The 133,994-nt window shown below is 32.5% G+C and overlaps 14 protein-coding genes, 1 long non-coding RNA gene and 3 pseudogenes across 17 annotated transcripts; 10 read left to right on the forward strand and 8 right to left on the reverse strand.

Moving 5' to 3' along the window:
- Positions 1-354: 354 nt before the first annotated feature.
- On the reverse strand, positions 355-3,692 carry LOC107635513 (proline dehydrogenase 2, mitochondrial). The gene is made up of 4 exons (XM_016338997.3): positions 2,446-3,692; positions 1,026-1,671; positions 652-892; positions 355-556 (listed from the first exon to the last, which is right to left on the reverse strand). The coding sequence occupies exons 1-4, from the start codon at positions 2,998-3,000 to the stop codon at positions 514-516; spliced, it is 1,485 nt and encodes a 494-aa protein (XP_016194483.1). The 5' UTR covers positions 3,001-3,692; the 3' UTR covers positions 355-513.
- A 1,045-nt stretch (positions 3,693-4,737) lies between these two features.
- Positions 4,738-7,760, reverse strand: LOC107635514 (uncharacterized). Its single transcript, XM_016338998.3, has 5 exons — positions 7,540-7,760; positions 6,709-6,890; positions 5,928-6,026; positions 5,658-5,809; positions 4,738-5,381 (listed from the first exon to the last, which is right to left on the reverse strand). The coding sequence occupies exons 2-5, from the start codon at positions 6,883-6,885 to the stop codon at positions 4,994-4,996; spliced, it is 816 nt and encodes a 271-aa protein (XP_016194484.1). The 5' UTR covers positions 6,886-6,890; positions 7,540-7,760; the 3' UTR covers positions 4,738-4,993.
- A 622-nt stretch (positions 7,761-8,382) lies between these two features.
- LOC107635515 (RNA binding protein) lies at positions 8,383-10,806 on the reverse strand. Its single transcript, XM_016339000.3, has 2 exons — positions 10,544-10,806; positions 8,383-9,207 (listed from the first exon to the last, which is right to left on the reverse strand). Exon 2 carries the CDS (start codon positions 9,143-9,145, stop codon positions 8,582-8,584), a length of 564 nt encoding a protein of 187 aa, XP_016194486.1. The 5' UTR covers positions 9,146-9,207; positions 10,544-10,806; the 3' UTR covers positions 8,383-8,581.
- Positions 10,807-12,311: 1,505 nt separating this feature from the next.
- Positions 12,312-16,505, forward strand: LOC107637379 (disease resistance protein RML1B-like). The gene is made up of 5 exons (XM_016340802.3): positions 12,312-12,358; positions 12,465-13,092; positions 13,249-14,335; positions 14,436-14,741; positions 15,006-16,505. The coding sequence occupies exons 2-5, from the start codon at positions 12,602-12,604 to the stop codon at positions 16,431-16,433; spliced, it is 3,312 nt and encodes a 1,103-aa protein (XP_016196288.2). The 5' UTR covers positions 12,312-12,358; positions 12,465-12,601; the 3' UTR covers positions 16,434-16,505.
- A 696-nt stretch (positions 16,506-17,201) lies between these two features.
- On the forward strand, positions 17,202-19,220 carry LOC148569530 (uncharacterized; annotated as a pseudogene). Its single transcript, XR_015880713.1, has 2 exons — positions 17,202-17,316; positions 18,380-19,220. The product of XR_015880713.1 is annotated as an uncharacterized LOC148569530 (transcript).
- A 766-nt stretch (positions 19,221-19,986) lies between these two features.
- Positions 19,987-21,168, forward strand: LOC107635517 (uncharacterized). Its single transcript, XR_015880714.1, has 3 exons — positions 19,987-20,124; positions 20,249-20,317; positions 20,901-21,168. It is a non-coding gene; the product is annotated as an uncharacterized LOC107635517 (long non-coding RNA).
- A 2,703-nt stretch (positions 21,169-23,871) lies between these two features.
- Positions 23,872-27,601, forward strand: LOC107635516 (uncharacterized). The gene is made up of 6 exons (XM_016339001.3): positions 23,872-24,058; positions 24,875-25,193; positions 25,506-25,651; positions 25,854-26,130; positions 26,258-26,530; positions 26,972-27,601. Exons 2-6 carry the CDS (start codon positions 24,885-24,887, stop codon positions 27,455-27,457), a joined length of 1,491 nt encoding a protein of 496 aa, XP_016194487.1. The 5' UTR covers positions 23,872-24,058; positions 24,875-24,884; the 3' UTR covers positions 27,458-27,601.
- A 4,594-nt stretch (positions 27,602-32,195) lies between these two features.
- On the forward strand, positions 32,196-38,850 carry HBT (CDC27 family protein). Its single transcript, XM_016339003.3, has 16 exons — positions 32,196-32,435; positions 33,456-33,528; positions 33,725-33,834; positions 33,973-34,019; positions 34,161-34,258; positions 34,555-34,859; positions 35,103-35,258; positions 35,560-35,767; positions 36,021-36,247; positions 36,388-36,453; positions 36,656-36,775; positions 36,898-36,974; positions 37,457-37,576; positions 37,690-37,909; positions 38,023-38,304; positions 38,449-38,850. Exons 1-16 carry the CDS (start codon positions 32,331-32,333, stop codon positions 38,497-38,499), a joined length of 2,265 nt encoding a protein of 754 aa, XP_016194489.1. The 5' UTR covers positions 32,196-32,330; the 3' UTR covers positions 38,500-38,850.
- Positions 38,851-46,903: 8,053 nt separating this feature from the next.
- On the forward strand, positions 46,904-51,375 carry LOC107635519 (protein FLX-like 2). The gene is made up of 5 exons (XM_016339004.3): positions 46,904-47,105; positions 47,438-48,026; positions 49,264-49,409; positions 49,507-49,604; positions 50,643-51,375. The coding sequence occupies exons 2-5, from the start codon at positions 47,461-47,463 to the stop codon at positions 51,078-51,080; spliced, it is 1,248 nt and encodes a 415-aa protein (XP_016194490.1). The 5' UTR covers positions 46,904-47,105; positions 47,438-47,460; the 3' UTR covers positions 51,081-51,375.
- Positions 51,376-53,826: 2,451 nt separating this feature from the next.
- On the forward strand, positions 53,827-54,423 carry LOC110271633 (uncharacterized; the record flags this gene model as incomplete). Its single annotated transcript, XM_021122653.2, is given in 1 exon segment — positions 53,827-54,423. A coding segment is annotated over 1 exon segment (597 nt), but the record flags the coding sequence as incomplete, so codon positions are not given.
- Positions 54,424-58,939: 4,516 nt separating this feature from the next.
- On the reverse strand, positions 58,940-59,475 carry LOC148569531 (uncharacterized; annotated as a pseudogene).
- Positions 59,476-63,041: 3,566 nt separating this feature from the next.
- Positions 63,042-64,087, reverse strand: LOC110270810 (uncharacterized). 2 transcript variants are annotated; one of them, XM_088485497.1, is made up of 2 exons: positions 63,882-64,087; positions 63,042-63,514 (listed from the first exon to the last, which is right to left on the reverse strand). In XM_088485497.1, exon 2 carries the CDS (start codon positions 63,451-63,453, stop codon positions 63,244-63,246), a length of 210 nt encoding a protein of 69 aa, XP_088341623.1. In that variant the 5' UTR covers positions 63,454-63,514; positions 63,882-64,087; the 3' UTR covers positions 63,042-63,243. The 2 variants fall into 2 exon arrangements, with proteins under 2 accessions (XP_088341623.1, XP_088341622.1); XM_088485496.1 differs by having other exon boundaries at positions 63,874-64,085.
- A 7,900-nt stretch (positions 64,088-71,987) lies between these two features.
- On the reverse strand, positions 71,988-73,261 carry LOC107637380 (putative ribose-5-phosphate isomerase 3, chloroplastic pseudogene; annotated as a pseudogene).
- Positions 73,262-76,989: 3,728 nt separating this feature from the next.
- Positions 76,990-83,320, forward strand: LOC107635520 (protein trichome birefringence-like 19). Its single transcript, XM_016339006.3, has 2 exons — positions 76,990-77,678; positions 82,357-83,320. The coding sequence occupies exons 1-2, from the start codon at positions 77,166-77,168 to the stop codon at positions 83,158-83,160; spliced, it is 1,317 nt and encodes a 438-aa protein (XP_016194492.2). The 5' UTR covers positions 76,990-77,165; the 3' UTR covers positions 83,161-83,320.
- A 4,375-nt stretch (positions 83,321-87,695) lies between these two features.
- Positions 87,696-91,352, forward strand: LOC107635521 (protein trichome birefringence-like 19). The gene is made up of 2 exons (XM_088485591.1): positions 87,696-88,214; positions 90,416-91,352. Exons 1-2 carry the CDS (start codon positions 87,738-87,740, stop codon positions 91,235-91,237), a joined length of 1,299 nt encoding a protein of 432 aa, XP_088341717.1. The 5' UTR covers positions 87,696-87,737; the 3' UTR covers positions 91,238-91,352.
- A 146-nt stretch (positions 91,353-91,498) lies between these two features.
- On the forward strand, positions 91,499-97,176 carry LOC148569532 (uncharacterized). The gene is made up of 5 exons (XM_088485590.1): positions 91,499-93,085; positions 93,409-94,913; positions 95,121-96,048; positions 96,128-96,214; positions 96,316-97,176. Exons 1-5 carry the CDS (start codon positions 91,592-91,594, stop codon positions 97,174-97,176), a joined length of 4,875 nt encoding a protein of 1,624 aa, XP_088341716.1. The 5' UTR covers positions 91,499-91,591.
- Positions 97,177-107,321: 10,145 nt separating this feature from the next.
- Positions 107,322-108,573, reverse strand: LOC148569533 (glucan endo-1,3-beta-D-glucosidase-like). Its single transcript, XM_088485108.1, has 2 exons — positions 108,544-108,573; positions 107,322-108,422 (listed from the first exon to the last, which is right to left on the reverse strand). Exons 1-2 carry the CDS (start codon positions 108,571-108,573, stop codon positions 107,322-107,324), a joined length of 1,131 nt encoding a protein of 376 aa, XP_088341234.1.
- A 6,187-nt stretch (positions 108,574-114,760) lies between these two features.
- Positions 114,761-116,905, reverse strand: LOC107637381 (glucan endo-1,3-beta-D-glucosidase-like). The gene has a single exon (XM_021122139.2). The coding sequence runs from the start codon at positions 116,903-116,905 to the stop codon at positions 114,761-114,763; it is 2,145 nt and encodes a 714-aa protein (XP_020977798.2).
- Positions 116,906-133,994: the final 17,089 nt, after the last annotated feature.

Raw genomic sequence — 133,994 nt, forward strand, 5'->3', positions numbered from 1 at the left:
AGTTTAGATTGAACAAGTTTGTCTTCTTTAATTAGTGCTTGGTAGATATGCAACTTTTGCCCTTGTTAGGTGGAGATGATCACTAACATTAAGCACTAGACAAATAGTTTAAAGTTTATTATTCTATCTGATCATTTAATTTAGCATTAACATAGATTAGATAGATTTGAGGAAAAGAAAATTATAGAACTTGCATTGTTGTTATATAAACTTGGAACCTTATTAAACCTCAACTTTTGATATAGTTTTTGTGGATCGATTTCATTATTTCTTAATTTGTGCAATTCAGCTTAAATTATAACTATGGCTTGTATGTGTCAATTGCAGCATATATGCACATAAAAAAAATGAAAATACAGAAATGGCAATGCACATTTCATTAATCTGAATTCATAATTCAGAAAAAAGAATACAAGATTCTCTAATTTGTACACTGAAAAGGCAATCAATCTTTAATCTTTGCCTGCACAAAAGACATTATTACATCCCATGCATCCCAACAATTTAACTAAACTAAACTCCTAAAGCAGCTTTTAGTCTCCTTCCTAACTCCTTCCTGCACATAATAAATTAAAGAATTTATTAATAATGATAATAATTTAGAGGGTGAGTTAAATTAAAATAATTAAAAATGGTTAATTAATTAATTACCTCATTAGTAACCTATCAAAGCCTGAAGCTGCTAACATCCCTCTATTCTCTTCAGCCCTTCTAAGAAGATAAGGCATGACTGTCTCTACAGGTCCAAATGGCATATACTTACTAACCTGAAACCCTGCATTGCTCAAACCATAGGAAAGTGCCTCTGACATTCCTAGAAGCTGTGCAAATTCAAGCTTGTGGTTCACCTTTCCAATCCCTATCTCATGTGCTTTTGCAGCAGCTAATTTCCCTGCCCAAATTATTCAACATTCATTAATTTTACATTAACATGTTAACTTATCTAACGATTTTGAATGATATTACTCATAGACTACTCTAACTATATTCATGTAATTGTTATTAGAGTACTAAAAAGTAAGTACCTGATTCAACATTATGGGTGGCAAGAACAAGGCCACCAGGGCCATTGGCAACTTTCTCAAGAAGAAAAGAGGAGCAATCATTGAAACACTTGTGAGTGTCTTGAATGGTGTTGTGAATAGGGGAAGCATAGCCCAAAGAAGAAGCCAATTTCCTCTCACTAGACATATAAGCACCCCTCACCAACTTGAATCCCATTGGGATCCCCATCTTATCTGCTGCCTCTGTTGCAAGCAAGAGCCTCTCCTTGGCATCCTTAAGGTATGTCTGCATGGTCCCAAACACTATAGGGCTCTCACCCTTGTTGTGATTAATGGCAGCATTGTAGGTAAAATAATCAATGGCTGGTTGAACTGAAGTATGCTCTGCATCAACCAGTAAAGGAACATTGGCTTGCACGCACTTTTGGGAAAGCTCATTGAGTCTTTGCATTGCAAGTTCAAGATCACTCTCTTCTTGTGGTGTTAGAGCCTCAGGTCTCTTCCTTGTGTGGTACAATGGTGTTGAATCTGAGAATAGAGGGAATGAATCTTGCTTCCATGGCAAGTTGAAAGAAGGATCTTTTTGTTGCCACCTTAGCAAGTCACTCAATCTCTCTAGCAGGCTCATGGGACATATCGCAGTTATTTTCACAATCACAAAGCTCACCTGTCAAATCAAAATTACAAAGAAATTTGAAACAAACATCAATTAGTCCCATGTGATCAACCACCGAACCAAAAAAGTTATTGTGCTTAGCTTTTTTTATCTTTTACCAAATACTAGACATTGATGAAATCATCATCATGAAGATTCTTTGTTTCTTTCTTAGTTGCTGTTCACACTAGCTAGTATTGCGTGTATGAACTGATGAATGAACCCCATCTGAGACATCATCAATCCTTGTTCCCTAGTAACAATTACCGTACTAGATTTTTCCATTCATCAACAATTCATATGTTCCATGTGATCAACCACCGAACCAAAAAAGCAGCAATAGTGGGGTGGGGTCCAATGATCCAACATCCATAGATGGTGATTGATGATTTTTTTTGCATCTTCTCCTCCTCCTCCTCCTCCTTCTCCAACTCCTTCTCCTTCTCCTTCTATTCTCCATGGTTCATATTCATTCCTTCTCTCATGCAGATCGTGCAGATCGAATTGAGTTTTCACTTTTCACGTTCATTCGTTGCCGTCCGTTACATGCAAAAACCCAACACCACAAACAAAAAACAAACGACAGAATCTTATACATGCACACCAATATCTATAACACCAAATTTAATACTAATTAATAAACGATGTACATACCAGTTAATTAAGAACTGTACATCATTTAATTAGTATAGAAAAAATGGTGTGATAAACATGGCATGCCAAAAACATTTTAATTCAATTGAAGCCATTAAAACCGTTAAGAATGGTAAGTATGAGAGGCTTTACCGAAGATGGTGGAAGCGATCTGCTGACGTCAACGGTGTGAAGGAAACATTTCAGGTTCCGATCACATCCTTCGTTGTCATGAGCGTCTTCTACGCCGTAGACAAGCATTCCCCTCAAACCAGCGTCATTCAGAGCCCTGATGCTCTTTCCGGCGGTGACGGCATCCTCGCCGGCGCAGAAATGCCCGTAGAAGGTGTTTCTGATGGCGGCGAGGACGACGTCCTTAATCCCCTCGACCTCGAAGAGCTTGGACCGCATGATCCACATTCCAAGGTCGACCATTGGCTCGACGGCCGTGGCATGGAGGACGGCGGTGGAGCGGAGGAGGTTGGAGGTTGGGACGTAGGAGAAGAGGGACTGGACGTCGTTGAAGTTGAGGGCGGATGGGTCCAAGGCGGGGCGGAGGACGGTTTGGGACGGCGGCTTAGGGTCCGATAAACAAGGAGGAGAGAGAGTTGGGGAGAGGGAGGAAGGGTGGGACGAGGCCAAGGGCTTGGTGGCTGTGTTGTATCGCAGATTCCTCAGGATTCTTGGTGGGATTACGCGGGTGGCCATCAACGGTTTGAGTTGATTCTTTTTTTTTTTTTTCAGGAATATAAAACGATAAAATAAAAATTCTTATCACCGTATATCTTAAAAGAATTTTTTATCTGGTTGCGCGGCTGCGATTGTGGTTGCGGAGGCGGTGGTTGTTGTTTTTTATGTTTGTTGTTTGTTGGTTGTTGTTTGTTGTTGTTTCTCTCCCTCTCTCTCCTTCTCTTTGTTTGTTTGGTGTGCGTTGGTTATATGGCCTATTGGGGATGCAATGGGATGATGCGATGCAAAGATGTGGAGTTTGAAGTGAGGGATTGGAGGGGATTATATAGGGGTGGGAAAGAAACGAAACGTTTCAGGTTAATTAATTAAGGTAATTAAGAAAAAATAAAGGGTGTGATATGGTGGGAAGAAGTCAAGTGCATGTGGGCAGTGTGTGATATCTTTATCCTAATTGGTCTTGGTTTTATTCCCTTTAAAATAGGGTATTATCTTGTAATTTAGTTTTGGTGCAAGTTGGTGGTGGGTGGTGTTTGTTGTTTTTGGTGGTGGGAGAGGAGTACAAATGGACATGGTATCTAGTCACTAGTTTGAACAGGGCGTGATTTGAGGAGAACAAACTAAGGTTAGAGTCCAAATTTTGAGAGAGATTCAGAGCTGAGACAGACCTTACGTGGATCCACCACTACTCTAATAATCTATTGGCATTATACGAAGCATCCGGATGCTCTTTCTTTACTACTAAATACTAATTAAGAGGTTAGGCGTGCTAATATGTCTTGTAATAAAATCGAGAATGAATTTTTTTTTAAATAATATTGTTAAATATGATTTTTTTAATAGATTTTTTTTTCATGGTATCTTTCAACTGAGTCAATTCAATATACTAAGAATTAATCTGTTATGAATGACAACTTGCATGCATGAAGAATTTGAATTCAATATTTATTTAAACTAATTAGTAAACTAATTACTAGACCAATTTAAACTGAAAATAAAAATATCATGTACATATAAAAAATTAACTACTAAATCAATCATCATATATTTATATTTAAATACATATATTTTTTAATTCAATTTCAATATATATTTTATAAAATAATTAATTTGGTAGTTGATTTTTTTTATAAACGTAATACGATATTGAGATATAGTATTTTATAACATCAACTAAAAAAACAGAAAATTTATTTTCATCTTGTACCTAATCTAATCAAAATAAAACTTTTACTATATTTATTTCTCGTGTGTGTATAAGTTTAATCATTGATGTTTACATTGTATGAAGAAGAAAGAGAGTTTTTGAGTACATAATAATAATAATAATAATAATAATAATAATAATAATAATAATAATAATAATAATAATAATAATAATAATAATGATGTTGTTGTTTTAATATCTCTCTTTAAAGAAAAAACATATTCACAAATCATAATCATCATGTGAAAAATAGATGTATTACTGCATCATACAACCCATTGGTTGCTGTATTACCGAGAGTAGTGTTCAATATAAACGTGAACCTATATAAACATTTTTCATTTTTGCTAATTGTGTAGTGCCAACTAAGCAAATCGGTCTATAAGGCGATTTGAAACGAATAATTTAAATAAAAAGCAGTTCTTAAAACAGAAAAAAGAATCAATTTGAAGTTTCAAATTTGCATGTGACTTCAATAACTTAATGTCTAAGTTACACTAAAGATATACAAATCAATATAAGATTTAAAATTGTGACAAAGATAGAAACTATGAAGCATGAAGTCTTTCCATAATATAGATGTTGGAAAAACCATGTAACCTATTTCACATGTGGAAACATCCTTGTAGAGAAGAAATAAGTTTCAAACTTTCAAGTTTCAACTACTATTAAACATATTGTAAAACCAAAATCATGTAACATTTGTGTAATAGTCCTAAAATTATGCATCTTTGGTGAGGATGTACAATAAAGGAGAAGGAAATAAAATGTTCATTAAGTGCTTTTAAGTAGAGTAACCTTATTACTCTATATTAGCCAATTGACAGTAATATTGCCAAGCCATATGAACAATGGGAACTGAGCCAAGGCAATGAAGAGCAAGAGATAGTGGTGTTTGCTCGAATGATAACTCCTGACCTCTGCGAAGAGGACTCTTTTCATGGTTTTCACCAAGAATATTCCCATGCATAAGCAGGTCCAGAGCATCAAAAAGTAGTACGCGTAACTCGATAAGATTCTTCCAGCCACAGCCAAAGACATACCTGTGAAGGTATAACCGGCGTACGCTACGATGTCCAACAGAGGTGCTTCTCCACCACCCAATGTAAGCAATATCATTTTAAGCAGTGATGCTTGCATAAACCAACCAAGCAAACCCTTGATGAATAACCAGTTCAAAGCCTCAGGACTAAACCTGGCCAAGATTAGAGTGGTTTTAACAAACAATACAGACTAGAGAGTAGAAACCACGTGCGGACAGAAGAAAATTAAAAAAAAAAAAAATTGGTTCAGCAGAAGAAACAGTGCTAAGCACCGATCATGCGGTGCGAGAACGGAGCTGTTCAATAATCAGATACAAGTGAAAGAGAAATGTTAATATACTGACACTGTATGCAGAAACACAAACTGCAGGCACAACTATGAGTGGCTAAGTTCAAATTTGAGGGGACAGTAAAGGTAATATACTTACTTTCCACGAAGACCCAATGAGATGCCGGCAAGAACAACATAGGTGCCAAATGCCATTAGTGGAATATACAGGTCAGGTGCATTTATGTCATAGATTGGAGGTTTGTAGGAGAGTCTACCTCCCACTGGTTCGGTGATTCTTGTCCAATGACCCTGAACAATATAATATAATACAAAGATAAGGGTAATGCGCGAGGAATAATATAAATTAAGATATTCAAATAAAAAATCGGTGAGATAAATGTGAAAAAAGAGTAACATCACTTCTTACCCGGTGTAGAAATGGGAACAAAACCACCTTTAACTTGTTCCTAACATACTGGTCATTCACTTGAAAGTAGTATTGAGGATCAGAGAAGTACCGACTTATCTGTTATTGAACATCTACAGTTAATTCAAATATAAAACCCCAAATTCAGACTAGAGAGAATATCTACATTTAACATAAGCAAAGATAGCAACTAAAGATCCATTTATCTAGTCAATATGATCTTCAAGATGGATTTAGTTTAGACGTAACCATTATTGAAGCCAAGGTAGGAGAGCATATGCCACATAGGAAATACAATCAAAAGTAAATTACAGAACACTTCAAATACTCTTGTAAAATGTAATATCAAAACCCCATTTACAATAATGCTCAGTTGTGTGCTACAACAGTAGGTATTATTCTGATGATACACTTCTTAGAAATCGGTGACTGAAAATGTTATCACAGCTTTAATAACACTAGCAGTTTTTTTCCAGACACAATTTGAACACATCGAGCTGATCACAGACATACAATCAGATTTGGTATCCGAAGCTTTTTATGAAGGGGGAAAAAGGTGAATACTTCAATGATGATGTCTTCGCATGAAGATGACATTTTGAACCATTAGATGGCCCCGTCAAACATATCAATCCATCGAACGGTTCCCGATGTCATTTTCATGTGAAGACATCATCATTGAAGTATCCACACAAAAAAAATCATTGAAACACTATATGATGTAATAGTTCAAGTACGAATCACTGACTAAAATAAATACTAAAATGGAAATTGTACATACATTGCTTTGAACATACTCAGAGCTTGATCCAAATAATCTTTCTCCATATGCACCCAATCCACCTCGAATGAGTCCTGAACCGGCAGATTGAAATGCATTACCAAATGGATTCGGTTGCGAGTTAGTTGGAGGTTGGGTTTGAGGTACCCCAAGTTGGGGTCTGACATTATTGTACATTCTAACTGCCATGTCAAGAAGTTAAGTAATCAATCAGAAATAGTTATCTTTTGTTTTTCCTGTTCAAGGGAATAATTTATAATGATGCAGAACCCTATAGCAGATGAACTAATTTAAAAGAAATATGAAAAAAAAAAGGTAAAAACATAAACAAACTTAATTATGCAGAAATAACATTAGTAATGAGCAGAAACTAGTAATTAACCCAAAAACAACATTAGTCATGGCATCTAATCTCTCATCACATGAAAATAACCCAAAATATATCATCTAACTAGAAACATGATCAGCTCAAATGGTACCAAGAGTGATATCAGCTCAGATGCAAGATTTTCACTACATCCTAATTCCCCAATTTGTTGACTCCATATTTAATAATTCGTAAAAATTAACACTTTAGCTAACCACTAAAGCAAAACATATATGTAATAATAAATAATAACAATACGATTTAAGTAAGAGGAATAAAGAGCAGATGGAGAGCAATGAAATTGAAGGTTCATCAGAGTATAAATTTCAAAGCTTTAAGGTCAATACATGAAAAGAGAGGGGTGGGGGACAAAAATCTATAACTGATAATCATAACAAGGAGAGGATGCTACAAAAAATTACATAAATAGTGATAGAGGTTGAAGAAGAAGAAGAAGAATGAACCTTCGGCAATGGCGGTGGCAGAGGAATGAGACTCCCTAACTCCCGTTCCCTTTCTCAATTTGCACCGTTTTGGAACCTTCTACTATTCTCTTTCCTTCCTCAGTACCTCTTCTATATTTAAGAGCTTGAAAATGGAAATGCTCGAAGGGCCAAAACCCTTCTTTTCAAAGTTTTCTCTATTCTTTCAAGAAAAGTCAAAAGAAAATAATTTATTACCAACTGAAAAAATGTTAGCCTCCCAAAGTATTATTTAAATTTTATTAATATAAAAATATTAAAATTCATCTTTTTCGCATCGTAATTCGAGATTTTATTATATTTGTTATTAACAGATATCTTTAAATTCAAAATACAAGTTTTTGTTTGAAAGATAATTTAGTATATAAAACTAAAATTATTAGCTAACTTTATAAATGAATGTTTTAGCAAATTTCTTTTAAAGAACTAATATTGATGTCCATTTTTTAAGTGGTTATAATATATAATATGTGATTTTAGTTAACTTAGTCCATCTTAATTGTTTTAACATTATTATTTTTTTTTTCACTTATTTGGGTGTGCAGGTAAAAGAAAACCAAAATTGAAATATTGCTTGAAAAATTAAATGTGTCATCCCTATGCGTAACAAAATATTGGTATCAAAGAATTTCAAATGATAAACCTTTCAAAATTCACTACCCATCAATTATTAGAAGTGTTTATGGTGAAACTTGAGCTAAATGTGCTAGTGCAAGGCTCTACTGTTAAGGCAGCTTCATTTGATAAAATTGAGGAAGATTACACCAATCCTCAGTCACAATTCACAAAACAAAAGTAAAAACAGACACAATAGAGTAAGTAATCTGATCATCCAAAGCAATCTCAAAGGAATAAAAAAAGTAGACATGGCTGATGTCATAAGTTTAAGAACAACTTTGTAGGAAAGTATATAACTATAGTTAACTGCAATATCTAACAAAATTTTATGAGGTTACAAGGCATATTCGGAATCAACCTCACAGTTTAGCCTACAACAACAACCACCATTGTCAAAACCTTACACTCAAAGCTCATCCTCCATCCTCAAGTATTCTCCAACATCAGCCTGGTGCAAAACAACAATTGCACTGGGGTCGAGCTTCCTACAATCTTGTGTTGATTTGGCAGCCACCCCAAAGCCCAACGGCACATCAGCCATTGAAAACACCACAACCCCATCGCCGGGGGCAATGTTCTCGGTGATCCTCCCTAATGCACTTTTCAAGACATGGTTTCCATACAAAAAGGACATCTCTGACTGCGGCTTGAGCCACACCTTGTGCTTGGCATTGGCGGCGAGCAGGTTGAGGGCCTGAACGGTGAGATGGAAGCTTCCACCGTGGGTGTATTTGCCAATGCAGGTTCCAAGGGAAACGAGGCTGGGCCTGGCAACATTGGTGGCACGCTTCACAAGCGACTCGCTCGCATAGTAGATCTTGTTCTTGTGGAGACGGAAGCAGTATCGCCCAGGATTTGGTTCAGGGCCTTCATGAGAGGGATTTTCCACAATGTTCTTGAGGTTGTTTCCCACAAACTTGAACAGCTTCTCGAACACTGCCGTTGTCTCCTTCTCGTCCAAAGGCCTCATCTTTCAGAACTGCAGTATTTGGCTTCTCAGATTTTACGGATGTAATGTTGTTCGTATCAAACCTGAAATGAATATAAACAATTTTAATGACTAGAAAGTAGAAACAACATTTTCATTGCCTTATCAAAATTCAAAAATTCAATGATCAATCAGAAGCAACTGTGTGCATATGTGCGTATGTTTTTCAAATTCTAGCTGAACTAATTAAAACAACTTTTAATTACTAGAAACAACCCTAGTAATGAGCATCTGAAATGTTAAAAAAAAAATTCAATTAGTAGAAACAACTTTGATAGTAAGCAGATGAACCAATTAAAAGAACAACTCTAATGAGTAGTGAACAACTAAAACAATAAGCATCAATCAACCTAATCCAGATACACAATCCTTTCTTCAGATGAAAAAATAGTAAACTCCATAAACCTACTATGGTAATTGGTACCAAGAACCATATCAGCAGAGATGCAACGATTTTTGCCACACCCCAGTTCCCCAAATTGTTAGACACCATAGACATTATTCCAACTTGCCATCATAGCTTGAAACATAACACCATTAAATTAATATAAGATATTATATATTTTCATTAATTACCAACTAATTATGAACTCAATTAGTTACGTGTACATTCTCAAAAAATTCAATTGAATTCAAAGGTCCATTTTTCATCTCGGCAGAATCGAGACAAGCAGAAAAAGAAAAGGATATCGCATCACAATACCTAACACACTAAATTCACATCATCAAATTCATATTTGTATTACTCATTTTTCCTTATTCTCCTCTCATTTTTCAATTTTCATGAACCAATATTCTGCCATAGACCTATAACCTTTCACCCACAGAGAAAACCCTATCTTCTGACCAAAATGGAGCCCCACGACAAAGTTTTTTAAAGGAATCGCACAGCAAAAAAGATTTTTTTTTTTTTTTTTCATTTCCTTTGTTCTGCAGTCATGGTTCCTTCGTTCTTATACCCAAAATATATCTAATAGTTTAAAGTTTGGGAAACATAGTTCATAAGAATATAAGATAATGCCAGAGTTACCATTACCAAGTAGTCTGAATTTCAGTTATTATTTGCCCCCATTCTTTTAAATAAAAGTTAAAATTTCAGCACAAAAAGGTAGGATGAGTGTGCCATATCCATGTTATGGAGATAGTGGCCATTCTTTTGTTATCTCTGGTGAAGAAAACTAATTGAAAACCTAAACCCTAAATCAGTCAATAAATTACATAATTAAAATCCTAAATTTAAAAACTAATTAATAAATCAGCGAATCCTGTTTATCTAAAATTTAAAAACCTGAATCAACTAATTATTATTACAGCGAATTAGTTAATCGATGTAAAGAAGAAGCTGACTGAAAATTGAAAAAGTGGGAAGAAGGAACTCACCAATCACGGCGAGCAGCTACCAGAGGCGAGACGAAGGGGTGACCGGAGAGAAAATGAAGGCGGAGGCGAGGTCAAGAAGATGACGGCACACGAACCAGAAGCCACGAGTGCACGACGAGACGTCGGTGACGTAATGTGTGAGCAGAGCTGCTGCTGCTTCTGCTTGTGTGCGAGTGTGAGACGAGGGGATTGAGAGACGAGTCTCTCAAGTGGGTGTGAGAGGGGGAGTGGAAAAATTAGGTTTCTTTTTTCAAAAAGAAAAACGACGTCGTTTCAAGATTTTGGTTTTTAACAAGCATGACAGGGTTTTTTACGGCCCAAGTGCCTAACCCAAATACCCAAGTATCTGACCAAAAACAGTAACACTAGTTCGTACGAGTTTTGACTTTCGAATTAATGTTTGGATATTAAAATCATTCATCAAAATCAATCCAGTTCCAAACGCGTTTGGTCAACATGAAGGTCGAACAAAATGAAATTTCAACATGGATAGTTTTATTTTTAATTAATCAAGTTTTCTATTTTTAAAAAATTACTTTTATTTTTATTTAATTTATTATTATATTTGTTACTGTAAAATTTATAACTACTTGCAATATATTGATTTTTCGTAAATCAAAACATAAATTTTGTAACAATTTTTTGAAATTAGTAAAATTTTTAAAATAAATTAAACTCATTTTAATTATTTTTTTTATTCAAAATATTCAAATTTTATGTCAAAAATATATTTAAAATTAAATAAACAATATAAACATATCCAAATTTATGTATTGACACATCTAAATTATTGGTATTGTAATTCTCTAAATTACATATTAGATACAGAAAAAATTAAATTTAAATACACATCTAAAATTTATGTAAAAAAACTTATATATGGACATGAAAACATAATAAACAATATAAACACATTTAAAATTAAATATTGACACATCTAAATTACCTTAATATTATCACTTCCAAATCAAACATATGAATGCAATATATATATATATATATATATATATATATATATATATAATCACAAACACATTTAAAAAAAAAATACAGACACTTTTAATATTATGCATAAATTAAAAAAAAAACCTTTTATTAAACGAAAAAAAGGATTAACATATCTTTATGAATGAACTCAACCAAAATTTTTTAAAATTGTACAATCAAAAATACTAGAGATAGAGAAGTGCGACACGGATACGTTTTCGGTGCGGACGAACAGCGACGCTGATGCGGGACGAATGACGAAGAAGAGGAGAAAGGCGGCAATGAAGATGAGCACCGAAGAAGAAGAAGAAGGCGTTGTGGATGAGCGCCGAGGAGGAGGAAGGCGGCGTCGAGGTTGAGCGCCTAAGAGAAAGGTGGCATGGATGAAAAGCGGCGGAAGATGACGAACCACAAACGGCTTGCGCCTCTGGATTTAGAAAAATGCGGTGAATGTGACTGCAGTGCTTCCTACGAGATTTTACATGGTATTAGTTAATAATGATATGGTTTAAGGTTTATTTTAAAATTTTAAAATTAAAATTTAAAATTTTAATTAATTTAATTTTTTGATGTGTATTTAAATTATAATATATTAATAATTAATAATTAAATATATTAAATCTAAAATAAAAATTTAAAATTTAAATTTTAGTTTCATTTTAGATGTGTATTTAATTTTAAAAAAGACACTAAATTTAGATGTATTTATTTTTTTTTAGTTATTATAATAAAAGACTAAATATTATATAATTTGTAAAAGATAACTAGTTGAATTGGATTTAACACTAAGAATTGAGAGTTTTAACAAAAAGAATAGTGCGTCGATGAGTAATAGCTTAAATGGCATAGACTCCTCATACTCAATTAAGAGGTTGCGGGTTCGACTCTCTTATCTTTCCAAATTTTTACTCAATTAAGAGGTTGCGAATTCGAGTCTTCTAAGGAGGAACCAGCCAAGAAACAACCCGGAAGATTAATCTATGTATGTACGTTGACACTGCACTCATAGTAACTCACAAAATCACTGTGTTGAAGATCCCACCGCTGTCTAGAGTCAATTCCTAGTTTTCAATGGCTTCTTCTTCTTTTTTATTGGATGCTCCCAGCATCAAACATGATGTCTTCATCAGCTTTAGAGGAGAAGACATCCGCACTTCTTTTCTTAGCCATTTGAGAAAAGAATTGCATCGTAACCATATCGATTTCTTCGTAGACGATGAGAAACTGCACCCTGGAGATGACATTTCATCCACGCTTATTCAAGCCATTGAAGAGTCTTCTATTTCTTTGGTCATCTTTTCGGAAAACTATGCTGCTTCAACTTGGTCCTTGAATGAACTCGAGAAAGTAATTCAATGCATGAAACGAGATAAAAGGATTGTGATACCTGTTTTCTACAACGTTGTTCCCTCTGATGTGCGGCATCAGAATAATTCCTTTAAGGAGGCTTTTGATAAACACCAACACAGATTGAAGGGAAATATGATGAAGGTGCAAAGTTGGAGATTGGCTTTAAAGGAAGCTTCTAATTTATCTGGATTTCATTATCCATCAAAATATCCGTAAGTTCTTCTTTTTACTACTTAATCCACTATATTGCCATATGCATATGCATACCTGCTAAGCTTTTTATTTTTTATTTCGTCATTGTTATACTTGTTTTCTTTTCAATTATACTTGTAATGTGTAATATTTTCTTATATTTGTTTATACAACAGGGATGAATCTAAATTCATTGAAGAAATTGTGAATGATATTTCAGAAAAATTGTCATATATTTTTTCAATAGAATCCAAAGGTCTTGTTGGAATTGATGATAGTTTTACATGTATTGAATCATTATTGGAAATTGAATCGAGCGAGGTCCGAATCATAGGAATTTGGGGGATGGGAGGAATAGGTAAAACTACTATTGCTGAATTCTTATTTGATAAATATTCTTCCCAGTATGAAGGAAGTTGTATGTTGAAAAATGTAAGAGAAGAATCACAAAAGTTTGGTGTGCCTTATTTATGTGAGAAACTTATTTCTGAGTTATTAGCCGGAGAAAGTCTTGTTTTGAAAGGATCATCCAAAGCAAGATCCGCTTTTATCAAGAGAAAGTTGAGTCGAAAAAAAGTTTTCATAGTGCTTGATGATATGGATACATTAGAACAGTTTGAACATCTTGCTACACAATGGTTGGGACCAGGTAGTAGGATCATTGTAACTACTAGAGACAAGCATGTCCTTAGAAAAGTTCATGGAATATATGAGCTCCAGGGCTTGAGTTTTGAAAATTCCCTTAAGCTTTTTTGCTTGAATGCTTTTGACAAAGTCTATTCTGAAGCTGGATATGAAGAGGTTTCTAAAATGGCAGTCAATTATGCAAAAGGTGTTCCATTGGCTTTAAAAGTCTTGGGATCTTTTTTATATTCCAAAACCATAGAAGAATGGGAAAGTGCTTTGGGAAAACTCAAGATTTATCCTAATAAAGACATTTTTAATGTCTTAAAATTGAGTTATGATGGGCTAGATGATTTAGAGAAGGACATATTCCTTGACCTTGCATTTTTTTTCAAAGGAGAAGATAAGGATGTTGTCGTATCATTTCTAGATTCCTGTGGTCTTTTTCCTGCTATTGGTATAGGCAACCTTTCACGTAAAGCTCTCATAACTATTTCAAATTGTAATACAATAGAAATGCATGATTTGATAGAGCAAATGGGTCGAGAAATAGTTCGTCAAGAATCAATTAAATACCCAGGAAGACGTAGCCGCTTAAGTAACCATAAGGATGTCTACAATGTACTGAATAATAATAAGGTAAGAAAACCACATATTTAATTACTTTCCTTGATTATATGTGTTAATGCAGGAAATGCAACTAACATGATAACATGTTTGGCCATTGGATTGTTTGCAGGGAACAGACTCTATTGAAGGCATTATGTTGGACTTGTCTCAAATTACAAGAGATCTACATTTAGATGGTGACACTTTCAAAAAGATGCCTAATATAAGGATTCTCAAATTTTATGATTCCCGGAGGCATGAAACATCAGCGAATGTGTGCGTTTCTTCAACTCTCGAGTCATTTCCAAATGAACTAAGATACTTGGAGTGGAGTGGCTGCCCTATGAAGTCTCTTCCGTCAACTTTTTGTGCTGAGAAGCTTGTCACTCTTTCTATGCCAGATAGCCAACTTTCTAAACTTTGGGATGGAGTTCAGGTATTGATATTTATATGTACAAGAGCATCTTTTATAGTCTCCTCTAAATAGAAAACTAAGATGCATTTGGTTTATGTTTTTATTTTCTGTGTTTTTTGTTTTTTGGATTTTACAAAAAAAAAAAAACGTGAAAAAAATAAAAACATGTTTTCTTTCTATTTTCATTTTTTTCTTTACAAAATCCAAAAAACAAACAACATTAAAAATGAAAATGTAAACCAAACGTATTTGAAGATGCGATGATGGTCCCCTTAATTGTTATAGGATCTTGTAAATTTAAAGAAGATTAACCTTAGTGGATGCAAGCAGCTGGTGGAGCTTCCAGATTTTACTCGGGCATTAAACCTTGAAAAAGTATACCTCAATAAATGTGTAAGCTTGTGTGAACTTCATCCATCCATTTTATCCACCCACAAGCTCGAAACCTTGAGTGTTAGAGGTTGCAAAGCACTAAAGAGTCTTGAAAACAAGATCCATTTTAAATCTCTTCAAAAACTCGATGTTAGTGGCTGCTCAAGCTTGAAGGAATTTTCAGTGTCATCAGAGGAATTAACGAGTTTGAATTTATATGGGACAATAATCGAAATGTTGCAATCATCAATTGGTCGTCTCAACAAACTCGTAAAGTTTCATCTCACTAATATGAGACTTGAAACTCTTCCAGACGAACTGTGTCTCTTAGGATCCCTTGAGGAACTGAATCTTGAAGGATGCAAACAGTTGATTGAACTCCCTTACAATTTGAAAGCCTTATCACAGTTACAGGATGTCAACTTAATTGACTGCTGCAGCCTTGGATCTTTACCAGAGCTTCCACCATCTATTATACATTTATCTGCCACAAACTGCACATCGCTGGAGAAAGTATTCAACGCAAAGACAGTGTTCAGTTTAAATCTAATATCTATCTCATTTGAAAACTGCGAGAGGCTCGATGAGAATTCATTTGTAGAATATGTGCATCATACAATGATGGGAGTAGCAATCAGAGACTTGTCGAATGGGATGCTGCAAAATAAATATAGCGATCCATACTCTGGTGATAATAATTGGGACCCTATATATCACACTAAATCCAACGGCCAGGTTTTTTATCCCGGAAGCGAGGTTCCATCATGGTTCAAATATCAGACAAGGGAGAGTTCGGTAACCGTTGACCTTGATGCGGATGAACCTTATATCCATACGCTGGTGGGGTTCATTTTGTGCTGTGTTGTTTATCATATTCCTTCTCAAAGAGGAGTTCCTCCTATTGGTCCTGTTCGTTCTGCAAAATGGCCTCCCAGATTCAGATGTAAATCCAGTTTATCTGATAGTCAACAGTTTGCCAAAACGAGTAGATGGAGCTCAAACCATGTTTGTATATGGTTTGAAGTTAGTCATCACCATCGATTGCGTGATAAGAATGTTACATTTAAATTCGAAGCTGAATCTTTTATGATAGCTTATGTGGAAGGAAGGCCACGGTATGAGCCGTTGCGATACGAATGGGAGGTGATAGGGTGCGGGGTTTGCCCCCTGTATGCCTCAGACATCCTGGATGCCTTTCAAAATGTGGATCCGGAGTTCCAGTTCTTTTATGATAGACGCAGCTACGGAAGACGGGATCATCTTGATCACTCAGTTTTCACGCTTGACGAAGTGAAAACGAAGATGATTCACCACATGAATGATCAACAACATAGTTTTTGATGTAGAAACGCTCATTCCTTTTATAGTGAGAGTCCAGTAATAAAACAAAAACCGGAAAATCTCTCCACGATCCCAGAGGAAGTACTGGATGGAGAAGAAAACCAAGTCGTTCAAAGGAACAATTCTCCTCGGTTACCTTTATTAGGGTGAACGCGGATCAAATCAGATCGGATATGGCCGAAATTTCGATTCAATCCGCACTAAAATAAAATCGGATCTAATATCCACAGTTTTTAAATTTGGATCTGATACGATCCACACATTCCTTCCTATCGATATATCTTCAAAATACAAAAGGTTTTTTAAAAGTTTATTTTTATTAAAAATATATCAATAAAATTTATTTTTTTATATTTTTTTAAATATGTTTTTTTTTTAAATAATATTAAACATATATTTTTAAATAATAAATTAAAATAATATAACATATACGATAATTATTAGTTAAAATAAAATATAAAAAAATATTTCTTTATTTATTTTTTTAGTTTTACAGATACTCAAGATACATACACAAAATTCGCAATTCAATTCTATTAGTGTGCGGATGGAATCCATATCCGTATTTTTTAGATTGAATTTGAATAAATACCACGAATACCCAGATAAAATCCGATCCACTAACACTCCTACCCTTCATATGACGGCGTTTCGTAACCAAAATATTTAAACATTGCCGAACATGTTAAGGTGAGAACATATTCCATGCTTGTTCCTCAAACTGAATAAGACAATCCCTATATATGTATCTACATATAAATACAAATATTAATTAACTCATTTTTAATATATATTTTGTATTCGCCAATGAGTAATAGCTCAAATGGCATAGATTCTCCATGCTCAATTAAGAGGTTGTGCGGGTTCGAGTCTCCTATCTTTGGTAAAAAAAAAAATATATATATATATATATATATATTTTGTATTCTAACATATATTTTATACTAAATGTTGTTTGGATTATCCCTGTTTGTTGTTAACTCGTCCGTGTCTTACTCTGTTTGTTGTTGAGTTATATTTGCAACTGGTTGCATGCTACATGTTTGATAAAATGTGTGATCCTCTGATTGACCAATTCGTCTGTGTTAGCTTCCTTGTTTCCTGTGATGCTTCTCTGTTGTTCTCATTTATGTTGCCTCTGATTTCTAGAATCGTCAAAGACATCAATTATATACGCCCCTCAATTTTTTGGAATTGTTGTTTTATGAATTTGTCCCCAAAAGAACTTAACTTTGCAGGTTGTTTAGTTGTTTTCAATAGAAATGATGTTGAACCCTTGTGAGTGAAATAGAGAGGGTATTTGGGTGTCTACCCTTTTGGGTATACAAGTAATGTTAGCTTTATTTTCAACTCTCTGGCTTTTGTTTCTTCTGTATTATTAGTACCTGCATCTAAGGATAAGAAGCTGAAATTGCTATTCTGGTATTCAAGCTATCCACTTGGTGCAGTCTCTCCCTTTCTGAATATTGTTTATGTAACTAATGAATTATTGCTGATTAGTCAGGATAATCTGTTTAGCTTATGATTAACATTGGCAAGACTTTTTTTTTTCCCCTTCATCACAATTCATGAGTATTAGCCATTTTAGTTGAATGCAGTTATATTTATCACTTTTAGTTTTGCCTTGAAAATTAGATACTACATAGCAGTTGAATTGTCGTGAATTTTGGATTTTGCTGCTTGTTCTGTTCTTGGAGTTGTAAGTAGTTGTAAATGTCATGTCATAGTGATAATTGTTGAGCTACTTTGCAAATATTCAGTTTTCTGATAGTGATTATTTCCTTTGTCATGTTCATGAACAAGATGAGATAGGGGTTGGAGATCATATGCTTGATTGAATCAATGTTGTTCATTTATTTGATTTTCAGAAAAGTGATATACATTTGATAGTTCAATTTGTTACAAACCATTTGAATTACATTAGTTATACACGTTGTTTTTGCCAGTTTTTTTTTTTTTCGTAAGGAATGAGTCGTTTGCAAGGATCTTCTTCCAGCCTTAAACAGAAGTGAGAGTTGGCTTTAGTTTCTGATACTTTGACAGATGGATAGCATGTACTCTATAATCTCATTCTTAGCAAGAGAGACATTGGGATGTGGTCAGCAGACATGAAAAGAGGAACAAATCTCCCAGATAATATGGTCATAAATCCCTTAAGTTGATCAAGGAGGTTGTTAACATCCAAAACAAAGCAAAAAAGCACTACATGGCAGCACAGTTTGAACCATCCGAGGAAACCACAGGTGGGGATTGGTACAGCGAAGGGAATCTTGATAAAGAGTTAATAAATGTCATGAAGAGCGTGTGCTTGAAGTACATTTCCAGGCAGAAAGTTGTTACGCGTGATGGAGTTCTGGAATGGAGCAGAAAGAGTGGAGTCTTCACTGCTGAAGTCTCAAACCAGCAGATAGAAGAGATTTTGCAAACTCTGGTTTTGGATGATGAGATCATAGAGGTGAAAAGCACTGGATACTGGGATTTTGAAAATGTTCCTGTTGACAGAGTTTGTTACATATCCAAAAGCAAGGGTGGTGTCAGAGAACCAAAAGATGGTGCCATGTCTTCAGGTGGTGTTTGTCCACGGATAAACTTCTGTATCCCAGATGACATTGTTTCCCCAAGAACTTGCGTCTCCTAGCAGAAGTAGTTGGACTTTTGAATGAATCAAAGACGAGTCATTTGTATGATATGAACCTCCAAGCCTTAACAAATGTTATCTTCCTTTGGTATTAAGATTGCAATGTTGGTTAGCTCAACTGGTTCAAAGGTCCACTTAGCAGATTGCACAGGATTTCATCTTACTTGGTGGTCATTTAGCACATATTGATTACCATTTTGTGAATCTACAATGAGAGGAGGAAGTGAAAAAAGTAAGAAAACTATTTGCTTTACATTTTCACTTTCAAATTTCAATATGTTTGTCAAGTAGATCCAATATATTTGTTTTGTCTTCGAAGATTTTATTGCTTTTAGAAGATATACTACTCTGTGGAACTTGCTGCAGTTGCCATGACTTTGAACATCTCCTAAGGCATGAAAATGATTGAATTGCAACTTCTTTTTTGAAGCAAAAAACTCAAATAGAATTGAGCGAGGACAAATCATTTAAAGATGATAGCAGCATATGTTTAATTTGATTAGAATCTACTATATTTTATGATATATATTTTTATCTTTAATATGCTAGCATATTCTCTTTTCTGGTTACATATTTTCCACTTTCTTGATTACATTGTATTTTAGCCTGAGATTGAAAGGGATTCTACTTTGCTTATACTTGAATTCCAAAACATATTTGAATGAAGAGAAACCCAAAAAGGGAAAATAAAGAGGACTGATCTATTTGATACTTTCTTTTTTTTTTTTGCCATGAATTCGTTCCATTTGCTCTAATTTTAGCTTTCTCACTTTGATTTAACCGTCAATTTAGTAACAAAAGACAAATTCCTGGTCTTAAGCCTAAACCAAAGCAACCAAGATAAACGGTGCAAAATCATTACATGTGTCACTCAGTTGATCAATTTAAGCTATTATATAAATAAATATGTATATGCTTTCCATATGAGTCAAATTCAACATTAATAAGTTCATATCGTTGAATTAATCTTTTTTTAACAAGTCCAAAACAAAGAAATCAACAATGGATCAGAACCAGAACATGAATCCTGGCCAAGCCATTGGACAAGCTCAGGTGAATATATTCATGATCTTTCAATTTAAGTATTTCATTCTATGTTATGTATTTTGATTTTGACAAAACAAGCTATAGTAAAAAATGTCATGATAGCTGATATCTAGTGTTATTGATGACTTAGGGGAATATGATGGACAAGGCTTGTTGCAATGCTGGTCAGGCTTGCAATGCTGATCAACCCTGCAAAGAGGTTATGTCATTTATTTGAACAGATTAGTTTTTTTTTTTTTTTAATTAGATTTCAAGGAAAAAGCCTATGTACAATGAATAATAAAGCTTTTATTATTATTTTCAAAAGAGTAATGTTCGTGTGGTTTATTATTATTATTACTACTTATCACGAATAATACTACGATGAAGAGTAAAAATTATTTCTTTTAGAATAGAAAAATGTGAGGTATCAGAAACTGAGATGATGAAGAAATAATGAACAAGACAGAGATTTGTGCTATATATACACAATTGTTTAACAGATTCTAACTAATTGTGCTGAGCTGGACACACTCACTAACTAACTTTCTGATTACCGTACATTATGTGCAATGTACATGTTATTTATAAATTTAGTAAAAATTATTTACTGTTTAAAAAAATATATTATTTATCATAGTGTGGTATGTACTCTTGAGATGGAGCCTATATTCTATGGTAACAAACTGATAAATAAATAATGAGAACATGAAAAATAAGTCATGTTGTCTCTATTTATTTTAGAATACTAAAATCTTGGTTAAGCAATTTTAGTGACTGATAAATGTATTTTAATTTTGTAGACTTGTGAGGACAAGGCAAAGCCACAAGAATGTGCTGATGCTTGCAAGAACACAGTTGGGGCTCACAAATGAATCAAGTGGAGTAGATCTTTCAGTGTTTTAGTTTTGGACTTTTGGAGTTTTATGCATTAGATATGCAATTTTTGTTTTAGCAGTAGTAGTTATATCCTATTTTAAATAGTTTATAGAAAAGGTTGTTTTGCCAACTCTTCAGTTATGAAGAGAATAGTTTTGTCCCAATATTTGTAAAGAATTATTTGGTTTTTTATTTTATTTTATTTTATAATTGCTAAATCATAAGAAGTAACAAATATGATCAACATCATGAGCAACAAATATGAAATGAACGTGCAATGACATAGAATAGAACCATGGAAAATATAATTTGACCATTTTTAAGTACTAGTATTTTTAAAAGTAGTAAATTCTAAAAAAAATAATCATCCATAAAAATATTCATATTTGCTTGGTATTGTTTTTCCCATATCAACTTGGTGTTTACACAGAAGAATGATTTAAAAAATCATGGCAATAACCAAATGGTAAAGACAATAGTAATCAACAAACTAAGCATGCAATCATCAACAAACAACATAAAAGAAAATATGAATAATCATAAATAATTTCAGGATAATTTTATCAGGATAAGGTGGCATTATTCTTATTTTTTAGCTTTAAATAATTAAAAAAAAAAGGTTGATTCCACCACTTCTTAAACACCAATTAAAGTATTGATTCTATGCACAATTTCCATAAGAGTTAGATAGAATTGATGATCTCTTGTTCATGGTGAACAAAGTCATATTCATTTGCCAACTTATACCTTTAAATGACATGATTATGTGGATAACTAAAGGCTTTAATTTATATGTATTTTGTTTGTACGCTAGTGTAATTATATATTGTACTTTATAAGTAAAATAACTAGAACTATATTTTTTATATTCACTATTTAAATGGTTATCTTCTAAAATAGAAATGTGAATCTATTATATATAGAGTTAATAGTTAAAATTATTCCTAAAAATTATTTATTATTTAAATTAATTTTTTAAAAATTAATCAATAAAATTAATTTAAATAATTTTTTGGAATAATTAATCAATAAAATTTATTTTCAAAATATTTTAACAATAAAGTTTTATTTTGTAAAAATAAGTATTGATTTTAAGGATGAATTTAATTAAAAAAATTCAGATTTAATTTAAATATGCATAATCTTTTAAAAACTAATTTAACTATTTATTCTTCAAAATATTAATATAAATTCTTCTAAAAATCAACCTATCATTTAATCAATACATAAGAAATATTTAAGCTTTATTTTTTTTAATTAATAAGATTTGAGGCACAGGATTCAGTGGTTCAGGAACCTTTGGACCACTTAGTGGTCCAAGTAAAAAATATGTTTTTGGAGTTTTTTTTATCAATTATTACGTAGTCCTTGAATTAATTTTAATTACAAATTAATCCCATATATTTTATTTTATTATAAAAATAATTTTTTATTTTATAAATTATTATTTTATCAATTATCTATTATATTTATTAACAATCAAATACAAAAATAACAACCAATTATATCCTCCATTCATCCTAATAATTCCAATTGATTAAAAAATTAACTTTGATCTCGTTACGTTCGTCCATGGCTTCCAAATCGTGTTTCCTTGAAATTCAATCGATTGGTTTTTCAAAACAATCGATTGAAAGTTGTAAGGTAGAATGGTAAAAAACTTAAACCAATCGATTGTTGTTGCTCAATCGATTGAATTCACGAAAACAACATGGATTTGCTAAATACAATCGATTGGAAAGTGATGACATTGAAGTTTTAGCCAAATTCAATCGATTGGTAATGTAATCCAATCGATTGGAAGGTGATGAAGTTGAATGTTTTGCCAATTTCAATCGATTGGTAATGGTACCCATCTACTCAATCAATTGTTTTTTATTATACCAATAAGCTATTGAACCAACTTGGTTAAATTTGGTTAGCAAAATAATTTCGTCATGTAGTATTAATACTAGTAGAAATACATTTTCTTTGTCCAAACTAGACCAAACTACAGGATCAATGATTTAAGTTAAGTGATAAAAATTGTTCTTATGTTAATACATTGATATTGGTGCAAGAAGATAATAAGATCCTGATCATGGTGATTGAAAAAAAAATTGGATTAATGAGGATTTGTACAACCTATTTGTGATTTATGAAAGTAGAATAGAATAAATTGTGCAAAATCCTACAGAATTCTGAAAAATGAGAACATTACCAATTGATTGAGTAGATGGATATTCCATTATCAATCGATTGAAATTGGCAAAACATTCAACTTCATCACCTTCCAATCGATTGGATTACATTACCAATCGACTGAATTTGGCTAAAACTTCAATGTCATCACTTTCCAATCGATTGTATTTGGCAAATCCATGTTGTTTTCGTCAATTCAATCAATTGAGTAACAACAACAATCGATTGTTTGGAGACATTCATTCGATTGGAAAGTATAAACAATCGATTGGTTTAAGCTTTTTACCATTCTACCTTATAACTTTCAATCGATTGTTTTGTGATATAGTGTAAACCAATCGATTGAGATATCATTAAATCGATTGTTTTGAAAAACCAATCGATTGAATTTCAAGGAAACACAATTTGGAAGCCATGGACGAATGTAACGAGATCAAAGTTAATTTTTTAATCAATTGGAATTATTAGGATGAATGGAGGATATAATTGGTTGTTATTTTTGTATTTGATTGTTAATAAATATAATAGATAATTGATAAAATAATAATTTATAAAATAAAAAACTATTTTTATAATTAAATAAAATATATGGGGTTGATTTGTAATTAAAATTAGTTCAAAGACTACGTAGCAATTGATAAAAAAACTCCAAAAATATGTTTTCTACTTGGACCACTAAATGGTCCAAAAGTTCCTGAGCCACCAAATCCTGAGCCAACTTTGTTTATTAGTTTATTGACAGAATCACTCACAAGGAGAATAAGTTCTGGTTCATGTGCGAATAAAGGGCTATGAAGAGAATAAAGTTGTCATTTTGAAAGTAATTAGCATCCCTCAATTCATATTTTCATCAATCTTCATCAATTCTCTCTGGATCCCGCACGCTGATTGATCAATCAAGGTAACATTTGTAATTTTTCAATGTTCTTCTGATATGCTGTCAAATTCATCAATGGAAATTTGATTTCTTTCATTGCATGTTCATTTTGCCCCGTTTTACTTGTTGCCGTGAGTTTTTAAATACACAAGAAGCGGATCAGTTGTGAAAAAAGTGTGTTCAGAAGCCATTTGATGAGCTCTGCCAAGAACCAGGCGAGAAATGGTGAATAACAATGACGGAGAGGGAGATAGAAAGAAAGAGTAGAAAAGAGAACTTTCTGGAACAGTGGCTATTTTATCAGAGAAGTTAATTACAATTACAGTGTATATCAACCTTATATACAACCCTTGCCTAACTAACTAGCCACTACCAATTTAACTAATTGCCTAACTAACATGGTATATATATAAATAATACAGTACTCTGCAGTACGTACTCTAACTTGGCAAATGAACACTATCAACATCAATGCATACACATGTTTCTAAATTGAATACTGAACACAAAACTGAAACAAAGTTATGATTTTGTTGTTGGTTTTCTGCTGGTTGGTTATTACCCTTTTTTTTATGTAGCAGGTCCCATTTTTCTTTAAATAATTGATTTTAGATTTTTGTTAGAAAAATACACATGAAGTGTTGGGTGGTGTATTCTAAGCTGTGAAATAGCTCAAAGGTAAAATCTTTGTGTGTAATCGATAATATGCTATTTGTGTTCTATGTGAAGGAATCATCTGAGAGTGAAGTTGCTGAATATATCAGCAATTTCTTTTTTTTTTTTAAGAATTTTCTGTTTTAGATGTTTAACACTGCTACTATATATCTAACCTGAGAATAGAAGGAGCAGAATGAGTAGTCCAGAGCTGCCAAAGAAAAGAGTGGCATTTGTGCTGATAGATGGGCTGGGCGATGTGTCGCTGCCGAGGCTTGGATACAAGACTCCTCTTCAAGCAGCGAAACTGCCTAACTTGGACGCCATTGCGTCAGCTGGAATCAATGGACTAATGGACCCTGTTGAGGTTGGCTTGGCTTGTGGAAGTGACACTGCACATCTTTCCTTGTTGGGTTATGATCCTAGAGTTTATTATCGTGGTCGAGGTGCATTTGAGTCCATGGGGGCTGGATTGGCCATGTCACCTGGTGATATTGCTTTTAAGGTTGGTGTAGATCCCAATTCTCACTGTTTGTTTTCATTATTTAGTTAGGAAAAAAAACTTGAACTTAACAAATAGAATGAAACAGAGGTATCATTTTTTAGTAGATATGAACATACTTTATTTTAATTTGACATTACACTTTCAACATACTTACTGATGTTATATCTATGTTCCTCGCAAAAACTGTGGTTTCTTAGTATTCTTTGTTTTTATGATTACTTCTTAATCTTCCTATTGCAAAATAGTTATATCTCAGGCTTTTCTGAATTTCACATGTTAATAACTTGGTGATTCCCCCCTTATTTTCTGCAGTCAAATTTTGCAACACTTGATGAGAAAACTGGAATAGTCACCAGTAGGAGGGCTGACAGGCACTTCGAAGAAGAAGGCCCCATACTTTGTGCTGCCCTCGACGGAATGAAGCTGCCATCTTTCCCTCAATATGAAGTTAGAGTCAGGTGAAGATGCTTAAGGTTGCCACTTAGCATTAATTATATTGAGTTTTTGATGTTTTTGTTCTCCATTTTTATGAAGTAGACTTGGGAACATTTTGGTTGTTGCCAGAGAAAATTTAAGTAGCAAAGAAATCTATATATATTACTCATGACATACATTTTGGGGCATCTTGGATGATTTGGCTTTAATTTAAAAAATTCATAGGTATGCAACAGAACATAGATGTGGAGTGGTTGTCAAAGGACCAAATTTGAGTGGAAATATTTCAGGAACAGACCCATTAAAGGACAACCGCCTACTTTTGAAAGCCGAAGCTTTAGATGATTCTGATGAAGCAAGAAACACAGCTGATGTCGTTAATGAGTTGTCCAAGGAAATAACAAAAATATTGGTTTCTCATCCTGTGAATGCTAAACGTGCCGCAGAAGGGAAGAACATAGCAAATGTAGTCCTTTTAAGAGGTTGTGGCATTCGAATTGAGGTATGATGTTTCAGTTATTGTTATATTACACAGTTATGTTAAGCTGCAACCTTTGTTATACAAGATATTAGTGTAAATGTACTATTGATCTGCTATTAGTCTTTCAAATTGTATATCTTTATTACAGGTTCCTCCATTTATAAACAAACATGATTTATGGCCTTGCATGGTTGCTCCCACAAAAATAATTGCTGGCCTGGGTTTATCACTTGGTATTGATATTCTAGAAGCTCCGGGAGCCACCGGAGATTATCGAACTTTACTAACTTCAAAATCATCAGCAATAGCTAAGGCTCTCTCAGCTCCTTTGCAATCTTGCCCCCGAGTTTTTGTACCTGGAGAGGATGAGCATAAAGAAGGCCGGTTGGATGGCTATGACTTTGGATTTCTTCATATCAAGGTCAAAATTTTATAGCTTTGGTTTCTCTCTCTTTTCACTTGCTTGGAAAATGCATAGTTGTTTAGACTATGATCTAATGAGAGAGTGATCTTTAGAGTAAACTACCATTTCTACCCGTAAAAATTTAGAACGTTGACAAATCTATCTATGAATAAACGAAACAAACTTTGTATTCATAAAAGATGAGTAAATTGCCATCTTTACCGATGAATGTTCAAAATGTTAGACCGTCTTTCGCGGGTACAAACTACAAAGCTAGTTTCATTCATTCATGAGTATATTTATCAGTGTTTTGAATTTTTATTGATAGAAACGTTAGTTTTCATGATCTTATGGGAATTTCCAAACAAATGTCTTGTGTTTAGTACTACTTAAAGCTTGCATTCTAAGTTGTATTCTTTTAATTACTGAATTGTGATGAGATATTATGTGGTGCTACAGGCAATAGATGATGCAGGCCATGACAAAGCTAGCATTCTCAAAGTCAAAGGATTAGAAGCTGTAGACACTGCAGTAGGGCAGTTGGCAAGGCTTTTGTGGGAAGTAGAATCATCAGGAAAATTTCAGTTTTACCTTTGTGTCACAGGTGATCACTCTACTCCAGTAGAGTATGGAGATCACAGCTTTGAACCGGTTCCATTCACGATGTGTCGGTTGAAAGACTTCGTTGGTGCGATTGGCGAGTCCACCATTCAAACCACTTCTCTGGACCCTTTTCCTATTCCCAGTGTTGTGCCTGGTGAGGACTTGACTAATGATTTGGAACAAGAGGAGAGAAAAGAGAAATGTTCCGAGTCTTATGGCGGCGATTCAGTTTATGAGCTGAATGAATTGGCAGCTGCAAGGGGATGTTTGGGACGTTTTCCTGGAAGTGAAATGATGGGAATTATAAAGAAATTCATCAGCATAGATGTGGTAACTGCATGACTATGAAATTAAGAGTGTTGTGACAGTTAATATTCTAATAGTCCAAAGACTTTCCATTTTTTTTTTACCTAAAAAAGCAAGTGCTTTCAGTGTATAACTCATCAAATTTTGAACACTACTACTATTAAAAGAATTGTGTATCAATGTTGTTTTCCTTTCTGGAGATGAAGATGTATCAGTGTTCTAATCAAAATAAAAAAGAATGATTCATGCCCTTAGTAGTTGGTAGAAGAGACAAAAGTAATAGTATTTAAATGAATAATAATCAACATTGGTTAATACAGTTAGTGAAGAACAAATTCTCATATTTTAAATAGAGGCAAGATCAATTATCTCAAATATTTAATTGATAGGTGATCAATCTTGTAAATTTTGTTTCCAAGTGTTATCTCAAAAATTCTGAAATATTAATAGCAACACTTGCTCTCATAAGCTACAAGTTAGATCCGTCCCTTCAAAGAGACCTTGACACTTGGAGGGAGGAAGGTTTTGTTGATCGGATTATGACCTGGAGCAAATTTCTTAAACAAAACATGGCAAATTTGATGCCTCAGCTCACTACAAAAGAGGCGGTAGATAGCAGCGACTATTTAGCAGTCGTTGGTCGAATCGCGACCATCTTTTAATTTTGTGGCAGTTGTAGCGGTAAATATGGTGAACGCTGCTAATCTCTATGGTAAGCGTTTAACACCGGCTTCATTGTGTTTTGTACTGTTCTAATGCAGTGCGAATAAAACGGTTTTTTTTTTTGGTGACTAGTGCGAATAAAACGTTTGTTTTAGAGGAGTTACCACTTTTTGACCTCACGGTAAATAAGTAGAAATTACCTATGTTTACTGTGGCTTAATCAGACATTAGTAATGACACCAAAAAAAAAAAAAGACATTAGTATTTAGTAATTGACTTAACGCCTCTAAGTATTCTTTAAAAATGGTATAATAATCAACTTTTTATTACAATAATTAAAAAAAAATAAAACAAACATTTAAATAGATTTAATATTTTTTTAAAATTGAATACACATCTAAATTACAAACTAAATAAAATTTAAAATCTAAAATTTAAAATTTCTGTTTCAGTTTTATTATTTTTAATTATTAACAGATTATCATTTAAATACACTTTCAAAAATATAAATTCAGTAAAATTGAAAATTTTAATTCGTCCACGCCGCCGTCCTCCTCGTCGGCGCCGCGTCATTCCCAGCGCCGTTCTTCTGCTTTGCCGTTCTTCTGCAACGCTGCCTCAGTCGTCCTTGGCATTGCCTTCTTCCTCGCCGCTCAGTCCGTAGCCTTCCTTCGTCCTCCTCCTCGTCGTGTTAGTCCTCATCAATGTCACTAATCCTTCTTCGTTGGAAGTGGATCTCAGGTATTTTGGATGTGTTTAAGAGAAAGTGATTCATATTTCATAATTAACCGTATGTATCTGTTTAGTTATTCAATCACATTGATTTTGCATGCTATGTACAACATCCTAATTTGCATTGAAGAATGATTTAGGTAGAAGAACAATTTAAAGAATCACAATTCTCACATTGTCAACACTGTTATATCTGCAATTACAGCCACGGCAAGAGTTTAAATTTTTTATTTAAGATTTTGAATATGTTTTAGAAATATTTTGTGTATCACTTCATAATTTTAGATGTGTTATAATTATTTTTTAATGTTTAAATTTAAATTTTAGATTTATGATTTTAGATGTATTTCAAAAATATTTTCTGTATATGTTAATAATTTTATATGTGTTACAATTGACAAAAAAAATCACGGTCACTATAAGAAAGAAGCGAGATAGAAGAATAGAAGAAAGAAGAAAATCATGTTATAAAGAGAAAAAAAAAAGAAGAAAACAATAACTAACTATGAAGTGGGTAAGATGGTAGAGAAATTTTAGTTTTTAAAATTTAAATTAATCTTAATTATAAATGTGTATCTAAAAAATAAGAATATGTTTTAATTAAAAAATAATTAAATAATATTAAAAGCTTACCAAAAACTAAATTTTATTGTACAAGTAACATTTTTTTTTCACTGTCAAAAATGAAAACCTGACTTATTGGTCAACTTTTAGCCACCCTAATCATTAGTATGCGTTAAGAAAAAAAATTAAGATTAAAAAACAAAGATTAAAAAATAAAAAATTAAATTAAATTTTTATATTATATTTAATATAAAATATATATAATTAAATTATATTTTAATATCATATTTAATTTAAAATATATATAAAAATTAAAACAAATAAAATTACTTAAATACTCTTCTTTCTTTTTCCTTCAACACTTTTTCTTTTTAAATTTCTTCTTCTATACATTGGGTCACTTCCTCAAAATTTTTAACTCCACAAATGAAAACTACTACAAAAATAAATAAATAAATAACCAAAATAATAATTAAGTTTAATCAGAAAATAAACATAATTTATCCAACTTCTCAACTTAATCACATAGATAAAAAGTCAATAATTAAATCTTCTTATGCTATCAAATAAAATAAAAGGTGCATGTCTTAAAAGGATAAGAAATAACCCTCTCTTGTCAATGAGTTATAACTCAAATGGCATAATCTCCTCATACTCAATTAAGAGGTTGCGAGTTCAAGTCTCCTATCTTTGATAAAAAAAAAAAAAAGAAAAGAAATAACCCTCCCTTATAGATGCTGCTACTCTAGCCCTTTTAAAAGGGATCGCGAGGTGGAGGGCAGAACTTACAAAGAAGTCAACATGATAACAATGGAAAAAGTAGGAGCTGACGAACACCAGGAGACAGGGAGAAATGGAGAAGAAGGAAGTCACAGTGACTCCGGTAATGAGCTGATCTTGGTGGCGACTATGAAGTCCGGACTTGATGAGGGTGAGTATGCAAGAAAAAAAACGAAGGAGAAAGCCTTAACTAATTTTCATTAAAGAGGTAGAGTTTAATTTTCAAGTTTTAATTAAAAATATTTTAGAAAAAAAATATTAATAAAGTTTTAGTTCACATCTTACAAAATTTTTTAGTTTTCTGTGTTTTATATTTTAAAAGTATTAAAAAAATAAAATTTTATATTTTAAAATTGAAATTGTTGTTCAAATTTTTAAGTACCAAACATAATCCCGAATTTTATTCCTTAATCTCATTTTCAATATCTCGTACCAAACGTAAACGCATGCTCAGAGGCATGGCCATAATAATATTGGAGTAAAATTCTACCCCGACCCTTAATTATTTTGCGAACTTTCATTCCGCTCCTCATCAATTGAAAAATGACATTGCGGCCCCTAACGATTTACTCCATCAGACATTTTACCTTTTCCGTTAATGTCTCCGAAACTAACGGATTTTACCTACGTGTTATGTTAGCTGATGATATGTCAAAGAACTATTCCAAGGGATAAAATGTCTTTTGTCGTATCAGTAATACGGTGCAGTAAAATAGGACAATTAAATCCTGAAAATTTTTTTAAGAGACACTTAAACTCTAATTTAAACATAAACACATAAACCCATAATAAACCATAAAGTAGGACAAGTATCCCTAAATTTTAACAAGTCATTGTATTTGCTGTACTAATTGCTGGCCTTGGTTGGCAGCAGCTTCAGTTCCTTACTCCTCTTTCTCTTTCTTTTTCTCTATAAAGTCCTTATATGAGCGCAGTAAAGACTACTTCGTCAAATTAAATTCTTTTTAATCATTTTTTTTATCTTTAATACAAATTTCATGTCCATATCTTTGTAATATTTATCTATTATTATTGTGAACATGATCTTGTTAGATTTTAAACCTCTCTTACTCATCTTATTCACAAGTTTTCTAACTTCTTTCAAATAGCAGATTTTGTAAAAGCCATTGATCAGCGCATTGTACATGATCAAGTCCGGCCTAATGCCTTAATTGATCATTACTTAAAAATTCTTTCAAGCCAAATCAAATTTTCATATTTGTATTGTCCATCAATCAAAGTAGTGAAAGTAACACCATTCGAGACCAACATTTTCTTGGATATGTCATCAAACAACTTTGCAACATTAGAAAGAGAAGAAACAAGAAACTAAGGCTACTACCAACCAAGGTCAACAATCAATACAATAGCAGGTATAATGACTTGTCGAAATTTTGGGATACTTATCTTACTTCATAATTCATTATAAGTTTATGTTTAAATTAGTTAGAGGTTTAAGTGTCTCTTAAAAAAAATTTTAGGAGTTTAATTGTTATATTTTACTGCAGCGTATTGCTGACATGACAAGAGAATTTTGTCTTTTGAAATGGTTTCTTGACACGTCAACAATTAACGTAATACGTTGACAAAATTCATTAGTTTTGGACAAAAATATTAACAGAAGAAATAAAATGTCTAACAGAATTAATTATTAGGATCACAATATCATTTTTCAATCGATAAAGAATCGAATGAGAATTAGCAAAATAGTTAGAGATCAAATAAGATTTTAATCATATTGACATTTACGGAAATAAATATTAGGCAAACCTTGTATCCTCCTGTATTTTATTTATATCAGTTGATTATTGTTAGCAACGGATCAAATTTTGGAATTGAGGGTTTCATCAATATCATTCATATTCATGATTCAAGAAGTCACCAAAAAAAAAAATTTTCATGATTCATGAACATGATGGAGGAAGGAGGAAAGGACCAACCTATCACGTGACCCAATTTGAAATAGAAGAACTCATCACGTGCCACTCCCAATTTGCCCCAAAAATAAATACTAACAAAAAAAAACCTTTAAATTTCAATTGAGAACAACAGAACCAAACTAAACCAAAAACCCCTCTTTTTTCCTCTTTCCTATTCTCTCCATTCTTCTGAATCAAAAATCGAATTTTGAAGAAGAAAGAAGGAAGGATCCACCACCAACAACGAATCCATGGAAGCCATACTCGTAGATTGCGTGCAGAAGAGCCTCCGCCATTTCATGCACTCCAACGCCATCTTCCTCTGCCACCGTCTCTGCGCTGAGTTCCCCACTGAGGTCTCTCTCTCTCTTTCTCTCTCTAAATTCAAAATTTTTCTTCTTCTTTTTCCCTTTTTCCTTAAAAAGTTTTCTGTTTGGTTCCTGAGAAACCATGGGAAAATTTAGAAGAGCTAAATTTAATCCTGGTTCCTTTTTAAGCTCCGCAAGAACTTCATGCTGTTTCTCGGCGAGCTATTCTCGCTGCTTCTGTTTCTTTCTCTGCAGAGACTGATTGGTTCTGGTTTATGAACCAGCTATTCGATTCAAGTTCCTTTTCTTAGTTTCTTCTATCGTAGTTTATTTTGGTGGATTTGGATTCGACTAAAAAAATAAAAAATAAAACTTAGCTTCGTGGTATATCTGGGTTGCATCATCTTTTGTTCACTGTAGTGAGTAACTGAGCGCTCTTATATGTTTAAATTAGGCTAGTACTGGTAGGTACAGTGAACAATGTATGATAGTTTTGCCTCCTGCAAGTCTTGTTTTGTTATAAGAAAAGCTTAATTTTTAGTTTTTTTTTTTTTTTTTTTTTTTTTTTTGGGTATATTGCTTATGTGCACAGTGCGGTTACAGTGGAGGGATTTTATGTTTACTACTTGGAACTTATTATAGAAATTTCGGTATTTTTGGTTGGTCATAAATGAAGCTGTTTTTTTAAGGGGTCTTTGGGTTAAGGATTAGGCATTATGCTGTCATGCCCTTATGATTATATAGTCTCGTGTGCGACAAAATCCTGGTACTTCTACAAATAGTTTTGTTCACAAAATGTTTGCTGTTCAGCAGAAACAGCAACTTAAAAAAATATGTCAGTATGAAGTTCATGCTTTGTTTTAATAATGTATTATATGTTTAGGCTTAGTATTTTTTATTTGTTGTGGAACCTTCTTATTTGTGGTGTCTAAGATATGTAATGAGATGTCAGACTCGTCGAACCAACATTACTTTCGTTGGTTGAGTATTCAGCATGACTTTCTGAAGGGTATCTTTTACTCTCTTTCTAGTAGTGTTATGATCATATTTTTCTTTTATACTGTGCAGACAAATCTTCAATTGTTGGCTGGGTGTTACTTGCAGAATAATCAAGCTTATTCTGCATATTCCATCTTAAAAGGTATGTTTGTTGCAATATCTTTTGTGCCAACCTGGCTTGGAGTTGCATTCTTATTCCTTTTAGTTTTAGTTGTCTCCATTGGCATTCTATTTTGTGGATTTTCTTTACATTGTCCCCCCCATTGTTTGCTATTCGCTCATAGCAGTGCTTCTTATTATGTCTCACTTGCTATTCTTTTTGTCTTTATTGCTTGAAGGAACACAAATGGCTCAATCCCGATACTTGTTTGCAATATCATGCTTTCAGATGGATCTTCTAAGTGAAGCAGAAGCGGCATTATGTCCTGCTAATGAGCCTAGTGCAGAGGTAAAGTCAGATAATTTAGAATGTTTTTTCACATTGACATACTTCTTCTTCTTTTATTTTTTATTTTTTTACAATTTGTTGATGCATTTGGTAGAACTTGAATGACTCTTTGGTTTTGTTTCTTTCCTTAATATTTAGGTTCCAAATGGTGCAGCTGGTCATTATCTGTTAGGGCTTATTTACAGGTTGATGATCAGTTTTCCCATCAATTGTCAATTTGTTTTTCTGAAATTTGCTTCCTATTTTTACACACGGACGCACATTCACACACATTTGATGAATTTATTCATCTATATTCTCTTTTGATTGTTGTGCTGCTTTTTCAGATACACTGACAGAAGGAAAAGTGCCATAGATCACTTTAAGCAGGCACTATCAATGGATCCTTTAATGTGGTCTGCATATGAGGAGTTGTGCACATTAGGTCCGTAAAATGATGTTGACCTGATTTCTGATGCTCACTGGACATATTTAATGAACTGATTGTAGAAGCCAAGCTGTTTAGTTTTTGGGTCTGCTTTCTAAGCTATATAGTTATGCTTTTCTCATTGAGATGAGTATATGTTGATCCTATGAAATGGGCAGCTTGAAGCAAAGCAAACATATGTTCTTTGTTAAAATTAAGGCTCAAGAAGTTTCATGTAAACCCAAGCGTTTTCCTTATATTGCTGTGCATATGATGATCATTACCCCCTTCTTCTTTTCTTCCGTAATCCTTAGGTGCTGCTGAAGAAGCATCTGCAGTTTTTGGTGAAGCTGCTGCTGTTTGCGTACAAAGGCAATACCTAAGTTGTTCCACCTCTCCAAGGTCACAATCATCTGCTGAGGATAGTAATCTAGTTGACTCCAGACATTGTGTCTCAGATGATGCGAGTCCAAGGCAACCGAAACACATGCAAGGCCTAAAGGATATTCCTGGAACTCATAATGGAGCATCTGTTTTAGGGGGAACTGCTAGTCAACCCATTAATAGTAGCATCTCTAACATATCATTTTATAACACTCCATCTCCAGTAATTGCACAGGTAATTAAGTCTGATTCCATACTATATGCATCTTAATGTGCTTTTAGAAATTGTGGATAAGTTAAATTGTCAAATGATCATGTCATAATTTCGAATTTGAAAATGATTATATAAATACAGAAATGTTGATAAAATGTGGCCCATGGGTCCCTAAATGGTAGTTACATCCTTGGTCTACTGAATGTGCCTTGATGTCCATCTTTCCTTTCAAAATGTTGACATTTTTGGTTCACCTCTTTGCAGCTGTCAAATGTTGCTCCACCCCCTTTGTGTAGGAATGTGCAGCCAAATGGCCCAAATCTGAGTACCGGTGCTGCTGAAAGTTCTCCTAAATCGTCAGTGAACTCTACTATTCAAGCCCCACGAAGAAAGTTTGTGGATGAAGGAAAGATACGGAAGGTTGGGGGTCTAATTCCTATGGCTTTATTGTCTACTAGTTTTGCATTACTAAATGATGTTATACATTTTGTTTATTGGTCTATGAATGATCCTGAAAGGCTTCGTATCATATCTTATTTGAGGGATAAGCTTGTTATTTCTTATAGGTCATTGCACTTTCTGGTTTATATGAACTACTTCAAGTATTATAACATAAACCTCTAGTGTATCTACAATTTGTTTATTTGCTTGATCATTTAGTTTATTGAGATATTGTGTATTTTGAAGAAAATTTTAAATGGTTTCTGAATTATTGTGCCAGATTTCTGGTAGATTATTTTCTGATTCTGGTCCTCGACGGAGTTCAAGACTCTCTGGTGATGCAAATGCTAACTCTAATGCAACGGTAACTGGAAATGGAACGAATATTTCTTCTAAGTATCTTGGTGGGTCAAAGCTTAGCTCTATGGCATTCCGTAGCATGATAGTTCGTAAGGGACAGGGATGGGCCAATGAAAACATTGATGAAGGTGATGATTAGGTTTATGTATGGCACTGTCTGTTTGTATTGTTATTCTTTTCCTATATAAATATTACTTTTTGTGCGGTGATAGTTAAGCCATTTGTTTATTATGTGTTATCATGGCTGAAGAGTTCATATTTGTTTCATCAATTATTCTACTTTCTTAAAAGTATTACAAGAGGGTAAAGTCAGCCAGTGATGGTTTCGCTGGATTCTATTTCCTTCTGGTTTTTGTTATTTAATATGGCAATGATGTTCAGGGGTTCGCAATGATGTTCTTGATGATTCTCGTTTAAATGTTACATCAACAACTTCTACTTCCTCGCCTGCTGTTGAAACTAAATCCCAAGAACAAGAAGAAGCCAATTTTTCAGTTGGTGGACAGTTAATGAGCAGCTCCAAGGTCATGACTGGTGCTTCAGAAGCATTGACCCTTTTAAGAGATCTTGGTGACGCCTATAGACTTTCCTGCTTGTATAGGTGCCAGGTATTAATTATTTCTGGAGAAAGCAGGATATCATTTATGCTTTTATATTTATTTATTCATTAGTATTTTGTATTAGGGATTTCAGAAAAGGAAAAACAATGACAAGTTCCTTGTCCTTGATTCTATTATTGGTGAAACAGGATGCACTGGATGCCTATCTTAAAGTTCCACCTAAGCATTACCATACTGGCTGGGTGCTTTCCCAGGTAATTTTGATTCCCTCCCCCCTGCCCCCCACCGGCGCCTGCGGGCGACCTTCCATAGGAATTCCTGGTTAATATTCCAACTTTTTGCTTCATATAGTTATTTCCTTATGTTTGGCAATTGTATTCTCGAATGGTTCTTAGGCTGGCAATTCTTGACAGGTGAATCTCAGTTATTTGCATGCTTCAATATCTGTTAATGCAGGTTGGAAAAGCGCACTTTGAATTAGTTGATTATTTAGAAGCTGACCGAGCATTTAGTCTTGCTCGTCAGAGTACGCCTTATAGTTTGGAAGGAATGGATGTGTACTCCACAGTTCTTTATGTGAGTCTATATTAATGTTAATTATTATTACTACTAGTACTAGTCCTTCCATTTCAAGTGAAAACTATAAATGCAAATCAGCATGCTTACTGTTTGACCATAATACTGTTATCTATATGCAGCATCTAAAGGAAGATATGAAGCTAAGTTACTTGGCTCAGGAATTGATATCAACTGACCGCTTAGCTCCGCAGACTTGGTAGGCTTATCTGAAACATTTTTGTGATTGTTTTTATCCCCATTAGGAGTCATTTTCACTTGCGATTTTCCTTCTTCACTTTGTCAGAAGGCCCAAATCTGTCGCACGCATGCATACATGTTGCTGCATTTGCTGTGAATCAAAACAGTAACTTTTATTGAAAATAAATGCATTTATTTTTGGACTGATATCATATTCCTGGCATATATGATATATGAGGTATAAGGCCATTCCATAGTCCCTGTATTTCACTTCTCTATCTAATTTGAACTCTCTGTTTTTTGAAGCCTTTCAATTCATAAAAATATTTACCATCACAGCATTATCTACCATTTAACCACATGAATGAGCTTTTGGAAATTACAGGCTGAGAATTGAAAAGTTTTATAGTAGCTTCTGCTATATTTGGGTGTTCCATTTTAGTTATTATGATTTATGCTAGTGTTTTTTTAATTATTATTGTTTTTAAAATATTCTGGTAGGTGTGCCATGGGTAATTGTTACAGCCTGCAAAAAGATCATGAAACTGCACTTAAGAACTTTCAGCGAGCTGTTCAACTAAATCCCAGATTCGCATATGCACACACCCTTTGTGGACATGAGTACGTACATGCTCATTTTGTTTACTACATATGACTATCCGTGTGATTGAGTGTATCTTCGGCAACTTCCTATGGTCTTCTAAGTTTTAATCATTTCTACTTGGTACTTACAGATATGTTGCATTAGAAGATTTTGAGAATGGAATTAAGTGCTATCAGAGTGCACTTAGGGTTGATGCAAGACATTATAATGCATGGTATGGACTTGGAATGGTATATCTTCGCCAAGAGAAGTTTGAGTTCTCTGAGCATTTTTTTCGGATGGCTTTCCAAATTAATCCGCGCTCATCGGTTATAATGTCATACCTTGGCACAGCTTTGCATGCTTTAAAGGTCGATTGCTTGTTATATACGCTGAATATAGTAGTTGACTACATTTTCTATGCTTGTACTTGTCTTTTGCAACCAGCATTCTGAAACTTCGGTATGCTTGTATCATATGACAGAGGAGTGAGGAAGCACTAGCGGTAATGGAGAAGGCTATCTTAGCAGATAAGAAAAATCCTCTTCCAATGTATCAGAAGGCTAATATACTAATGAGCTTGGAAAATTTTGATGAGGCTTTGGAAGTTCTAGAGGAACTTAAAGAGTATGCTCCCCGAGAAAGTAGTGTCTATGCTTTGATGGGGAGGATCTATAAAAGGCGCAACATGCATGAGAAAGCCATGCTTCATTATGGTATTTCTTTGGATTTGAAACCATCTGCTACAGATGCTGCTGCCATCAAGGTGATTTGATTTAGAAGAAAGAACAATTGTTTTACACTAAACTCATCAACAATTTTCACAATTTACTTATCTTTCTACTAGAAAAAATTGCAACTTATATATGTATATTTGATGATGCAACTGCATATTCATTTCATCTATCAGGCTGCCATAGAGAAATTGCATGTTCCGGATGAGATTGAAGACAACTTGTAGCAATGTGAAGCTCATAATTGTTGATGTTAATGCAAGTTATCCTCATCTGAATCCTTGGTCATGAGGATTGGCCTCTGCTTGTGCTTTTGGCTGATTGTGTATAGAAGCAGTACCAACAGCTGAGCGAGAATTCGCGCCACGTCGGCACGCTTTGGCGGATTTGTAGGAGAGTGACCTGATTTTGCAACACAAGCTAATAGGAAGAGGATGTGATGTAACCAAGTTACCAAAGAAGCTGCCATACTTGTATCATTAGTTGTGTTCAGGGGAAAGTACATAAAAATGTATCATTAGTCAACCCATTCATTTGTTCTTAAATCCATGGCTCTTAGTATGTGGCCTCTCCTAACATTACTTGATCTGTCGAATCGCTCATTATTCTTCTCGTTTCCTAACTGCAACTCAGCCAACCCCACAAAAACACATGCAAAAATAGTGTCTTCTCATCAATTAAATATTTTATTTAAAAGATGGCAAAAATAACAGCTTAATGTATCAAATGGGAACTGATTCTGAAGTGGCATAACATTTTCACAAACCATTGGGTTTGTTAAGAAATCAGTTCACTTATCCATTTAAGCAAAAGTTAAAGTTTAAGTCTTGTCTTGTGTGGGCAGTAATTTATGTGACAAATTTTTAAGTGGAATTTAGAATTACGGCATATTAGTTTTTAATATATTGGATTGATAGATCCTATATAAAAAATAATCTAACATACATTAGATAAACTAGTCTTTTATAAAAAAAAAAATCGTTAAAAAATGGGTAATAGATAGTTGTTATTGTACAATTAAATTACTCGGTTTTTGTGAAGAAAATAAATTTTAAAGTATTCGATTTAGATATAAAAGATTTGATACTTTTGCAATAAAGCAGCACTAACACTTCGGTACTTTCTCTTCTATACTTCCAAATGATTTATATTGCATCAAAACTTTGGCTTAAAAAAAAATATCTTAATATACAACTGTTGAACGTAGTAAACAAACTTTTGAAAAACGATATATTTTGTTTAATAAAAATTATTTTTAAACAAAAAAAGTTTAACATAGTATGGTGGAGTAACAAAAATAGATAGACATAAAAAAATAACAATTCGGTTTATCGATTAACCACCGATTTAGTCGGTATTTTACTAAATTTTTATAGGACGATTTTTGAGAACGATCGGACTGACTAGAGGACCGATTCTTAATTAATCCAGTCGAACCGATCGATCCGATCGAATTTTTAGAATCTTGGTTTTAATTGCTCGACATTCCAGTCATTCAAAAACATTTGTAGACTTACCATTTTACCCATTTCTTCAACATTCGTCCATCCCTCCATCAACACCAATTCAGCCATCAGATCCCAAGCCAACTCCGGTGCCTTCATGCACCTGTCTTCCGAGATGACATCTTCGGTGGCTACTTGTGATAGTTCTTTTACCAAAATACTCTTTGCCCTATATTTCTCACAACCACTCTCTTTTACAAGGACATCAAAACCACTAGTGTCGATAGTGATGTTGATCCATTCGTTAATAACATTTAATATACAAGTATCAATTAGAACATGTCTCACACTTAACGATAAGAACGATTCCGTCACTTCATCACATCTGACTACTTTTACCCATTGCCTTCCTAAAATTTTGAACGTGTTTATCGACCAAACATGTACTGAAATTCCAAAACATTATAACCAAATTCGTCTAGTTTCACTCCGTTCCATCTTTTCCCATCTCCATACACTATGAAAGAATTGTAGGAGACTATTCATTTTGAAAGTGAACGCTTCTTCTGCATTTAGTACAGTATCGAAAGTCAATAACGCTTTTGTACGCTCCTAGTTCTCGCATTTGAATAATTTGCAGCATATTCTTGCTAACTGCTATCTTCAACGAGTTAAAATCTATAGGCTTTGTCGTATCTCCAACTAGACTCCTCTGCATCCAATCCATATTCTCTTTTGCCATTGGCACTTCTACCTTTTTCATCCAACCATTTTCGTGCGGGTCATTGACTATCGTATTCGTCATCAAAGCTTTTACTTTTTTAGGAGTATCCATATTTTTACCACATTGAGGTTGCCTAGCTATCACTTTCTTTCTTTCACTTTGTTCTCCATGCAACCTTTTATCTGTTTCTCCGGTTATTCTCCTATACTTAGTCTCTCCTACTGATATTAATTTACTTCTCAAGGTCATCTGGTTCATCTTCGATATAGCTTTTAAGGCCCCCTTTCGTCGTGTAGTGCACAAAAGCAAATAGATAAAAGGTTGCTACTTTTTTGCTTCCGAATAAGGTATATGTCATTGATTCATTCCGTCCATTTGAACAAAAAAACAACTCTCTTTTCGATATATCTTTAGGTAAATTGTCGAAAAAATGAAGAAAGATTCGCTTTTTAAACGATAGTATTCTTCTCGATTCCAAATTCTAAAATCTCTAGTATGGTGACATAATTCTCTAGTTTTAAAACCAAACACCCTTTCTCTTTCTCTCATTCCCTCAAATTTTGGTTAATAAAGTTAAAAAAGGTTTAAGGAAATATTTCTTTATTTTTGTTTGAAGAACATACACTATTGATTATTTAAATTTTTAACATAATTATGTTAACAAACCATGCAAGTGAGGAGAATAATTCGTTAATTGTTGTGATAATGTTAAATTGAATGCCCATTAATGTGGGTGGTTGGTTTTTATTTTCAATGCTGAATGAAGAACTTCATATGCCTATATATAATGAAGTAATCCTATGAATGTTACGTACAGCAATAATAAAAACTAAAATATTCCCTCTCTCTCTTTCTTACCGTAAAGCACTTATTTATTTTTCTCTTACTACTAATATAATATTAATATATTATCTTTATAGTAGTATAATAGTATTGGTAAATAATGATAATAGTATTTTTCTATTTATACTTTATTTTATTACCTCTTTCTTATTTATCTTATTTATTTATTTATTTATTTATTTCACAACACGTTATCAGCACGAGACTCTGATCAAATTTTTAGGAAGACTCAGGTAACAAATTTTCATTATGTCGAAGCTCTCTCATCTTGAATTCAATGCTCTTGATATATCTGGAAATAATTATTTATCATGGATATTAGATGCTGAAATCCATCTTGATTCAATGGATCTTTGAGATACCATCAAGGCTGAAAATAATGCATCCCAGAAGGATAAAGCCAAAGCCATGATTTTTCTTCGTCGTAATCTTGATGAAGGATTGAAAAATGAATATCTCACATTAAAAGATCCTGCAGATCTTTGGAAAGACCTTGAAGAAAGGTACAATCATCAAAAAACAGTGATACTTCCTCAAGTTCGATATGAATGGACGCACTTGCGTCTACAAGATTTTAAATCTATAAATGAATATAATTCTGCAATGTTTCGAATCACCTCACGGATGAAATTATGTGGGAAAAAGATAACTGACCATGATATGTTGGAGAAAACTTTCTCAACCTTCCATGCCTCGAATGTGCTCCTGCAGCAGCAGTATCGAGAGAAAGGGTTTAAAAAATATTCTGAGTTAATTTCTTGCATTCTTGTTGCTGAACGCAACAATGAGTTGCTTTTAAAAAATTATGAAGCGCGCCCAGCTGGCGCCGCCCCATTTCCTGAAGTAAATGCGGCAAATTACCCCAGAAGAGGTAAATGGCAAGCTTTTAATAACAAGAAAAATTATGGAAAGAAAAGAAATTATATTCAAAAGAGAGGATCTCACCAGAAGTGGGATAAAGAAAGAAATATCGAGCAGAATAAATCAACAGAGGATAAGTGTTTCCGTTGTGGTGGAAAGGGTCATTGGTCACGTACCTGCCGTACCCCAAGGCACCTAGTTGATCTTTACCAGGCATCTTTAAAAAAGGACGACAAGGGAAAAGAGTCAAATTTCGTTTCAAATGATGCTAAAAATTCCACCACCCATTATGATGTATCTGATTTCTTTGAGGATCCTGAAGAAAATATTCGTCATTTGATCAATGATGGAATAGTTTAATGTGTGAGATTGTTAAGCATTCATGTAAATAAATAATGTAAGGAACGTATTGTTAAGTTTTAGTTTCTATGTATTTAAGTTTTAAATATGATGTATATAAATAATGAAATATTAATGTTTATGAATTTTGAAATTATTAAATGTGTCAAGTTTAAAAATAAAATTTTAGTATATGACATTATTTTTATGTGCAGTATTTTTTAGAAAAATAATTCCGATCAAGTATTCAATTTAACTGTGCATACTAATCATTTTATTATTATTTGTTTTTGAAGAGAATGGCAAGGATATGTAATGAAGATGTATGCCTTACGGATAGTGCGAGTTCGCACACTATTCTCAAAAGTGATATATATTTTACCCATCTTGTGCCAAAAGAAGAATGTGTTAATACTATAATTGGCTCAGGCAATGTGATTGAAGGCTCCGGAAGAGCTATAATTTTATTTTCCGGAGGAACAAAATTCATAATAAATAATGCAATGTTGTCTACCAAGTCTCGAAGAAACTTGTTGAGTTTTAAAGATATTCACCGAAATGGATATCATATTGAGACTATGAATGAGGGAAATCATGAGTACTTATGTATCACAACTCATGATTCAAATAAAAAGGTTATATTAGAAAAGTTGCCCTCACTTTCATCTGGGTTGTATTATACCAAGATTAGTGCAATTGAATCACATGCCACTGTAAACCAGAAGTTTACTAGCCCAAATGAATTCATAATTTGGCACGACCGATTGGGTCATCCAGGAACAACCATGATGAGGAGAATTATTGAAAACTTCCATGGACATTCACTAAAGAACCAGAAGATTCTTAAAACTAGTAAATTTTGTTGTGCTGTATGTTCTCAGGGAAGTTAATTTTAAGGCCATCACCAGTAAAGATTGGATTCGAGTCCCCTGAATTCCTGGAAATGATTCAAGGTGATATATGTGGACCTATTCATCCACCATGTGGATCTTTTAGATATTTTATGGTCTTAATAGACGCATCTTCGAGATGGTCACATGTGTGCTTATTATCTTCTCGCAACCTGGCGTTTGCGAGATTACTGGCTCAAATTATTCGATTAAAAACACAATTTCCAGAAAATCCAATTAAAGCAATTCGTCTTGATAATGCTGGTGAATTTACTTCCCAAGCTTTTGATGCTTATTGTATGGCTAATGAAATAAGTGTTGAACATCCAGTAGCTTATGTTCACACACAAAATGGGTTAGCAGAATCACTTATTAAACGCCTCCAATTAATTGCTAGACCCTTGCTTATGAGAACAAATCTCGGTTTCGGGGCATGCTATTTTACATGCCGCAGCACTTATTCGTTTGAGGCCAACAAGTTATCATCAGTTCTCTCCCATGCAACTAGCTTTTGGCCAGCAGCCAAATGTTTCCCATTTAAGAATATTTGGGTGTGCGATATATGTTCCCATTGCACCACCTAATCGCACCAAAATGGGACCCCAAAGAAAATTGGGGATATATGTTGGATATGATTCTCCCTCTATAGTAAGGTATCTTGAGATACAAACGGGAGATGTATTTAAAGCCCGGTTTGCGAATTGTCATTTTGATGAATCAAAATTTCCAACATTAGGGGGGAGAGAATAAGCTTCCTGAAAAGGAACTTAACTGGAATGCATCATCGTTGATGCATTTAGATCCTCGATCAGGGCAATGTGAACTAGAAGTTAAAAAGATTATACATTTGCAAAAAATAGCAAATGAATTGCCTGATGCATTTTCCGATACAAAGAGGATAACCAAGTCATATATACCGGCAGAAAATGCCCCAATTTGGATTGATGTCCCAGTTGGACAAATTGCCACCGAAGCAAATTCACGCTAGAAGCGTGGCAGACCTGTCGGTTTCAAAGACAAAAATCCTCGAAAGAGAAAAGAGGTAAATATTATTTCTGTTGAAAAAGACATAGTAGAGACACCTGCAATTGTCCAAAATTCTGATATAGTTTTAACGCCAGAAGACGTTCAGGTACTTGAAAATTGTGAAAATGACGAGATCTCGATAAATTATGTCTTTACAGGAAAGAAATGGGACCGAAATAAGACAATTGTCAATGAAATATTTGCATATAACGTGGCATTAAATATCATGCATGAAAGTAAGGATCTTGAGCCAAGATCAGTCGAAGAATGTCGACAAAGGAATGATTGGCCAAAATGGAAAGAAGCCATGAAGGCTGAATTAGACTCACTTGCAAAACGTGAAGTCTTTGGACCTGTAATCCTTACACCAGAAGATGTAAAACCTGTTGGATACCGATGGGTATTTGTGAGAAAACGAAATGAGAAAAATGAAGTTGTACGCTACAAAACTCAACTTGTAGCACAAGGTTTTTCTCAGAGGCCAGGTATAGATTATGAAGAAACATATTTACCTGTAGTGGATGCGATAACATTGCGTTATTTGGTCAGTTTATCTGCATCTCATAAACTGCATATGCATTTAATGGATGTGGTAACAGCCTATTTATACGGCTCATTAGATCGGGATATCTATATGAAAGGCTCTGAAGAACTAAAGATATCTAAACCATCCAATAAATATTCGCAAAGGGTTATACTCAGTCAAATTGCAAAGATCTTTATATGGTCTAAAGCAATCTGGACGAATGTGGTACAATCGTCTTACTGAGTATCTGGCCAAAAACGGATTTAAGAATGATGATATCTGCCCATGTGTTTTCATAAAGAAAACTGCATCTGGATTCATTATAATTGCTGTGTACGTTGATGATTTAAATATCATTGGAACTCCTGAAGAGATTCCAACAATTATAAAAACTCTAAAAGAAGAGTTTGAGATGAAAGATCTTGGAAGGACTAAATTTTGTCTCGGCCTGCAGATCGAGCATATACAAAATGAAATCTTTATTCATCAAACAACATACACAGAGAAGATCTTGAAGAGATTTTATATGGATAAGTCACATCCATTAAGTACTCCAATAATCGTAAGATCTTTGGATGTGAAAAAGGATCAATTTCGTCCTAAAGAAGAGAATGAAGATATCCTTAGTTTTGAAGTACCATATCTTAGTGCAATTGGAGCGCTAATGTATCTTGCTAATAATACGCGACCTGACATATCATTCGCGGTGAATTTACTAGCAAGATATAGTTCTTCTCCAACCAGAAGACATTGGAGTGGAGTCAAACAAATCTTTCGATATCTTCATGGAACGGTTGATATGGGATTGTTTTATCCCTATGGATCGAAGTCAAACCTAGTTGGCTATGTAGATGCCGGATACTTGTCTGATCCACATAAAGGGAGATCTCAAATAGGATACATGTTCACATATGGTGGTACAGCTATATCATGGAGGTCCACGAAACAGATGATAGCAGCAACCTCCTCTAATCATGCTGAAATACTGGCGATTCATGAAGCTAGTCGCGAGTATTTTTGGCTGAGGAGTCTGATTCAATATATCCTATCATCATGTGGACTGATTGATCATAAGATAGCTCAAACTGTCCTGTTTGAAGATAATACAGCATGCATTGCTCAACTTAAAGGCGGATACATCAAAGGTGATAGAACAAAGTATATTTCTCCCAAATTCTTCTTCACTCATGATCTTCAAAATCAAGGGACAATTGATGTCCAACAAATCCGTTCAAGTGACAATCTGGCAGATTTATTCACAAAGTCACTTCCAAAATCCTCCTTTGAAAGATTGGTACATGAGATTGGGATGCACCGATTTCGAGACATTAAATGATGTTGACAAGAGGGGGAGATTGTACTCTTTTTTCTTTGGTCAGGTTTTTTTTCTCATTGGGTTTTTCTTGACAAGGTTTTTAACGAGGCAGTCCCCGTCACAAAGGATATTGTACTCTTTTTCCTTCACTAAGGTTTTTTCCCACTGAGTTTTTCTTTAGTAAGGTTTTAATGAGGCATATTCCTAAATGGGCATTCAAAGGGGAGTGTTGTGATAAGGTTAAATTGAATGCCCATTAATGTGGGCGGTTGGTTTTTATTTTCAATGCTAAAAGAAGAACTTCATGTGCCTATATATAATGAAGTAATCCTATGAATGTTACCTGCAGCAATAATAAAACTAAAATATTCTCTCTCTTTCTTACTATAAAGCACTTATTTATTTTTCTCTTATTACTAATATAATATTAATATATTATTTTTATAGTAGTATAATAGCATTGATAAATACTGATAATAGTATTTTTCTATTTATACTTTATTTTATTATCTCTTCCTTATTTATCTTATTTATTTATTTATTTATTTCGCAACATTAATAATATTATAATGATTTTGAATAAAAAAGTTAATCGAAAATCGAAATGGTAATATCAAAGAAAATTTCGTCAAAAATAAAATAAAAAAATAAAAAAGGAAAGAGAAAAGAAGGTACCATTGCAACGAATGCAGCTGTCAGCAAGCCAAAGGAACTATCATCGCTTCTTCCTTCCTTCATCCTCCAAATTAGGGTTCTTCAGTGTTCCCACTTTCCCTCTTCCAGCTTCAATCTTCACTCTACCCAACCACAATTTCACAATCCCTCTTGAGCTCCCCAAATCCCCATACTCTCCGGCAAAAAAAGGTACGACATTCTTTTCTTTCTCTCCTTTCTTACATTCGAATGATTCCCATCTTTTTTTTTTCCCGTTAAGCTTATTCGTTATATGAATTCTGGGTATATTTGTTTCACTTCAGTTTGCTCAAATTTTCATTCAAAATTGTCTTTTGGCGACTTGCATATATGTACTGTATATGTGTGTCCTAATTTCATGATTATGGTATTAGCTTGCATAAACTTCAAATTTTCATTTTGTTTAAACCCGTTAGAAGTGTCATATGGGTGACTTGATATCGAATGGCGTTTGTTCCCTGACATAGTCATGATTCTATGCAATTGTGTAAAATCACGTTCAGGTCAACGCTTAGATATAGACTAAATGGGGAGTAAAGGTCGAATGCCGCCTCCTCCCCATATGAGGCGGCCACTTCCCCCGGGGCATGGCTTGTTACACCCGGAGCAGGTGCCTCCTGTGATGCATCCGCATCCTGGCCCGTTTTCTCCTTTCGATATGTTGCCACCCCCGCAAGTGATGGAGCAGAAGCTTGCTACACAGCATGTGGAGATGCAGAGATTGGCTACTGAGAATCAGAGGCTCGCCGCAACACATGGGACTTTGAGGCAGGAGCTTGCTGCAGCACAGCACGAGCTGCAAATGTTGCACTTGCAGATTGGCACCGTGAAGGCAGAGAGGGAGCAGCAGATACGGGGCATGTTGGAAAAGATTGGCAAGATGGAAGCTGAGCTGCAAACAGCGGAGCCTATTAAGCATGAACTGCAGCAGGCACGAGCGGAGGCCCAGAGCTTGGTTGTGTCCAGGGAGGAGCTTATTGGTAAAGCACAGCAATTGAATCAGGAGCTTCAAAGGGTCCACGCGGATGTGCAGCAGATTCCTGCCTTGATCACAGAGCTGGAGCATCTCAGACAAGAATATCAGCATTGCAGGTAATCGTTTGTTTTTATTTAAGTTTTGTGGTATAAGTTTAACTGCTGCTGGATTGAATGACAATGCTTCCTGCTCGTTAATAATTAGAATAGACAATTTGAAATGCTATTTCAGTGAGACATGAGTGTGTCCATTAATTTTAAGTGAACTTATGGTAGTGTTTTTTAGAAGCTTTGGTCGCTTAGGCAGTGGGTAAAGATAATGTGGAGATGTGACAGGTTTAGCAGTGCTTGTATGCATTCTGTAAATAATGGTCCTCATCTTTTGAGGGACTTATGGTTAGAGAAATGAAAAGAGTAAGACTATCTATATTTCCCATTTTCCTTTTTGTGGCTTAATAACAGCCCTAGGCCAACAAAAACTGCAGATGAAACTATCAGAAATGACTTGACTCTAGTGGCTTTATATAGACTTTGTTTTATGATAAAGGCAGTGGCATTGTATGATCTATGCAGCGAATCTGAACCTCATAGCGCGAAATAAGGCTTAGTAGTTCCTGTTATCTAACTTCATTAACAGCACCCAATTGCTCCTTAAGTCTGCCTAGTTTTACTTTTTGTCTTTTAAAAAATTTCTTTTCTTTGGTTATCTAAAAGATTCCATTTTATTTACCCTATAAACTGTTAAACCAAAGATCCTATTTTTTTGGGTTTTGGAATCAATATGCTTGTTCCAGAGCTGGAGTCCCTACTATACAAGGCCAATTGGCCTTTTCTTTCTGGACTGTAATTATTTTCTAGAAACAGTCCCTCTGGAAGTTTGAATGCCAGGGACATTTCATTGGCTTCTTGAGTCGAGCTCATGGGAATCTCTTGAAGGATGACATGGTAAATTTGCCAAACAATTTACTAGCCAGGGATTGTGACTGAGCCAAACATATATTGAGCCATCTATACTTCCCTTCTTGGGTAGGGATGTCCCATTTAGTGCGGTCAGCAACTGGTAGGCGCATAGGTCATACCTTCCTCTTTGTTTTATATCTGAATCTTCCTTTTGCTCTTCTCCATTCTATTGAGCACCCAAACAGCTTTCATTGTGGCCCTTTAGTCCCATCCATAATATCCAATTGATATCTACCCACTTGATCTTTCTATGTGCATCTCGACACATTTGTAGCATGATAACCTAACCCTTTGGTTTCTATCTCACCTTTTGTGCTTACATCATGCTAGTGTAGTGTCGGCTGCCATGTTATGCGCCCCTTATAAGTTATAATCTGCTGTTCTGGTCATGCAGGGCGACCTTTGACTATGAAAAGAAATTATACAATGATCACCTCGAATCACTTCAGGTCATGGAAAAGAACTATGTTTCCATGACTAGGGAAGTGGAAAAACTCCGAGCAGAGCTTACAAATACTGCTAATGTTGATCGAAGAAGCAGTATGTATCTCCTTTTGTTACCTGTTTTCTACATTGGAACCCTTTGTCTTCAATTTTTCAAGATTGTGGATTGATCATGGTATGTAATAAAATTTAGGTGGGCCATATGGTGGCACCTCTGGAACTAATGAGAGTGAGCCTTCTACTTTTCCTGTGGGACAAAATGCATACGAAGATGGTTATGCTGTTATGCAGGTGTGTGATGCACCATGTGCTACATTGTTTTTAAGTTTCTCGTGGGAGTTCAGCATTCAGATCCATTATCTAATATTATTAACTTCTATATTATTTTTGATAAAATTTAATCTTTGAACTTTTTTCTTCATGTTTTCATGTTTTTAAGTTGATACTTTGTTAGCCTTAAATATAGTATCTAGGTAGAAAGTAGAATGAATTAATTGTATTTAGAACTATCTGCCTCTGTTGTCAAGGAGTCATGATATGTTTTGCTTGCATTGTTATGCTTCCAACCTGTTGCAGGTTTTATAAATGATTAAATTCTTAGCAGTTGTTTGTGTTTTAGTGGTATAATATGGAGTATGCCTGAATTGGACATATTTTGATCTTACTTCTGCAATGAATTGTTACTCATAATTGGCGTTGGGATAGCACTGATTTTACATTTAACACTAGTCTTTTTATAACCTTGATAAAGACTTCTTCAAAATCTGTTGAAGTAGCATGTCTGTGTTACGTGATTTGCATAATAGCAATATTTAGAAGTATTTCATTTATTTATAGATAAAAAATCGGACTGATTCAATAGTAACACAGATGGGTAAGATGCTTTGTGTGTGTAACTGCTATGTAATTGTGCTTTTCTTATAATATAGTGAAAGAAATACAGTTTAACAGTAGAAAATGAGAAGAATTTGAATGTGTGGTTGATGACTGAATGCTTGCTCAGAATGTATGAAGATCTATAGAGGGTAGTAGTTGTATATTAGCAGCAAGGATACGTAGAAATTTTTTTCAGAGATTTTGATGTTAGTGATATCAATGTGAACATATGAGGTGTTGTTTGATAATTTGATACATGTAGCTAAGCCCTTCTAGTAGTACAAATCTCTTTGTTGTTGATAATTGGAGTTACCAATTAGAAAGGTTCGTTTGTTGGATTGATTCATTCTGATTATAAGTTCAAGTAAGATGCTGATTTTATTCCAGTGACTATAATTATATTGTTTTTCTGATCATATATATTAATGCTCTATCCGACTGGATGGTTAATAGGGACGTGGTCCTATCCCTGGGGCTGGTGGTGCTGTTGCCGCCGCTGCTGCTGCTACTGCTGGTGCTCAACCGGGTCCAGTTTCTGCAGGGGCTGTTTATGATGCTTCCAGAGGAGGACCTGGCTACAACACATCTTCAGGGCCAACTTATGATCCGCAGAGATTGACTGGATATGATGCATTTAGAGGAACCACTTATGATTCAAAGAGAGGACAGGTTTTTGATCCCCAAAGAACTGGTTACGATCCGCAGAGAGCACTTGCTTATGATCCATCGAGGACAGCCGGCTATGATGCACAGTCAAGGGGTGTTGCTGGCCCACATGGACATGCTCCAGCAGCAAACAATATGCCTTACGGATCTGCAACACCACCCACTCGAGGTGGAGCTGGATACGAGGCACAGCCTCGCGGGGTAAACCCTGCTGTTAGGCGATGACCTTGAGATGCCACATGCCTCTCGTAACGAGATGTTGCCCCGTTATGCATGGTTGGAAGATTTATGAGCAACTTTGGGGGAAAATCGATGAATATTGTCTAGTGTTTCCTGAGTTGTATGCCTCATCTTTCTTATGTATAATGTGCAATCTACCAAAGAATGAAAAAATGCAGGTCGCCCATGAGAAATTACAATCTTCAACCACCCCCCCCCCCTTTTTTTTTTTTTTTTTTGGAAAAGGAAAATATACTCTAACTGGTAATTTAAAACAACCCATGCCATTCTTTTCTTGCCAGAGTTTAAGTTGATGCATCCACGTTCAGATTCAAATAATTTTTAGTTACTACTATTGTATCAGGTGCAACACATAAGTGTATGAGAGATAGGGAGTTTGTATATTGAGAATAGTTATGTGATCATTCTTCCTGAATATTCTATTCTATGGCTGCAATGTCTCTAACAACATGAAAAACATAACAAAGAAAAGTATCTTGTACTAGTGTTAGTTTATAGTGTTACTATACTCAACAATCATATTCCTAATGCTTTGAAAAAGATAAAGGAGGTCATACATATAACTGTTGTACGATGTGTAGAAGCACTGCTGCTTATTTCATTCATTTTGCGAAGGGCTGTCATCCATGCATATGGTGACTTCTAGCCTGGGGCTGGCAGAATCAGCCTCATGGGGGAGGCTGGTACGGAGTAGATTGTTGTCCACTACCAAAGTGTTGCACGTGTAATCTGTATATTCTTGGTTTTGGGCTTTACGGAGTAAACCTTTCGGCTTTTATTGGTTTCTTTTTTATTTCTTTTTTAATATAGGCCTTTTGATGCAGGCCTTGGGTTTTTATAAGCCCTCTTAATCCAACTTCGTTGTTTTTGATGCCCCTTCTTCTTCTTCTCCTTCTTCTCATTCTCTCAAAAGTCTTGTTGACTCTACTGCCCACAATGGCAGTATTATCCAAGAGAGAGACGTCGAAAGCTTCGATCTTTGGAACACCGACAGCCGAGGCTTCTCCACAAGTTGCCAATGAAGTTGAAGGAAGCAACAAGGGAAATGGCTCAGGGGGTTTGGCCAGTAAGAAAAAGAATAAGAAGAGGAAGGTAAAGGACGATGCTGATGTGGCAACTGAAGCTCCCAATGATGCTGAGAAATCAACGAACAAGAAAAAGAAACAGAAGCTGTAGAAGAAGAAAAAAGAAGACCAAAACAGTAGAACAACACAGTTCCCATCATGAAGGGGAAGTGCCACAAGCTACGTGTTGAATGACAGTAATAATAATACTAATGCTAAATTGCTAATAGCAGGTAATGTAACTTTTAGTACTTTTAATAACTAGTAAAAATATAATTACAGATTTTTATTTAACATAATTAAAATCTAATTATAACTTTTTAAACTGTATGAATTTTATTATAATTAATTTATTAGTATTTATAAAATTATTATTTGAAAAAATAAAAGTAAAAAAATTTATACCAATAAAATTTATTGTAGAAGGTTAGTCGATAACAATGCAATGGTTGGATTTATTTTTAGTAATATTGTTGTTATTTTTTCTTTTTTTATTTATTTATGTATTTATTTTTGTTTCTGTATCTGTTCGGTGATATTTTCAGGTAACATGGATGTGATAATCCACTTTATAATTTAGATATGGAAGGAGGAATGGTGTAGGACACAGTTATGGAATGTATGAGTGGTTTAGGCAGTTATGGTGTCAAGAGCAAATTAGACTCTCCGATTTGTGTTTAAAAAACTACAAAAATTACATTACACAAATCGGATCGTCCGATTTGTATTTTAAACAATTAAAAAAAAATTAATAATGAAATCGGATCATCCAATTTTTGTTTCCAAAATAAAAAAATTTTAAAAGTATAAATCGGACCCTCCGATTTTTCCTCCCACACAAATCCGATTTGTGTTCATAATTTTTTTAACAAAGAAATCGGACAGTTCGATTTCTTCACTTTATGGTTCAGAAAAAATTATCCCACATTCATGTCTAGCACCACGCATCTCCATATCCATGCACTACACACACAGAATTTGCATATCCAAAAAAATGAGCCTGATTTTTACATGCGATGTATTTTCCTATTTGTTAACTTAAAGTTTATATTATTTTTTTCTTAACTAACTAACACATATATATATATATATATATATATATATATATATATATAATAACATAAAGAAAAGTATAAGGTACCAATATACTATTTGCCAACTTATTACCAATAATAATTAATTATTATATTTTAAATACATGTATAAAGAGACACATTCAGAAAATATATCTATAAAAACACTTTCATTAGATACAGTTATGAAAAAAATATTTTTATTAGACACATCTACAAAGACACTTCTATTAAACACCGTTATAAATCAGAGTTGGCAGAAGTTGGCTGAAATGCTGTTGGTAACATAGCGGGATGCATAACATAATTAAATTTTGGAAAAGTATGGGGAACCAAGTGTATAATCAGCCAAGAATTGAACAACTCAATTAATTATAATTATTAATAATTAATTTAAAATTTTTTAAATTCAAAATTTAAATAATTAGAAACTGATTAATTAAACCTAATTAAAAACTATAAAAACATTCTCCTTCTCTTCTATAGTAACCTGCACACCCCCAACAACGATACACACAGATTCTCTCTCTCAAAAGTTCTCCGCCAAAGAAGCAAAACCTGAAAGCTGAGAAAAAGGAGGAAGCTTTTTTATAAATCGGTTCTTCCAGTCAAAAATTTGACAATAGTGTTGTCTCATCGGACACCACTGAGATGGAGAAATCAAAGGCAAGGTCTGGCGGCGGCGGCGACGGAGGTGGAGGTGCTGTCAACGGTGGTGGTGGTGATCTGAACAGTGTATTCAATCAAGATAGAGGTACAAACACTATTGTGTCAGTCCCTAACGGTAATTACAAGACTCAGGTGGGTTAGATTTGAAATAGGTTTGATGGAAACGGTATTCAGGGTCAACAGATGGTGGTCAACAATGATGGGTATATTGGGATTAATGCTGTAAGGAATGGGGAGAACTGTGGTGAGAGTTATAAGAGGGAGATGAGGGATTTGGAGGAGCTTTTGTCAAAGTTGAACCCCATGGTTGAGGACTTTGTGCCGCCGTCGTTTGCCAACAGTCACGGTTACTTGGCTGGTCCTGGTGGTGCTACTGGTTTTGGATTCGCCAACAATTTTGCGATGCTGATGGAGGTGGTGCAGTTTTGCGAAAAGTACAATCTGGTTCAGTTTCAGGAGTTGTTCAAGGAAGAAGGAGTGGTGGAGCACGGGATGTTTTTGAACAATCGCAAAAATATATAAAAAAAAACATCCATTTAATATAAAAAAAAAATCCTAATACTTAACAAAAGAAATGTCCAATTATAGGATTTAAAAAAAATCATATAATTCTTAAAAAAATAGAAATATCCACATCAGTCATGCAAAAAATTCAAAAAATACATTAAAAAACATCTATTTAGTATGAAAAAGAAACATCATAATGTTTAGCAGAAGAAACATCCATGTATATCAACTTACCTTTGTTAAGATGGATTTCGAAATCGAATCCATTAAAAAGTTGACAGAAGTTGGCTGGACCTAGTTGGTTCCCTAGCAGAACTTTTAAATTTTACATAACTGTAATTTGATCCTTTTTCCCATGAATAAAACCATCCTCTTCCCAATCTCCATCCCCATTTTTATAAAACTAAACCACTAATTTTTCAAAAAGAGGAAACTAAAATAAAATATAAGATGAGCATGCAATATAACTTTTTTGGGGATAGATAATATTTTGTAATTTGTACATAGTAAATACCCAAATTTGTATGCATATATGATTTATCTACTAAAAATTTTTCTAAAGAATGTCTCCTAGAAATTATCTTTTCTACCCATAAAATAGATTGGTCTGGACCGAATGAATTGATATGTGCGGAAAAGAGTCCTGCCATGCAATTTATGATCTTGTCAACTGGATTAGAAATGTGTTTATAAAAATATTTGTTGAAAATTATATCCAGAAAATGAGGGGTTTCCAAAGGTTTGTAATTGTGAACATTGCCATCAATATGACATCTTGACACATGCATGGTAATCTAAGCATATTTTCATTGGCAGCCACTTTTGTTTCTTAATAATTAATTTAAAATAGTAAAATTATACAAATTTTACCATTTTGCATTTCAAACTGATGAAAAAATATAAATAGGACAGCAAAGAATAAAAAGAGATGTTAACTATTATACAAATGACAGCATTCTCAATTAAATTTTCAGCATTCCTATTTTAAGCTTTTGTAATAGAAAAATAAAAACGAATTGTGAAAATGTTGCATTTGTTCCTATTAGAAGTTGCTCCTGATCCCCATTTCAAACCTTGTAAATTTGAAGCATTGATTAGAGTGGTTCTAGATACTGCAAGAGAATCTCATGATCAATTATGCATTGTCAGATATTTATCTAAATGTACTTTAGTTTTTGCTTGAATTGTGTTCATTAAGATGTTGTTCCTGGTTTTTAGTGTTTATGATGAATTCACTTTGATGCTTAACTAAAGGTTTTTGCGGACACAATCTATAGATTCATGCAAGAATGTGATCAAGAAAAAATGAGAATATCTTTCACATTGAAACATGAAAAGTTGTCAGCTGAAGCTGTCACACATCTTAGTAGAAATCTGGCGTTTCCTTCAGAAACAAAACCAAGATTAAATATAAATAAACAAAGCCGAATGAAAAGCCTGTTGTAAAAAAATGATCACTTGAAAAGCTTCTTTGATTCCATGTTTCTCAAAAGCTTCAAGAACATTATCGTTGATGTGAAAGAGGATGCTAAAAAGAGAACAATGTTATATGATGGTGATGAAGGAATACATAGTAGTGAGACCCAATTGGCAAGTCTAAACAAGACAAAGAATCATACTTTGAGTTTGAGTAATGCTGCTGTTTATTACTTGCCAAAACTATGTTCATAAGATTAGCTTAATTTTTTATTTGACACTCAAGTATATATTTTCAATCCATGTATAATATATTTGATATACGATATTATTTATTAAGAGTTGTTTGCTTGCTTGCTTGTGTTTAAATGAGAAACTTTTTACTTGGATGCAAAGCAATGAATTCATCATAAGTCTTGTGAAGTAGCCTTGTTATTGCACAATGCATGCAGCGTGGAGTAATGAAATAATGAAGGACTAAAAAGAAATGCTGATGGGATATTTTGTCACAAAGAAATATTTACCTGTATATTTTTTTCAAGCATATCCACCATTGAACATAATGGTTAATTCCTTGGTTGTTGGTGAAAAAAGAATATAGTATAGGACTGTAAAATCTGTATTAAGGTAGTGATGAAAAAGGCCTGAAATTTTTGGATATGTTCTTATACCCGCATGACCACCCTATTTTTACTATTGGATAAAAAAAAATCTTTGCAATTGATAAGGGTATTGATCTATTCTTCTAACCATCAACCACAAATCAAAACTCAGTTTGTAAACTCTGAATTACGAGAATTTATTGGCTCATTTGAGAGTTTGACAACCTTAATTAAGATTTTGAACTTGCATGCATGACTTTGATTTAAAATTCTAAGACATTTATTCAGGGGAGGGAAATGAAACTAACCCATAATAGGCTCACTGATTACAGAAAAGATGGGTATCCTTCCATACATAGAAAGGATTATAAACCATCAACAACAAATCATATATAAGGTTGTATTGAGTTAGTTATATATAGTTTGATTGAGTGACAAGATTGTGTATAGGCTTTTATATCTAGTTTCCTTCATACCCAAATTTCGAGCATTGTTACATATAATCCAATTATTGTTTAACAATTCGATGAAATAGGCAAAAAAAACTAGTATCAAATAACATAAATGGCAATAAGCAATTAACTATCTCAACTTAACACTATTAAAACTAGATACAGCAATCAAGTTAGTGAAGATTGATCCTCTTGAACTCTTTTATTCATAACTTGATAAAACAATTTGTATTACTCTACTGGTTTTCATAGAAGATTTGAAGTCCACCAACTTGGTCTTGTAGGAGAATACTGCGGAAGCTAGAATTCCAATAATATGATCAAGTTTAAAATGAAGCTCAAAGATAATGCTGATATGCATCATAGCAGATACATGACTTAATTAAACCAGTCTAGTTTCTCGTACACTATTTCACACTCTAGTTGTTTATCATGAGATTAATTTGACAAGTGGCAACTACCTAAAGGACAAATCAATTTTTGAGGTGTTAGATTGTCATTGGGATTTCGGATTGATCCATCGAACAATGCAACATAATCAACAAATGTTATTATTTTTTTTTGTAAGTACTTAGTGAATAATAATTTACATCTATATTTATAGATGTTTTATACACAAAATAATAATATAATTTGTACATATATTTACTAGAATTTTGTATACATGAATCAATACCGTTTTTACTTATATTTTTTAGAGTGTACACATATAAATTAGTGAAATTTATTTGTTAAACATTTCTGATCTGTTGATCCATTTTCGGTTAAAAATGAGTCTTACAGCATAAGTATAGTTTTTTTTTTTTTTTTGTCAAATAGATTGGACAACTCTTAAACTAAGTCTCAGTTATAAATATAGTTTTTTTTTTTTTGTCTTGGGCTAAGCCCTTCAACCCTACCCAAACCCAAATATAATTCTTTTTTTTGTTTGGTCTTGAAATATAGTTCATTTTTAAACTACAGCTAATCCTTTTTTTTGGTAACAACTACGGCTAATAATTTGGATGAAAACGTACATAGTCCAATTTGTAGTTGGGCTTAAGCTGATACCTCTAAATAAATAATAGACTCATAAAATAGGACTCTTAATAAAAGGTCATTGGTTTATGACAAAAAAAAAAAAGTGATTGGTTGACCCTCAAAAATAAATAAATATGAATATAAATGGTTAGAATCAAGATTGTCCATTATTAATTGGGAAAAAAAATAGTAAACTCGATATATTTGTTACAACAGAAAACTACTAACAAAAAAAAACAATGAAACTAAATGAAAATCCTTAGTATACTTAAAGTTGAAAAAAGATAAAATGAGAATTAAATTATTATTGAATTTGTAATTTTTATTATGTTTGATTATTATTTTAATTTAAAGATTAATAAAATTTTATTTGTTCATCTTATCAATTTCTTCACTTTAACAAGAGTGACAATATTTATTCTATCAAAATAATTAGGATCAGGCTGCAAAATGCTTTGGCTAAATCCAATTTGGTTTACAACTTTTAATATAGGCCCAATAGTATATCAACAAAAAAATAAAATGTAAAAATAATTGTCAATGTGTCAATTCTTCCTTTTTTATTCCACAATCACTTAACCAATAATTCATTCCAATACTATAAACAATAATTCTCATTTCATAAACATACCCCAATTACTAACTATAACTATAAATCCTCTAAATTAACTTCATAACTTATAACAATTATTTTTCGTCATGTTCGATTACTTACTGAAATTTATTCAACTGTATTATTTCTTTTTTTTTTTCACACAACGATTTATATAATATTTTATGTATATTTATTAAAGAATAATTTAAATATACATATTTTTATAATTAAATATAGATACAGTACTCAAAAAGTACTCTCGTGTATATTTATTATTAGGATAAAAAATTATACATTTTAATTTATTAGGATTATAAATTATGTCTTTTAAAATAAAAAATATTTAATATAAGTTTATATCAAAAAAATGTATATATATTCATGACTAATAGAAAAATAATTTGAAATAACTTCTTTTCTACATAGTATCCAAACCCTAAAAAAAATCAACGGTTGTGAGCGACTCTTCTGAAATCGGCAAGCTTCTTCCATCGACTGCAGCTAAACTACGTCGTCGAGATAAATCTAATTTTCTGGCCCCACCTCCCATGGATGCACCGGTTTCTTGAACTGTTCTTCCATGGTTATGGACCAAGTACTCGTTCGGTTTTGCCCTAACCAATGGACTCAAGCATAGCCTCCAGTTAAACACTCTCTTCTCTGCCTGTAACGCTCGCGACCGCTGCGCAAGTGCTGGCGCCGCCTGTTTTTGACCTTTCGGAGAGGTTTCACGAGAGATTTTGTTCTCCGTGGAAGACGACCGATCATGTTCGTCGATTTTGTTGTTGAAACCCTTCGATTCTCGATCAGATTGCCGGAAATTCGAGGCGCCACCGCCGCCGTTGTTCCTCCGTCTGTCGCCGAAGATCATTGATGACATACATGATCGAGACGTCGTTATCAATGCCCGATTTGAGTTTTTCGTCATATTCGATTTCGTCCTGAACAAATGCGTAGGATTACAGAACCTTCCGAACTTCATATTCGGCGTATTGGATTAGTTATCCACTCACTCGCAAGTCAATCATAGGTTGATTCATCTAACTTGGTAATTTACTAATATCGTTGAAAATTTAGAAATAACAGACAGTATCTACTTCCTCGATTGAGGCTGAACATCGTTTAATGATTTAAACAACAAAAGAATTGAAATGGATTAAAGATATATTCTCATCTTTATATGTGCCTCATTATGTCTTCATTCGTCTCTATTGCGACAGTCAAATCCAGTTTTTCATGAATACGCACGAAGCATATTGAAATAGACCATCATCTTATTCGAGATGAGATGGTGCACCAATCTCCTTCTATCTTATGTTCTCACTCACAAGTCGACTTTTTTACTAAAACTCTTAGATGCCAAAAAAGTTTAAGACAATATTGTTCAAGTTGGATATTGAAGACTTGCATGTTCCACCTTGAGAAGATATTAATGGATAATTATTGATATAATATTTTTATAATTAAATATAGATACAGTATTCAAAGAGTACTCTCGTATATATTTATTATTAGGATAGAAAAATATGCATTCTAATTTATTAGAATAATTTATTAGAATAGTAAATGATATCTTTTAAAATAGAAAATATTTGATATAATTTCATATAAAAAATATATATATACATATATGTTCATATCTAATGAAAAAGTAAATTGAAACAACTTATTTTGTACAATATTATTCAAATCCTTTACTATTAGACCAAAGCTAAAAAAAAATTAAGCGTGAAATTATTTAAATAAATAAGTATTGATGTCTTTAAGCAAAAATAATGTTTTATTTTGTCTAAAATTCTTTTATTATATAAGAATTTCAACTAACCTTGTTAATATAATTTCCATACACAAGGATACTTTGATTCTACCGCTTCATCCTGATTATGTGAGGTAATATATATGATACAGGAATGATATGAAACAAAAACATTTTCAGTGAAACATGCAACTCTTTTTTCAAGTTTTGTCCTATGTTTTTGGATTATATATAACTTAGAGTTTGACTACTCATCATCACTATAAAGTATAAATTATATTATGTGATCAAAATAAAATCAAATTAAAGTTGTAACAATAATGTGAATTGCACCCCTCATATATTTATGGTATATGTCAAAAGTCTACACTACCAATAGAAACATGTTTTGATTGGATCTCATAACCCCATTGTCCAAAGAGAACAATTTATAATAATTTGAATGTTTCTTTTTTCTGTTAGAATGTCTCTTGCTTTTGGGTTCTCTCAAATCCTGGCCCCATAGCAAAAAAAAAGTTCTAATAAGGAGAGGGAACATTATATAATATATGATCTACTTTTATGTGTTTTTCCCTTTTTTACTGTTACCTTAGTGATGTGTGAAAGGATCTGATTCTGTCTAAGAATTATTATTCTCGGTACTACTATTTTGTTTTGTATATATTAAGTTGTTCAATGTTTATGATGAGAAGCACAAAAGATGTGTGGTGTGTTTTAATTTGGACTATACTTTTTGGAAGAAACAATTATATATATGCTAATATTATGCTAAGTCCTTTTCTGATCTATTGCATCAGAAATTATTTTTTACTTTTGATGCATTATGAAAATTGAAGATTTTGACATTAGTAGTCATTTTTAGTTAAACCTGAGAGAGGAATGCTAGGGCCAGCAACTTTTGTGATTTGTAGCCATCAAATAGTTATTAATGATGATTTTAATGGTGTGAGATTGATGTGAAATTTCATCCAATAACTTATTTTTCTTTGCTCGTTATATACTGGCCAAAATTTAATAAAGTTGCTGCTCTCTAAACATTTCCAACCTAAAATAGAGTGAAGGTTGTTATAAAGTGAAAAGTTAAGAAACTAATTATATTAATACTTGTGATTTTGTATAAGTCCAAAATCAAAATAATATTGAATGGTAATTATTTATCAGTTTCTCACTTTAGAACAACTACCTTCACTTTTGAGGATTTCTATATCCAAATATTTTATTATTCACAAGGTTAAAATTTATGATCTTATTAGTTAAAAGCTACAAACATAAAATCAAATTAGTTAGAATAAATTTGGGTTAAAAGAGTGATAATTCTCTCGTCTACTTAATTAATTAGTATCGAATAAAGTAGAAAAAATTGAGATTTTATAATAAATTAAAAAAAATAAATTAAGTACGTAAAATATAAAATCATAACAAGATTTAAATTATAAAATTGTCAGACTTAATACAAATTTTATAAAATTAAATGTTACATAAAAGTCAAATCATTTGATATTTGGATTTTTTTTAGTAATGATCCAATCAATGTAAATTTTTTTAGGTAATTATCCCGTCAAATAAAATTGATAAATCAAAATTATTCTTTTCTAAAATTAGGATAAAAAGATGCATTTCTTTCTAACTATTAATTAATTACTTTTTAAAAATACTAAAAATATTACTCAATTTTTTTACATGATACCGAAAATAATATTAAGAATAAAAAATCCATAAATTTAAATAGCAAAAATAATTAAATAAGAATTACTTTTGCATCATTATATGAATTTTGTAAAATCAATTAATTTATTTAAAATTATAATATAAAAAATTTTTAAGAATTAAATTGAGATTTTATTTATTATAATATTATAATCGAATTCTGTTTTAATATATATAGTAATTTATTAGTTAATAATAAAATATTAAATTAATTTTAAATTTGTAAATGAGTAGTTTTAAGTCTACCGAATTAAATGACACCTGAAAAACCAAAACATCAAATTATTAGTTAATTGAAAAAGGTAGATCTGTGTTTAGCTAGTAGAGTTCATTTTCATGTGCATGCAATAGCCAAATCGGAAACAAATTACGTCCCTTAATTGTCTTCCATCATCATCAAACCCTACATTTTCATGGTTAATGTGTAACCAATTTCCACAACTTCTCTTCTTCTTCTTTTTTGTTTTAGTTTCAGTCACTTACATTACTTGACTACCCAATATATGAAACGAATGTCTAACTATATGAAACGGTAGAAAAATCAGAAATATATTTTCTTTGATACTTTCCAACTCTTCAAGTTAATTTCAATTTTAAATATAATATTTAGAATTTGTAACACTAAAAAGTAAAAACTTGAAATTCCTTGAAGAATATTCCGGATTCTGTATATAGTATATTCTTAAAAATCTCAGCCCTTAAAGTGTTTAATTTACTTGCACACATAGGTCTTTAAAAATAAAATAACAACAGAACAATTTCTGGTGCCACCAATTTATTATATTCATGACATTAATAATTTTTTTAAATAAATAAAATTGAATGGCATAACTACCCTGAACTATTTCTTCATAGATGGTCCAACCAAAAATGGACCTGATTTTAATACGCAATAAATATGAAAACGAAAGGAGCTAAGTGAAAATCTATATACTTTTTGAGATTAAAACAAGGTTTCCCCCTTCCCCACAAACAAGTTTTTACAGCTTTATTTGCTTAAAAAAAATTAATTTATTATCTATTTAAACTCTATTTAAAAATTGTTATTGCATGCTACTTAATTATTGCATATATATACACAAGACTGAATTTAAAATTGACATGAGTTGATTATTTTATTAATAGAATATTAATTAGAAAAATTAAGCTAAATATACGTTATACACGCTGAAATTGAAAGTACATAAATATGGAAGAGCGTTACATTACATAAGCTTAATTAATTAGCTTATATTAAAGAGAATGTATATATATGTTACTACATTGAAGAAGATAATGGAATTATTATTAGAAGGTGTAAGTCTTGGAAGATTTTGGTGAATCAGCAATTTTGAGTGTGTCTTCAATAAGCTTTCTGGCTTTTCTGCTTCGAATCTCAACCCTCATGCTCTCACTCTTCTCCATCTTATCATAATAATAAGATGATGCTTTCTTCATCATTTTCAATGACTTTATCTTTGACTTTAGATTCACCACAAGCCTTCCCAAACCCTTCATCTCTCTGATCTTTTTTTGTATCTATATATCTTCTTCTATCTACTCATGTCATTAATTCTAGCTGCTCCAAATAAATAAATAAATAAATAAATCACTCATCATCATCAGAAGTAGTGCATGGGAAAATTAAAGAAGAATAAATAAATAAAAAAGTATAGACAAATAATTCTTAATCAGTCAACTCTAAACAACTATGATTAATAATTATTGGTTTTAAATTTTTTAAAAATAAAATTTTAATAATCACTAATTATTGATAATTTAAAAAATCAGGATGATCTTGTTAATTAAACCTCTGTTGATTACTTAACAGAATTCATAAATAATAAGTGAAAATGAAACTCAAGAAAGGAGAAAAACAAAAAGGAAAAAAGAAAGAGAAGGAATTGAAACAAAAATGAAAGTAATAATTAACCTTACCTTGGTACCTTAGGTTGTTGAGGTGGTGTAATACTATTTGGTTATAAGTTGAAAAGAAGCTCCCACAATTGCACTAAAAGTGTAGAGAGAAAAGAGAGAGAGTAAGAGAATGAATAAGTAGGAATATGAATGGAGGAAGAGAGAATTAATATGAATATGAAGAATGAGAGGAAGGTGGGTTGGTTGTCAGTATTTCAGTGAGTGTTGTATGGTAACCATTAAGACCACGCATATATATTGCCAAGGACCTCATCACCCCAACACTTCAAATTCCTATACATGTTACTATGTATTTTTATGGAGAAATGGTAGATAATTATTTTTTTTTTAAGTAAGTTTAACTAAGTCAAATTTATATATACGATTAAAAAAATTTAATGTTAAAAATAAAAAAAATTATATCATAATTACAAAATTTTGATATTATTTTTATAATAAATTTTACATAATTTAAAATTTTACTTTTTCTTTTTCGTCTTCTTTATTATTATGTTTTAATTCTTTTTCTTCTTGTTTTATATTTTTATAATTTTTTTTATTTTGTCTTCTTAGCAAGAATATATATCACGATTAGATAATTTTGGTGTTAAAATTAAAAAAACTTCTTATATCACGATATCGATTAAAATATTTAATATTATTTTTAATAAATTCTGCAAAATTTAAAACTTTCCTAACTCTTCATTTCCTCCTTATCATCATCATTTATATATTATCATTGTCATTATTGTATTTTTTATATATTCTCATAATTTTTTTTTATTTTACCATCTTAATAAAAATTAGTGTTACTATTAAAAAATTTTGATATTAAAATTAAAAAATTATTTGTGTCACGATTAAAAAATTTAGGTACTATTTTTTTGAATAAATTTTGCATAATTCAAAACTCCTTATCCTTCTCTTATTCATTATCGTCTTCTTAATTTTTTCTCATTTTTTTTATTTTTTCTCATTTTTATTTTTTTGTTTCATCCTCTGATCTTAATCTTAACAAGAAAAATAATAAGAGAAAGAAATAAAAAAAATCAAATAAAAAATAAACAAAAAAAGATAAGAGAAGAAAGAGAAAAAAATGTAATAACAGCAGCAACAACAATAAAAAAAACAATAATAATGAAAAAATGTATGAAAAAAAAATGTGTGATTTACACAAATAATTGTGGGAGTGATTTTTGTTGAATTTAGAATAATTTAATTAAACTTGATTGACAAAAATTTTTTTTTAATAACTTAAAAAATACTTTGATGTATAGTAAGACCAATCTTATTGTTATTAGTGTAAAATAAATAGAATTAATGTATGATGGTCAAACAAATAGACAATTAATCTGAATCAAAATAAGTACTTAGTAATTTTTGTTGTGAAATGAAAGATATATATAATAGAGATGTATAAATAGAAGACTCTAGTATTAAAATAATTAGCCTAATAATAATTTATATATATATAATAATATAATATGTTGTAATGTGTATATATATACAAAGATAGAAAGGAGTATTAAAAATAAAGAGAGAGAGAATCGCATTTGTTTATTGTTACAATCTCAATATAATAAAGATGATTAATATTGCTATTAATATTATATGTAAAGAGTAATAGAAAATAGAATTTAAAATACTTATAAAATAAAAGAAGAGAAAGAACTGTAATAGTAATATAAAGAGAAGAGTATTTGATTGTAACATAAAGAGAAAGTATTTGATTTTATTATTTGCTTGTATTTCTCTCGGAGGCAAAGGCCTCTATTTATACATGTACGAGGGGGATCAATTTCAACATTCATTAATTATTATTCCTTCTTTGAGAATGTGAGTACTGCATGGGAATGGGCATCCACGTCTCATTCTTATCTCAACACTCCCCCTTGGATGCCCATTTAGGATTATTGCCTCATTAAAACCTTACTAAAGGAAAACCCTGTGGGAAAAACCTTAGTGAAGGAAAAAGAGTACAATATCCCTTGTGATGAGAACTGCCTTATTAAAAACCTTGTGCCACAAGTCGAGCTTTGTAGCGCACAACTTCATTTTTCTCATTTCGTTTTCTTACAAATACCCACTTGTATCCAACAGGTTTTACATCTTCAGGTGTACGGACTACAGGTCCAAAAACTTCACGTTTTGCAAGTGAGTCTAATTCAGCCTTCATGGCTTCTTTCCATTTTGGCCAATCATTTCTTTGTCGACATTCTTCGACTGATCTTGGCTCAAGATCCTTACTTTCATGCATGATATCTAATGCCACATTATATGCAAATATTTCATTGACAATTGTCTTATTTCGGTCCCATTTCTCTCCTGTAAAGACATAATTTATCGAGATCTCGTCATTTTCACAATTTTCAGGTACCTGAACGTCTTCTGGCGTTATATCAGAATTTTGGACAACTGCCGGTGTCTTTACTATGTCTTTTTCAACAGGAATCGTATTTACCTCTTTTCTCTTTCGAGGATTTTTATCTTTGGAACCGACAGGCCTGCCACGCTTCTGGCGTGTATTTGCTTCCGTGGTTATTTGCCCTACTGGGACATCAATTCGAATTGGGGCATTTTCCGCCCTGTCACGCTTCTGCCGTGAATTTGCTTCAGTGGCTACTTGTCCTACTGGGACATCAATTCGAATTGGGGCATTTTCCGCTGGTATATACGACTTGGTTATCCTCTTTGTATCGGAAAATGCATCAGGCAATTCATTTGCTATTCTTTGCAAATGTATAATCTTTTGAACTTCCAGTTCACATTGCTCTGATCGAGGATCTAAATGCATCAATGATGATGCATTCCAATTAAGTTCCTTTTCAGGAAACTTATTCTCTCCCCCTAATGTTGGAAATTTTGATTCATCAAAATGACAATCCGCAAACCGGGCTTTAAACATATCACCAGTTTGTATCTCAAGATACCTCACTATAGAGGGAGAGTCATATCCAACATATATCCCCAATTTTCTTTGGGGTCCCATTTTGGTGCGATTAGGTGGCGCAATGGGAACATATATCGCACACCCAAATATTCTTAAATGGGAAACATTTGGCTGCTGGCCAAAAGCTAATTGCATAGGAGAGAACTGATGGTAACTCGTTGGCCTCAAACGAATAAGTGCTGCAGCATGTAAAACTGCATGCCCCCAAACCAAGGTTGGGAGATTTGTTCTCATAAGCAAGGGTCTAGCAATTAATTGGAGACACTTAATAAGTGATTCTGCTAACCCATTTTGTGTGTGAACATAAGCTACTGGATGTTCAACACTTATTCCATTAGCCATACAATAAGCATCAAAAGCTTGGGAAGTAAATTCACCAGCATTATCAAGACGAATTGCTTTAATTGGGTTTTCTGGAAATTGTGCTTTTAATCGAATAATTTGAGCCAGTAATCTCGCAAACGCCAGGTTGCGAGAAGATAATAAGCACACATGTGACCATCTCGAAGATGCGTCTATCAGGACCATAAAATATCTAAAAGATCCACATGGTGGATGAATAGGTCCACATATATCACCTTGAATCCTTTCTAGGAATTCAGGAGACTCAAATCCAATCTTTACTGGTGATGGCCTTAAAATTAACTTCCCTTGAGAACATGCAGCACAACAAAATTCACTAGTTTTAAGAATCTTCTGGTTCTTTAGTGAATGTCCATGAGAGTTTTCAATGATTCTCCTCATCATGGTTGTTCCCGGATGACCCAATCGGTCGTGCCAAGTTATGAACTCATTTGAGCTAGTAAACTTCTGGTTTACAGTGGCATGTGATTCAATTGCACTAATCTTGGTATAATACAACCCAGATGAAAGTGAGGGTAATTTTTCTAATATAACTTTCTTATTTGAATCATGAGTTGTTATACATAAATACTCATGATTTCCCTCATTCATCGTCTCAACATGATATCCATTTCGGCGAATATCTTTGAAACTCAACAAGTTTCTCAGAGACTTGGTAGATAATAGTGCATTATTTATTATAAATTTTGTTCCTCCAGGAAACAAAATTATAGCTCTTCCGGAGCCTTCTATCACATTGCCTGAGCCAATAATAGTGTTAACATATTCCTCTTTTGGCACAAGATGGGTAAAATATATATCACTTTTGAGAATAGTGTGCGAACTTGCACTATCCGCAAGGCATACATCTTCATTACATATCCTTGCCATTCTCTTCAAAAACAAATAATAATAAAATGAGTAGTATGCACAGATAAATTGAATACTTGATCAGAATTATTTTTCTAAGAAATACTGTACATAAAATAATGTCATATACTAAAATTTTATTTTTAAAATTTGACACATTTAATAATTTCAAAATTCATATTAATATTTCATTATTTATGTACATCACATTTGAAACTTAAATACATAGAAAATAAAACTTAACAATAAGTTCTTTACATTATTTATTTACATATATAATTCACAATCCCACATATTAAACTATTCCATCATTGATCAAATGACCAATATTTCCTTCAGGGTCCTCAAAGAAATCAGATACATCATAATGAGTGGTGGAGTTCTCAGCATCATTTGAAACAAAATTTGTTTCCTTTCCTTTGTCGTTCTTTTTCAAAGATGTCTGGTAAAGATCGACTAGGTGCCTTGGGGTACGACAGGTACGTGACCAATGGCCCTTTCCACCACAGCGGAAACACTTCTCCTCGGTTGATTTATTCTGCCCGATATTCTTTTCTTTGTCCCACTTCTGGTGAGATCCTCTCTTTTGAACATAATTCTTTTTCCTTCCATAATTTTTCTTGTTATTAAAAGCTTGCCATTTACCTCTTCTGGGGTAATGATTTGCCGCATTTACTTCAGGAAATGGGGCGGCGCCAGCTGGGCGCGCTTCATGATTTTTCAATAACAACTCATTGTTGCGTTCGGCAACAAGAAGGCAAGAAATTAACTCAGAATATTTTTTAAACCCTTTCTCTCGATACTGCTGCTGCAGGAGCACATTCGAGGCATGGAAGGTTGAGAAAGTTTTCTCCAACATATCATGATCAGTTATTTTTTCCCACACAATTTCATTCGTGAGGTGATCCGAAACATTGCAGAATTATATTCATTTATAGATTTAAAATCTTGTAAACGCAAATGCGTCCATTCATATCGGGCCTGAGGAAGTATCACCGTTTTCTGATGATTATACCTTTCTTCAAGGTCTTTCCAAAGATCTGCAGGATCTTTTAATGTAAGATATTCATTTTTCAATCCTTCGTCAAGATGACGACGGAGAAAAATCATGGCTTTAGCTTTATCCTTCTGGGATGCATTATTTTCAGCCTTAATGGTATCTCCAAGATCCATTGAATCAAGATGGATTTCAGCATCTAATATCCATGATAAATAATTGTTTCCAGATATATCAAGAGCATTGAATTCAAGATGAGAGAGCTTCGACATAATGAAAATTTGTTACCTGAGTCTTCCTCAAAATTTGATCAGAGTCTCGTGCTGATAACGTGTTGTGAAATAAAAGATATATATAATAGAGATGTATAAATAGAAGACTCTAGTATTAAAATAATTAGCCCAATAATAATTTATATATATATAATAATATAATATGTTGTAATGTGTATATATATACAAAGATAGAAAGGAGTATTAAAAATAAAGAGAGAGAGAATCGCATTTGTTTATTGTTACAATCTCAATATAATAAAGATGATTAATATTGCTATTAATATTATATGTAAAGAGTAATAGAAAATAGAATTTAAAATACTTATAAAATAAAAGAAGAGAAAGAACTGTAATAGTAATATAAAGAGAAGAGTATTTGATTGTAACATAAAGAGAAAGTATTTGATTTTATTATTTGCTTGTGTTTCTCTCGGAGGCAAAGGCCTCTATTTATACATGTACGAGGGGGATCAATTTCAACATTCATTAATTATTATTCCTTCTTTGAGAATGTGAGTACTGCATGGGAATGGGCATCCACGTCCCATTCTTATCTCAACAATTTTAGTTGACTTGAACCTTTTTTTTGTTATATCCTTAAATAAGTTATTTTTGGTAAGAATAAATATAAAAAAAATTAATTTAATTGATATTAGTTAATTTTTTTGTTATAAAATTATTTTTTTAAATTTTTTTTAGAAGAATTAGAGTTTAAATTTAAATTTAAAATTTAAAATTTAAAATTAATAAAATTTGCTTAATATTAATTAAAAAAAATTTAGCTCTCTAGTTTCTTTTTTTTTTTTTGTATCTTTACGTTGAATATATGTTTTGTAAATAATTCAGAAATGAGTGCTCGAAGAATTTGAATAATAAAGCACAAAAGACTAACCTTATTCAGCCAAGCATGTCTACGCTAAAATAATAATATTGAAGATTATATATCTATTTTTGAACAACCGTCAAATATATATATATATATATTTGAACAAAATTTATTCAACATTATTAATTAAATGCATGAAAACCATGAAATCAAACGTGGATGAATGACATAACTACTCATCAAGTCCAATAAATTCATATCTAAATGACAGTAACCAGTTACATAAAGTCAAGGGGATTTTAATTTGTTTGATAATTATAGAAAAAATTTGATAAATTCACAAAAATAAATAAATTTGTTGGAATATTCAACTAACTGATATAAATGAGAGAGAAAATTTAATTCGAAAAGAGATAACACCTTCTTATTAGTTTTCTCACGCGTTACCATCAGCCAATAATTGAGATGACGTTTTTTAAATAAAAGAAAAAAAAAATTCAAGATTATCTTTACTCTTTAGCATATATAAAAAGGGAAGTTCTATGGTGGTATTGGTTTTGGTGGTTACTGGCTAAGTGTAGCATAAATTTGACCAACAAATAAAACATTGACATATGGCAAGAAAAGTAAATTTAAAATAAAAATAATTCTCTCTCTTGTAATTTTTTATAATTATTTTTATCAAAATGTTTTTTTATAATTATTTTTTTAATTATTATTTTATTATTATTTTATTTATTTTTGAACATTAATTTTTATAATTATTTTTACTAAAATAATTTTTTATAATTATTTTTATTTTTTAATTATTTTTATTATGATTATTTTTAGTAATTTCTAAAAATAACACCAAAATTATTTTTTAATTATTTTTATTATTATTTTTATTTCTAAAAAATAATTTTTTATAGTTATTTTTTTTATAATTTCGAAAAACTAACACCAAAATAATATTCTCCCTCTAGGTGTTAGTTTAAAAATAATCATAAAAAATTATAAGAGAAAGAATATTATTTTAGTTTTAGTTTTCCAAAATTACAAAAACAAAAAATAATTATAAAAAATTTATTTTGATAAAAAAATAATAAAAATACTTAAAAAATAATTTTGGTATTATTTTTAGAAATTATTAAAAATAATAATAATAAAAATAATTATTAAAAAAATTATTTTAGTAAAATAATTATAAAAATAATTATAAAAAATTATTTTTTAGAAATAAAAATTATAATAAAATAATAATTAAAAATATAATTAAAAAATTATTTTAATATTTTTTAAATTATTTTTATAATTACAAAAAAAATTATAAAAAATTATTTTGATAAAAGTAATTATAAAAAATTATAAGAAAGAGAGAATTATTTTAATTTTAAATTTAATTTTTTTTGTCATGTGTCAATATTTTATTTATTGGTCAAATTTATGTCATTCTTAGCCACCAAAACCAGTGCCACTATAGAACTTTCCATATTAAAAACGTATTTTTTATTATTATTTGACTAACATAAATATTAAATTATTTTTAATAAATATGATTATAATTTATATATTTTTTATATAAAATTTTTATAAATATAAATATAAATGATTGCTAATTAATTATCGATAAAAAATAATCGTAGTTACTATAATCATAGATTATAGCATTATTCTTATTAGTAAAATTATTAGAAGATTTTAACTATTTAAAACAGTAATATGTCAAATGCTACCAAGAATTTCTTTTTTAAAATATATGGAGCTAGCGATTATTATATATATAGGTCGCTATATATATCGTACTACTACATAGTCCAAGTGTCACAACAAACCAAAATACCAAACTTGCTTCCAAAATAAATCTATCAATAAGATGCATTTAGAATAACACATTTACAATGTGGCATACCGTGACATAACCACCTTGCATAACATGCATAAATATCATCACATATTCACATATATATATGGATTTCTTATATGGGAATAATTTTTTTTTTCTTCCTATTCACATATATGCAACGTGACACATTTCAGTATATTCCCGTCAAGCATGTTATCAATATATGAAATTATAAAGAATACCGCTAGAGAATCAACTAGGATCCAATTAATTTCTGTCAATTTTTTAATGAATTGGATATTGAAATTCATCTTAATAAATGTGAGTTGATATATATAAATATCAATTTTTGTTCAGTATTATAATATTTCTTTTTCAAACTAAATAGATATTTTTAATGTATTTTTTAAATTTTTTATATTACAGATGTGGATATTTTTATTTTTTTAAGAATTATAAGATTTTTTTTAAATTCTATAGCGGGATATTTTTTTGTTAAGTATTAGGATTTTTTTTTATTATATTAAATGGATGTTTGTTTTAATATATTTTTGCAATTGTTTTAAAAATAGCCCGTGCTCCACAATTCCTTCTTCTTTGAACAACTCTTGAAGCTAAACTATATTGTATTTCCGCAAAACTGCACCACCTCTATCGGCATCGCAAGGTCGCTCCTTCGAGTCCTGACACGAATTTTGTTTCATCGACCACCACAATGAACTTGTTGAAGGTGGCCACCAGTAGGGAAGAGCGCCGCCGCGGTCTTTTACAAGGTTGAGGTCGGGTCCACCTTATCGGCGCCGTCGATGACGAGATCGAGGCGGGAATTATCGTCGAGGATAGAGAACTGGATTCTGAAATAACGTGCATGTTTCTTGGTGCGCTTGAAGGTAGGGATGCTGATGATGTTGGAGAGTTAACCAGTGGAGAGGAGATGACGGAGCTTGGCAACGACGAAGCGGCGGTGAAGCCGTTGCTGAGACTGAGAACCATGCCGGATTTGACGTACTCGACGGCTTTGTCGGCGGCGAACTTCTTAAGGTCGTCTTGCGTGAGGGCAGAGGTGGAGAGGGTCTGACGGTGAGAGAGAGAATTTATGTGTTGTTATTGGGATGTATAGATTAATATGGAAGAGATGGAGAAGATTTTTATAATTTTTAATTAGATTTACTTAATTTGTTTATAATTATTAATAATTATAATTAATTGAATTGTTCAATTTTTTTGCTGGTTACACACTTGGTTCCTATACTTTTCCAATTATAAATACTTCATCGTATAAAAGTTTGGCCCTTAACACCACCAATAAGGTAAACCACTCCATTTCTTACAATTTCAAAGTTTTCAATTTCTGGTTAATACGGAGTTGATTAAATTAGATTGTGAAATTAATAGATTAAAAATTTTCAATTAGAAAATTAATTATTTTTAATTAATATTAATTACTATGATGGATCATATACTTACTATTTAACAATTATAACCCCCTTTAAGCTAATCTTTTAGGTTGAGTTAAACTTGCTCATTTCTAATATAATATCAAAGATTGATATACACGTATTAGTAGGAGATAATGAAGATTGAAAGTTAAGTAAAACTAACTATAGCTAACTTGTAACAAATTACTAATTAATATGTATATATCTAACTAACTCCTAACAAATAAATACAAATGACATAAGCTTTTGGCAATAATTAACTTTCTCTCTTTTTGATGAAGGTGAAATTTAACCACCTCCATCACATGTGTTCTTTTAACAAAAACTAGTAATGTTTTTTACACTAAAATATCTTCTTCTTTTTTTGAAAAAATGACGATCAAACATTTTTGGGCTCAGTGACAAGGTGGATATGTAATGGACCTCGACAACTTTGTGGAGGCAAAAGAGGCCCATTATGTAAAAATGAAATGGATATCAAATTTCAAGATATCATGACCAAAAAATATGTCATGATATGATCATCGCCGAAAACAAAATTCAAGATATGACTTTAGTCCCAAAAATATTCAAGATATAAACTAGGGTCCAAAAATGAAGTTCAGAATTTTAGCATTTTGGAACAAAAAAAAAGCTTTTTTTTTTGCATACAACTTAGTGAACTCAACACACATATTCTCTACAAAAATTTTAATATACTGTCTCTATTGGAACTCGAATATGAGAATGAGTTATTACTAGGGGTGTACATGGCCCGAAGACCCGGCTCGAAGATTCGGTCCGACTCCGAACACTTTAGGGGCTAATTTAGTGCGATTTCATTGGGTCTAGGGTCGGGTAAGAGTCTTAAAAATAGATCCGGTCATTATTTCGGGTCGAGTCTTGGCCATAGCTCGGGTCACCTGAACTCGGCCCGGTGGCCCGGTCATCATACATAATTAATATTTTGTGTTATTAGTGATGGATGATGGCTATTCTTATGTGGAATTTAAATATTATAAACCCTAATATTTTGTGTTATTAGTCATTATAAGATTATAAGTTAATATTTTATGTTTAAAATGCATAAGACTTTAGACTAATGTATAATATTGTGTTATTTGTATTGATTTAAATATTTGGTGTTATTAGACAATATTAGTATTGATTATGGTTATGCTTTAATTTTAGAGAATTGTTAGTTCTTGTTATATTTTTTGAAGTGGATTTTACTATGTGAATTGTGAAATAATGGTTGGAGATTAGGTGATTTTTACATGCGGACCCAATTTTCACCCGGTTTTTATCCGATTTTCACTCGACCCGAAGGTGCGTAGGTTTCATCAGGTCTAGAATCGGGTTATGGTCTAAAAATTAGACCCGGTCTATATTTCGGGTCAGATCTGGGTTAAGTTAAACTCGGTGTGACCCGTCTCATGTACACTCCTAGTTATTACTGCCGTGAAAATCATGAGTGACAAAGACCAAAAATATAAAATGAATTCAAACTTTTACTACCAAAAAAAAGGGAAACAGAAAAAATTATAATTAACATAGACAAAAAGGTAATATCATGGTGTTTTGTAACTTTAATTTCACTGAACAGTAAAAAAAATTCTTTTATAATAGAAAAAATAAAAAATAATATGTGTAAAATGTACAAATTTAATAAAAATTTTCATTTTTCATATAAAAATACATTTTACTAAAGAAACTCTCTTACATGGATTCTAATTGCCAACTTGAAAATTGCCTCTATGACTATGAGTTGTTCATGTTTATGAACATTTTAAAAAAGAAATCCTATAATAATTATACATAGACACCAAGATAATGCAACTGAATATCAATTAGATAAAACAGAGTTCCGATCCGGATTCAAAAATTGTCACATGCAAACGCTGGTTTTATTCCTTAATATATATTAGGGTATGTGAAGGTCTTAATTAATTAATTAAAACAAAGAGTTTAATAATATTGCTCAACTATATCGATGCACAGAGTACACGCACTTGAACCTAGAGAAACCAAATATCTCATCTAGTATTTTATTTTTCTCCTAAGCTTGTTAGATATAAAAATGTAGCTTTGAATAATGACCACATAGATCTAATAATATATAATAATCTTGGCTGCTACAGATCCGTGTAGAGATCAGTCTTAATCAATTTACTTTCAATTTGCATATTAAAACACAAATAAATTTCAGAAGTTTTATTGTATCTTCAACTTAATTAATTTCTTAGTAAACATTAAAACATGTGCGACACCATCAACTACTACCCTAAAAAGATAACATAAAATAAAATGAAATAGTACCAATACTATCGATCTCTTGTTGAAAGAAGCAATCTCTAATAATTATTATTAGCATACTATATAATATAAGTTAATAAGTTATATTGTATTCATTATACATAATTAAAATTTAAAACAAATAAATAATTATCTTAATTAAAGGACATAATAATTATTAGCATGCTATATAACATAAGTTAGTAAGTTGTACTGTATTCATTATACATAATTAAAATTTAAAACAAATAAATAATTATCTTAATTAAAGGACATAATTAAATAAATTAAGTGAACAAAATTAGAGAAATACTAGGAGATCAATAAATTTTATAATTTTTATTTCTTTTATTAGTTAAATATTGATCAAATTTTAATAAAAATGCTAGCCTCTAAATTTTCTCACAAAATTATCTTTGCTTTGCACCGAAACTTATTTTGCTAGTAGTTAGTCAATAAAAAAAAGAATTATGAGTGCCCATATATTATTGCAAGAGAAATTAATTAATACTATCTTAATATTCAAAATTGGTAGATATATATGATAAAAATTTAAAATACCAAACATTTAAATTATTTATAATACTTCTACGTACACTAATATAAGATCGAAAAGATTAACCCATGTTATTAAGGAGGGTAAAAGACAAAATCAGAAGTATAAAGCACTCACATGCCGGATAATGTAAATAATCAAAATCTTATCATATAAAATAGTTTTGGTGTGTTATTATACTAATACTTCCAATTGAAAAAGTCCTTTCAATTAATTAAAGCGGAGAACCCCATGTATGAGAAGATTATATTAACGAAAGCAATACTCAACTACTCAATAATTAAGAAATCAAAAGAGAATTTCCTTTCAAGTTTGAATATTTATTACACCTACACAAATAATATGACACATACACTAGCTAAATTCTTAAAACGTATCACATTAATTAAAGAATGGCTTAATGTCGGCATGCTCAAAATAGAGTGAAAATAAAATGTTTGGTGTTTTTAAATACTTCATTTACAATAAAGTTTAAAAATACATATTAATTTACATTTCTTAGTAATAGTAATAGCCAAATTAGTCATTAAAACAAATTTTAGTCGAAAATTTTAATCGTTAACAAATTTTAATCATCAAATCAATTTTTGTTATTAGACAAATTAATTTCCTATCAGATTGTTATCTATATAAAAATATTAATTTAAAAATTTTAAAAAAATTAGAAATTTTTATATTTTTATTAAATAAAAATAATAATTAATTTAAAAAATTAATATTACCCTTTTATTAATAATATTCATATTAACTTATTGAAAGACCCTTTAACTAAAATCAAATACCAAACCAACCAAAACATTTGGTTAGTAAGAAAAAAAAAATAAAATAAAAATTACCCCATGTATATAATATGAGCAAAATTCATACTTCCTCTCCATTTCCTTCACTCATAGTGTGTTTCTTTTTATATATAAAAATATCTCTCTCTCTTTATTTCTAGCTTCCTTTATTTTCCAAAAATGAAGTTCCAAGTAATGGAGCTTCTATTTGGAAAGAACACACCAAAACAAATGATTCCAAAAGTAACACTTCTTGCAGTGTTTGCCATTCTTGTATTCACAGTCACACCATTATCCTACCCTTTATTCAGATACTCTTCTTCTTCATCATACCTAAAGAAGAATAGTGATAAAGCATCATCAGCATTTGATGATTTGAACCAATTCTCACAAAGCTTGCCTTCAACTTCAGTGAAGAAATGTGACATCTTCAGTGGTGAGTGGGTCCCAAATCCAAAGGCACCATATTACACAAACAAAACATGTTGGGCAATTCATGAACACCAGAATTGCATGAAGTATGGTAGACCTGATTCTGAGTTCATGAAATGGAGGTGGAAGCCTAATGGTTGTGACTTACCAGTATTCAACCCTTTTCAGTTCCTTGAACTTGTTAGAGGCAAATCTTTGGCTTTTGTTGGAGATTCTGTTGGAAGAAATCAGATGCAATCCATGATTTGCCTTCTTTCAAGGGTAAGTCTCTTCTCATCTTCTTCTTTCTTTAATTATTATTTTAAAGCGTTTAATTTTAATACATTTACTCCTACAATTATATCGTACAATTATATCTGTTCTTTTAAATGACTATTTAATAGTTAATATGAAATATAGTTATTTTTATTAATATAAAATTGTGAATACGTATGTAAAATTACTTTAGCCTGACAATACATTAAAATTAAAAGGTTGCAAATTTATTAAGTTATTGTATAGTAAAAATCGCATTGTAAAAATTTAATTTTTATATATATACGGATTGTTAATGTAAAATAATTATATATATATAATTAATTATGCATTATCTTATTGAAAACTAAATTTTTAAAGTTATTATCTAAAAGTCATGAAAATACATAAATCTAAATTAGATAAAACTCTTGTTATAATACATGATTGTTGTTGCAATAACTGCATGCAGCAAAATCAATGCCGTTACTATACAATATTGCCGTTGTAGACTACAATTTAAAGTTATAGTGATGTTAAATAGACCAAAAAAAAATATTAAATAAAATGAGTTCTGATTTATTTTGATTAATTTTTTATCAAATATTTTTATTAAAGTAATGACTATGGTTTTACAACAATTATTTTATTTTTCTAATTTCCGTGTCAATTATATATATGAACAATATACACTAAAAATAACCCGGTAAATTTTTTGTTCTTTGGAGTGGAAAAAACTAGAAAATTTGCTTAGTGAATTGTTTTGGGACTAATTAAACCCCAATATAGATGTCCTTTATTGTGTCTCAAAAATGTTCTTCCATGGTACATAATATGCTATATATATCTGATTACATATGCAAAATGCTTGCATCCTTATCACCTAAGCTATTATAGAGCCAAACATAGCTTACTTAAAATATATAGTAATCTTTTCCTTTCTTTGAAAACCTTTTCATTTAGTCCTTGAGAGGGAATTTTAAATTACTTTTACCTTAGGGGTAGGGAAAATTTTATGAATTTTATGATTTCACCTTGGTGAAAAGATATCATCATTATTTTATTTTTTAATATTTAATTTGCTATAAATTGGGTAGACTCGTGAAGATTATATATCGTCATTGATATGGCCAACAAGTCTCTATCTAATCTATATGTCGTTATTAAGCACAATATTCCAATAATAATAGTAATTTTTTGTCTCCATTATTATTATTTTATTTTTCTCTTTAGAAATTAGTAAATTAGTCCATGCATGCATGTGTAAGTGTCTTAGCTGCTCCTATTTGTATTTTACCTACTTTAATTATTATTTGTCCTTTAATTTCACCAAGAGAAATTAATGAGAGGTTAGTTCACCTAAGCCCATTTGAATTTCAAGGATTATAATAATATATAGATTAGGTGAAAATAATGAAATTGAAAGAAGAGTAACATGCATAGCAACATGTAAGTAAGCATGCATGCCGAGGAATATTAATGCATATATTATATAGGAATCTTTTCTCTGGCAACTGTGACAAACACATTGAATTCAATGAATCTTGTCCTCCACGTCCAACACTAGCCACATGAAACAAAATCAGAACACTAATGTCTAATAATATATAAAATTAGTTCACATAATTATTAGTCATTTTTTGGAGACATGCCAAAACCTAAAGTCTTAGTGGGAACTTGTGCCTCAGTCAGTAATAGTTCTCATACATTCCATCCACAAAGGTGACTAATAATTGTTCATTATAATTGGCAGCAGAAAATGCTAGTCTTGCATTAAAATTGAAAGTTTGGTGGCTACCATATATACACAAAGAAGCACAAAATAAATAAATAAATAAATAATTTTAATTTGATAGGTGAAATTTATAATTTTATCTCTTTAATTATTTATTTTATCTTTATATAGTGTCTCTACTTCCATTTACTATATTCCCTGAGCATGCCCTTTAACTACTCTAGAATGATTGGGAGCAGGTGAAATTTTTTTTTTTTTTTTTTGACAATTCTCATATATCCTTTGATATAATTTTTGGTACTAATAAGTTAAATTAAATATATATCAATTTAATTTTTTTAAATTAATTAATTTATTTTAAATTCTAGACCTTAAATTATATATCTTTATTTCTAAATCCTAAATTATAAATCTAAAATATTAAAATTAGCTAATATTAACTAATTAGAAGTGGACTCCTTATACTTTTTCTCTTCTTAAAAACATCAATTCCCAATAAAAAAGAACTAATAAATCAACAATAATAATGTGATAAGGATTGGCTATTATAGGTTTAGGTATCAAATTCCCATCAAACAAAACAATAATTAAATAAAGAATAATTTAATAAGGCGTTGAGTAGAGTTTCAATAATTGTTGAAGCTCTAACTACGCCCACAATTATTAGAAAAAAAAATGGTTGAGAAGTCACATTCCCAAAGGTGGAAAAAGTAAAGGGTAACACTGATCACTCTATATTTTGTCAATTAGTCTTGTTGACACATGACTACTGCTTGTTTTGTATTAAGCCATTGTTTCTTTGTGTAATGGATGCCAAATTGAAGCTAGCCATGCAAAAATCCTTGTTAGCTTGGAAAAGTAGAGAAAGAAAATCCAAAATAGTCTTAACAACTATATCGTGTTTCATGGGAATCCAAGATGATGAAAAAAACCCTGTGATATGTCATAGGGACCACTCATCAATTCTTCTAAAAATATAATAATATTTTTTTATAATAAAGTATTTTTTGTTCTTAACGTTTAATTGTATTTAATTTTGTCTTTAATGTTTTCGATTTATATCAAAATTATTTTTAGATGTTAACTCTATCTAAAATATTGAAGACAAAATTAAAAATGTTTAGGAATAATTTTAAAACAAATAAAAAATATTAAGAATAAAATTGAATGAATTGAAAGCATTAGGAACAAAACTAAATAAAATTAAGTGTTATAAATATTTTTAAAAAAAATTATAAATCTTAAAAATAAAAAATATATTTTATCCTACTTTTTAATTTTTGTTATATTTGATAAACTAAAAATAAAAAAAATTAAAATGTTTTAATTAAATAATTCTTTTATAGTACTCTTAAAATATAAGATGAAGATAGATATTATCAAAGCCAATAAAATATCTTATAATCTATGGCACAAAAGTGAATGCATGTAATAATGTTATTATGACTTTAGTGTTATGCATTATCTGTAGATTAATTATACTTTTTTTTTTGGATAATAATAATTGTGTGTCTTTTCCGCAAACGTTCACATGTAAACAATATAGCTTTAGCTGGATCCTTGCTATTGACACATGCCGGGTTTCTCTTCAATAGCATTATAGCAACAAGCTAAGAAATCATGAAACTTAAAAGATTAAATATAAAATCAATAATAATATAATAAATCTAAAGGGAATAATAATGCTACTTCTAGAACAATTAGAAAAGCTTTAAGTTTAGGACTTTTTTTTTTTTTTTTGTGTCATAAGTTTAGGACATTTAAAGTGGTACATGTATGGTACTAGCTAAGAGTCCACGCACATAGGGAAATTAATGGTTTAAATTTTTGAATTTGACTATAATAACGTAGTATAGTAATAGGAGTGGCTAGTTGTACTTGTACGATTAATTAATTAATTAATTTAATTACATAAGATTTGTCGTCGAAAACAGGTATTCAATTGAATGATTATTTAATAGGGTCAATGAGTTTACACGAGTTACGCAAGATAATAATTAAGTCAATGAGAAATAGTATATTATTGTTGGTTAATTAAACTAAGGGACTATGAGAAAATTTACGTAAAAAAAAAAAATATAAAATTTAAGCTTCTTGTTATGTTTTTTTTTTTTTTTTTTTTTGAAAATAAAATTTAAAAACTTCTACTTGTAAGGTACATATTAGGTAGACTCCTTAAATAAAGGGATTCATTTTAGATAAGTTAATATGTCACAAATATACATTCACAGAAATTAAAGAATGAATTGAATGAAGCTTAGCTTGAATATATTAATTAACTATTTTATTTTATTTTATTTTTAAGTATGCATGTGGTGTTTTACCTTGCTTCCATTTAGTTTCTTGTCCTATAGTTGAATTTTGGCTTTTCCTTTGTTAAAGATTAATGTTTTTTTCGCAGTAGTATGTTATTAATGTAAAATCCATTCTAACACTTTCTTTTTTATTTAATGCTGTTTTACTTTAATTTTATTGAGCAACCTCTCATCAATGCCCCCAAACTAAAAACATAGAGGGTAAAATTGTCTTTTAAAATATAAAAGAACAAATATATTACCTACTTTTGAATGAAAAAAAAAATATTGTTACCATCCAATTAATAATGTCAATATTTAAAATAGTATCTCTTAATATTGAGAGTAGCAAATAAATTATCTAATAAAAACTATCCCTTAACACTAGAATTCCCTTCATATATATTGTTAACAATAATATTGAATACGACTATGATACTTACACTAAAATCAGCTATCAAAGTCTGCTACAAATATGAAATACATATTAAAATACAAATACACATTAATAATAAATTAAATTACATATATATTTATCGTGTATGAATAATATTTTTGTATTAATTATATTTTTAATTTCCACCTCAAACTAAATTGATAATTTACTCTATTTCACATTGATAATGTACCTAATATATATTTTGGGCCTTGATGTGAATATGTAAATTATTTTCAGGCAGAATGGCCCATAGATGTGTCATTAACAAGAGATGACTATTTCATGAGGTGGAAATATCCAAGCTACAATTTCACCATGGCATCTTTTTGGACACCCCATTTGGTAAGATCCCATGAAGGTGCAAAAGGACCAAGCCAAACAGGCCTTTACAGCCTTTACCTTGATGAGCCTGATGAGAAATGGATAACCCAAATTCAAGACTTTGACTACATCATTCTCAATGGAGGCCATTGGTTCACAAGGTCAATGGTCTTCTATGAGAATCAAAAACTTGTTGGCTGCCATTATTGCCTCTTAGAAAATGTCCCTGACCTAACCATGTACTATGGTTATAGAAAGGCATTTAGGACTGCTTTTAGGGCAATCAATAACCTAGAGAATTTTAAGGGCATCACATATCTTAGGACATTTTCACCCTCACATTTTGAGAATGGGTTGTGGAATCAAGGTGGGGATTGTGTTAGGACTAAGCCATTTAGGAGCAATGAGACACAATTAGAGGGTCTTAATTTGGAGTTTTATATGATCCAATTAGAAGAGTTTAAGGTTGCTGAAAAGGAAGCTAGAAAGAAGGGATTGAGATTAAGGTTGCTTGACACAACACAAGCAACATTGTTGAGACCAGATGGGCATCCAAGTAGGTTTGGTCATTGGCCCAATGAGAATGTGACATTGTACAATGATTGTGTTCATTGGTGCTTGCCTGGTCCTATTGACACGTGGAGTGATTTCCTGCTTGAAATGTTGAAGATGGAGGGTGTGAGATCAGCTCAAGAGAAGCTTCATTTCAGAACAAATTAAATCAATATACATTATTTCATGCATGATGCAAATTATTCATCAATTTTATACATATTTGTAATTGTATTTGTAATTGCATCAACTACCTTACCCGGCCTTATATGTGCTTTGTAAATTTTTCTTTTCATGAACTTCAAATCTGATTATTTAATTTATGCCTTATGGTGGGTTTTATTTTTAAAATAATAAAAAAAATGAAGATTAATATATATAGCATTATAAAAAATGGGTCACAAATTATAAATGATAAAGTTTCAAATAAAGTAACACTTAATTATTCAGTTGCATTCTTCTACAATAATGATGGGACCTTAATTATCTTGGAACAAACATTTTCGGAATTCAGAGCACCATGATTTCTAAAGATCACGTAAAGATGATAGTAGAAATTTCGTTACATTATTTGATGTATTCGATATATTTGTTTAAATTGTTAAAATTTTATCATAGAACTTCGTTAGCTTTGTAATCATCAGCTTGAAAATGTATAACAGAAAGCCTTCTCTAGCGCTACTATATGCGTTCGGAAATTTCTCTAATGAAAAGTAAATATGGGGATTTTAGGAGAATATAAATTTTACATCATGTTTTTATTTTCTAAAACTCTTTATTATTAAAAAGACCTCCATTCTTCGTTAAAAAAAAAACTATTTACCATAATATAAGCTATTCGTTCGATCAAGAGATCTATATATGAACCAATATATAGTATATATGTTAGAGATATAATTATTCATGTGTTTTTTTTTTATCAGTTTAAATTTATAGAAAAAAATAATATAATGACATAGTATCAATTTCTATGACTAAAAAGTCTATAATTTGATTCTTATTATTCTCAAAAAAAAAAAAAAAAAAACTAGCATAATACAAATAAGAAAAATATATAAAAATTTAAGTAAATCTAATATAAAATTTTTATTTATATAAAGAACCATAATAAAAATATAATAATTTATATATATATCTCTTTTTATCAATTTAAATTTTTAAAAAAATTAATGTTGACAGTATATAATTTACTTCAAAGCAATATATAACGTGGAATAATGTGAAATTTCTTTCTTTTAAAAAAAATCACCCATTAACAATAAAAGGCTACTAGTGATGGAACTGTGTATTTACTATTTAGTTTATCTTTTTCCCAAAAACTAAAGCTCTTACTTCACTATAGCAACTAAAATAAAGTTATAACTAAAGGAAATCAATTATTTATATAAATTAGAGATTTACATTTTTATTAATTAAAATAATGCATTTTATATAAATAAAATCCAATTATTAAAAAACACAGACCATACATCCATCTGGATGTGGAAGGCACAAACTTTTCTTGCTTGGTCTTATCTGATTATGATATTAATTAATAATCCACTATTATTGGTGGCTGCTAATATATACAACCAAAATAAAAAATTTGGTAGCTAACAAGTAACATGCCATCTTGATAAGTGATAACAATAGAAAATGATCCCTTAACAAACAAGCTAATTAAGCTGCATTTTAATCACTGTTTTTTATGTCAATGTCACACTGAAATCCCTTAATAATGCTAGTGAACATATTCCTTATCTCTAGGTCATAGAGTTCGAAAAAATAAAATAAAATATCAAAGTTAAGTAATCTAGTAAGAAAAAGTATAAAAAAAGAATGTTAATTATAAACAATGTCAACAATGAATTAAAAAAAAATAGAATATTGATCATTATTGCATTATTATGAATTTATAATCACTTCTGGCTCATAATTTGTTGTGGGGATCAATGATTATAGCAATGAATTCTCTGTATACTATTATTATCAGTGTCAAGTAGAATAATCCATCATGACATTTCGGTAGTGCTGTTTACAGAAAGAGATAGATCATCATAATAATTTGATGGAAATACTAGTATTCTGAAAGCGCCCTTCCAACCATAAGAGAGATATTGCTATAACAAGTTAACAACTATAATAATTAACGAATGCCATACCACAAAACAAAATAAAATAAGGAGGATGCTACCGTAAAGACGCAAAAAATTTTTTTTTTTTAAAGATATTTTTTAATAATTAAAATTTAATATATATAATCACTTAAATTAGGTTAAACAAATTAATTTGACTGAAAAATAGTGAATCAAAATTTGAATTTGTCTAAATTAATATTATTTTTATAAAAAATAACTATAATATCCCTATTATATAAAATGACTAAAATACTCTTATTATATATATATTAATTTTGAAAATTCTAAATTCTAACCATTTTCTTTTCTATCGTTATAGCGTTAGAATTTAAAGTTTTTAAAATATATATATATATATATATATATATATAATAAGAATATTTTAGTTGTGTTTTATAATAGAAATATTGTAGTAATTTTTTATAAAAAATATTAATTTATACCGATTTAAAATTTAATTTATTAATTTTTTTTACTAAATTAATTTGTCCAGTCTAATTTTAATAAAAATAATATAATTTAATTGATTATATGTGTTAAATTTTAATTTTTAAAAAATATCTTTAAAAAAAATATTTTTGACATCTTTATCTAAGTGGCTCCCATAAAATAAAATAAAATCAGTGACAGATTAATTTGTGTCACTTTATAGATCATTTTTCTTTCTTAATTAATATAATTCACACATTTTCAGATTTTAATATATATAAAATATTTATTAAATATTTATCATTATAAATTAATTACTAAACATAATAATCTTTTAATAAATATTTTTTATTTATGTACAAATGAAAAGTATTTATATATTACAAATTGTGTAAGGCATTTTGATAAACATATAAAGTTATCTAATAATAATTGCCTTAAGAATTTAAAATCCAATGGATGTTGTAGAGTTTTCTTTTTTGGTTGTTCTTTCAGAACCATAAATATGAATTATAAATTCATAAAATTAATAATAATTTCCTTGTTCTTATGCAAACATTATTATCAGAGAAGAGGGCCACTTTAAAGATTTTTGCAGCTTTTATGCATTGTTGGTTTTTGGACTTTGTCTTTGATTCAAACATTATTCCCTTACTTCTAGTTGTTGCTGCCTGCTGGCATGCATTTTTTTCTATTCTTAAAAAGAAACTTCTAATAATAAGGACTTTTTAATTAGATGATGAAAATCACATGCAACAATGTATTTTATTCTATTTTATTATTTACATATTATTTTTTTGTGTTAAGAATATTCTCATCAAAGTAACTAATTATATTTTGAAAAAAAAATATGTGCTATATATTTAAAAATATAAGTTTAATGCAACTAGAAAATTAATTTTTTTTGTCAATATTAGTCAATTTTTTAAAATTAACTTTTATTCTAAATTATAAATCATAAATTTTAAATTTTAAACTCTAAATTCTAATTCTAAATTTTTCAAAAAAAAAAAACGAAAAAAAAATCTAATTTTATAATTAAAAAAATAAATATTAATGACTGATTAAAAATTTATTATTCCCTATACTAATTCTAAAAATATTTATTTAAAGAGATATACATAAAAATCTTCAAAAAAAAATTTGGTCCTCAATCCTTCAATCCACAAGTTGAGCAGTTTCTAAGCCTCTCCTTTTCATAGGCATGCACCTCCGATCAAGTGCGACAAATTAATCTCCTCATCAAGATGGTGGTTGCTAATTTCATTATTTCTTATTATCAATTTTTTTATTCTGATCCATCCTTTTCTTCCAGCTTTCAAATAAAGGACGGAATAAGAGGCAGATAAAGCAACATACACTTGGAATTAAGGGGTTCACTCATCATGCTTTTAATTTGACATATCCACTTTCATTTTATTTATCCATCAAACATTTTTAGTTATTATATTGATTATTTAGTAGATCATTATATATAATTGATCAAACTAAACGACTAATTATTCTAGGAAAAGGAACAAAGTGAATTATGCTCATTTTAGAAACATTTTTCAATATGTACACGTCTATATATGTGTTTTATTATGAGTTAGAAATATGTGTTTTATAAAATTTGATATTGATTTTATAACATTTACATTGTTAACTAAAAAAACTCCGCGTATGTTACACTTGCCGTACATAGTCGGTCCCAAACCCTAATAAAGGAGGAAGGTTGTGTTAGGTCTTTGACAACCAACATAAAAATATAGTCGAACCCTCATGGCATGACATTGTTAACTAAAAAAGAAGGAAAAAAAAAGTGTCATGTATAATTTATTTAACTTAAGAAAAATCAGTACAACTTTTTCCTAATTTAAATGAATGAAACATTATTGTTAAGCATTTTTCCCCTTATCCCTAACACCAAAAATATCTCTCTATCTAATAGATTAGAGTTTAGTAATAGTCTATGTTTTATACAGTGAAAATTTAGGTACGGCTAATTTTATGTGAAGTTGATAGTTAAAAACTGTTAAATAATATAATTTAATTAAATTTATCAATTTATATAATAACTCTCAACTATCAATTTTACATGAAGTTAATTGTACTTGAGTTTCTACTGTTTTATATATGGTATAATATATCACAAAAATGTACATGTATATATAAATAAGCTTTTATTGCAAAACGTTTGATTGAAACTTCATTTAAGCCATGATGTTGAGAATTAAGTCCTTAGAAAATCTCCATGGAAAATACACTCCATCAAGAAACACTACAAAGAGTGTTATCTTGCTTCCATTGATTCTTCTTCTTCTCATCTTCTTAGTATATCCATACCAATCATTTCCCAAGATTTCTGAAGTAGGTACCAACAATTTGAATTTGAATAATAGAAGTAGTAGTGACACAAAAAGATGCAACATATTCAATGGAGATTGGGTTCCTTATAGTGAAGGGCCTTACTACAATAATGAGACATGCAATTTGATAATAGATCAACAAAATTGCATCAAATTTGGAAGACCTGACATGGAGTTCCTTAAATGGAGATGGAAACCCTATGAATGTGAGTTACCACTCTTCAATGCAACTCAATTCTTGGAGATTGTCAAAGGAAAATCCATGGCTTTTGTTGGAGACTCAGTGGGAAGAAATCAGATGAATTCATTATTGTGCCTCCTAAGTCATGTAAGTTAATTACCCATGCATGCATATATAACATACTACAATCATAATGTATAAAAAAAAAAAAAAGTCAAAGCCACAGGTACTTTATAACAGAGGAATGAGTATATTATATTATATATATTGTGTATATATGTGGATCCTTTCAAATATTTCTACTTAATTATATATTACTATTGTATTAATAGACATGTTAGTGTCATTAATTTACTTTTATTTATTAAATATATAAAATAATAAAAATTAAATTAGATAAGATGAGAAGTGAATTATAGTTTAACTAAAAGATTTTAGATTCAAACCATGAAAATAACAATTTTTTTTTTATAAATTATACACAATGAAAAATATTTTTGGAAAAAAAAATTAGACATCAATTTTTTTAATATTCTTGTTATATATAGTATATAGATAGGTTATTTTTAGCTTTTTTTTTCATTTACTTTTCCTACTAATATTAATTGAAGTTCATAACAATAAATGAGTAAGTGAACCACAATATGCTTAATTATTGTGCTACCATTGAGATATTTGATGAAATAATATGTGTATATATACTATTATTTATTATTATTTAGATAAAAAGTGTTTTAAGAACTTTGGATAAGAGAACATATATAAAATATTTGAAAAAGTTACATTTTTTATTAAAATTTTCTGCTTGTAATATTTTTAGCATTAGCATATATTTCAAAAGTTGTATACATTTTCGCTCTGCATCTTAATACAATCATATATTGTTTTAGGTAAAAATTTAAGTGCAGTTAACTTCGAATGAATTTGATAGCTAAAAGTCGTTAAATTATTTGACAGATTTAACTAAATTATCATTTAATTAACTACTTTCAGCTATCAACTTCACATGAATTTCTACCATTGTTGTACTTCATACTCGTTCTCTGTTTGTGCAACATATTATCATTCTAGCAGCATTAAATTATGATTGTGACAAAATTTTTGCCCTCCAACATTTTTTCTTTTTGGAAAAAAACTGTGGTTGGTTTTCAGATCAATAGATAATGGAAGCTAATATATTAACATTGCTATACCACAAACACAATTCTATATCTTATCATTACCAAATATATATAAGTTGCCAGTTTATTTCTCGATTTACTATTTTTATGAGCTTAATCTTGATGGTTTATTATTGTATTTCATTTTAATTAATTTGTTAATAAGTTTCATGTTTAATTTAGAGAAACACCTTGGGTGAATATCAATAAAAAGATAATTGTTTTATTTGGTCTTTTTTTATCTATTGCTTTGGCTTATTTTATATGTTTTGCAATATCTACTACTTTCGTTTAATTCTATGCAAAATTTATTATTTAATTATCAATTAGACTTTTAATTAATAAAATTGTTTAGTTGTATTATATTTAGATTGATGTTTATTGCCATGGAAGTAATATTTTTATATTTCATAATGAAGAATGATCATAAATCAAGAGAAAAAGTGATATATGTAGAGTGCTATTTTTGAATTAGTCAATTTAAAAAAAAAAATTCATTAATCAAATCATAATACTTTACATGAAACAATATTATTCTACTTTCAACCATACCATCTATTAAAAAAATCAATCACCAAATCAGTTATATATATAAAATACATATTAAATAACTATGAAATATAAATTAATATATATATATATATATATATATATATATATATATAATTATAATGATGTACATAGAATAATACTACATAACCACCAAATATTATTATTTTTTACTAGCACTTGCTCAATAAGAATTTGTATTTCTATTTAGAAAAATTTCACATATAAGAAGCATATAATTTATATTTATATTTATCAAAATTTGTATATATGAATCAATATAATTTATACACATATTTTTTAAAATTTATACACAAAAATTAATAAAATTTATTTGTTAAAGACAACTTAATATTTATGATGGTTAAAAATAATAACAAAAAATACTAAAAATTACTGACTCCAAAAAATTATATATATATATATATATAATTTTATAAACAAATACATGACTATTTATTTTATGTATACATGTAACGTTTTTGTTCTACTTTATATGAAAATCCATCCTCTAATAGATTACCTTTTCTTTTTAAATAATTGTGAATTTAGTTAAAAGTGATGGATAAAAAGAATAAAAAAAAAACACTCAGACATGGCTAATTATCACATGTTATTTATTCCACTCTCTTCTTGTAGGTAGCACAGCCTGAGGATATTTCCCAGAGATATAAAACAGATGCCATATATTTCAGAAGGTGGTTCTATGCCGATTACAATTTTACCCTTGTAACACTTTGGTCCCCATATTTAGTGAAAACAAGTGATGTTGACCCTAATGGTCATTCTTCTAACAGCCTCATGAACCTACATTTAGATAAGGCAGATGAAGCATGGGTTAGAGAGATTGAAAGCTTTGATTTTGTCGTTGTCTCTGCTGGACAATGGTTCTTTAGGCCACTAATATTCTATGAAAATGACACAATTGTTGGTTGCCACAAGTGTGAACTAAAGGGCATTAAAGACCTTTCACATTACTATGGTTACAAAATGGCAATGAGAACAGCATTAAGGTCGTTAATTAATCTCAAAGGGTATAAGGGTGTAACATTTTTGAGGACATTCTCTCCGGCACACTTTGAGAATGCTGATTGGAACAAAGGTGGAAGTTGTGAGAGGACAAAGCCTTATAGCAAAGAAGAGATTAAGTTAGATGGTTATATCTTATGGACATATATGACTCAAGTTGAGGAGTTTATAGAAGCTCAAAGAGAAGCTAAGGAAAGAGGTTTGCAACTTTTGATGGTGAATACAACTGAAATTATGCTTAGGAGGCCTGATGGACACCCTAACAACTATGTCTATGGACATTATGCATCAAAGGGTAAAAATGTCATTCACAATGATTGTGTTCATTGGTGCTTGCCTGGCCCTATTGACACGTGGAATGAGTTTTTGCTTTATTTGTTGAAAATGGGAAGTCAATTTTCTTTCAATTCAAACTTGGAGAGATTTGTGTAGAATTACATCATATTTGTTTTAGGATGCAAGAAACAATATTTTTATTGGGGCAATTAGATAAATAAATGTATTTGTTTACAATTTATCAATAATTAACTGACTCTAGTGTGAAAAATGTAAGTCAATTTGTGGGTACATATCTAATTTGAAGGATTATCTTTTCTTTTTCTTTTTCTATTTCCAAATTTGGACTAGCTAGGTGTGTCCCTTTGGCCTTTGTGGTATTCACATTTTTTTTATTGTAATAATAAACCAATTGACATTTGATCATTTATGTCCTTTTATTAGAAATTTGTTGAAGAGTTGGAAAAAAACCCTAGCAGAGAAAGAGTACGTACTCCGTACTCAAAGAGAATGAGAGAAGGAGAAAGCGGGGACGAGCGGTTGAGGGTGAAACACGGTGAGGAAGATGGCCATGCCATCGGAAGAGATAAGGGGGAGAGCGTGGGTGGGTGTGCATCCGGTGTTAAGGAGGGTTCTTCTCGAGAGGGGTTAGGAAAGCCAACCAAGGTCTCTTTTAGAGATAAAGTTATTGGTGCAGAAAAGTCTAAGGCCTTTGCATTAGTAGGGTCTTTATCTGGGGATGGTATCGCGACGGTGACAGGTAAGCAGGGTGATTCTCGTCCACCAAGTGTCAGTTTTACCAAGGAGGCAAAGAGCTGTCTAGCTGAACCTTATAAGGAAGCCATCGTGATCAAGGTGCTGGATAAGTATTATGGCTACACGGCTCTCATGCATAAGCTCCGGATAGTATGGCGCATCAAAGGAGGGTTTGATTTGTTGGATGTGGGATTTGGATATTTTTTGGTTAAATTTGATATTGCTGGGGATCGTGAGAAAGTCATTCTTGGTGGCCCGTGGTTGATAGACGGTCACTATGTTGCAGTAAAGCCATGGGATGTGGATTTTAGGCCATGCGAAAAATCCTTTGGATCAACGCTGGTATGGATTCGAGTCTCGGGACTTCCAATTTGGTGCTACCAGGAACAAGCAATGCTGCGAATTGCTTCTGCAATTGGGATTCCGGTGAAAGTAGATTTGGCTACTAAGCTTGCAGAAAGAGGAAAATATGCCCGAGCTTGTGTTCAAATTAATCTTGAGTTGCCTGTAATTAAACATATTATAGTGGAGGGTGTGACTTATGAAGTGGAGTACGAGAGTTTACAGTTGATTTGTGCTACTTGTGCACGGTATGGGCATGATAAATCGTTGTGCATGGAGAAGGAGTCCTTGGAAGGAAACATAAATTCCTTTGGTGATGGAAAAAATAATGAAGCCCCAACACTAGTGCCACACAACAATCATGAGATTCAAAAAGAGGCTGAATCAGAAGCTCGTGATTTGGGTGAGAAATTAGGAGTTGTTAAAGGGAAGGATGTGGTTACGGAATCATTGGCTCCTCACGTGCCTGATGGTCTTGTTAATGAGGCATGCATGGATGATGGAGAGGGCTGGCAACAAGTGCTGCGTAAGAAAAAATTTACAATGGGCCAGTCATCAGGTTTGAAGGACCAAGATGGAAAGCAGCACAAGTTTGGTTCGAGAAGGGTTCCAAGGCCCAATTTGCATGGTGATGGAGGCAAATCAACTGGCATTAGGATGGGGAAGCAAGAAAAACATGAAATTGCGCCATCTCCATCGCGCAGAACTCCTGCACGTCGTGGAATTTCTCTACGGAAGCGTCCTCGGCCTTCCTCCTTGCAGAACTCGCCAGTTGATAAAAATGGTGGCACAACGGAGGAAACCTTAGTAGATGGAAGCATGGCAAATGCAGTGTCAGGGGGTCCAAAGGTGGCAATTATTGAGGATCAGAGTGTGCCAGTACCGCAGGACAAACCACCTATTGAGGTTGGTGATTCTGTTTAGAGTTTATGTTCTTATTTATTCTGTCCCTATTATTTATGGATAGTTTAAATATGATTGTTTGGAATATTAGGGGTGCTTCTAATAAGTTAGCCCGGGTGCATTGTAAGGAACTTGTTAGGAAATTTAGACCTGTTTTCTTTATTGTGGTTGAAACTCACTCCCCTTTTCAGCATTTAAAATTATTTTGGGAAAGGTTGGGGTATCACTCTGTTGGTATAGCAGAGGCAGAGGGGCATAAGGGAGGTATTTGGTTTCTATCCTCTATGAAGGGTGTTTGTTGTAAGTTCATTGATGCTTTTGATCAGGGTGTTACTGTTGAGGTTCACTTTGATAATTTAATTTGGAGGTGTAGTGGTATTTATGGCAGTCCTCAATTTAATAAAAGGGTTCTCCTTTGGGATTATCTTGTTGCACAATCCATGGTTTTTCAAGGACCTTGGATTGTTCTTGGTGATTTTAATGAAGTCAAATTTTCTCATGAATCTAAGGGCTGTCAATTTTCTCATCAAAGAGCAGACATGTTTGCTACTTCATTAGGGGATAGTGGTTTGTTTGATCTGAAGACTATCGGGAGGCAGTTTTCTTGGTACAGGAGGGTGAAAAATTATGTTGACGTGGCAAAAAAGCTTGATCGAGTATGTATAAATAGTAGTTGGTTATCTATCTTTCCAGAGGCTTATGCAGAAGTTTTAAATAGGCTTCAGTCTGATCATTGCCCTATTCTGGTGCGTTGTAAAGGTCGTCCTCAGCCTAAAGGGAATCGACCTTTCCGATTTGTTGCTGCTTGGGCTACTCATCCTGGGTATAAAGATATTGTGAACCAGTCATGGTGGTCTGGTAATAGAGGAATTCATGGCAAGCTTTCAGAAGTACAGAAGAATTCACTAGAGTTTAACTCGAAAGTATTTGGTAACATTTTTGTTAAGAAATGTGAATTAGAGCAGCAGATTAATTATTTACAAAAGCGTTTGGAAGTGGTGGATAGTATTTATTTGCGTCAGAAAGAGCAACAGTTGCTTGATGATTATAATAATACTCTAGTGCAAGAAGAGCTCCTATGGTTCCAAAAGTCCAGAGAGCAGTGGGTAAGGTTCGGGGATAGGAATACAAGATTCTTTCATATTCAAACTCTTGCGCGAAGGAAGCATAATAAGATTCATGGCCTTTTTCTCAAGGATGGAGTGTGGGAAACTGATCCAGAGGTTCTGAGTCAAGAAGCAGAGTCTTTCTATAAAAGCTTATTCTGTCATTTGGATTATGTTGATTTGGGTTGCCTTGGTGATGTGCCTCTTCCTTCTCTGAATGAGGAAGCTTGTAATAATCTTACGGCACCAGTTACTATGGAGGAAGTTAAAACAGCTGTTTTTCACATGAACTCTTTTAAAGCTCCAGGTCCGGATGGGTTTCAAGCTTTCTTCTTCAAAGAATATTGGGAGATCATTGGTTTTGATGTTTGGAAGATGGTTAAGCAGGCATTCTCCGGTGTTACTCTTGATCCGAGAATGTTGGAGACTTTACTGGTTCTCATTCCAAAGGTTGAATCACCGGTATCTATGAAAGATTTCAGGCCGATTAGTCTCTGCAATGTAGTTTACAAGATCATCACGAAGGTCCTTGTTAATAGGCTTCGTCCTCATCTTGCGGAGATTGTTGGCCCGCTTCAAGGAGGATTTATTCCGGGACGAGGAACTCCTGACAACATCATTATTGCTCAAGAAGTCCTCCACTTTATGAAGAAGACTAAATCAAAGAAAGGCACACTGGCCTTTAAGATTGATCTGGAGAAAGCTTATGATAGAGTTGACTGGAGGTTTTTAGCTCATACCCTTAAGAGCTTTGGTTTTCCTATTCCTACACTTAATTTGATTATGAATTGTGTCACTGCTTCTTCCTTATCTATTCTTTGGAATGGGAGTCGTCTGAATGGCTTTACTCCTAGCCGAGGTCTTAGACAAGGAGACCCTATGTCACCCTATCTTTTTGTGTTGTGTATGGAGCGACTGGCATGCTTTATTAGTCATCAGGTTGATTTGGGCTTGTGGGAGCCGGTTGCTATTTCTAGAGGGGGACCAAGAATATCCCATTTAATGTTTGCGGATGACTTGCTTCTATTCTGTAAAGCTACAAAGAGACAAGTGCAAAATGTGATGTTGGTTTTAGAGAGTTTTTGCAAAGCATCTGGGATGAAGATTAATGTGGAGAAGTCTAAAGCGCTTTGCTCCAAGAATGTCTCTGCAAGAAGGAAAGAGGTTTTCACTGGGGTATCCTCTATCAGATTTGTCCAGGATTTGGGCAAGTATCTTGGAGTTACCCTTAGCCATTCTAGGGTGACTCGTTCAGCTTTCAATGGTGTCCTGGATAAGATTCGGAGTAGGCTAGCAAGCTGGAAAGGGAGTTTACTCAATCGGGCTGGTAGACTCTGCTTGGTTAATTCTGTTGCCGCTGCTATTCCCACGTACCAGATGCAGGTCTCTATTTTTCCCAAAGGAATCATTAGTAAATTGGAGTCTATGATGAGGAATTTTCTTTGGAAAGGACAAGTTGATGGAAGAGGATTGAATCTTGTTAGTTGGAAGGTACTGGTTACTCCAAAAAAATATGGAGGTTTGGGGATTAGAGATCCTTATTGTGTAAATATTGCTCTTCTTGGGAAGCTAGTTTGGACTTTTTTCCAGCAGCCAAACAAGCTATGGGTCCAATTATTGGATGCCAAATACCGATCATCTCTATATGACTGTTTTAGTTATCCTAAGAACAAGGACTCTCCCATTTGGAGGTGTCTTTGCAAGGCTTGGAAAGTGTTGAAGGATGGGTTTGCTTGGTGTATTGGAGATTTGAACCAGAATTTTTGGTTTTCTAGCTGGAGGAGAGAAGGACGGTTATCTAATGAGATGGATTATGTCCACATTTCTGATTCGAATCTCCGGATACAGGATATTTGGTCGGTTGGTAGGTGGCATTTGGATACTCTTTATTCTCCTTTATCTCAAAATCTGAAAGATAATATTCTCTCTTACAATCCAGATGAACAAGCAGGTCCGGAAGTGGGTTGGTATTGGAGTGGGTCTGCTGCCAAAGTCTATGACTCACGCAATGGTTACTTGTGGTTGTGTAAGCAGCTGTTTGGTTGGGAGGAGAGGGAGAATTGGCTTTGGCTTTGGCGTCAGCTTGTTCCGGAAAAGCATAAATTTTTGGCTTGGTTGTGTCTTAAGGAGGCTCTTCCTACTGCAAGTTTTCGCTTTAGAAGAGGGATGTCGTCATCGGATATGTGTCCAAGATGTCTTTCTAGCCAGGAATCGGTTATACATTGTATTCGGGATTGTCCAAAAGCTCAGCTTGTCTGGCAAAGGTTGGATATTCCTTGTCATCCTTTGGATTTGAAGAACTGGTTCTTGTATCATAGCAGAGAGCACCCGTTCAAGTTCTTTTCGGGACTTTGGTGGATATGGCGAGCAAGGAATAACGACATCTTTAATCCCCATGAAACTTGGCCTCCGGAAAAAGTCATTTGTCTGGCATTAACTTCAGAAAAGGAGCTTAGAAATATTTTTGAATTACAACGTATGTCCCTTCCCTCTACTCTAAATGGTTTTTGGAATCCCCCATCCATTGGTACTTTTAAGATTAATTGTGATGCTAGTTATTTTGGTTCGGGTGATAGTGTTGGTTTTGCTTGTGTTATTAGAGATTGTAATGGGAGCTGGCAAAGGGGGTGTTTGGGAATGATTGAGAGTAATAGTATTCTTCAAGGAGAATTGTTTGCTATTTGGAGAGGATATCTCTTAGCTTGGGATGTGGGTCAACGAGATGTTATTTGTGAGACAGATTGTGTGGAAGCATTTAATCTTGTTACTCAATATGGTTTTGGGTTTATTGATCCACTGGTGCTCAAAATAAGAGATATCATGCATTGGAATTGGCGTGTTGACTTTCGTTTGATTATGAGAGATGCAAACACGGTGGCAGATACTATGGCAAAGATGGCGATGAAGTTACAACTTTCGCATGTGGAGCTTCTTTCACCTTGGGAGGAGTTTAAGAGTAGTCTTAAACGGGACTGTCCCTCTATTTAAGCAGTTCCTTGTTTTATTTTTTTTGTTTTTCTTTGTTTAATTTATTTCAGTCACCAAAAAAATTAGAAATTTGTTTGTTTAAAAGTACCTTTCATTATAAATTTAACTAACTCAATCCGGCTTGACAAAAGTAAAGAGAATAAAACTTAGGATGTGTTCTGTTTTTGTTTTCTTTTTATTTATTTATTTTTAATGTTTTTATAATTGTATAATGAAAAAAGAAAATAAAAAGTAAAATGTAAATACTGAAAAATAATAAAAATAATAAAAAAATAAAAACATAAAACAAAAGCACATTTTATTTATTATTGACCTCGCCTAAGTTTTAAATTCAAATGTGCTTAGGCTTGCTTTGGTAAAATTTTTGAAATAGGTGTTTGTGTTTTCAAAAGTACAAGCATCTCATTTTGCATTTGGTAAATAAAAAAAATTTATGTGTTTGTTCTTGCAGCTTTTAAAAGTTATGGGTACTTTTGAAAGCATCTAAGAATGTACTTTTTGAAATTGGCTTGTACTTATCAAAATAAAAAAGTCTAATATAATTTTATATGTTAATTAATATTCAAATTTAATTCTTATATTAATATCTATTATAGTATTTTTAAATTTTAAAAGCTATTTTATCAACGCACTTGTTGTTACTTATTTTTATTAAAAATTATTTTTAATTTAATTTACCAAACACATATATTATCACTTTTAAAAAATTATTTTTTGAAAAAGTAAAAGTTTTACTAATTATAACATAGAAATCATCACTATATTAGACTAAGGTCATGCTGCTTTTTTTTTTTTTTTTTTTTTGGTATTAGCCTGTTAGGTCTTGCCGCTTTTATTTTCTCTTCTCAAGATTTTTGTTTTTGGTTTATTCATCAATAAATATTTTTTTTTTTACAAAATGAGTAATGTTTTATTTTATATGTAACAGGGCCAAAACCTCAAAGTGAGTATAGTATCTATCATATTAACAATGATTGGGTTTGATAATGATCCTGGGCCGGGCCAATTTCAGACAATGCCGGTTAATCGGTCACGTCTTTATTTTCGTGGGCCAGCCCAGAAAATCAAATATTAATATAAGCATGTTTCACGTGCACCAAAATATTATGGGAAATGATTAGGCGAATACCACAAAAGTAAAATACAATGGTTTTGATATTGACATATGATCTTATAACATAAACACCGATAATGAAGAGAGGAAAAAACAAGAGCACAAGCAATATCCCATGCAATGCACGAGTATATTATAAAATCATTTTAATAAACCAATCACTTTAATAGTTTAGTTTTCCATAGTATCTTTCTGTCAGATCAATAACTAATCTGCCGTAGTACTGAACTTCATTTAAAAATTTATTATTGGCCATTGAGTTGTTACATACATAAGGCAGAATTCGAATTTCCAACACTTGTTTAAACGAATTAGTGAGTTAATTACTAGACCAACTCATCTTATTTATTACTTTAATTGTTTAGTCTGCCAATTATATTATTCAACATGTAGGCTCAGCTTTGATTGCAACAAGGAGGGGGCAAAAATTAGGTGGAAGAAGCGTAGCTATTAATTTTCATGAAAATGTATTGAGCTTAACATGGAATTTTTGCTCTATTTATTTTGCTCCAAGGAGTCTTGTTCTCTTTTGCTTTCTATTATATTTTACTTCCACTTATGTATAATGATACATAGTAACAATTATAATATATTTGTACTTTTTAAAGTAATTTAATACTTATTTAAAATTTATATAAGTAAGAGCTATTCAATATTATTGAGTTTAGAAATTAATTTTGATACAATATGTATATATATATATATATATATATACTCAATTATATAATGTCATATTATAAAAAAATTACTTTTAATATTAATCGCGTAAATGATTATTTAAAAGAATGTATGTGACTAAATAATTGTGTAAAATATTTTACATTATCAATGTATCAAAATTAAATTTATGTTTATTGATGTATAATTTTGGTGAAATTTTTTCAGAAGATTTTTTTGTGGAATATTGTATACATATCTGTATTACAAAATGTTCAAATAGAATTACATTAAAAATATATACATTTAATTCTAACAAAATATATTTTTTAGTAGACAAATAGTACTGTATATCCAAAAAATAAAGAGAAATGTTATTTATTTTTTAAAATATTATTTTTTAAATAATTTTTAGATTTAATCATTTAATTATAATATTTTTTTAATTACTAATTTTTTTTATTTTTTAGAAAAGTGTATCTATTGAGATTTAATTTAACTTTTATATCCTTTAATTCTCTCTCATTTTTGTACTTTTTACATTATTAAACTCTTGTTAGTTATTTTATCTTGAAACGTTAAAAACACATTTTGTTAGAAAAACAATACTCCAAATCAATTAAACACAAATCATTATCTTCTTATATGCACTTGGCTTTATGAATTCTCTTTTTATTTATTTATTTTTTCTGTTAAATATTGTTAAATATACACTACACATCTAAAATAATAAATAAATAAAGTATTTTTAAAACACATCTGAAAATACATATAGTATAATTTGTAAACACATCCAAAATAACAAATAACAAACATCTAAAATAACAAATAACAAACCAAATATTTTGTAAACACATCTAAAATGATAAAAAATCATAAAAAGATGGATGTGAAGGTAGTAGTACTATGATTATTTAGCTATGATAACTTCAGAGCTATTCTTATAAGAACGATGTTTTCTCCCTCAAATACAAACAAAAACATATATTAAAAAGATAGAATCTTTTACTAGAGGAGGTGGGGAAGACGAAGAGCACCTTATACTTCTAAATTCCGGCCAAAAATCGGAGCGCGGCAAAAATGTGAGGAGCACAAGACGGGAAAGAGCGCGGTGCGATAGAGGAGCACAGCGAGAGAAGAGTGTGGGGCGGGTGAGAAGTGCAGGACGGGGAAGGAGCGCGGAGCAGGAGAGGAGCGCAATAACAGAAGAGGAGTGTGAGTCGCTGTGGATCTAAATTTTAGGAGTGGGTAAAAAGTTTAATGAAGTGAAATCTGTGTATTGAGATATTTAAAGAGTGTTTTGGAATGTATTAGAGTTTAAAAAATTTAAAATTAAATTGTTGAATTTTAATTTTATTTAAAATATTTTTTTTGAATTTATATTTTAAATAAAAAAATATTAAATATATTTCAATGTGTTTGTTTTAATTTATTTAAATTAATAAGATAAAAAATTATTTAAAGAATAAATTTAAAAGATACCTAATTGTATTGAAAAATAATATCACCTGCCTAATTTTAATTGATGTATTATTATTGGATTCTGCTAGATAAACAATAACTTTTGTGAACAATGTAAACAATAAATTTTAAAATGGGTCCAATAAAATAAAAACACACTACATTCATAAATTACCTATCTAAATCTTAATATTAAAATATCCACACACCTAATAAATTGAACATCCGATATATTTATTGTTCATATTATTTAATATTTTTATTATTTACCTATACTTTTTCATTATTATTTTTGTAGTTTTCATGTGCTCAATTCCAAATCAGGTAACCAACCACCAGTATAATTAAGCCCCTAGACGCCCCACACAAGTTTCTAATCTTTCACTAAACTTCAAAGTATCACGTAATATATTTAATAATTAATATGCGATAGGTAAAATTAATATTATTTTACATTTTTAAATAAGTAGTCTATAGGTTTGATCTTGCGAATAGAAAAAAATATATAGAAAAACTTGATGTTGTCTTTATTAATCTTATCCTTTTATAATTTTCAAAGATCTAGTTATTCTTAACTATTATAATTGCAACTTGTAAGAATTCTTTAGTAACAATCAAGCTGAGTAAATGATAATCGTTCGCCAAACTCTTTCTTACTTACTAGTAGCTGATTGAGTTATTTAGCAGTCATGTTATACATTTATATAATTTTTTATTCAAGTCTATTTAAATTAGTTTAACACTAAAAAAATTTAATAAGTATATATTTATGCGTTCAAACCACCAAAACTTTTAATATTCATTCATGCTTTTACTATAAAATAACGTTCCTTCTTCAATTTTAAAATCGTCATTGGAGAAGTTCAAATTTCCTCAAAATCTCTTAAACCTCCATCGTGTTTTCTGTAAAAACTGCTCATACTCCATAATCGCATCAAACTTTCGAAAGAAAAAAAACAAATAAAAACAAGAACAGAGACTCTACAAAGTATGAGAAAAACTGTCGTTATTATGTTCATTTAATTCAAAATTTGCGTTTCTCCTAGTTCGATTTAAGGTTTAGTGGATTGAGTTGCTTCGTTTGGTAAATCGGCTTATTCTAAATCCATTTTTATTGCGTAACTAGGATATATGAATAGAAAATGTGTTGTTATTTTCTTTTTGTGATATATTGATCGGTTCATTGGTGTTAGTCATTTTGATTCACTTGATTGTTAGTGTGTTCAGTTGAGTCATTGTGCATGCAGAAATATTTTTCTTGATGATTAAATGTTTATCACGTTTTATTCAGCACATGAATATTGTTCGGTTCAGTGGAGTTGCTCATTTTGATTCACTTGCTTGTTAGTGTATTCATTTGAGTTCTTGTGCATGTAGAAATATTTTTCTTGATGATTGAATGTTTATCATGTTTTATTCAGCACGTGAATGTTGATCGGTTCAGTAGAGTTGCTCATTTTAATTCACTTGATTGTTAGTGTATTTAGTTGAGCCCTTGTGCATGTAGAAATATTTTTCTTGATAATTGAATGTTTGTCACGTTTTATTCAGCACATGAATGTTGTTCGGTTCAGTGGAGTTGCTCATTTTGATTCACTTTATTGTTGTGTGTTCAGTTGAGCCCTTGTGCATGCAGAAATATTTTTCTTAATGAATGAATGTTTATCACGTTTTATTCAGTACATGAATGTTGTTCGTTTCAGTGGAGTTGCTCATTTTGATTCACTTGATTAAAATGTGCATGCTTGTGCTTGTCAGTGTATTGAGTAAATTATTGACTAAATTTTTTTGTCCTTACAGCAAAAATGAAGAAGACAATGGTGACAAAAAAGGAGAAGCCACGCTATAACGTAAGCATATGCACAAAATAAGAGACCAAGTGATTCGGGCATCTGAAGTAATAAGACTCTTGAAGCCATCTGCTACCCTCTCTAGCCCTTATTGTAAATTCACATATGGAGATTTAGATAGTAAATAGGATATACTTTGTTTGACTGGTTGTAATTAATACTATTTTGTTTAACTTGTTTAAAAAAGCAAACACTACTTCTTTGAATGTATATATGTGAATATTAATGTAAATGTTATTGGAAATCTAATGTTAATGTATATATCTGATTTAAGATGGATTAATCCTTGTCTTGTCGGTCTGAGATGTTAATGTATATATCTGTTGGAATTGTCTGACTGCTGTTTTGTTTCAGGTTCATCGTGAATGGAAATCAGGGTATTTATCAAACATTAATAGCCCTAAAAACCTAATGAACCGAAATTAATACATTGGATGGACCGAAAGAGTGCATATATCACTATTAAAAAAATGTTTCTATCAGTATTCAGTTTCAAAACAGCTTTCTGCATAATGAATCGAACACATTATTAAGATGAATCAACTGTATAGTACTAAGTGAACGGAACATTATCCATTATATAAAATCAAATTTAAAACATCTTTCTGTATAATGAATCGAACACGTTATTAAGTTGAATCAACTGTACAGTACTAAATGAATAGAACATTATCCATTATATAAAATCAAATTCAAAACACATGTGTCTACAATTTAGATATTATCAATTCAATTCAGAACACCTGCGTACATTCAATTCAATTTAACAATTGCATTCCATTCAATTCAATTCAAAAAATAATCTAAAACAGTGCTTGGATGGACTTTGAGAGAAATAAATTTATGAATCTAATACAAAAGACTGGGCCGTTAATATTTCATCTGGAGATGTTAAAGAATTTTACTCTTTGGGAAGTTTGAAAAAGAATAGCAACACAACAAAATTCAATGAAAATAATGTGGCACAACTCATAGAAACTAATTACTTTGACGTGCTTGCTCCTTGTGTGCATATAACAGAGATTATTTGCAATAAACTAGTGGATCATTTGGAATGGAGACTTGGGAGAAAAGATATATATTTACAATAAACAGCTTTCTGCATAATGAATCGAACACGTCATTGTGGTGAAACAAATGTATGGTATTAAATGAATGGAACATTATTCATTATATAAAATCAAATTTAAACAGCTTTCTGCATAATGAACCGAACACGTTATCATCGTGAAATAATTGGTGGAGTCGGGTTAGATATCCGCGGATAAGATACATATTGCCACCCTTAAGAACGGAAGAAGCATGTTAACAAAAAACTATTTGAATGACTTGGATAAATATTTTATATGGATGTGGAACATTATTGGTTATTTAAATATCATATTACTAATTGAATTTTTAAGATTGATGTAGTAAGTCTTCTATCTAAAAGTAATGAATTGAGTAAACACTTAAATTTGTTTCTAAAAAATTTAGATATAACTCTTTGATTTTTAATAAATTTTTATTATTTTAAATTAAAAATAAATTTTTATTATTTTAAATTAAAAAAAACCTTAAAAATTAATATTTCAGTTAATATTAATATAAAAAAATTGAAATTCTTTAAAAAAAATTTCTAAAACTTCATTAAAAGAAATATTAGAAATATAAACCCAATAAAAATAAAAAAAAAAAATTCATCTTTAGTGAATTTTATATTAGACTTATTTTATATCCTGCTATAGTCTTTGTTGAATTTAATTGCTATAATGTTGGTTCCTTAACTTTTAAGAATACTAGTGGTGTTTTAATAATTTTTAATCATTAATTTTAATTATAAAAAAATATATAAAATATATAATTAAAATTAACAATTAAAATTTATTGAAATACTAATGTAATAGTATATTTGAAATGTTTTTTATAAGGAAAAGTCTAGGGGCCAACAACTTTATTAAATTTTGGCCAACATATAACCAATAAAAAAAAGTGAACCATTAGATGAAATCTCACACCAATCTCACATTATTAAAATCATCATTGATAGCTATTTAATGGCTACAAATCACAAAAATTACTGGCCCTAACATTCCTCTTCTTATAATATGATCTACCAGGTACTGTAAGCCCCCATTATTATTATGGGACCAACTTAACTTGATGATATGATTGATATCTATATATTAAATCCTATGTGTTCCTCCATTATAGCTAACTAATCCTGAAATCTAACTAAAGAAACAAAATGTTACACAACATCACAAAAGGTATCACCACGGCAGTTACAGAATCTGTAACTGCCCCCATCAGCAACTCTTCCACTTCCCCCAACAACATCATCACAGATACTCTCACAGGCACCACTTCCACCCTCTTAGATGGTGTTTCAAGCTCCTTATTGTTGGATCCCTCTCTTCTCCTCCCTCTAACCACCCTACTATCAGTTGCAGCATCCGTTCTCCAAGATCTTCAAAACATTCTTGCAAACCCAGCAAAGTTCATCAATGAACTCATAAATAAAATCACTCCCTTATTGAGCTTCCTTCGTCCCTTAATCATGCTTGCAATCAGCGTGCTTCTCTTTCTTATAGGCGTAGCCATCATGCTTATCATCATTTTTTCGCCTCTCATAATTGTATTCAGCCCTATATGGGTTCCAACTGCCATGGCTCTCTTGTTTGTAACCATAGGCTTGTTGATCACCTCTATCACCATTGTTATTGTTGTTACTATGTTCTTATGGCTTTCGCTGTCAGCGGCGACTCTCGTAAAATCACTTGTTATGGACGAATGAAGTAAAAGTATTCAGCTTTTGGGACTTTGAAGGAAATAAAAATGTCTAGGTATAAATAATATTTCCTTGGTCAAAATTATATAAGAGAATATGTTACTATATATATATTATTTTCTATTGCATGCATGTATGATCATTTTATTCCATTTTCCTGTGTACATTTGTTTTTATTTACATTTTTAATATTCCTTAGTGGTCAAATTTCACCTTATATTATTGCCGCAAATATTTAGAAAATGTAAGATCAGACACTTGATCACGTTTCATGGAACCATGCATATTCAATTGGATTCAATTAACTACTTTTTCTATTCATGCCATAAGTGCGCCTTGATTTATTGAACATAAACATACATGTCAAAATTAATAAGCCGTAGAGTGTTTGATAATCAAAGTGACAACAAAAAGTTCTGATATATCAGTTTCCTTCCTAGAATGTTGTCCTAATTGTAATCATCAAAATTTTCATAATATAATAACTTCTTCTTATTCATATAACAATGGTATAAATTAAAGGAGTTACAATATATTAAAGAATAAATGACTATTTGTACCCATGAGAGATGAGAACGCTGACATTTGTACCCATGAAAGTTCGAAACTAATCTTGTACCCATGATAGATGCTGTTCGTGTGACAAAAGTGCCCTGGCTTGGATCTGAGATTGGTTCGTGGGTTTCTGAACCTACGTGGCACTCCCAACCCTCCCCCAAATCTGAGCCAACCATTCACCATCATCATCTTCATCTTCTTCACCATCACCATCACCATAACCTCCATCACCATCACCTCAGCACCGCCACAGCCACCTCCCTTCACCACAACCTCCGGCGACAACCCACACTGTCGCGCCCCTTTCTCTTCTTCTTCCCCTCTTTTCACCTCCGCTGAGCCCAGAAACTACAGCGCCAGCTCCTCCTCTCCACCAGAGCCACAGCGGCCACCTTCTCCATTCCTGGGTCTCCTCTCATCTGCCACCAAACAGCCGCGACACCCAACCTTCTCCGCAGCGTCCTTACGGCGTTCCAACCCGTCACCACTCCCCTGTCCGAACCCTAGCTCCGCCAACCATCACCGTCGGCCTCTACAAGCCACCGCAACCCTCTTCCATTTTCTCCCCTTTGCGTGTTCTCTGTCTTCCTCAGCCACACCAACGAACTGGCCACCTTCTCCTCCCTCTTTCTCATTGGCCAAACCGCCGCGCCGTCGACGAGCCACAACGACACCGACGATGAGCCCCTTTCCCCCTTTCTTCTTCCTTCTCTGTCATCCCGTCTCACCATCGCGAACCAGCCTAGCACCGTCGCGATTCCAGCCCCGTTTTCCGTTCTCCTATCGAACGACCAGAACAGGGTGCAGCCCCTGTGTCTTCCATCTCCCTCCCCCCCCCCCCCCCCGTTTTCCCCTATTTCATGGCAGCGTTCACTCTCCGCTGCTGCAATTGAAGCAGTGCCACTACCAGGCCGCCGCTTCTGTCCCGGCCAATTCAGCCATCAACTTCCCTTCACCTGTTCATTCTCTGCTTTCCAGGTTCCCATTTTCTTTTGTTGAATTTTGTTTCTTTCATTGTATTGCTTTTAGTTCATTTTGCTTAATTTGGTTAGTTAAAAATGCATGTTAGTGGATTTAGGTTTGTTTTGATTCATGCTTGTGTTTGAAAATTTTGCTGTTTGATTCATGCTGCTATTTGAAAATTTTGGCTTGTCTGATGCTGCTGGGAGCTTTGGGGGAGGTAGGTTCAGACAGGGGAGTGGTGACGGGTTGGAACGCCGTAAGGACGCTGCGGAAAAGGTTGGGTGTCGCGGCTGTTTGGTGGAGAGGAGGAGCTGACGCTGTGGTTTCTGGGCTCAGCGGAAGTGAGAAGAGGGGAAGAAGAAGAGAAAGGGGCACGGCGGTGTGGGTTGTCGCCGGAGGTTGTGGTGAAGGGAGGTGGCTGTGGCGGTGCTGAGGTGATGGTGATGGAGATTATGGAGGTTATGGTGATGGTGATGGTGAAGAAGATGAAGATGATGATGGTGAATGGTTGGCTCAGATTTGGGGGAGGGTTGGGAGTGCCATGTAGGTTCGGAAATCCACGAACCAAGCTCAGATTCAAGTCAGGGCATTTTTGTCACACGGACAGCATCTATCATAGGTACAAGATTAGTTTCAAGCTTTCATGGGTACAAATGTCAGCATTTTCATCTCTCATGAGTATAAATGGTCATTTATTCATATATTAAACTTATAGTCTCATCACTTTATGATAATAAGATATTGAAATCATTATTAAGAATACTTAGCTTAATTAATGGCTGTAATGATGACCAAATGATAAGACCTGTTTTTCATCACAAAATTCCTCTATTATTCTGTCATCATCATCATCATCATAACTATCTCTGCTATGAATCCACCATAGCAGATTAGTAAATGAATTCCCATCATCAAAACCCTTCAAGCTTCTAATCTTCTTCAAAGCACTTTCATTATCATAAACTCCTTCCAATGCATACACAAACCCCTTCCACCCTTCTCCAACACCATCTCTATCCAAAGCAGGCATTGTCCACTCCACAACCTCCTTCACAAAACTCTTATTAGAAAATAAGAATTCAGAAACAGGTATCAATGGTAAAAGCTGAATCCCAAGCCTACACTCTTTCCACACAGGAGGTGCAAACCATAATCCACTGTCTCTCTTATTAGACCATAGAACCCCAATTAACTTATTCTCTTTTGCAAAATCTTCTTCATACATATTTCTATCTCCTTCTCCATTCACATGCCACCACATTTTAGCTGCATGAATTTCCAATGCTGTAAGAGTTGATCCTAATGAAACAAGTTCTGTATCATTATATGCCAAACCCAACAATGCTGCTGAATAGTATGCATTTATAGCTTCACTTGTGCTCTCTTGATTCCTTCCATCCGCGAATTCGGTTAGTCCTCCGGCCCAAGAGTGCAATTTGTAAAGATCAAAACACCTTAGACGTGTGTAATGATAATGATGATTCAAAGTTGAATGATAATGTTCTGATTTTCCTCCTCCTAAGTTCATAAAATTTGACATAATTGAATAGGCTTGAGGCTTGTACTTCTTACCCCATTTTGGATCAATCTTTGCAAGCACTGCAATTCCATAGAGAAAGTATCCCAAATGATAATGGTGATCATTGTAAACTCCAAAGCCAAAATCAGCACCTGAATCAGTAGATCCTTGTTTGGTAACAATTCCACCCCATTTCTCATCATATAGAAATCCATTCCCATTGAAAGTTCCATCTAGCCATGGAGTAATGGTTTCATTCAAGAACTTCTTAACCACAGGAATCACATCAAGAAAATCAACTTCTTCAGCTATCAAAGCCAACCTTGCTGCCCTTGTAGTGAGAGTTGCTAACCACTTTTGTTGGAGTAGTTCCACTTTATCTGATGAATAAGCGTTCCTTTTATTTTGGGAGTTTATTGGGATTTACCTTCTAGATGAGGTAGAGATAGTAGGAGAGATTTATGGTGGTAGTTACCTGCTTTGGCTGGGTAGAGCTTAGCCCCATTGAGTCTGTGTCCGATCTCTTTAAAGAAGTCGATCGGGTTTATCATGAAATTCACCTTTATTGATGAATTTTTTTGTGTTATTGGGTCTGGCGTTTATTTGTTAGGTTAGGGTATGAATACATATAATATAAATTTTTTTAGTAAAATTAAGTAAACACTTTTAAAATAACAAATAACAGACCAAATATTTTATAAACACATATAAAATAATAAAAAATCATAAATAAATAGATATAAAGATAGCAGTTACTATAACACACCAAAGATGAGAGGTGCATGGGACAAGGAAAGATCACGGCGCACCCGACGGATTAGCACGGCTTGAGGGAGAAGCGCGGTGAGAAAAGAGAGTGGGGCGGGTGAGGAGCGCATGGTGGGGAAGGAGTGCAGCGTAAGGGAGGAGCGTGGCAACGGAAGGGGAGTGTAAGGCACTACGGATCTAAATTTTAGAAGGGATGAAAGATTTAATGGAGTGAAACTTGTATTTTGAGATATTAAGGGATGTTTTGGAATATGTTAGCTAGGATTTAAAAAGCCAATGAGTAATAGCTCAAATGACATAGACTTCTCATACTTAATTAAGATGTTACGGGTTCGAATCTCCTATCTTTCTAAATTTTGCCCATAAGTAATAGCTCAAATGGCATAGTCTCCCCATACTCAATTAAGAGGTTGCAAGTTCGAGTCTCATATCTTTGGTAAAAAAAAAAAAGCTAGGATTTAAAAAGTTTAAAATTAAATTATTAAATTTTAGTTTTACTTAAACTGTTTGTGAATTTGTATTTTAAATTAAAAAAATATTAAATTTATTTAGATGTATTTATTTTATTTTTTTAAATTAATTTAATATAAAATTATTTAAGGAATAAATTTAAAGAATATCTACTCAGATCAAAAAAATATATCACTTGCCTAATCTTAATTAATGTATTATTATCTTTGTAGTTTCATGTGCTCAATTCCAAATCAGGTAACCAACCACCAGTATAATTAAGATTCAATTTGGATAAATAGTTTAATTAAATTTTTTTTTAAAAAAATAGTTTAAATAATAAATAATTATATTAAAAGTAGTTTATAAATAAATTATTTTGTATTTGAATTTTTAGTTCTAAAAATGCTTATTTTATAAAAATATAATAAAAAGTAGTAATATTATGAAAAAAATTATTTTTTTAACTTCTCTATAAACTTCTAAATAATTTCTTAAGAAGCTGCAATTTGATTTTAAAAATTGTACCTGATATTAATACTACTACTTTTTATAAATTAAATATTAAAAAAAATTACAGCTTTTCAAACCAACCCTAAATCCCTACACGCCCCACACAAGTTTCTAATCTGCCACTAAACTTCAAAGTTACACGTAATATATTTAATAATTAATATGCAATAGGTAAAAATATTATTTTTTCCTTTTTAAATAAGTCTTTATAGGTTTGATCTTGAGAATAGAAAAAATATATATAGAAAAACTTAATGTTGTCTTTACTAATCTTATTCTTTTATAATTTTCAAGATCTAGTTATTCTTAACTATTATAATTGTAATAATTCTTTAGTAATAATCAAGCTGAGTAAATGATAATCGTGCGTCAAACTCTTTCTTACTTACTAGTAGCTGCTTGAGTTATTTAAATATCATATTACTAATTGAATTTTTAAGATTGATGTAGTAAGTCTTCTACCCAAAAGTAATGAATTGAGTAAACACTTAAATTTGTTTCTAAAAAATTTAGATATGAGACTTTGATTTTTAATAAATTTTTATTATTTTAAATTAAAAAAAACTTAAAAGTTAATATTTCAGTTAATACTAGTATAAAGAAAAAAATGAAATTCTTTAAAAAAATTTCTAAAATTTAATTAAAAAAATATTAGAAATATAAACCCAATAAAAAGTTAAAAACAATTAAAAATTCATCTACGTACTGTAGTGAATTTTATATTAGACTTATTTTATAACCTGCTATAATATTGGTTGAATTTAACTGTTATAGTGTTGGTTTCCTAATATTATTCTTTTTAAAATTATTCTCGTTAGACAAATTATTTATTTCATTATTTTAAAATGGATTAATTTATTTTATAAATAGTTTTCTAAACTTAATCATTTAGTATGTATATTTAAGAGTTTTATTAAAGTGACACATAGATCAAGGCGAAAGCTAGTGCACTCTAGGCAAAGTAGGGAGTGCAGCACTCTTTAAAAGTTAACCTGCTATCAAAAGTAATTAGGTAAATTAAATTTATTTATTATTGTTATTTTTTTTGTCATGGGCTGAACAAACAAACCGGCACTAACAAAAAAAATTAGTTCGCTCGTTTAACACAGGACTATCTTTACACCAGAAAATTACTTAGAAAAATTTGATCGACTTCCTCCGTTATTCTGTTATTGTTGATGTGATGTCTTCAAGCATTTTCACTGTTTTGTTTGCTAGCAGGTGCTTCCATTATTGTTCTGTCTAGCCACAGATTTTGACGCTCTTGAACCCACCCCATTCCACATCTACCATAAATGGACTTTCAAAGCCCGAAAAATTGCTGCCATAGAAAAGAAAGACGCTGTCTATCGTCACTGCTGCTGATTGGCTAACTCCAAACGTAAAACTGATTCTGTAGAAGAACCCGGTCTCCATGAAGGCGCCATGATTTTCAGATGACAATGCAATCAAAGCACAAAATACATGACAGTTACAACAAGTCCATTATCTTTTATTTCAAATTATCCTGTACGTAATAGAATGAAAAATTAAAATACAATTATATTTAAATAATTATTTTTATTATTTTTATTAATTTATTCAAAAAATAATTAAATTTTGAAGCTAATTGGTATAAAATATTACATATATAAAACTAAGAAAAATTTTTATTTAGATAAGAATGAGCCTAATAAATAATTATTTTATTTAATATATAATTAAGAGTATTTCTTTCTTTGCCAACGAGTTATAGTTCAAATGACATAGTCTCTATATTTACCTAAGAGTTGGTAAAAAAAAAATACTTTTTTTATTAACTTTTTTAAACATTAATTATTTATTTTACATACAATATAGAAGTAAATGAATATAATATTTATTGAGTAGACGCAGTTACGTAAAAAAAATTTATTGTCATAGTATTTGAACCAAAGAAAAAAAAGTATTATTTTAAGAAAAACTAATAATATATTTTTAATAATATTCTTAATACAAAATAATAAATTTTAAATATTTTTTTAAATAATATATATTAACTAAAATAATATAATTATCCCAAATAATATATTATAAATATAGTAAAATGACATATTTCAATAAAAAAATTGTTAATAAAAACTTATATGAATTTTTGTTTCGCACAAAATAAAATTATTATATGTTTGTTTGCTTTTTACGTTGTATATATGTTTTTTTAATTAAATTAGTATAATACAAAATCTTTTATCATTCTGTTCATATTTAATGTTTTAATTTTGTTTCTTACAAAATAAAATTATATATATATAACACAAAATTTTTTATCATTGTGTTTATATTTAATATTATAATTTTATTTCACATAAAACAAAATTTATTTAAATTTTAATATTTTATATATATATATAACACAAAATTTTTTAGCATTGTATTTATATTTAATATTATAATTTTATTTCACACAAAACAAAATTTATTTAAATTTTAATATTATATACATAATATATATTTAATATTAATTTTTTTAAGATTCTAATATATCTTTTTTTCTAGATTTAGTACATGAATTTTCAACTTATTTTTTATATATTATTTATTTTAATTCTAAAGTCCAATAATTTTTTTTCAGACATGTTGTTTTTAATATTTATATACTATTTTTTTTATTTTGAACTTCAGCCCAATACCTGAGATTTACAAAAAAAATCTAAAACTTATCAAAAAATGATTAACCTGATTAACAGGTTACCTTTTTAAATTTAGACCATTCAAATAAAATATAATAAATGGAGAGTTCAGATTTACGAATTCACAAGGTGTGCAGCACTCCATACTTAACAAGGAGCGTTTAAGGATGAGCCCATAGATCAATCTATATCTGATTTATGAGATAATCAGATAATTCTTGTTGGAATCTCACAATAATAAAAATTAAGAAGGTGAAAACTCATGTGCAGTCGATTTCATGTAAAATTGATACCTGATAACTGTTAGATAATTTAACTGATTTGACTAAATTTTTATCTAACGATTCTCAGATATCAACTTTACTGAAGTCGATTTCACCTGAGTTTTCACTGATTAAAAAAATTATATGTACAAATTTTTTTTTTAACCAAATTAGCAGTTGAAAGCTTTCCAATAATATGATCTACTAGGTACTGTAAGCCTCCATTATTAGTAGGAAAAGTATATGTAGTTAACAATTTTTTTGAATAATGTGTGAATAATATGAATTAAGAGAGCTAAAAGATTAAATTTAATTAATAATATTAAATTAAGGTATAGTATATTTTTATTTGATTGGTAGTTATTTATATTGTTTAAAATAGTCATTGTTTACTTAACATTCTCCTTATTATTATTATTATTATTATTATTATTATTATTATGGGACCAAGTGACCAACCTTAACTTATCTATATGATTGATATCTATATATTAACTAATCCTGAAATCTTATCAAAGAAACAAAATGTTACACAACATCACAAAAGGTATCACCACAGCAGTAAGTTCTGTAACTGCCCCCATCAACAACATTACAGATGGTATCACCACGGCAGTTACAGAAACTGTAACTGCCCCCGTCAACCCCGTCAACAACATCACAGATGGTATCGCCGCGGCAGTAACAGAAACTGTAACTGCCCCCGTCAACAACATCACAGATGGTATCACCTCGGTAGTTACAGAAACTGTAACTTTCCCCGTCAACAACATCACAGCTGGTATCACCACGGCAGTAACAGAAACTGTAACTGCCCCCGTCAACCCCGTCAACAACATCACAGATGGTATCACCTTGGAAGTTACAGAAACTGTAACTGCGCCCGTCAACAACATCACAGATGGTATCACCACGGCAGTAACAGAAACTGTAACTGCCCCCATCAACAACTCTTCTGGTTCGAGCAACAAGAACATCATCACAGATACTCTTACAGCCGTCACAGGCACCGTTTCCACCACCGTAGATGGTGTTTCAAGCTCCTTATTATTGGATCCCTCTCTTCTCCTCCCTCTAACCACTCTACTATCAGTTGCAGCATCCGTTCTCCAAGATCTTCAAAACATTCTTGCAAACCCAGCAAAGTTCATCAATGAACTCATAAATAAAATCACTCCCTTATTGAGCTTCCTTCGTCCCTTAATCATGCTTGCAATCAGCGTGCTTCTCTTTCTTATAGGCGTAGCCATCATGCTTATCATCATTTTTTCGCCTCTCATAATTGTATTCAGCCCTATATGGGTTCCAACTGCCATGGCTCTCTTGTTTGTAACCACAGGCTTGTTGATCACCTCTATCACCATTGTTATTGTTGTTACTATGTTCTTATGGCTTTCGCTGTCGGCGGCGACTCTCGTAAAATCACTTGTTATGGACGAATGAAGTAAAAGTATTCAGCTTTTGGGACTTTGAAGGAAATAAAAATGTCTAGGTATAAATAAATAATATTTCCTTGGTCAAAATTATATATGAGAATATGTTACTATATATATATTATTTTCTATTGCATGCATGTATGATCATTTTATTATTCCATTTTCCTGTGTACATTTGTTTTTATTTACATTTTTAATATTCCTTAGTGGTCAAATTTCACCTTATATTATTGCCGGAAATATTTAGAAAATGTAAGATCAGACACTTGATCACGTTTCATGGAACCATGCATATTCAATTGGATTCAATTAACTACTTTTTCTATTCATGCCGTAAGTGCGCCTTGATTTATTAAACATATATACATGTCAAAATTAATCAGCCGTAGAGTGTTTGATAATCAAAGTGACAACAAAAAGTTCTGATATATCAGTTTCCTTCCTAGAATGTTGTCCTAATTGTAATCATCAAAATTTTCATAATATAATAACTTGTTCTTATTCATATAACAATGGTATAAATTAAAGGAGCTACAATATATTAAACTTATAGTCTCATCACTTTATGATAATAAGATATTGAAATCATTATTAAGAATACTTAGCTTAATTAATTAATGGCTGTAATGACCAAATGATAAGACCTGTTTTTCATCACAAAATTCCTCTATTATTCTGTCATCATCATCATCATCATAACTATCTCTGCTATGAATCCACCATAGCAGATTAGTAAATGAATTCCCATCATCAAAACCCTTCAAGCTTCTAATCTTCTTCAAAGCACTTTCATTATCATAAACTCCTTCCAATGCATACACAAACCCCTTCCACCCTTCTCCAACACCATCTCTATCCAAAGCAGGCATTGTCCACTCCACAACCTCCTTCACAAAACTCTTATTAGAAAATAAGAATTCAGAAACAGGTATCAATGGTAAAAGCTGAATCCCAAGCCTACACTCTTTCCAAGCAGGAGGTGCAAACCATAATCCACTGTCCCTCTTATTAGACCATAGAACCCCAATTAACTTATTCTCTTTTACAAAATCTTCTTCATACATATTACTATCTCCTTCTCCATTCACATGCCACCACATTTTAGCTGCATGAATTTCCAATGCTGTAAGAGTTGATCCTAATGAAACAAGTTCTGTATCATTATATGCCAAACCCAACAATGCTGCTGAATAGTATGCGTTTATAGCTTCACTTGTGCTCTCTTGATTCCTTCCGTCCGCGAATTCAGTTAGTCCTCCGGCCCAAGAATGCAATTTATAAAGATCAAAACACCTTAGACGTGTGTAATGATAATGATGATTCAAAGTTGAATGATAATGTTCTGATTTTCCTCCTCCTAAGTTCATAAAATCTGATATAATTGAATAGGCTTGAGGCTTGTACTTCTTACCCCATTTTGGATCAATCTTTGCAAGCACTGCAATTCCATAGAGAAAGTATCCCAAATGATAATGGTGATCATTGTAAACTCCAAAGCCAAAATCAGCACCTGAATCAGTAGAACCTTGTTTGGTAATAATTCCACCCCATTTCTCATCATATAGAAATCCATTCCCATTGAAAGTTCCATCTAGCCATGGAGTAATGGTTTCATTCAAGAACTTCTTAACCACAGGAATCACATCAAGAAAATCAACTTCTTCAGCTATCAAAGCCAACCTTGCTGCCCTTGCTATCAATTTCCCATAAAAGTAAGATGAAGTTGTTGCTATTGCAGAAGAATCTAGATCCTCAACATCTTTAGAAAGAGCTGATTCGATTTCATCATAGGATTCTTCTTTGACACCTCTGTTTGAATGCCAATTCACAGAAACAGGATCAGTTTCCAATAACCATGAATCTCCAATAACACCAACAAGGTCCCCATCAATGCTTCTATACTTGAAATCATCAAGAATGGTAACATTATTGTGAGAATCATCATCACTCTTAGACAAAAGTAGAAGATGAAGAGGGTGTGCTAACATTAACAAATCACCATCACCTTTCTTCTCCCAATTATATTCAACACTAGATGAATTTGTGTTAAGTGCAACATCACCAGACACCGGATAACAAGAACTGAACCTGTCAAGAATTTCCTCATACTTATTAGAACTTGAATCATCAGGCAACACTGCTATCCGAATTACACCAGAAAACTCATCAGAAATAATCTCAGAGAGGGTGTGACTAAATTTGATTGGTGAAGATGCATATATAAGCCAAGTTTGGCCATTGTTAAGCTTAATGGTATACTTGGTAAGAGAATCATTGGAAGAAAACGAAAGTATGGCATGGATGGTTTTTATGGAAAGCAGTTTATGATGAGTTACAGAAACAGTGACATAAGGGCTTCCCCTAACAAGAAAGAATCTAAGATTGTTAGAAGGAATATCCAAAGTTACACTGAGATCACTGTAGGAAGAGATAACATGCTTGTTATTGTTGTTATTATTGTGATGTTCAGAGGTAGATATGGTGAGATCAGCAATGAAGACTTGGTATATGAAAGCTGAGGTGAAGAAGCGAGATGGGAAGGAGATAGAAAGAGAAGAGGATGATGATTTGATGAGGTAAGGGTGGATGTATTCAGGTTGGTCGCCATTTTTGAGAGCAAAGTTTTGGAAGAAAGAGTTTGTAGGCAATGGAGAAGAGGTAAGGTTTGAGGAGAAGAAGGTGGAAGGATCAGGGAGGACTGTGGAATGAGTTTGAGGGAAGAGGAAGGAAGATGCATTATGTGGGTGTTGCAGAGACATTGTTGCCGCTTATGATGCTGTGACAATGGTAATGCCATTTGAAATGGTTTTATAGTTTCTTTGATAATGGAAGTTAAGAGATACTATTCTATTGGAATACTATAAATGGTGGAGTGTATCTCAAGTTTTAGTTGAGTTTTGAAAGAAAAATTAAGAGTTTGTTGAGATAACTCCAAATTCTAAACTCTACTTTTGCTTTTTTTATTAGACTCCTCGAGTTTGATTAGTTAAATTTTTTATAATTATTTTTGAATGTCTCAAAAATTAATAATAAAAAATGTTAGCCGCTATCAGAATTTGTTATTTTTATCGTTACTTAGTTATTAATTCAATTCTTTTAATTTAAATTTTTTAGTCTAATAATTTAATAATATATTTTATTTTATATTTTTAAATATTAATAACTAATTAATAATAAAAAATAATAAATTCTGACATAGTATAATATAGATGCATATTCAATTTAATTTAGTAGTAAAAACTAAAATTAAAAAATATTCTTATAAAATTTCATATGTTTATTTTATTTTTAACCAAAAAAATATTCATGGCATCATAAGTACTTTAAATTTCACTAAAAATTTAATTATTTTATATTTTAAAAACATATTTTAGTAGTATAATAATATAAATTTTTTTAAGATATTCTTAAATGATAACTATTAGTTATCTATATGTAAGTTGAAAAAAATCAAGTTCAATTAGTTTAAATTTGACTTGTTAACACCTTAATATACCGAACTCATGAGCTTGTGAGATAAGTTTGTGGTTTATAAAATCAAACTAGAATTAGATTAAAAAAAAACAATTCAAAATTAATTTGAAAAAAGAAAAACTAGTTTCAAATCGATTTTAATATTTAAATTTAATTTTATATATAAATCCAGTTTTAATATTTAAATTGGTTAAATATTTGGATTAAAAAATTAAACTATAAAATTGATGTAATTTAGTTTAATTTTTTTATTTAAAATTGATTTTTTTTAAATGATTTGATTTAAATTGAGTTTAAAATTCATAATCTGTATTTTTTTTTTTTTTGTACAGCCAGATGAGATGGTTTATCGAGGTAAATGAATCGTTAATCGGTAACGCATCTATAGGTGGGTGTGAGAGAGTTCAAAGTGATATTTTGCAAAATTGGGGTTGGAGATGAGATTGTTTTTGTTATTTAAATTATTTTTTATTAACAATTTTGGTGAGTTCAATTTTAATTAGTTAGTCATTTTAGTATATATTAATTATAATAAAAATTAGTTTAACTTATTAGTCATTTGATATATAGTTGTAATTAATTGTAGCAAGTATATAAGTAATACATATCTAATGAATTTTTTTTAGTTTTCTATTTTTAAAAAAATTTCAAAAAATGAAAAGAGCTCGTTTTTTCTTTGTAAAGATTCAAAAACAATGCAAATTTAGGTTCTCCATAAACATGCAAAAATAGGTGAATACATTGAATCTTAATAAGAGATTTTGGAGAGAATAAATTGAGTAAAAAACAGAATACGTATTGTTCCGTGCGTATGGAGTCGAGGTATAGCGACTCCTTCTGTCAGTGATCGTGTTCAGGTGGAAGAATTATACGTCGGCTGAGTTGGAACACCGTGGCGGGAGCACTTACAAAAAGTACTCCGACACTCAAGTAAGAATGTGAGTTATGAGAAAATAAGAAAAATGAATTAGAGTGAGTTCTGTGACCTGTCTTACTCCGAGATTACTTATCTGCTTATATAGGCGTTTTTAGGCTTATTCGGTTATAGCCTATTTCGGAATTCTCCACTTTTGCTGAGGTTATCCTATTGTTAACGTTAGCTTTGTAAGTTTGAGATATTAAGCTGTGCATAGCTCGTCCGATTTATGCGGTTTGTTATTATTTTATTTTGTGCCGAGATATGCGTTGTTTGGCCGAGATCTACGTTGTTTGGCCGAGGTATATGTTACGTATCATAGCCCCCAAGTTTGCCTTGTGTTTGTAAGAAAACAGAGGCAAGCTTTTAAACTTCCCCGTGTACCTCGGCTGTGGTTATGTTGTCGGGGATGCTATCTCCCCCCGAGCTTGTCTTGGTTTTCTTGGGAAAGAGAAAGTGTCGCATTAAATGGCCACTTCGTTTCCCGTGCTGAGTGAAATGATTGATGTGAAGTCACGGTTCATTTTTTGGTGATATCTTGGGCGTTGATTTTTTGAGCTGATATTTGAATGGCTAGGATTGAGATGGTTTCTTTTAAGGAGCTATAACCGTTTCTCTTCCCCATGTTTTTTATTACTTGGGTTTATCTTGGGTAACTTTTCCTGGTTACATTTGTTGATTTTTCATTTTTTCATCTTCTGTTAGAGAAAAAGAAAATGAGTAGTAAATGTTTGTTTTGAAGGATTCTAGTTTCCCCCTCCTCTTGTCTTTTTCCTTTTTGTTTTGCTTGTACTAAAGGTATGGAAAAGGGTAAGGTTACTATTGCTGAGGGTGATCCTTGTAGCTGGGTTAGTGCTCAGGTTAAGTGTTGTGTTTCTAGGTTCAATGATTTTAAGTCTGTGAAGGTTTTGGGTTCTAAATGTATGGGTTAGGGAAGGGCATAACATCAGGATAGAGTTTTTACCTTGTGAGGAGAATGATCGAGTGTGTAAGAGGATTGAGGGTTGGAGCTACTTCTATATTTATTCTTGTCTGTTGACTGACTTAGGTGTCCGATTTCTGTTTACAGATTTTGAGTGTGGCATTCTGTTCTGGTTGAATTTGTCCTCCTTTTTAGTTACACCCTAACTCGTGGGGTTTTGTCCGTGCTTTTGAGATCCTGATGAACATTCCGGAACAACCTCCATCCCTTAGGGTTTTTTTTTTCTTTGTTTCAGACCAAAGGGGTTAGGCGTGGTTTGTGGGTGAATTTTAGTAGCCATCCTCGTCTTTCAGTTTTCTCTCTATATAAATCTTCATATAAAGATTTTAAGAATTTTTTTGTCAAAGTGAGGAGTGTTGAGGATGAATTTCCATTTTATTTGAATGAGTTTTTAGAGTAAAGATTCCCTGTTTCTTGGTTCTCTGAGCTTGTCCAGGTGCTTGATGTTGATGATAGGGTAGCTGATGATAATGTTGTCTTGGAGTTTTTGTTAGAGAAGTTGGAGTCGGGAGGGTTATTGTCTGTTGCGGAGTTGTTGAAATGGGATTCGGATAAGGAGGCGGTTTTGAATTATTTAGGTAATTGGCCTTGATAATGTTTTTTGGTTTGGTGGTATGTTCGTTACTGATAATCGCTTTTTCAGTAATTTTGTTTGCAGCTGAAAAAGCTCCCACAATTACCACTACTGGGCTGAAATAATTTTTCAGTCAGAGGAAGAAAAATAAGAAAGAAGGGTCGATGACGAATGTGGGCAAGGGCGTTGGTGGTGCTGCTGCACAGCCCGAGGTTAATCCTCGCCCAAAAAGGAAAAGGGTGAAAGCTCGTGCCGAGCCGGTTGAGAGTAAGGAAGAAAACTCTCCTGCCCTGCCGATTGTGGAAGCTGCGTACGAGTCTTAGAAGAGGCTTCACGCATATCGTGAGGACGACAATATGAGGTCTCTATGGTCGAGGTTTTTCCCTTTTGCAACCCTTGCGGATGAGCTGTGTCGATTCCCTGATGACTCCAAGATGATTGAGGAGGTTGGCCGGGCTGGGATCAGTCGTTTTCTTTAGGTATTTTTATTCTTTGATGTATGTTTGCCCTTATTTTTCTTGGTCATGTTGACTGATGCTTTCTGTTGCAGGTTATTGGAGCTCAGATTGTTGATATCGGGAGGGCACAGGAACTTGCTGTTGAGTCTGAGGTGAAGGACTCTTTGGATGTTGCCGAGCTGTCTTCTGCTATTCAAGAGAAGGAAAAGGTGATTGTTGAGCTCTCGTCATCTCTAAAAGGAAAAGAAGTTGAGCTTGCTAAGGAAAAGTGGCTTCACTCGTCGGTTGCCGAGGACTATAAGGTTTTGAAGTCTGATAATGATCAACTGGCGGCCCGAGTGAAGGAGTTAGAAAATGAAGTTTACGAGGCCTTTGCTCAAGGTTTCGAGCGAGCTTCTTCTCAGGTTCGAGTTCTATTTCCCGAGGTGGATGTGAGTAAGCTTGATGCGACGAAGATCATTGTTAATGGGGAGCTGATTGATGATGAAGCTGACAAGCAAAGTGACAGCTCAAGTATTGGGGATAAGATAGAATGAAGACTATTAGTTTTTTATTTTGTTTTTATAATTTTGGTTTGTTGGTGCTCTTTTTTTAATATTGCCAATTTTTTGGCCTTTGTTAGATTCTGGTATTGCCGACTGTGTAGTTTGGTTGTTATGACTCTTTCCGAGTATGAAGCTCGGTTTAGTTTTTTTTTTGAATATATATATATATATATATATATATATATATATATATATATATATATATATATATATATATATATATATATATATATATATATATGCATTTTGACATATATGCATTTTGACTAGATTTCCTCTATATAAATGACATTATAGTCCTCATGGAACATGTTTGTTGCAAAGGATTGGCTAAGGTAGTTGTGTTATTGAAAGAATAAGATATGGCGTCCGGCCTCATTAAAACCCTTTGAGTAAAACCCTGTTTTTATTGGGATAAAATCTCAAATGGGAAAAAGAGTACCTTCATCCGCTTTGACATACATTATGATTGGTATTTTCTCAAAGAGGATACATTCCAGTTTTCTGGTACTAGGTCCCCTGATAGTGTCTCTAGCTGGTATGCTCCTTTTCCAAGAACCTTGTTAATTCGGAATGGCCCTCCCAATTTGCTGCTAAATTTCCATGACTTTGGGGCTTTCCTTCTTCCTCTGTTTTCCTGAGGACAAGTTCTCCACTTTCGAATGTTCTAGGAATCACTCTTTTGTTGTGTCGCTTTTGCAAGAGTTGTTTCATCGCTTGTTGTTTTATTGTTGCTATCTCTCTTTCCTCATCGACGAGATCTAAGTTTGTCGATCTTGTCTCGTTGTTTCTGTTTTGATCATATAACTCGGCTCTCAGGGTTGGCGTTCTGATTTCGACGAGTATAAGAGCTTCTGCTCCATATACTAGTTTGAAAAGGGTCTCTCCTGTTGCTGACTGAATTGATATGTTGTAGACCCATAGGACTTCTGGTATAAGTTTGGCCCACTCTCCTTTTACTTCGTCTAACTTCTTTTTTAAGGCCTCCAAAATAACTCGGTTAGCTTATTCCACCTGGCCATTCGTTTGTGGATGTTTGACCGAACTAAAATGATGTTTTATATTGAAGTTTTGTAAGAAGGTGGCGAGGTTATGATCTATGAATTATCTTTCATTGTCAGAGATTATTTCTCTTGGTATGCCATAACGACATATGATGTTCTTCTAAAGGAAAGACCTCACCTTTTCGGCTATTCGTACTAGTGGTTGTGCTTCAATCTATTTTGAAAAGTAGTCTATTGATACTAAAAGAAACTTTACCTGTCTTGGCGCTTTCGGGAAGGGGCCGAGGATATCTAATCCCCATCTATCGAAAGGCCAGCTTACCTCCAGGGTGTGCGATTTCTCAGCGGGTGTTGTTGAGATAGTGGCATGCTTTTGGCAATTGTCGCATGCTTTTACTTTGGCTATGCAATCTCTCTTCATTGTTGGCCAAAAATACCCTGTTCGTAGTATTTTGGCAGACAATGCTCGGCCTCCGATGTGATTTCCGCACACTCCTTCATGTGTCTCTGCCATTAGTATCTCGGCATCGTCTTTGTTGATGCACTTTAGGAGAGGTTGCGAGAATCCTCGCCTGTATAAATTGTCTCCGATTATTGTGTAGAAGCTTGCTCTCCTTCGGAAGAGTTGTGGACTTTGTTCTTCCTTTGGAATAACTCCTGTTTTGATGTACTCGAGGAAAGGTGTCCTCCAGTCTATTACCTGTGTAATGCTCAATATATTATTTAGTTCAAAGCTCGGCTTTTCGAGTGTTAATTGTGAAAGTGTTGGTGTGTGTAATGTGGGTCTTGTTGTAGCTAGCTTAGATAATACATCAGCTCTTATGTTTTGTTCTCTATTTATGTGTACTATTTCAAATTTATGAAATTTTGAAATAAGATCCTTTGTTATGAGCCAATATCTCTCTAACAAAGGATCTTTTACCTGGAAATCACCCTTGATTTGTTGTACGACGAGCAATGAATCGCAGTATACAGTGAGTTTAGATATTTGTAGGTCCTGGGCGAGCTTTAGTCCGGCCAAGAGAGCTTCATATTCTGCCTGGTTGTTGCTAGCTGTAAAGGAGAACTGTAGTGATTGCTCGGCTATGACTTGTTCTCCTTCTTTTAGTGTTACTCCTGCTCCACTTCCTTCTTTGTTTGATGCGCTATCTACATATAGTTTCCAGCTTTTTTCTGTTTGGTTGTCTGTGGTAGTTAACTCAGCGATGAAGTCGGCTAGTATTTGCAATCTTGGTGTTTTTCTTGGTTGATATTGTATGTCGTATTCCGAGAGCTCAACAGACCATTTTATTAAGCGTCCAGCCAGCTCAGGTTTCGTTAGGATCTGTCTCAGCGGTTAATCTATTTTTACCACTATCGTGTGGCTTTTGAAGTATTGCCTCAGCCTTCTTGCTGTGGTGACTAGTGCTAGCGCGAGCTGTTCTATCTTCGGGTATCTGGTTTCTGCCGGTTGCAGTATTCTGTTGACAAAGTACACCGGTCTTTGTATTTTCCCTGTTTCAGAGACTAATACCGAGCTTATAGCATAGTTAGAAATTGATAGATATAAGAATAATGGTTTTCTGAGTTCTGGCTTCTGGAGGATTGGTGGAGATGGCAAGATTTGTTTGAGTTCGGTGAAGGATCGCTCACAATCATCTGTCCAGTTGAATTTTTTGTTTTTGGAGATTGTCTGGAAAAAGTGATATGATCGGTTTGTTACTGTAGGTAGGAATCGTGACAGTGCGGCTAACCCTTCCTGCCAGTTATTGTACCTCCTTTATCGTCTTCGGGCTGTTCATTTTGAGGATAGCCTCACATTTTTCTGGATTTGCTACGATTCCCCGTGAGGTTAGCATAAATCCGAGAAATTTTCCTCCTTGAACTCCAAATGCACACTTTTCTGGGTTGAGCCTCATGTTAGATGTTCGGATTTGTTTGAAGATGTCTTGTAGGTCGTCACAATGTGAGCCTTGTGCTGAGGTTTTCGCCACCATATCATCTACGTAGATTTCCATGTTCCGACCTATTTGTTAGTGGAAGACTTTGTCCATCAACCATTGATATGTTGCTCCTGCATTCTTTAGGCCAAACGGCATTACTTTGTAACAAAAATTTCCATGTTCTGTTATAAAAGCCGTTTTGCTTTGGTCTTCTGGGTGCATGAGGATCTGGTTATAACCAGAGTATGCATCCATGAAGCTTAGGCTTTTAAACCCAGAAGCATTGTCTACTAATTTATCAATGCAAGGTAAAGGATAGACATCTTTTGGACAAGCCTTATTTAGATTTGTAAAGTCGACGCACATGCGTCATTTACCTGAGTTTTTCCTTACTATTACCACATTTGAGAGCTATGTGGTAAAGCGGATTTATTTGATGAAGCTGGCATTGATGAGCTTCTTTGTCTCTTCGAGAGCTGCTTTCATTTTTTCAGTTCCGAGGTTTCTTTTCTTCTGGGCGATTGGTCTACTTGTTTTGTCTATGGCGAGCTTGTGACAGATTACATTTGGATCTATTCCCGCATATCTGCTGGTGTCCAGGCGAATAGGTCAGTGTTGTCTTGGAGCACCCTTATTAACTTTGATCTCTCCTCTCCCTCTAGTGCTCGGCCGATATAAGTGAATTGTTCGACCTTTGTTGTCAGGGGAATCTTTTGGAGTTCGTCTGTTGGCTGAGGTCTTTCTTGAAAGTCCTCCCTAGCGTCTAGCTCCGCAAGAGATAATACCTCAGATGTGGTATGAATTGCTTTCGTCTCTTGGTTAGTCCTCTGTGTTATGCTGGTTTTCTTTAGGCTAGCGTTGTAACATTGCCGAGCTTGTTGACGATCCGAATGTACCGTTGCGATTTTGTTATTTTATACCTGAAACTTAACACACAAGTGTAAAGTGGATACCACCGCTCTAAAGTTGTTTAGGGCAGGCCTTCCTAGAATAATATTATAAGGACTGGGACAATTGACTATGAGATATTGGACATCAATAGTTTTTGATAATGGGGTGTTGCCCATTGTTGTTTTTAGCCATATGTGCCCTTTTATCGGGACCCTTTCTCCAGAGAACCCAACCAGTTCTCCTGATGAGGGTTGCATAGCTTTCTCAGATAATTGCATTTTTAGGAAAGTTGAATAAAATAATACATCAGCACTACTACCTGGGTCAAAAAGGACCTTTCTTACCAATAATTCCCCTGTTTGGATGGAGATTACTACTGGGTCATCGAGGTTTGGGCCTATTGGAGCAAGATCGTATTGATTGAAGGTTATCTCCAGCTCTGCCGTGTTATATTTTGTTGTAAGTGTTGTTCCTTCTATTGCTAACATTGCTTGGTAACTTAGTTTTCGCGCCGAGCTTGATTTGCCTCCTCCCGCATATCCTCCCGATATGCAGTTTATGATTCCTCTTGGAGGGTCTGGGGTTGTCCATTTCCCTTTTTCTATCGATCGTTCGTCCTGCTCCTTTTTGGTTTCTCTGCTTTTTCGACCTTCGATGTACTTGTCTAGGAGTCCTTGCCGAGCTAACCTTTCTAGCACGTCCTTGGCTATTACGCATTCGTCCATTGTGTGTCCGTACTTCTGATGGAAAGCACAACATTTACTTCTATCTACGAATCGCTGATCTTGATAGCTTCCTGCCCGAGCAGGAGGTTTCACTATTTTTGGCGTTGAGGATCTCCTTGATTATATTCTCCCTTTTAGTGTTGAATCTGGTGTAGGTATCGAACTTTGGTGTGAGCTTGAAGGGTTTCTTTTGCTCTTTATTGCTCGGCGATTTGAAGGTCTTTTCCTCCTCTCTTCTAGTCGGTTGCTTGTCCACTTTTTAGGCTTCTCGGAGCTCCTCGATCTCCATCTCGCCTGCGGCCCTTTCTCGGAACTCCTCCAATGACTTGGGTTTGGTAATTGTGATTGTTTCTCAGAATTTGCCAGGTCGGAGGCCGGTCTTGAGTGCATGTAAGTGGACTTTGGGGTCTAAGTATGAAATCTCCATAATGGCCTCGACAAATCGAGTTAAGTAGTCTTTTAGGCTTTCGTGTTGTCCTTGTTTGATTGTGTCGAGGTAGTTTGATCCGTGCACGTGTATCCTTGATGCGGCGAAATAGTCGATAAAAGACCTCGCCAGTTCTTCAAAATAAGAGATTGTACCTGCAGACAATTTAGAGAACCAGAGCAAAGCAGCACCATCAAGATAAGTGGGAAAATCTCGGCAAAGTATGGGTTCATTGTTAGCGCCATTAAAAAATATCGTAGATTGGAATTTTTTTATGTGAGCTCGGGGGTCACCAATCCCCTTATATGGCTCCAAGGAGGTAGGCAGCACAAAGTTCTTCGGCATTTGAAAATTGGTGATCTCTTCAGAAAGGGATTATCTAACGTCAGCTTCTCCTTTGATAGGGTGATGCTTAGAGGGTTTGTGTTGCCCAAGGTCGAGCTTTTAGAGTTTCTATCTTCGTGCTTTCCGTCGTTCTTCTGGTTGGAAACCTCGGAAAGCCTTCGAACTTCTGCCTGGAGTTCTACCATCTGGGCCAGAAGCTTGGCTTGAGTGAGCTGATAAACTCCATTATCGGCCATGCTGGAAGGTCGAAAACCCTACACAAAAGAAAATAGCAAAGAGCAATGTAGGAGAAATAGTGGGGTTAGATTAACTCAGGACCCACGGTGGGCGCCAAATGTTCCATGCGTATGGAGTCGAGGTATAGCGACTCCTTCCGTCAGTGACCGTGTTCAGGTGGAAGAGTTATACGTCGGCTGAGTTGGAACACCTCGGCGGGAGTGACGAATGGATTTTTGATGGTTTAGAATTTCACAAATGAATTCTCGTTGTAAAGTATAGTTTCTAAACCAAGCAATAACCCTTTCATACAAAAAGTTGTTTGTCACTAGTACAAACCCCTAAAATTTATAAACCGAAGTATTGGACCTCGGGTCGTCTCTCAAAGGACTTGCAGGGTAGTGTTCTTGTTATTGGTTATGGACTTGTTTATTTTGGGGTTTTGGATGAGGAATGTGAATAGTAAATGGTAGGAAAACTTTATTCACAAAATGGTCTTGGCAAGGTTTGGTTGTCAAGGGTCTTCATCATTATCACTAGCCACAAGTATGGTAGTTGCAAGGCTTAATCCCACTTAGTCATCCTTAAATCGATTAACAAAGGAAAGTCAAGTGAGTTATATCAATCCTAGTCCATAAGTCCTAGCTTTCCACTAATTGGATTAATGAAGGCTAGAGTTAATGGCTATCAACTATCAATCAATTGGACACTAGTGACTCAAGAAATCCTAAGTTACCTTCTCAAGCCAAGAACATAAAATTCTAGTCTAAAATTCTTCCAAGCATTTAATCAAACACTTGGAAGGCATAAAAGAAAAGTATAGTCAATCACAACAAGAATGAATTCTAACTACAATTGAATGTAAAGAATTAACAACAACAATCAAGGAAATCACAATTATCATGAATTACCTCAAATTGCATTATTGAAAGAAAATAAAGAGAACAAGAGTATCATGATTACAAAACCTAGAAACAAAATAAGAGAAATTACAACAAGAGAATAGGGATAGAGAGAAGGACCAAAGTGTGGCAATCATCAATTGAAGGTAGAAGTAGAAGAAGACTTGAATTAAACCTAGAACTATGAGATCCTAATCTAACCCTAATTCCTAATCCTAATTCTAGAGAGAAGAGAGAGCTTCTCTCTCTAACTCTAACTACTTCTAAAACTAAAACTATGACTAATGATTAAAAGTAAAAGTAAAGTATGAAAAGTATGTAAAAGTATCTTGATTCCCCTTCAATCCTTGGCTTAAATAACATCAGAAATGAGTTGGATTGGGCCTACAAGGCTTCTAAAATCGCTGGCCACGTTTGCATTAAGTGGGTCATGTGCCACCATCGGCGCGTCCGCGTCATGTGCGCGTGCGCGCCCCTATGCGCGATGCAAATATGGCAAATCTTATATCGTTTCGAAGCCCCGGATGTTAGCTTTCCAACCCAACTAGAATCGCATCATTTGGACCTCTGTAGCTCAAGTTATGGCCGATTAAGTGCGAAGAGGTCGGCTTGACAGCTTTCCGGTTCTTTCATTTCTTCATGAGTTCTCCAACTTTTCATGCTTTCTTTCTTCATTCCCTTGATCCAATCTTTGCCTCCTAAACCTTAAATCACTTAACAAACATATCAAGGCATCTAATAGAATCAAGGTGAATTAAATTTAGCTATTTTGAGTCCTAAAAAGCATGTTTTCACATTCAAGCACAATTAAAGGAGAATATACAAAACCATGCTATTTCTTGAATAAATATGGGTAAAAGGTGATAAAATCCCCAAAAATCAATACAAGATAAACCCTACAAATGGGGTTTGTCAGGGAGCACTTGCAAAAAACACTTCGACGTTCAAGTAAAAATATGAGTTATGAGAAAATAAGAGAAATGTATTAGAGTGAGTTCTGTGACCTGTCTTACTCCGAGGTTACTTATCTGCTTATATAGGCATTTTTAGGCTTGTTCAGTTATAGCCTATTTTAGGATTCTCTGCTTTTGCCGAAGTTATCCTATTGTTAACGTTAGCTTTGTCAGTTGAGATATCAAGCTGTGCATAACTCGTCTGATTTATGCAGTTTATTATTATTTTATTTTGTGCTGAGATATGCGTTATTTAGCCGAGATCTACGTTGTTTGGCCGAAATATACGTTACGTATCACGTATATTAAAAAATATATAAAAAAATAAAATTAATAACTAAATACCATATATAACAACGAATATTTAGAGTTATTAAGCAGGCCAAAAGTCTTAACTACTCTTTACATTCTCTTCAAAGTTAAGAGAGTGTACACACTCAAATGCTTGCCTCAAAATTTCTGATAGGTGGATAAATACCTTCCTACTTATCATAAACATAGTGCATACAAGTATCATGAGGTCTTCTCATTGGTTGTAATGGGGCTAGGGTCAAGGTAGGATGCATATTTGGTCAAGTGAGCTTGAAATTTGAATCTTTGATAAGCTTAAACTTCCCACCTAACCTATGACATCCTATACAATTAAGTTCTAATCTAGCTTCCCATTTTTCACTTTTTCACATACTCATGCATTTTCTTTTCATTTCACAACTCATATGCATTGATCTTATTGAGCTTCACTTTGGGGCATTTTGTCCCCTTATTATTTCTTTCTTTTTCTTTTTCTTTCTTTTTCCATTTTTTTCTATACTTTTCATATATTTTTTTTTGTTTTTCTCATTTTTTTTCTTTCAAACTATATACAAGAGTACCAATGCATAAGGTCTATACATTTAATCAATACATGAGCATGTACCCAATTTCCAATATTTACAACAAAAATACAAAACTACCCTTTTATTCACCCAATGTCCAAGGTTCCCACACTTGAATGATACTCACACTCACTAGCCTAAGCTAATCAAAGATCCAAATAAGGACTTTTATTGTTTTCCGCTTTAAGGCTTGTAATGTGCTAAATTAAGAACAAGTGGGTTAATCGTAGGCTCAAATTTGGCTAACAATGGAAGATAAAAGGTAGGCTATTTGGGTAAGTGAGCTAATGAAATAATGGCCTCAATCACATAAATGCATGAATACACAAAATAATGGACATAAAGAATCAAACAAATCAAAGATTACAATCATAGAAAGAGAATAATGCACACAAGAAGGAAGAATAAGTGGTTATAAGATGTAACCACACCATTAGGCTCAAATCTCACTTGCTTGTGTTCTTAGCTCAAAAATCATGTTCCACAATATATATATATATATAATTCAAGCAAGTTCTATGAAAAGTTTTCACTCAAATCAATTGACATGCCCTATAGATCGAAATCTTGAAAAATTCTCATTATTTTGACTAAGCTTATTGTGTATATATATGCAAAAATAAGAAAATGCAACAAAAATCCAAAAAACCTAAAATGAAATGCAAAAGTGTTGGGATTAGAAATTTGTCACCCAAAATCGCCGACCGGTCGGACGACCTCCCCACACTTAAAAGTTTGCACCGTCCTCGGTGCACTCAAAGATGAGCAAGGGGGTACGGCGACTCTCCGGATTGCTATGTGTTCTTTCTTCCGCTTCCATGGTTGCTTGTGGTGCATTCATTATGAAAAACAAAAATATAACACCATAAGATGAGAAGATATAAAAGCAAGGAAGCATACATTGTTGGAATGAGGTAAATCACTAGAATGAGGTGAGTGAATTAGTGTGACATTAAGAAATATTAGGTGTGTGAATTCTAAATTGCGCGGTTTAGAATACACATTAGCATAAAAGCTATGTCACAAAAGAAGCATGCACTTCACTTATCCTAGTGTGCTTGAGATGCTTTAAGTAAGCTTGTAAGGTAAGACAAGCATTAGAGAAGCATGAAAGCATTCAAGTCAAACATATGGATGGATATAATCATGAAATACGATGCATTAAGGTAAATGCTCAACATTATCCATCAAGAGGTAGCCTAATCGAGGAAAAAGATTCAAATCACATGATGGCTAGCTACAACATGCAATTCAAAAGAGTTATAAGCTCGAAGATAATTCTCATCACTTGGTATTTTTCAAAAGGTAAGCATGAAGAACTCAAAACCAAGTAACAAAATATAACCTCAATCATAGAATCCAACAAAGATTATCTAAAAACATTCATGCTAAAATAGCATTTAGGCAATAAGGGATATAGCAATGTATAGTAAACAAAGTCAATACTCCAACACTTATAATGAAAAGAGAGAAAATAAAATGAAAACTAAACTAAAACTAGCTAATCAACTAACCAACTAACTAATTAACTAACTAAAATAAATGGTTATCAATGGTGTTTGGAAGTGTTGGATGAGGGGTAGGAGAGAGGAGAAGGAAAGAAATAGAAAGAGGAGAAGAAAAGAAATGTGGTGAAGGAAGGAAATCCGCGCGTACGCGCGCATGCCGCGCGCGCGCGGATGGCTTATTTCGAGAGTGACGCGTACGCGTCATGTGCGCGAGCGCGCAAATAGGTTTGTGCCAAAGGCACAACGTTGGCGCGGCGTGGGCATAACTCTCTGGAAAATGTATGGAATGTAGAACTTCTCAATCCACGCGTACACACACACGGCGCGCGCGCGTGGATGGTCCAAAACATAGATGCGCGCGTACGCACACAGTGCGCGTACGCGTGGATGGTGCTCTGTTTTTCAAAAATTTTTTCTATGTTTTTGCACCAATCCAAGCATTGCAAACCTCCAAACAGCTACCAAAACACCATAAAACCTTATTTAACATACTTAAACTACCAAACATACTCAACTAACTAAACAAAACATGAAATTAAGCTAATTCTACCAATATATACAAAAGAGAAAATGAAAGGATTTTACCATGGTGGGTTGTCTCCCACCTAGCACTTTTGTTTATTGTCCTTAAGTTGGACTTATGGGGAGCTCCTCTCAAGGTGGCTTGTGCTTGAAGCTATCCTTGAACATCCACCAATGCTTGAATCTCCAATAAGCTTCATTCTTCAATTTTAATATCTTCAAGCCTTGATGGAGTTCTTCACAAACCATGGGCTCCCAAAATTGATCCTCATATATTCCCGGATCCCATATCTTATTTCCACACCCATCTTCAAGTTGATTATCATTATTCCATTTGGGTGGCATGACCTTAGAATTCTCAATAAAGTGACCAAACATTCTCCTAGACCCAAACAATCTAGCTCTATACCAAACCGTGCAATTAAGCTTTGAACATGCAACCATAATGAGCCTAGAATAATGTTTCCAACCACTAGCCATTTCCTTTTTGCTTTTAAAGCCACAAATATGTCTAATTTGACCATCCGTCTCTAGCAAACCATATTCAAGGGGAATAACAAAGCTTAAGTATAAGGAATTTACCCACTTGAATGAGAGAATGGATGGTGGTGGCTTGGGGAGAGGTATCTCCAATGTGCTTGCAAGCTCTACTCCCTTGTTTGCTTCCTTGTCAATCTCCACCTCTTCATAAACTTCTTCATTTTCAATCCTTTGTTCATCAACTTCCTCTAACTCTTCAACATCACTCAAGTCATAAATGGGAGGTTGAGAAAAATCTACCTCCACATCACTTTTAAATTCATTGGGAGAAGGTTCTTTAAATTCAAAGGATTCTTCACCAAGAAGATTGGGTGCATGATCTTCATCACCAAGGGAACTCAATTCTTGCTTCATTCTCTCCAAGTCTTCATATAGAATATGCCTCGGAGGTTGTGCACATTCCTCCTCAACATCAAATTTACTCTTCTTGGAGGGATTTTCTTTGATTTTAGCTTCCCATGGAGGTTCCGCATCTCCTAAGTCTTCAACCACTTCTTCCTTTTCTTTAATAATCATAGGCTCCTCCAATTGTTCTAACACAAAGTAGCATTCCTCCTTTTCCACCGGAGTTTCCAATCTTTCCTTCATGCTATGCTCTTTAATTGGTTCTCCACATGTGACCATGGGAGTGCTTTGAGTGCTCAAGCATTGGGAGGCTAAAATGCTTACTACCTTGGTCAAGGTAGCCATAAATTCTAGTGTCTCCCTTTGCATTTCTCCTTGCCCTTGAAGTATAAGGCTAAGGGTTTCATCCATTGAGAATTGGGGTGGATAAGAGGGTTCATTGTCTTGGAGAAAGAGTTCATTATAGGAAGGTGGTTCTTCTTGGTAAGGTGGTGGTGTGTATTGAGGTGGTTCTTGGGAGTAGTAATCTTGGAATTGTGGTTCCATGTATGGCTCATATGGTTCAAAAGGAGGTTGGTATGGTAGGTAAGGATCATGGTCATATGGAGGTGTTTGTTGAAAATAGGCTTGTGAGTGTGGTTGAGGTTCATGTTGAGGATATGACTCATAGGCATATGGTGGTGGTTCTTGAAAGTCACAAGGAGATTCACCATAGCCATTTGATTGATATGCATCAAAGATTGTCTCTTCCTCATAGTGCATTGGTGGGGGTTGTTGCCATGATGATTGATCATAAGCATATGGCTCTTCCCACCTTTGATTGTCCCATCCTTGATACACATCTCCATTATAGTCCTCATCACCTACAACATAGTTGTAATCACACTCATAGCTAAAATGAGAATTCATAATGGAAAGAGAAAACAAAAATCAAAAGATAATGGAAAATAAGAGAAATAAAATTCTACAACTAGCAAATAAAGCAAAAAGCAAGATATTCACACTATTCACATATGTACAATAACCAATAACATAACACCATTGCAATTCCCCGGCAACGGCGCCATTTTGACGAATGGATTTTTGATGGTTTAGAATTTCACAAATGAATTCTCGTTGTAAAGTATAGTTTCTAAACCAAGCAATAACCCTTTCATACAAAAAGTTGTTTGTCACTAGTACAAACCCCTAAAATTTATAAACCGAAGTATTGGACCTCGGGTCGTCTCTCAAAGGACTTGCAGGGTAGTGTTCTTGTTATTGGTTATGGACTTGTTTATTTTGGGGTTTTGGATGAGGAATGTGAATAGTAAATGGTAGGAAAACTTTATTCACAAAATGGTCTTGGCAAGGTTTGGTTGTCAAGGGTCTTCATCATTATCACTAGCCACAAGTATGGTAGTTGCAAGGCTTAATCCCACTTAGTCATCCTTAAATCGATTAACAAAGGAAAGTCAAGTGAGTTATATCAATCCTAGTCCATAAGTCCTAGCTTTCCACTAATTGGATTAATGAAGGCTAGAGTTAATGGCTATCAACTATCAATCAATTGGACACTAGTGACTCAAGAAATCCTAAGTTACCTTCTCAAGCCAAGAACATAAAATTCTAGTCTAAAATTCTTCCAAGCATTTAATCAAACACTTGGAAGGCATAAAAGAAAAGTATAGTCAATCACAACAAGAATGAATTCTAACTACAATTGAATGTAAAGAATTAACAAC

Source organism: Arachis ipaensis, chromosome B4 (assembly GCF_059453495.1).
Source record: "Arachis ipaensis isolate K30076 ecotype BB chromosome B4, ASM5945349v1, whole genome shotgun sequence".
Classification (NCBI taxonomy): Eukaryota; Viridiplantae; Streptophyta; class Magnoliopsida; order Fabales; family Fabaceae; genus Arachis; species Arachis ipaensis.

Coding starts and splice junctions, on each gene's coding strand:
- LOC107635515 (XM_016339000.3), bottom strand. CDS start 9,145: ATGAGGCCTTTGGACGAGAAGGAGACAACGGCAGTGTTCGAGAAGCTG.
- LOC148569533 (XM_088485108.1), bottom strand. CDS start 108,573: ATGGGGCTAAGCTCTACCCAGCCAAAGCAG. Junction 108,423..108,543: donor GCTCTACCCAGCCAAAGCAG/GTAACTACCACC, acceptor CTCCAACAAAAG/TGGTTAGCAACTCTCACTAC.
- LOC107635516 (XM_016339001.3), top strand. CDS start 24,885: ATGAGTAGTCCAGAGCTGCCAAAGAAAAGAGTGGCATTTGTGCTGATA. Junction 26,131..26,257: donor GTTGTGGCATTCGAATTGAG/GTATGATGTTTC, acceptor TCTTTATTACAG/GTTCCTCCATTTATAAACAA. Junction 26,531..26,971: donor TTGGATTTCTTCATATCAAG/GTCAAAATTTTA, acceptor GTGGTGCTACAG/GCAATAGATGATGCAGGCCA.
- LOC110270810 (XM_088485497.1), bottom strand. CDS start 63,453: ATGAAGGGTTTGGGAAGGCTTGTGGTGAATCTAAAGTCAAAGATAAAG.
- LOC107637381 (XM_021122139.2), bottom strand. CDS start 116,905: ATGTCTCTGCAACACCCACATAATGCATCTTCCTTCCTCTTCCCTCAA.
- LOC107635513 (XM_016338997.3), bottom strand. CDS start 3,000: ATGGCCACCCGCGTAATCCCACCAAGAATCCTGAGGAATCTGCGATAC. Junction 1,672..2,445: donor GATCGCTTCCACCATCTTCG/GTAAAGCCTCTC, acceptor TTGATTTGACAG/GTGAGCTTTGTGATTGTGAA. Junction 557..651: donor TTTGATAGGTTACTAATGAG/GTAATTAATTAA, acceptor TATTATGTGCAG/GAAGGAGTTAGGAAGGAGAC.
- LOC107635514 (XM_016338998.3), bottom strand. CDS start 6,885: ATGTACAATAATGTCAGACCCCAACTTGGGGTACCTCAAACCCAACCT. Junction 6,027..6,708: donor CTGAGTATGTTCAAAGCAAT/GTATGTACAATT, acceptor GTTCAATAACAG/ATAAGTCGGTACTTCTCTGA. Junction 5,810..5,927: donor TGTTCCCATTTCTACACCGG/GTAAGAAGTGAT, acceptor TATATTGTTCAG/GGTCATTGGACAAGAATCAC.
- LOC107635519 (XM_016339004.3), top strand. CDS start 47,461: ATGGGGAGTAAAGGTCGAATGCCGCCTCCTCCCCATATGAGGCGGCCA. Junction 49,410..49,506: donor TAATGTTGATCGAAGAAGCA/GTATGTATCTCC, acceptor AATAAAATTTAG/GTGGGCCATATGGTGGCACC. Junction 49,605..50,642: donor ATGGTTATGCTGTTATGCAG/GTGTGTGATGCA, acceptor GATGGTTAATAG/GGACGTGGTCCTATCCCTGG.
- HBT (XM_016339003.3), top strand. CDS start 32,331: ATGGAAGCCATACTCGTAGATTGCGTGCAGAAGAGCCTCCGCCATTTC. Junction 34,020..34,160: donor CTGTTAGGGCTTATTTACAG/GTTGATGATCAG, acceptor CTGCTTTTTCAG/ATACACTGACAGAAGGAAAA. Junction 37,577..37,689: donor CACACCCTTTGTGGACATGA/GTACGTACATGC, acceptor TGGTACTTACAG/ATATGTTGCATTAGAAGATT.
- LOC107637379 (XM_016340802.3), top strand. CDS start 12,602: ATGGCTTCTTCTTCTTTTTTATTGGATGCTCCCAGCATCAAACATGAT. Junction 13,093..13,248: donor CATTATCCATCAAAATATCC/GTAAGTTCTTCT, acceptor TTTATACAACAG/GGATGAATCTAAATTCATTG. Junction 14,336..14,435: donor ATGTACTGAATAATAATAAG/GTAAGAAAACCA, acceptor GATTGTTTGCAG/GGAACAGACTCTATTGAAGG.
- LOC107635521 (XM_088485591.1), top strand. CDS start 87,738: ATGATGTTGAGAATTAAGTCCTTAGAAAATCTCCATGGAAAATACACT. Junction 88,215..90,415: donor TATTGTGCCTCCTAAGTCAT/GTAAGTTAATTA, acceptor CTCTTCTTGTAG/GTAGCACAGCCTGAGGATAT.
- LOC148569532 (XM_088485590.1), top strand. CDS start 91,592: ATGAGAGAAGGAGAAAGCGGGGACGAGCGGTTGAGGGTGAAACACGGT. Junction 93,086..93,408: donor AGGACAAACCACCTATTGAG/GTTGGTGATTCT, acceptor GCTTTTGATCAG/GGTGTTACTGTTGAGGTTCA. Junction 94,914..95,120: donor TATGATAGAGTTGACTGGAG/GTTTTTAGCTCA, acceptor ATGCTTTATTAG/TCATCAGGTTGATTTGGGCT.
- LOC107635520 (XM_016339006.3), top strand. CDS start 77,166: ATGAAGTTCCAAGTAATGGAGCTTCTATTTGGAAAGAACACACCAAAA. Junction 77,679..82,356: donor TGATTTGCCTTCTTTCAAGG/GTAAGTCTCTTC, acceptor AATTATTTTCAG/GCAGAATGGCCCATAGATGT.